This window comes from Hypanus sabinus, unplaced genomic scaffold (genome assembly GCF_030144855.1).
Source record: "Hypanus sabinus isolate sHypSab1 unplaced genomic scaffold, sHypSab1.hap1 scaffold_542, whole genome shotgun sequence".
In the NCBI taxonomy this organism is placed as follows: domain Eukaryota; kingdom Metazoa; phylum Chordata; class Chondrichthyes; order Myliobatiformes; family Dasyatidae; genus Hypanus; species Hypanus sabinus.
In genome coordinates this window covers 75,221-216,449 of record NW_026781403.1, presented here as the reverse complement: position 1 = coordinate 216,449, position 141,229 = coordinate 75,221, and the positions used below count along the sequence as shown (strand labels likewise).

The following is a 141,229-nucleotide window of genomic DNA, read 5'->3' as shown; positions in this document are numbered from 1 at the left end:
TGTCCGAGTCTCCGATGTGTTTCCAGTCCGTGTCCAAGTCTCCTAGGCGGTTCCAGTCCGTGTCCGAGTCTCCGAGGTGTTTCCAGTCCGTGTCCGAGTCTCCGAGGTGTTTCCAGTCCGTGTCCAAGTCTCCGAGGTGTTTCCAGTCCGTGTCCAAGTCTCCGAGGAGGTTCCAGTCCGTGTCCGAGTCTCTGAGGAGGTTCCAGTCCGTGTCCAAGTCTCCGACGTTTTTCCAGTCCATGTCCAAGTCTCTGAGGAGGTTCAAGTCCGTGTCCGAGTCCCCGAGGTGTTTCCAGTCCGTGTCCAAGTCTCCTAGGAGGTTCCAGTCCGTCTCCGAGTCTCCGAGGAGGTTCCAGTCCGTGTCCAAGTCTCCGAGGAGGTTCCAGTCCGTGTCCAATTCTCCGAGGTGTTTCCAGTCCGTGTCCAAGTCTCCGAGGTGTTTCCAGTCCGTGTCCCAGTCTCCGAGGTGTTTCCAGTCCGTGTCCCAGTCTCTGAGGTGTTTCCAGTCCGTGTCCAAGTCTCCGAGGAGGTTCCAGTCCGTGTCCAATTCACCGAGGAGGTTCCAGTCCGTGTCCAAGTCTCTGAGGAGGTTCCAGTCCTTGTCCAAGTCTCTGAGGAGGTTCCAGTCCGTGTCCAAGTCTCCGAGGAGTTTCCAGTCCGTGTCCAAGTCTCCGAGGTGTTTCCCGTCCGTGTCCAAGTCTCTGAGGAGGTTCCAGTCCGTGTCCAAGTCTCCGAGGTGTTTCCAGTCCATGTCCAAGTCTCTGAGGAGGTTCCAGTCCGTGTCCGTGTCTCCGAGGTGTTTCCAGTCCGTGTCCAAGTCTCCTAGGAGGTTCCAGTCCGTGTCCGAGTCTCCGAGGTGTTTCCAGTCCGAGTCCGAGTCTCCGAGGTGTTTCCAGTCCGTGTCCGAGTCTCCGAGGAGTTTCCAGTCCGTGTCCGAGTCTCCGGGAGGTTCCAGTCCGTGTCCAAGTCTCCGAGGAGCTTTCCAGTCCGCGTCCGAGTCTCCGGGAGGTTCCAGTCCGTGTCCGAGTCTCCAAAGTCTTTTCAGTCAGTGTCCACGTCTCCGAGGTGTTTCCAGTCCGTGTCCCAGTCTCCGAGGTGTTTCCAGTCCGTGTCCCAGTCTCCGGGTGGTTCCAGTCCGTGTCCAAGTCTCCGAGGAGGTTCCAGTCAGTGTTCAAGTCTCTGAGGAGGTTCCAGTCCTTGTCCAATTCTCCGAGGAGGTTCCAGTCCGTGTCCAAGTCTCTGAGGAGGTTCCAGTCCTTGTCCAAGTCTCCGAGGTGTTTCCAGTCCGTGTCCCAGTCTCCGGGTGGTTCCAGTCCGTGTCCGAGTCTCCGAGGTGTTTCCAGTCCGTGTCCAAGTCTCCTAGGCGGTTCCAGTCCGTGTCCGAGTCTCCGAGGTGTTTCCAGTCCGTGTCCGAGTCTCCGAGGTGTTTCCAGTCCGTGTCCAAGTCTCCGAGGTGTTTCCAGTCCGTGTCCAAGTCTCCGAGGAGGTTCCAGTCCGTGTCCGAGTCTCTGAGGAGGTTCCAGTCCGTGTCCAAGTCTCCGACGTTTTTCCAGTCCATGTCCAAGTCTCTGAGGAGGTTCAAGTCCGTGTCCGAGTCCCCGAGGTGTTTCCAGTCCGTGTCCAAGTCTCCTAGGAGGTTCCAGTCCGTCTCCGAGTCTCCGAGGAGGTTCCAGTCCGTGTCCAAGTCTCCGAGGAGGTTCCAGTCCGTGTCCAATTCTCCGAGGTGTTTCCAGTCCGTGTCCAAGTCTCCGAGGTGTTTCCAGTCCGTGTCCCAGTCTCCGAGGTGTTTCCAGTCCGTGTCCCAGTCTCTGAGGTGTTTCCAGTCCGTGTCCAAGTCTCCGAGGAGGTTCCAGTCCGTGTCCAATTCACCGAGGAGGTTCCAGTCCGTGTCCAAGTCTCTGAGGAGGTTCCAGTCCTTGTCCAAGTCTCTGAGGAGGTTCCAGTCCGTGTCCAAGTCTCCGAGGAGTTTCCAGTCCGTGTCCAAGTCTCCGAGGTGTTTCCCGTCGGTGTCCAAGTCTCTGAAGAGGTTCCAGTCCGTGTCCAAGTCTCCGAGGTGTTTCCAGTCCATGTCCAAGTCTCTGAGGAGGTTCCAGTCCGTGTCCGTGTCTCCGTGGTGTTTCCAGTCCGTGTCCAAGTCTCCTAGGAGGTTCCAGTCCGTGTCCGAGTCTCCGAGGTGTTTCCAGTCCGTGTCCGAGTCTCCGAGGTGTTTCCAGTCCGTGTCCGAGTCTCCGAGGAGTTTCCAGTCCGTGTCCGAGTCTCCGGGAGGTTCCAGTCCGTGTCCAAGTCTCCGAGGAGCTTTCCAGTCCGCGTCCGAGTCTCCGGGAGGTTCCAGTCCGTGTCCGAGTCTCCAAAGTCTTTTCAGTCCGTGTCCACGTCTCCGAGGTGTTTCCAGTCCGTGTCCCAGTCTCCGAGGTGTTTCCAGTCCGTGTCCCAGTCTCCGGGTGGTTCCAGTCCGTGTCCAAGTCTCCGAGGAGGTTCCAGTCAGTGTTCAAGTCTCTGAGGAGTTTCCAGTCCTTGTCCAATTCTCCGAGGAGTTTCCAGTCCGTGTCCAAGTCTCTGAGGAGGTTCCAGTCCTTGTCCAAGTCTCCGAGGTGTTTCCAGTCCGTGTCCCAGTCTCCGGGTGGTTCCAGTCCGTGTCCAAGTCTCCGAGGAGGTTCCAGTCCGTGTCCAAGTCTCGGTGGAGGTTCCAGTCCTTGTCCAATTCTCCGAGGAGGTTCCAGTCCGTGTCCAAGTCTCCGAGGAGGTTCCAGTCCGTGTCCACGTCTCCGAGGAGGTTCCAGTCCGTCTCCAATTCTCCGAGGAGGTTCCAGTCCGTGTCCAAGTCTCCGAGGAGGTTCCAGTCCGTGTCCAAGTCTCCGAGGTGTTTCCAGTCCGTGTCCAAGTCTCCGAGGTGTTTCCAGACCGTGTCCCAGTCTCCGAGGTGATTCCAGTCCGTGTCCCAGTCTCTGAGGTGTTTCCAGTCCGTGTCCAAGTCTCCGGGTGGTTCCAGTCCGTGTCCAAGTCTCCGAGGTGTTTCCAGTCCATGTCCAAGTCTCTGAGGAGGTTCCAGTCCGTGTCCGTGTCTCCGTGGTGTTTCCAGTCCGTGTCCAAGTCTCCTAGGAGGTTCCAGTCCGTGTCCGAGTCTCCGAGGTGTTTCCAGTCCGTGTCCGAGTCTCCGAGGTGTTTCCAGTCCGTGTCCGAGTCTCCGAGGAGTTTCCAGTCCGTGTCCGAGTCTCCGGGAGGTTCCAGTCCGTGTCCAAGTCTCCGAGGAGCTTTCCAGTCCGCGTCCGAGTCTCCGGGAGGTTCCAGTCCGTGTCCGAGTCTCCAAAGTCTTTTCAGTCCGTGTCCACGTCTCCGAGGTGTTTCCAGTCCGTGTCCCAGTCTCCGAGGTGTTTCCAGTCCGTGTCCCAGTCTCCGGGTGGTTCCAGTCCGTGTCCAAGTCTCCGAGGAGGTTCCAGTCAGTGTTCAAGTCTCTGAGGAGTTTCCAGTCCTTGTCCAATTCTCCGAGGAGTTTCCAGTCCGTGTCCAAGTCTCTGAGGAGGTTCCAGTCCTTGTCCAAGTCTCCGAGGTGTTTCCAGTCCGTGTCCCAGTCTCCGGGTGGTTCCAGTCCGTGTCCAAGTCTCCGAGGAGGTTCCAGTCCGTGTCCAAGTCTCGGTGGAGGTTCCAGTCCTTGTCCAATTCTCCGAGGAGGTTCCAGTCCGTGTCCAAGTCTCCGAGGAGGTTCCAGTCCGTGTCCACGTCTCCGAGGAGGTTCCAGTCCGTCTCCAATTCTCCGAGGAGGTTCCAGTCCGTGTCCAAGTCTCCGAGGAGGTTCCAGTCCGTGTCCAAGTCTCCGAGGTGTTTCCAGTCCGTGTCCAAGTCTCCGAGGTGTTTCCAGACCGTGTCCCAGTCTCCGAGGTGATTCCAGTCCGTGTCCCAGTCTCTGAGGTGTTTCCAGTCCGTGTCCAAGTCTCCGGGTGGTTCCAGTCCGTGTCCAAGTCTCCGAGGAGGTTCCAGTCCGTGTCCAAGTCTCGGTGGAGGTTCCAGTCCTTGTCCAATTCTCCGAGGAGGTTCCAGTCCGTGTCCAAGTCTCCGAGGAGGTTCCAGTCCGTGTCCACGTCTCCGAGGAGGTTCCAGTCCGTCTCCAATTCTCCGAGGAGGTTCCAGTCCGTGTCCAAGTCTCCGAGGAGGTTCCAGTCCGTGTCCAAGTCTCCGAGGTGTTTCCAGTCCGTGTCCAAGTCTCCGAGGTGTTTCCAGACCGTGTCCCAGTCTCCGAGGTGATTCCAGTCCGTGTCCCAGTCTCTGAGGTGTTTCCAGTCCGTGTCCAAGTCTCCGAGGAGGTTCCAGTCCGTGTCCAATTCTCCGAGGAGGTTCCAGTCCGTGTCCAAGTCTCTGAGGAGGTTCAAGTCCTTGTCCAAGTCTCTGAGGAGGTTCCAGTCCGTATCCAAGTCTCTGAGGAGTTTCCACTCCGTGTCCAAGTCTCCGAGGTGTTTCCCGTCCGTGACCAAGTCTCTGAGGAGGTTCCAGTCCGTGTCCAAGTCTCTGAGGAGGTTCCAGTCCATGTCCAAGTCTCCGAGGTGTTTCCAGTCCGTGTCCAAGTGTCCGAGGAGGTTCCAGTCCGTGTCCAAGTCTCTGAGGAGGTTCCAGTCTGTGTCCAAGTCTCCGAGGAGGATCCAGTCCGTGTCCAAGTCTCCGAGGTGTTTCCTGTCCGTGTCCAAGTGTCCGAGGAGTTTCCAGTCCGTGTCCAAGTGTCCGAGGTGTTTCCAGTCCGTGTCCAAGTCTCCGAGGAGGTTCCAGTCCGTGTCCAAGTCTCTGAGGAGGTTCCAGTCCTTGTCCAAGTCTCTGAGGAGGTTCCAGTCCGTGTCCAAGTCTCCGAGGAGGTTCCAGTCCGTGTCCAAGTCTCTGAGGAGGTTCCAGTCCGTGTCCGAGTCTCTGAGGAGGTTCCAGTCCGTGTCCAAGTCTCCGAGGTGTTTCCAGTCCATGTCCAAGTCTCTGAGGAGGTTCCAGTCCGTGTCCGTGTCTCCGTGGTGTTTCCAGTCCGTGTCCAAGTCTCCTAGGAGGTTCCAGTCCGTGTCCGAGTCTCCGAGGTGTTTCCAGTCCGTGTCCGAGTCTCCGAGGTGTTTCCAGTCCGTGTCCGAGTCTCCGAGGAGTTTCCAGTCCGTGTCCGAGTCTCCGGGAGGTTCCAGTCCGTGTCCAAGTCTCCGAGGAGCTTTCCAGTCCGTGTCCACGTCTCCGAGGTGTTTCCAGTCCGTGTCCCAGTCTCCGAGGTCTTTCCAGTCCGTGTCCCAGTCTCCGGGTGGTTCCAGTCCGTGTCCAAGTCTCCGAGGAGGTTCCAGTCAGTGTTCAAGTCTCTGAGGAGTTTCCAGTCCTTGTCCAATTCTCCGAGGAGGTTCCAGTCCGTGTCCAAGTCTCTGAGGAGGTTCCAGTCCTTGTCCAAGTCTCCGAGGTGTTTCCAGTCCGTGTCCCAGTCTCCGGGTGGTTCCAGTCCGTGTCCAAGTCTCCGAGGAGGTTCCAGTCCGTGTCCAAGTCTCGGTGGAGGTTCCAGTCCTTGTCCAATTCTCCGAGGAGGTTCCAGTCCGTGTCCAAGTCTCCGAGGAGGTTCCAGTCCGTGTCCACGTCTCCGAGGAGGTTCCAGTCCGTCTCCAATTCTCCGAGGAGGTTCCAGTCCGTGTCCAAGTCTCCGAGGAGGTTCCAGTCCGTGTCCAAGTCTCCGAGGTGTTTCCAGTCCGCGTCCAAGTCTCCGAGGTGTTTCCAGACCGTGTCCCAGTCTCCGAGGTGATTCCAGTCCGTGTCCCAGTCTCTGAGGTGTTTCCAGTCCGTGTCCAAGTCTCCGAGGAGGTTCCAGTCCGTGTCCAATTCTCCGAGGAGGTTCCAGTCCGTGTCCAAGTCTCTGAGGAGGTTCAAGTCCTTGTCCAAGTCTCTGAGGAGGTTCCAGTCCGTATCCAAGTCTCTGAGGAGTTTCCACTCCGTGTCCAAGTCTCCGAGGTGTTTCCCGTCCGTGACCAAGTCTCTGAGGAGGTTCCAGTCCGTGTCCAAGTCTCTGAGGAGGTTCCAGTCCATGTCCAAGTCTCCGAGGTGTTTCCAGTCCGTGTCCAAGTGTCCGAGGAGGTTCCAGTCCGTGTCCAAGTCTCTGAGGAGGTTCCAGTCTGTGTCCAAGTCTCCGAGGAGGTTCCAGTCCGTGTCCAAGTCTCCGAGGTGTTTCCTGTCCGTGTCCAAGTGTCCGAGGAGTTTCCAGTCCGTGTCCAAGTGTCCGAGGTGTTTCCAGTCCGTGTCCAAGTCTCCTAGGAGGTTCCAGTCCGTCTCCGAGTCTCCGAGGAGGTTCCAGTCCGTGTCCAAGTCTCCGAGGAGGTTCCAGTCCGTGTCCAATTCTCCGAGGTGTTTCCAGTCCGTGTCCAAGTCTCCGAGGTGTTTCCAGTCCGTGTCCCAGTCTCCGAGGTGTTTCCAGTCCGCGTCCCAGTCTCTGAGGTGTTTCCAGTCCGTGTCCAAGTCTCCGAGGAGGTTCCAGTCCGTGTCCAATTCACCGAGGAGGTTCCAGTCCGTTTCCAAGTCTCTGAGGAGGTTCCAGTCCTTGTCCAAGTCTCTGAGGAGGTTCCAGTCCGTGTCCAAGTCTCCGAGGAGTTTCCAGTCCGTGTCCAAGTCTCCGAGGTGTTTCCCGTCCGTGTCCAAGTCTCTGAGGAGGTTCCAGTCCGTGTCCAAGTCTCCGAGGTGTTTCCAGTCCATGTCCAAGTCTCTGAGGAGGTTCCAGTCCGTGTCCGTGTCTCCGAGGTGTTTCCAGTCCGTGTCCAAGTCTCCTAGGAGGTTCCAGTCCGTGTCCGAGTCTCCGAGGTGTTTCCAGTCCGAGTCCGAGTCTCCGAGGTGTTTCCAGTCCGTGTCCGAGTCTCCGAGGAGTTTCCAGTCCGTGTCCGAGTCTCCGGGAGGTTCCAGTCCGTGTCCAATCTCCGAGGAGCTTTCCAGTCCGCGTCCGAGTCTCCGGGAGGTTCCAGTCCGTGTCCGAGTCTCCAAAGTCTTTTCAGTCAGTGTCCACGTCTCCGAGGTGTTTCCAGTCCGTGTCCCAGTCTCCGAGGTGTTTCCAGTCCGTGTCCCAGTCTCCGGGTGGTTCCAGTCCGTGTCCAAGTCTCCGAGGAGGTTCCAGTCAGTGTTCAAGTCTCTGAGGAGGTTCCAGTCCTTGTCCAATTCTCCGAGGAGGTTCCAGTCCGTGTCCAAGTCTCTGAGGAGGTTCCAGTCCTTGTCCAAGTCTCCGAGGTGTTTCCAGTTCGTGTCCCAGTCTCCGGGTGGTTCCAGTCCGTGTCCGAGTCTCCGAGGTGTTTCCAGTCCGTGTCCAAGTCTCCTAGGCGGTTCCAGTCCGTGTCCGAGTCTCCGAGGTGTTTCCAGTCCGTGTCCGAGTCTCCGAGGTGTTTCCAGTCCGTGTCCAAGTCTCCGTGGTGTTTCCAGTCCGTGTCCAAGTCTCCGAGGAGGTTCCAGTCCGTGTCCGAGTCTCTGAGGAGGTTCCAGTCCGTGTCCAAGTCTCCGACGTTTTTCCAGTCCATGTCCAAGTCTCTGAGGAGGTTCAAGTCCGTGTCCGAGTCCCCGAGGTGTTTCCAGTCCGTGTCCAAGTCTCCTAGGAGGTTCCAGTCCGTCTCCGAGTCTCCGAGGAGGTTCCAGTCCGTGTCCAAGTCTCCGAGGAGGTTCCAGTCCGTGTCCAATTCTCCGAGGTGTTTCCAGTCCGTGTCCAAGTCTCCGAGGTGTTTCCAGTCCGTGTCCCAGTCTCCGAGGTGTTTCCAGTCCGTGTCCCAGTCTCTGAGGTGTTTCCAGTCCGTGTCCAAGTCTCCGAGGAGGTTCCAGTCCGTGTCCAATTCACCGAGGAGGTTCCAGTCCGTGTCCAAGTCTCTGAGGAGGTTCCCGTCCTTGTCCAAGTCTCTGAGGAGGTTCCAGTCCGTGTCCAAGTCTCCGAGGAGTTTCCAGTCCGTGTCCAAGTCTCCGAGGTGTTTCCCGTCGGTGTCCAAGTCTCTGAAGAGGTTCCAGTCCGTGTCCAAGTCTCCGAGGTGTTTCCAGTCCATGTCCAAGTCTCTGAGGAGGTTCCAGTCCGTGTCCGTGTCTCCGTGGTGTTTCCAGTCCGTGTCCAAGTCTCCTAGGAGGTTCCAGTCCGTGTCCGAGTCTCCGAGGTGTTTCCAGTCCGTGTCCGAGTCTCCGAGGTGTTTCCAGTCCGTGTCCGAGTCTCCGAGGAGTTTCCAGTCCGTGTCCGAGTCTCCGGGAGGTTCCAGTCCGTGTCCAAGTCTCCGAGGAGCTTTCCAGTCCGCGTCCGAGTCTCCGGGAGGTTCCAGTCCGTGTCCGAGTCTCCAAAGTCTTTTCAGTCCGTGTCCACGTCTCCGAGGTGTTTCCAGTCCGTGTCCCAGTCTCCGAGGTGTTTCCAGTCCGTGTCCCAGTCTCCGGGTGGTTCCAGTCCGTGTCCAAGTCTCCGAGGAGGTTCCAGTCAGTGTTCAAGTCTCTGAGGAGTTTCCAGTCCTTGTCCAATTCTCCGAGGAGTTTCCAGTCCGTGTCCAAGTCTCTGAGGAGGTTCCAGTCCTTGTCCAAGTCTCCGAGGTGTTTCCAGTCCGTGTCCCAGTCTCCGGGTGGTTCCAGTCCGTGTCCAAGTCTCCGAGGAGGTTCCAATCCGTGTCCAAGTCTCGGTGGAGGTTCCAGTCCTTGTCCAATTCTCCGAGGAGGTTCCAGTCCGTGTCCAAGTCTCCGAGGAGGTTCCAGTCCGTGTCCACGTCTCCGAGGAGGTTCCAGTCCGTCTCCAATTCTCCGAGGAGGTTCCAGTCCGTGTCCAAGTCTCCGAGGAGGTTCCAGTCCGTGTCCAAGTCTCCGAGGTGTTTCCAGTCCGTGTCCAAGTCTCCGAGGTGTTTCCAGACCGTGTCCCAGTCTCCGAGGTGATTCCAGTCCGTGTCCCAGTCTCTGAGGTGTTTCCAGTCCGTGTCCAAGTCTCCGGGTGGTTCCAGTCCGTGTCCAAGTCTCCGAGGAGGTTCCAGTCCGTGTCCAAGTCTCGGTGGAGGTTCCAGTCCTTGTCCAATTCTCCGAGGAGGTTCCAGTCCGTGTCCAAGTCTCCGAGGAGGTTCCAGTCCGTGTCCACGTCTCCGAGGAGGTTCCAGTCCGTCTCCAATTCTCCGAGGAGGTTCCAGTCCGTGTCCAAGTCTCCGAGGAGGTTCCAGTCCGTGTCCAAGTCTCCGAGGTGTTTCCAGTCCGTGTCCAAGTCTCCGAGGTGTTTCCAGACCGTGTCCCAGTCTCCGAGGTGATTCCAGTCCGTGTCCCAGTCTCTGAGGTGTTTCCAGTCCGTGTCCAAGTCTCCGAGGAGGTTCCAGTCCGTGTCCAATTCTCCGAGGAGGTTCCAGTCCGTGTCCAAGTCTCTGAGGAGGTTCAAGTCCTTGTCCAAGTCTCTGAGGAGGTTCCAGTCCGTATCCAAGTCTCTGAGGAGTTTCCACTCCGTGTCCAAGTCTCCGAGGTGTTTCCCGTCCGTGACCAAGTCTCTGAGGAGGTTCCAGTCCGTGTCCAAGTCTCTGAGGAGGTTCCAGTCCATGTCCAAGTCTCCGAGGTGTTTCCAGTCCGTGTCCAAGTGTCCGAGGAGGTTCCAGTCCGTGTCCAAGTCTCTGAGGAGGTTCCAGTCTGTGTCCAAGTCTCCGAGGAGGTTCCAGTCCGTGTCCAAGTCTCCGAGGTGTTTCCTGTCCGTGTCCAAGTGTCCGAGGAGTTTCCAGTCCGTGTCCAAGTGTCCGAGGTGTTTCCAGTCCGTGTCCAAGTCTCCGAGGAGGTTCCAGTCCGTGTCCAAGTCTCTGAGGAGGTTCCAGTCCTTGTCCAAGTCTCTGAGGAGGTTCCAGTCCGTGTCCAAGTCTCCGAGGAGGTTCCAGTCCGTGTCCAAGTCTCTGAGGAGGTTCCAGTCCGTGTCCGAGTCTCTGAGGAGGTTCCAGTCCGTGTCCAAGTCTCCGAGGTGTTTCCAGTCCATGTCCAAGTCTCTGAGGAGGTTCCAGTCCGTGTCCGTGTCTCCGTGGTGTTTCCAGTCCGTGTCCAAGTCTCCTAGGAGGTTCCAGTCCGTGTCCGAGTCTCCGAGGTGTTTCCAGTCCGTGTCCGAGTCTCCGAGGTGTTTCCAGTCCGTGTCCGAGTCTCCGAGGAGTTTCCAGTCCGTGTCCGAGTCTCCGGGAGGTTCCAGTCCGTGTCCAAGTCTCCGAGGAGCTTTCCAGTCCGTGTCCACGTCTCCGAGGTGTTTCCAGTCCGTGTCCCAGTCTCCGAGGTCTTTCCAGTCCGTGTCCCAGTCTCCGGGTGGTTCCAGTCCGTGTCCAAGTCTCCGAGGAGGTTCCAGTCAGTGTTCAAGTCTCTGAGGAGTTTCCAGTCCTTGTCCAATTCTCCGAGGAGGTTCCAGTCCGTGTCCAAGTCTCTGAGGAGGTTCCAGTCCTTGTCCAAGTCTCCGAGGTGTTTCCAGTCCGTGTCCCAGTCTCCGGGTGGTTCCAGTCCGTGTCCAAGTCTCCGAGGAGGTTCCAGTCCGTGTCCAAGTCTCGGTGGAGGTTCCAGTCCTTGTCCAATTCTCCGAGGAGGTTCCAGTCCGTGTCCAAGTCTCCGAGGAGGTTCCAGTCCGTGTCCACGTCTCCGAGGAGGTTCCAGTCCGTCTCCAATTCTCCGAGGAGGTTCCAGTCCGTGTCCAAGTCTCCGAGGAGGTTCCAGTCCGTGTCCAAGTCTCCGAGGTGTTTCCAGTCCGCGTCCAAGTCTCCGAGGTGTTTCCAGACCGTGTCCCAGTCTCCGAGGTGATTCCAGTCCGTGTCCCAGTCTCTGAGGTGTTTCCAGTCCGTGTCCAAGTCTCCGAGGAGGTTCCAGTCCGTGTCCAATTCTCCGAGGAGGTTCCAGTCCGTGTCCAAGTCTCTGAGGAGGTTCAAGTCCTTGTCCAAGTCTCTGAGGAGGTTCCAGTCCGTATCCAAGTCTCTGAGGAGTTTCCACTCCGTGTCCAAGTCTCCGAGGTGTTTCCCGTCCGTGACCAAGTCTCTGAGGAGGTTCCAGTCCGTGTCCAAGTCTCTGAGGAGGTTCCAGTCCATGTCCAAGTCTCCGAGGTGTTTCCAGTCCGTGTCCAAGTGTCCGAGGAGGTTCCAGTCCGTGTCCAAGTCTCTGAGGAGGTTCCAGTCTGTGTCCAAGTCTCCGAGGAGGTTCCAGTCCGTGTCCAAGTCTCCGAGGTGTTTCCTGTCCGTGTCCAAGTGTCCGAGGAGTTTCCAGTCCGTGTCCAAGTGTCCGAGGTGTTTCCAGTCCGTGTCCAAGTCTCCGAGGAGGTTCCAGTCCGTGTCCGAGTCTCTGAGGAGGTTCCAGTCCGTGTCCAAGTCTCCGAGGTGTTTCCAGTCCATGTCCAAGTCTCTGAGGAGGTTCCAGTCCGTGTCCGAGTCTCCGAGGTGTTTCCAGTCCGTGTCCAAGTCTCCTAGGAGGTTCCAGTCCGTGTCCGAGTCTCCGAGGTGTTTCCAGTCCGTGTCCGAGTCTCCGAGGTGTTTCCAGTCCGTGTCCAAGTCTCCGAGGTGTTTCCAGTCCGTGTCCAAGTCTCCGAGGAGGTTCCAGTCCGTGTCCGAGTCTCTGAGGAGGTTCCAGTCCGTGTCCAAGTCTCCGACGTTTTTCCAGTCAATGTCCAAGTCTCTGAGGAGGCTCCAGTCCGTGTTCGAGTCTCCGAGGTGTTTCCAGTCCGTGTCCAAGTCTCCTAGGAGGTTCCAGTCCGTGTCCGAGTCTCCGAGGAGGTTCCAGTCCGTGTCCAAGTCTCCGAGGAGGTTCCAGTCCGTGTCCAATTCTCCGAGGTGTTTCCAGTCCGTTTCCAAGTCTCCGAGGTGTTTCCAGTCCGTGTCCCAGTCTCCGAGGTGTTTCCAGTCCGTGTCCCAGTCTCTGAGGTGTTTCCAGTCCGTGTCCAAGTCTCCGAGGAGGTTCCAGTTCGTGTCCAATTCTCCGAGGAGGTTCCAGTCCGTGTCCAAGTCTCTGATGAGGTTCCAGTCCTTGTCCAAGTCTCTGAGGAGGTTCCAGTCCGTGTCCAAGTCTCCGAGGAGTTTCCAGTCCGTGTCCAAGTCTCCGAGGTGTTTCCCGTCCGTGTCCAAGTCTCTGAGGAGGTTCCAGTCCGTGTCCATGTCTCCGAGGTGTTTCCAGTCCATGTCCAAGTCTCTGAGGAGGTTCCAGTCCGTGTCCGAGTCTCCGAGGTGTTTCCAGTCCGTGTCCGAGTCTCCGAGGTGTTTCCAGTCCGTGTCCGAGTCTCCGAGGAGTTTCCAGTCCGTGTCCCAGTCTCCGAGGTGTTTCCAGTCCGTGTCCCAGTCTCCGGGTGGTTCCAGTCCGTGTCCAAGTCTCCGAGGAGGTTCCAGTCCGTGTTCAAGTCTCTGAGGAGGTTCCAGTCCTTGACCAATTCTCCGAGGAGGTTCCAGTCCGTATCCAAGTCTCTGAGGAGGTTCCAGTCTTGTCCAAGTCTCCGTGGTGTTTCCAGTCCGTGTCCCAGTCTCCGGGTGGTTCCAGTCCGTGTCCAAGTCTCCGAGGAGGTTCCAGTCCGTGTCCAAGTCTCCGAGGAGGTTCCAGTCCGTGTCCGAGTCTCTGAGGAGGTTCCAGTCCGTGTCCAAGTCTCCGACGTTTTTCCAGTCAATGTCCAAGTCTCTGAGGAGGCTCCAGTCCGTGTTCGAGTCTCCGAGGTGTTTCCAGTCCGTGTCCAAGTCTCCTAGGAGGTTCCAGTCCGTGTCCGAGTCTCCGAGGAGGTTCCAGTCCGTGTCCAAGTCTCCGAGGAGGTTCCAGTCCGTGTCCAATTCTCCGAGGTGTTTCCAGTCCGTTTCCAAGTCTCCGAGGTGTTTCCAGTCCGTGTCCCAGTCTCCGAGGTGTTTCCAGTCCGTGTCCCAGTCTCTGAGGTGTTTCCAGTCCGTGTCCAAGTCTCCGAGGAGGTTCCAGTTCGTGTCCAATTCTCCGAGGAGGTTCCAGTCCGTGTCCAAGTCTCTGATGAGGTTCCAGTCCTTGTCCAAGTCTCTGAGGAGGTTCCAGTCCGTGTCCAAGTCTCCGAGGAGTTTCCAGTCCGTGTCCAAGTCTCCGAGGTGTTTCCCGTCCGTGTCCAAGTCTCTGAGGAGGTTCCAGTCCGTGTCCATGTCTCCGAGGTGTTTCCAGTCCATGTCCAAGTCTCTGAGGAGGTTCCAGTCCGTGTCCGAGTCTCCGAGGTGTTTCCAGTCCGTGTCCGAGTCTCCGAGGTGTTTCCAGTCCGTGTCCGAGTCTCCGAGGAGTTTCCAGTCCGTGTCCCAGTCTCCGAGGTGTTTCCAGTCCGTGTCCCAGTCTCCGGGTGGTTCCAGTCCGTGTCCAAGTCTCCGAGGAGGTTCCAGTCCGTGTTCAAGTCTCTGAGGAGGTTCCAGTCCTTGACCAATTCTCCGAGGAGGTTCCAGTCCGTATCCAAGTCTCTGAGGAGGTTCCAGTCTTGTCCAAGTCTCCGTGGTGTTTCCAGTCCGTGTCCCAGTCTCCGGGTGGTTCCAGTCCGTGTCCAAGTCTCCGAGGAGGTTCCAGTCCGTGTCCAAGTCTCTGAGGAGGTTCCAGTCCTTGTCCAATTCTCCGAGGAGGTTCCAGTCCGTGTCCAAGTCTCTGAGGAGGTTCCAGTCCGTGTCCAATTCTCCGAGGAGGTTCCAGTCCGTGTCCAAGTCTCCGAGGAGGTTCCAGTCCGTGTCCAATTCTCCGAGGAGGTTCCAGTCCGTGTCCAAGTCTCCGAGGAGGTTCCAGTCCGTGTCCAAGTCTCCGAGGAGGTTCCAGTCCGTGTCCAATTCTCCGAGGTGTTTCCAGTCCGTGTCCAAGTCTCCGAGGTGTTTCCAGTCCGTGTCCCAGTCTCCGAGGTGTTTCCAGTCCGTGTCCCAGTCTCTGAGGTGTTTCCAGTCCGTGTCCAAGTCTCCGAGGAGGTTCCAGTCCGTGTCCAATTCTCCGAGGAGGTTCCAGTCCGTGTCCAAGTCTCTGAGGAGGTTCCAGTCCTTGTCCAAGTCTCTGAGGAGGTTCCAGTCCGTGTCCAAGTCTCCTAGGAGGTTCCAGTCCGTGTCCGAGTCTCCGAGGTGTTTCCAGTCCGTGTCCAAGTGTCCGAGGAGGTTCCAGTCCGTGTCCAAGTCTCTGAGGAGGTTCCAGTCCGTGTCCAAATCTCTGAGGAGGTTCCAGTCCGTGTCCAAGTCTCCGAGGTGTTTCCTGTCCGTGTCCAAGTGTCCGAGGTGTTTCCAGTCCGTGCCCAAGTGTCCGAGGTGTTTCCAGTCCGTGTCCAAGTCTCCGAGGTGTTTCCAGTCCGTGTCCAAGTCTCCGAGGAGGTTCCAGTCCGTGTCCAAGTCTCCGAGGAGGTTCCAGTCCGTGTCCAATTCTCCGAGGTGTTTCCAGTCCGTGTCCAAGTCTCCGAGGTGTTTCCAGTCCGTGTCCCAGTCTCCGAGGTGTTTCCAGTCCGTGTTCCAGTCTCTGAGGTGTTTCCAGTCCGTGTCCAAGTCTCCGAGGAGGTTCCAGTCCGTGTCCAATTCTCCGAGGAGGTTCCAGTCCGTGTCCAAGTCTCTGAGGATGTTCCAGTCCTTGTCCAAGTCTCTGAGGAGGTTCCAGTCCGTGTCCAAGTCTCCTAGGAGGTTCCAGTCCGTGTCCGAGTCTCCGAGGTGTTTCCAGTCCGTGTCCAAGTGTCCGAGGAGGTTCCAGTCCGTGTCCAAGTCTCTGAGGAGGTTCCAGTCCGTGTCCAAATCTCTGAGGAGGTTCCAGTCCTTGTCCAAGTCTCCGAGGTGTTTCCAGTCCGTGTCCCAGTCTCCGGGTGGTTCCAGTCCGTGTCCGAGTCTGCGAGGTGTTTCCAGTCCGTGTCCAAGTCTCCTAGGCGGTTCCAGTCCGTGTCCGAGTCTCCGAGGTGTTTCCAGTCCGTGTCCGAGTCTCCGAGGTGTTTCCAGTCCGTGTCCAAGTCTCCGAGGTGTTTCCAGTCCGTGTCCAAGTCTCCGAGGAGGTTCCAGTCCGTGTCCGAGTCTCTGAGGAGGTTCCAGTCCGTGTCCAAGTCTCCGACGTTTTTCCAGTCCATGTCCAAGTCTCTGAGGAGGTTCAAGTCCGTGTCCGAGTCCCCGAGGTGTTTCCAGTCCGTGTCCAAGTCTCCTAGGAGGTTCCAGTCCGTCTCCGAGTCTCCGAGGAGGTTCCAGTCCGTGTCCAAGTCTCCGAGGAGGTTCCAGTCCGTGTCCAATTCTCCGAGGTGTTTCCAGTCCGTGTCCAAGTCTCCGAGGTGTTTCCAGTCCGTGTCCCAGTCTCCGAGGTGTTTCCAGTCCGTGTCCCAGTCTCTGAGGTGTTTCCAGTCCGTGTCCAAGTCTCCGAGGAGGTTCCAGTCCGTGTCCAATTCACCGAGGAGGTTCCAGTCCGTGTCCAAGTCTCTGAGGAGGTTCCAGTCCTTGTCCAAGTCTCTGAGGAGGTTCCAGTCCGTGTCCAAGTCTCCGAGGAGTTTCCAGTCCGTGTCCAAGTCTCCGAGGTGTTTCCCGTCCGTGTCCAAGTCTCTGAAGAGGTTCCAGTCCGTGTCCAAGTCTCCGAGGTGTTTCCAGTCCATGTCCAAGTCTCTGAGGAGGTTCCAGTCCGTGTCCGTGTCTCCGTGGTGTTTCCAGTCCGTGTCCAAGTCTCCTAGGAGGTTCCAGTCCGTGTCCGAGTCTCCGAGGTGTTTCCAGTCCGTGTCCGAGTCTCCGAGGTGTTTCCAGTCCGTGTCCGAGTCTCCGAGGAGTTTCCAGTCCGTGTCCGAGTCTCCGGGAGGTTCCAGTCCGTGTCCAAGTCTCCGAGGAGCTTTCCAGTCCGCGTCCGAGTCTCCGGGAGGTTCCAGTCCGTGTCCGAGTCTCCAAAGTCTTTTCAGTCCGTGTCCACGTCTCCGAGGTGTTTCCAGTCCGTGTCCCAGTCTCCGAGGTGTTTCCAGTCCGTGTCCCAGTCTCCGGGTGGTTCCAGTCCGTGTCCAAGTCTCCGAGGAGGTTCCAGTCAGTGTTCAAGTCTCTGAGGAGGATCCAGTCCTTGTCCAATTCTCCGAGGAGGTTCCAGTCCGTGTCCAAGTCTCTGAGGAGGTTCCAGTCCTTGTCCAAGTCTCCGAGGTGTTTCCAGTCCGTGTCCCAGTCTCCGGGTGGTTCCAGTCCGTGTCCAAGTCTCCGAGGAGGTTCCAGTCCGTGTCCACATCTCCGAGGAGGTTCCAGTCCGTCTCCAATTCTCCGAGGAGGTTCCAGTCCGTGTCCAAGTCTCCGAGGAGGTTCCAGTCCGTGTCCAAGTCTCCGATGTGTTTCCAGTCCGTGTCCAAGTCTCCGAGGTGTTTCCAGACCGTGTCCCAGTCTCCGAGGTGATTCCAGTCCGTGTCCCAGTCTCTGAGGTGTTTCCAGTCCGTGTCCAAGTCTCCGAGGAGGTTCCAGTCCGTGTCCAATTCTCCGAGGAGGTTCCAGTCCGTGTCCAAGTCTCTGAGGAGGTTCAAGTCCTTGTCCAAGTCTCTGAGGAGGTTCCAGTCCGTATCCAAGTCTCTGAGGAGTTTCCACTCCGTGTCCAAGTCTCCGAGGTGTTTCCCGTCCGTGACCAAGTCTCTGAGGAGGTTCCAGTCCGTGTCCAAGTCTCTGAGGAGGTTCCAGTCCATGTCCAAGTCTCCGAGGTGTTTCCAGTCCGTGTCCAAGTGTCCGAGGAGGTTCCAGTCCGTGTCCAAGTCTCTGAGGAGGTTCCAGTCTGTGTCCAAGTCTCCGAGGAGGTTCCAGTCCGTGTCCAAGTCTCCGAGGTGTTTCCTGTCCGTGTCCAAGTGTCCGAGGAGTTTCCAGTCCGTGTCCAAGTGTCCGAGGTGTTTCCAGTCCGTGTCCAAGTCTCCGAGGAGGTTCCAGTCCGTGTCCGAGTCTCTGAGGAGGTTCCAGTCCGTGTCCAAGTCTCCGAGGTGTTTCCAGTCCATGTCCAAGTCTCTGAGGAGGTTCCAGTCCGTGTCCGAGTCTCCGAGGTGTTTCCAGTCCGTGTCCAAGTCTCCTAGGAGGTTCCAGTCCGTGTCCGAGTCTCCGAGGTGTTTCCAGTCCGTGTCCGAGTCTCCGAGGTGTTTCCAGTCCGTGTCCAAGTCTCCGAGGTGTTTCCAGTCCGTGTCCAAGTCTCCGAGGAGGTTCCAGTCCGTGTCCGAGTCTCTGAGGAGGTTCCAGTCCGTGTCCAAGTCTCCGACGTTTTTCCAGTCAATGTCCAAGTCTCTGAGGAGGCTCCAGTCCGTGTTCGAGTCTCCGAGGTGTTTCCAGTCCGTGTCCAAGTCTCCTAGGAGGTTCCAGTCCGTGTCCGAGTCTCCGAGGAGGTTCCAGTCCGTGTCCAAGTCTCCGAGGAGGTTCCAGTCCGTGTCCAATTCTCCGAGGTGTTTCCAGTCCGTTTCCAAGTCTCCGAGGTGTTTCCAGTCCGTGTCCCAGTCTCCGAGGTGTTTCCAGTCCGTGTCCCAGTCTCTGAGGTGTTTCCAGTCCGTGTCCAAGTCTCCGAGGAGGTTCCAGTTCGTGTCCAATTCTCCGAGGAGGTTCCAGTCCGTGTCCAAGTCTCTGATGAGGTTCCAGTCCTTGTCCAAGTCTCTGAGGAGGTTCCAGTCCGTGTCCAAGTCTCCGAGGAGTTTCCAGTCCGTGTCCAAGTCTCCGAGGTGTTTCCCGTCCGTGTCCAAGTCTCTGAGGAGGTTCCAGTCCGTGTCCATGTCTCCGAGGTGTTTCCAGTCCATGTCCAAGTCTCTGAGGAGGTTCCAGTCCGTGTCCGAGTCTCCGAGGTGTTTCCAGTCCGTGTCCGAGTCTCCGAGGTGTTTCCAGTCCGTGTCCGAGTCTCCGAGGAGTTTCCAGTCCGTGTCCCAGTCTCCGAGGTGTTTCCAGTCCGTGTCCCAGTCTCCGGGTGGTTCCAGTCCGTGTCCAAGTCTCCGAGGAGGTTCCAGTCCGTGTTCAAGTCTCTGAGGAGGTTCCAGTCCTTGACCAATTCTCCGAGGAGGTTCCAGTCCGTATCCAAGTCTCTGAGGAGGTTCCAGTCTTGTCCAAGTCTCCGTGGTGTTTCCAGTCCGTGTCCCAGTCTCCGGGTGGTTCCAGTCCGTGTCCAAGTCTCCGAGGAGGTTCCAGTCCGTGTCCAAGTCTCTGAGGAGGTTCCAGTCCTTGTCCAATTCTCCGAGGAGGTTCCAGTCCGTGTCCAAGTCTCTGAGGAGGTTCCAGTCCGTGTCCAATTCTCCGAGGAGGTTCCAGTCCGTGTCCAAGTCTCCGAGGAGGTTCCAGTCCGTGTCCAATTCTCCGAGGAGGTTCCAGTCCGTGTCCAAGTCTCCGAGGAGGTTCCAGTCCGTGTCCAAGTCTCCGAGGAGGTTCCAGTCCGTGTCCAATTCTCCGAGGTGTTTCCAGTCCGTGTCCAAGTCTCCGAGGTGTTTCCAGTCCGTGTCCCAGTCTCCGAGGTGTTTCCAGTCCGTGTCCCAGTCTCTGAGGTGTTTCCAGTCCGTGTCCAAGTCTCCGAGGAGGTTCCAGTCCGTGTCCAATTCTCCGAGGAGGTTCCAGTCCGTGTCCAAGTCTCTGAGGAGGTTCCAGTCCTTGTCCAAGTCTCTGAGGAGGTTCCAGTCCGTGTCCAAGTCTCCTAGGAGGTTCCAGTCCGTGTCCGAGTCTCCGAGGTGTTTCCAGTCCGTGTCCAAGTGTCCGAGGAGGTTCCAGTCCGTGTCCAAGTCTCTGAGGAGGTTCCAGTCCGTGTCCAAATCTCTGAGGAGGTTCCAGTCCGTGTCCAAGTCTCCGAGGTGTTTCCTGTCCGTGTCCAAGTGTCCGAGGTGTTTCCAGTCCGTGCCCAAGTGTCCGAGGTGTTTCCAGTCCGTGTCCAAGTCTCCGAGGTGTTTCCAGTCCGTGTCCAAGTCTCCGAGGAGGTTCCAGTCCGTGTCCAAGTCTCCGAGGAGGTTCGTGTCCAATTCTCCGAGGTGTTTCCAGTCCGTGTCCAAGTCTCCGAGGTGTTTCCAGTCCGTGTCCCAGTCTCCGAGGTGTTTCCAGTCCGTGTCCCAGTCTCTGAGGTGTTTCCAGTCCGTGTCCAAGTCTCCGAGGAGGTTCCAGTCCGTGTCCAATTCTCCGAGGAGGTTCCAGTCCGTGTCCAAGTCTCTGAGGATGTTCCAGTCCTTGTCCAAGTCTCTGAGGAGGTTCCAGTCCGTGTCCAAGTCTCCTAGGAGGTTCCAGTCCGTGTCCGAGTCTCCGAGGTGTTTCCAGTCCGTGTCCAAGTGTCCGAGGAGGTTCCAGTCCGTGTCCAAGTCTCTGAGGAGGTTCCAGTCCGTGTCCAAGTCTCCGAGGTGTTTCCTGTCCGTGTCCAAGTGTCCGAGGTGTTTCCAGTCCGTGTCCAAGTGTCCGAGGTGTTTCCAGTCCGTGTCCAAGTCTCCGAGGTGTTTCCAGTCCGTGTCCAAGTCTCCGAGTTGTTTCCAGTCCGTGTCCAAGTCTCCGAGGAGGTTCCCGTCCGTGTCCAAATCTAAGTTGTAGCCCAGGCCCTGAGTCCTGGTCTCATCCAGGGCCTGTGTCCGTGACCATCTACGCCTCTCCCCACTTCAGCTTGCTCTCCCTCGACCAAGACCAAGTCTGAGCTTCATGTCCTTGTCCAGCCCCGGAGTCCTGCGTCCTGCCCCCACGTCCAATCCTCACCTGGACCCGGAGTACCAGGCCTGAGTCAAGACCTAGGTTTCAGGTCCCTGTCCAGTCTCTAGCTCGGAGTCCTTGTCCAGGTTCCTAGTTCCTAGTTCCCTGGTCCCAGTTCCTCGTCCAGGTCCCACTTTCCTGAGTACTTCTGTGTCTGTGTTTTGCATTTGGGTCCGTTCCGAATGCCCAGCTTTTTACAAGGACATCCTCGGACTGGGTTGGTTGTTGACACAAGGAATACATTTCACCGAATGTTTTAAGTTCTAGGAATGTATACTTTACACGAGATTCATCTCCTCACAGGCCGCCTCAACATGAGGAAGCCCAATAGAACCCATTAAAACAAAAAAGGACCGTCAAACACACAATGTGAGTAAAGAATCACAAATCCTGCAAACAATACAGCTAAGCAAATGGCATTCAAAACTGAAGTTCATTATTCAGAAGCCTGTTAATTGCAGGACGCAGCCTCAGTTCAGTGCAGAGACGAGTAAACCTCACGGAGCAGTCAGCTGAACGTCCAACGCCTCTGGCCCCGACACGCTGACCTTTTCAATCTGGCCAGCACTTAAATCATCCAGACCTTGATTTGTTCCTCATTCTTGGGCCCGGCCTCCAGCTCAACTCGCCCTGTTTCGGTTCACCACGCTTCCGTTCTGCCTCATTGAGTCACCTCATCATCAGCAGCGGAAGGCAGGCGGAGCACCACCACAGTTCTTCTGCCTTGCGTGGGGGTCTTTCTTTAAAGCAATAGCCAGTGCGTAGACGTGGGAAGCGGCAGCAGAAGGCAGGCGGAGCACCACCCAACGCGGTGAGTTCTTTCTTATTGCGTGGGGTTGTTCTTATTTTTAAACCATCAAAGAGAGATAGGGTCTAGTGGAGTGGCCATCATTGGAACGGCCATCGTCGGATTGGGCACTTGAGTCAGAGTGGGAACAGGGTCTTTGACTCAAGAGGTTTCGATAAGAAGAGGCTGAGGCCGAACAAATGGGTCAGAAGGGTAGGCTTTTCCTTTCGTTATTACTGATTTGGTTTTGGTTGCCCATTGTACAGTGCAGGCAGGATGGCAGATATGGCAGTGGGATGCTCCTCCCGTAGGGTTGTGGGAGTTCATGGAACCTGATGGTCTCCCTGGTGACAACACCTGTGGGACGTGCAGCCAACTCCAGCTCCTGAAAGACAGCATTAAGGAGCTGGAGCTGGAGTTGGATGAACTCAGGACCATCCGGGAGGCTGAGCAATTGATAGACAAGACTTTTGAGCTGGTGGTTACACCCAGAGTGCAGAATTCGGTGAGTGGATGGGTGAACACCGAGAGAGGTAAAGGGAGAAGGAAGTCAGTGCAGGGCCCCCCGTGGCCACTCCCCTCAGCAACAGTTATACCCCTTTGGATACTGCTGAGGGGGGTGACCTATCTGGGCAAGGCAGCAGCAGCCAGACCAATAACACTGTGGTTGGCTCTGAGTCTCGGAAGGGAAGGGTGCAGTCAGGCGGAGCAACTGTCATTGGGGACTCAATAGTTAGGGGGACAGACAGGAGATTCTGCAGCAGCAAAAGAGACACCAAGGTAGTGTGTTGCCCCCTGGGTGTGAGGGTCCAGGAAGTCTCTGGGCAGATGCAGAATATTATTGAAGGAGAGGGTGAGCAGCCAGAGGTTGCGGTACATGTTGGTACTAATGACATAGGTAAGAGTGGTCCTACGCGGTAAGTTTAGTGAGTTAGGAAGGAGGCCGAAGAGTAGGACCTCCATGCCGGTAATCTCTGGATTACTCCCAGTGCCACGAGCTAGGGAACCGGAAGACAGTGCAGATGAATGAGTGGCTGAGGAGATGGTGCAGAGGGCAGAGTTTCAAGTTCTTGGATCATTGAAAGCTTTACTGGAGAAGGGGTGACCTGTTTAAGTGGAATGGGTTGTGCCTGCACTGGAGTGGAACCAATATTCTGGGAGGGAGGTTTGCTCATGCTATTGGGAAGAGTTTAGACTAGACATGCAGGGGGATGGGAACCAACGTGAAGATTCAGAAGATGGGGCAGTTGGCGCACAATTAGAGACAGCTTGTAGGGAGTTTGTGATGAAGGATAGGCAGATGATAGAGGAAAGATACACACAGCCTGATGGTTTGAGATGTGTCAGTTTTAATGCAAGGAGTATCATAGACAAGGTGGATGAACTTAGAGTGTGGATCAATATATAGAACTATGACATTGTGGCCATTACAGAGACCTGGATGTCTCAGGAGCAGGAATGGCTGCTGAATGTGCCAGGCTTCAGATGTTTCAAAAAGAACAGTGAGAGAGGCAAAAGAGGTGGGGGCGTGGCATTGCTAATCAGGGATAGAATAACAGCTGCAGAAAAGGAGGAAGTCATGGAGGGATTGTCTATTGAATCAGTGTGGGTGGAAATCAGAAACAGGAAGGAGGCAATAACTCTACTTGCTCTCTACTATAGAGCCCCCGATAGTAACAGGGACATCGAGGAACAGATGGGGAAGCAGATTTTGGAACGGTGCAACTGGTTGTTGTGATGGGTGATTTTAACTTTCCTAATATTGACTGGCATCTCCTTGGAGCAAGGGGTTTAGATGGGTGGAGTTTGTTAGATGTGTTCGGGAAGGTTTCCTGACACAATATGTAAATAAGCCAACCAGAGGAGAGGCTGTACTTGACCTGGTATTGGGAAATGAACCTGGTCAGGCATCAGATCTCTCGGTGGGAGAGCATTTTGGCAGCAGTGACCACAATTCTATCTCCTTTACCGTAGAACTGTAGAGGGATAGGATCAGACAACTTGGGAAAACAATTAATTGGGGCAGGGGGAAATTTGATTCTATTAGGCAGACACTTGTGAGCATAAATTGGGAGCAGATGTTCTCGGAAATGCACGGCAGAAATGTGGCAAATGTTCAGCGAGTATTTGCATGGAGTTCTGTATCAGTGTGTTGTATTGAGGCAGGGAAAGGAAGGTAGGGTAAATGAACCATGGTGTACAAAGGATGTAGAAAATCCAGTTAAGAAGAAAAGAAAAGCTTACGTTTTCAAAAAACTGGTTACTGTTAGAGCTCTAGAAAATTACAAGGTTGCCAGGAAGGAGCTTAAGAATGGAATTAGGAGAGCCAGAAGGGGCCATGAGAAGGCCTTGGTGGACAGGATTAAGGAAAACCCCAAGGCATTCTACAAGTATGTGAAGAGCAAGAGGATGAGCCGTGTGAGAATAGGACCAATCAAGTGTGATAGTGGAAAAGTGTGCATGGAGTCGGAGGAGGTAGCGGAGGTACTTAATGAATACTTTGCTTCAGTATTCACCAGGGAAAAGTACCTTGGCAATTGTGGGGATGACTTACAGTGGACTGAAATGCTTGAGCATACAAACATTAAGAAAGAGGATTTGCTGGAGCTTTTAAAAACATTAAGTTAGATAAGTCACTGGGTCCAGACGGGCTATACCCCAGGTTACTGTGGGAAGCATGGGAGAAGATCGTTGAGCCTTCTGCAATGACCTTTGCATCATCAATAGGGATGGGAGAAGTACTAGAGGATTGGAGGATTGTAAATGTTATTCCTTTGTTCAAGAAAGAGAGTAGAGATGACCAAAAAATTATAGACCAGTGAGTCTCACTTCAGTAAGAGGGCAAGTTGATGGAGAAGATCCTGAGAGACAGGATTTATGAGCATTGGGAGAGACATAATCTGATTAGGGTTAGTCATCATGCTGGTAGTGATTGAGCCTGATCAAATTCTTTGAGGATGTAACAAAACACATCGATGACGGTAGAGCAATGGATAAAGTACATATAAGGCATTTGATAAGGTTCCCCATGCAAGGTTCATTCAGAAAGTTAGGAGTCATGGGATCCAAGGGGACATTGCTTTGTGGATCCAGAACTGGCTTGCCCACAGAAGGCAAAGAGTAGTTGTAGACGCATCATATTCTGCATGGAGGTCGGTGACCAGTGGTATGCCTCAGGGATCTGTTCTGGGACTCCTTCTCTTTGTGATTTTTGTGACCTGGATGAAGAATTAGAAGGGTGATTTAGGAAGTTTTCAGATTGACATAAAAGTTGGGTGTGTTGTGGATAGTGTGGAGGGTTGTCAGAGGCTACAGCAGGACATTGATCAGATGTAAAACTGGGCTGAAAAATGGCAGATGGAGTTCAACCCAGATAAGTGTGAAGTGGTTCATTTTGGTAGGTCAAATTTGAATACAGAATATAACATTAATGCCAAGAATCTTGGCAGTGTGAAGGATCAGAAGGATCTTGGGGTCCATGTCCACAGAACACTCAAAGCTGCTGTGCAGGTTAACAGTTTTGTTAAGAAAGCGTACGATGTGTTGACATTCATCAATGGTGGGATTGAGTTTAGGAGCCAAGAGGTAATGTTGCAGCTATATAGGACCCTGGTCAGACCCCACTCGGAGTACTATGTTCAGTTCTGGTTGCCTCACTACAGGAAGGATGTAGAAACCATAGAAAGGGTGCAGAGGAGATTTACAAGGATGTTGCCTGGATTGGGGAGCATGCCTTATGAAAATAGGTTGGATGAACTTGGCCTTTTCTCCTTGGAACGAAGGAGGATGAGAGGTGACCTGATAGAGGTGTACAAGATGATGAGAGGCATTGATCGTGTGGATAGTCAGAGGCTTTTTCCCAGGCCTGAAATGGCTAACACAAGGGGGCACAGTTTTAAGGTGCTTGGAAGTAGGTACAGAGGAGATATCAGGGGTAAGTTTTTTTACACAGAGAGTGGTGAGTGTGTGGAATGGGCTGCCAGTGACAGCACTGGAGACGGATACGATAGGGTCTTTTAAGAGACTCTTAGATAGGTACATGGAGCTTAGAGGGATATGTGGTAGGGTAATTCTAGAGTAGATTACATGGTCAGCACAACATTGTGGGCTGAGGGACCTGTGATGTGCTGTAGATTTCTATGTACCTCCCCAGCAATGGCCACACGTTGGTGCGCACCCTGTTCTCCGGCCCGGAGCACGCCTTGCCGCTAATGTCCTGCACCCTCAAGATTTCAGTTCACACTGCAAAATTGCCAGGTCATGCAAGTGTTTCGAAAGCTCATCTCTAACGAGGAGGTGACAGGCTATAGTTTGAAGTAATCATTTACCAGAAAAAGTGAGATTCACAATGTATTTAGTTGTTTTCTCTGCGTCAGCAACTGATCAGTGAGCTTGTTAAACTGAAACACATAATGTGACAAGTGAAAAAAATACAGCTAATTTTAAAAAGTCTTAATCTACAGTAAAACTCCATTAATCTGAGTGCACAGGATTTTAGTGACGTGATATTGGCGGATTTTCCAGATTACTCGATTACCGCACCAACACACTTTCAATGGGCCCGACACTTCATGACATCACGTAGCAGGCATGCCAGTGGCTCTACTTGATGAGGAGTTTGAGATCTGTTGTGCCGTCAAAGACCTTCTTACAGGTAATTATTGGTGTAGATGGAGAGGATTCAGACTGGCTACATTGCTGGTTATTACAGAGGCTCCAGTGCACAGGGTCAGGAAAAGCTGCAGAGGGCTGTCAACTCAGCCAGCTTCACCACAGGCACAACCCTCCCACTGAGGGCATCTCCAGAGGACAATGCCACAAGAAGGCATCACTGAGGACCCTCACCATCGTTAGAGAGGAGGTACAGGAGGCTGAAGACCCACATTCAATGACTCAGGAACAGCTTCGTCCCCTCCACCATAAGATTTCTGAACAGTTGCAAGGACACTATAAGATTATTAAGGGATTATAAGATTATTAAGGGATTGGACACACTAGAGGCAGGAAACATGTTCCCGATTTTGGGGGAGTCCAGAACCAGAGGCCATAGTTTAAGAATAAGCGGTAGGTCATTTAGAAAGGAGTTGAGGAAAAACTTTCTCACCCAGAGAGTTGTGGATCTGTGGAATGCTCTGCCTCAGAAGGCAGCGGAGGCCAATTCCCTGGATGCTTTCAAGAAAGAGTTAGATAAAGCTCTTAGAGTGGAGTCAAGGGATATGGGGAGAAGGCAGGAAGGGTTTACTGATTGTGGATGATCAGTCATGATCACATTGAATGGTGGTACTGGCTCGAAGGGCCAAATAGCCTACTCCTGCACCTACTGTCTGTTGACCCTTCCCTCACTTTTGTTCCTTTTTACACAACATAGAGCAGTACAGCAGAGGATCAGAGTTCCCTCTAAGGGAATACATCTTCAGCTACTGACGTACAAATGAATTTAAACTGCGCACAAAAGGCTGTCATCAGCATGTTAAGTATATTTCACAATCGTACACAATCACATTTCATTTTCTAGTTTCTGTTGTGTAGTGGACGAGAAATTAGACTCATCGATGTGTATTATTTTATTTATTTTGAACAACAAACTGGTCTTGGCAGTCTGTTATCCTTCGAACAGCGTCAGGTTTATTTCCACTTTAAAATTCAGTGTGTTCACATTGCTGTCACTGGGCAAAAATTGCACAGCGCAAGATTTTTGCACTCACTGGTCATTACAAGTTAGAGAGATCCATGCACAGTAACAGGCCCTTCAGCCCACAATGTTATGCTGAGCTGAATAAATTAGTAGTCAAATGGCCAATCCCTTATGAACACAATGTCCACATCCTTCCATTTCCCTCACATTCATCTGCCTATCTATACATCTCTTAAATGTCCCTGACATATCTGCCTCCAACACCACCTCAGGCAGCGCACTCCAGGCACCCATCACTCTGTAGGGGTTAGGGGGAACTTGCCTCTCACAACTCCTTTAAAATTACCCCTGTTCACCTTAAGTGCAAGCCCTCTGGTGTTAGACATTTTTACACAGGGAAAAAGATACTGTCTGTCCACTCGATCGACTTCTCTCAAAATCTCGTAAACCTTTATCAGATCTCCCTTTAGCCTCAGTTGCTCCAGAGAAAACAACCCACACTTCCCCAGCCTCTACTCAATGCGGCATCCTGGTAAACCTCTTCTGCACCCTCTCCAAAGCCAGAACGTCCTTCCTATTGAGGGGTGGTACTCCGCATGTGGCCAAACTAGGGTTTTAGAAAGTTGCAACATAACCTCTTGACTTTTGAACTCAATGCCTTGACAAATAAACCAGGCATGCCATATACCTTCTCAACCACCCTATCAATTTTCAGGAAGCTATAAACTTGGACCCCAAGATCCCTCTGCTCTTCAACACAGTTAAGGCTGTTGCCCATAACTGTCTCCTTGCATTCGCCCCACTGAGGTGCAAAATTTCACATTTATCTGGGTTATCTGGGTCCATCTGCCATTTCTCTGCCCATAGCTCTAACTGATCTATATCCCATTGTGTTCTTTGCCTGTGAACTATCCTATCCACAACTCCACCAGTCTTGGTATCATCCGCAAATTTATCTACATTTTCATCTAGGTCATTTATATACATCACAAACAGCAGGGGTCCCTGTGGAACACCACATATCCAGCTTGAATAAGACCTTTCAACTGCTACCTTCTGTCTGCTTTGGGCAAGCCAGTTCTGAATCCAAAAGGCCAATTCACCATGGATCCCATGCATCTTAATCTTCTGGATGAGCCTCCCACGAGGGACCTTGTCAAACACCTTACTAAAGTCCATGTGGACCACATCCACTATCCTACACTCGTCGATCACCCTTATCACCTCATCAAAAAACTCAATCAAGCTGCTAAGACACGACTTGCCCCACAAAAAGCCATGCTGGTTCTCCCTAATTAGGCCATGGTTTTCCAAATGCTCATAAATCCCATCCCTAAGAATTCTCTCCAGTAACTTCCTTGCCACTGACGTGAGACTCACCGGTCTATAGTTTTCAGGGTTATCCCTCGTTTCCTGCTTGAGTAATGGAACAACCATGGCTACTCACTGGTTTTAGCAATCTCTTCACTTGCCTCTCTCAGTAACCTGTGGTATATCATATCAGGCCCTGGAGACTTATCCATGTTAATTCTCTTCCTTTACCTCAAACCTCCAAACCCAATGACAAGGTTTTTGTGCTCTTGCAGTGTTTTTTAGCAAACGTCCCCCACCCCTTTATCCTTGAGTAGTCCCATCCTCTCCTATTTATCCTCTTGCTCCTGATGTATGTATAGAATGCCTTGAGATTCACTTTAATCTTATTGCTAAGGTCTTCTAGGCCCCTCCTGGGTTTCCTAATTCCCTTCTTGAGTTCTTTTCTGATTTCTTTAAATTCTCTTGCCCCTCTCAACCGAGTCTCTGTAATGGCTGCAACATCGTAGTTCCATGTACTGATCTATGCTCTAAGTTCATCACCTTTACCCTAAGTAATCCTAGCATTAAAATACACACATACTCTTCAAGCTGTCCATCCCATTGTATCTGTTACTTTGCTCCTGTCTATTGTTTACTGACTCTGACATCTACCTTCCCCTCCATGCCTCCACTTCCTGAGCAGTTTTTGTTTAATTTTTGTTACCTAAACCAATTATTGTTTACTCAGCAAACAGTATGTTGGTCTTCAGTGCAAGAGGGTTTAACTAATGATGATAATGATGGCTGGTTCTTCGCTTGTGAAGATCAAGAGGGAAGATGGTTTTGCCTCTTCTCCTCGCTGTAGGGCTTTTCTTCCAGCCTGCACCATGTAGGTTTTTAGTGGAGATTGACGCGCGTGGACTGATTCCATTCTTTAGGCTGGGAAACATCCCACAACGGCACGGTGAGCTGTGACGACTGTGGTGGCCACAGGGCTGTAGGTTGAGTCTCTCCTGGACAGACTGCCTGGCAAGGCTAATGAGTGCCATCTACCCAGGCTTGGAACCCTTCTCCTAGGCTAGCTCCCAGCCACAGCTGATGAGCCCAACCTGCCCAGCCAGTTATACCGCCGGACACTTGGTCGTGCCATGGCATAGCAAACTCAGTAAGAACAGGGACGCCACGTGAAGGCGTTGCTATGGTCACAGTAGTGTGGGAGAGGCCATATGCGAGTGGCCTTCTGCATGGCCAGCCAAACAGTGGTCCTGCGGTGATCACTGCACCCGGAAAGGATGTATGAGTCTTGGGCTGGACATCCTGTTCTCTCATGGAGGGTGAATCATCTTCCAAAGCCTCCGCTAACTAATGATACTATATTGCTTTTGTCACATCGTAACGTTATCTACAAACTGGACTCTGTAGTTTACATTATGATGTGTTTCTCTTTTCTAGTTTCTCCTTTTTTGTTGCTAGTTTGTGCGCTTTTGATCGGGCCGGCCTGCAGATTGCAAATGGCACAATGCTAGACTGGACTGAACTGAATATGCCTGGACTGGTTCGATGATTTGTGGGTTCGTGTTTTACCTTCTGTGTCTTCCGCTCATTTTTTTTTTGCATCTGCGCGATTTGTTTTTCTTACGCGGGGAGGCTGGGTTTTAATATTTTTCTTTGAACAGGTTCCATGGTGATTCTTTGTCTCAGCACTGCCTGTGGGAAGATGAACCTCAGGGTTGTATACTGCGTGTATACCTGATAGCAAATGTACTTTGAATCTTGAACTTTGTCTAGCGCCCTGATGAAATGGCACCCAGAATATATTGCTCAAGTCTAGCCTCCCTACTGTTGGAAACCACTTTTTATAAAATAATTTTTTTATATCAGATTTGCAGTTTTTAACAAACTCATGTATTTTTCACACTTACTGGCAGAAAGCAGTACAACAGCTAAAATAACAGTTTATCGCCTCATTTTTCTTTGGCTAAGTATTAGTACATGATGTAATTGTTTTAATTATGTTGCCTATTAACTAATTTATCACTGCCTAAGGAATTTTCCTCATCTTATCTATAAAAGTGATGGATTTTTTTAGAAGTGCCATCTTGGTTTCTTTTCCTCTGTCTTTGCATCCATACACCTCTTAGCATCATTTCTCAGCCCGTTATTTCATTTGCTTAGTATTTGTATGTTTGTTTGTACTCTAACGCAAACTGAAATGTTGGAATTAAGACGGCTGATCATTCCTGACTCCCAGAAGAACCCTGAGGATCAGAAATTAACCAGAGATCCCACACTGCCTAAGGACGGATATCTGTGCACTGGAAGCGATACAGCAAGGATTGATTCCCGAGACCTGCAAGAGATTAAGCCAAGTGGGATGGAACTCTCCAGTTTATCAGAAAGCTGCTAGTTGGTGGCTCAATGGCATCAGCGCTGGACTCCGGAGCGAAGGTTCCCGAGTTCGAATCCGAGTCGGGCCACCCCCCGAGCGCGCTTTCCATCCGTGCCAGGTTGAGCGTCGAGCAAACCACTCGGCCTCGTAAAAAAAAAAAAAGGGATTGAGTAAGGAAAGTTCATATCATGACCGGTTAATCCGTGAGGAGACCAATCCCAACACCAAGAAACAGTGGCCTCAGGGTTTGACTGGCTGGATGTTGGGAAGATGCCTCCTCTTGGCTGGGGTGGGGGTGGGGGTGGTCTGGAAGTGGGTTGCAGTCTCAAATGTCGGGGTCAGCTGTTCAGGAGAGACCTGCTTACCTACTGCCTATTACACCACTGGTGTTTAGGGCAGCAGTGAAGCTCCTCCGTCTCTGGTGGTGTTCAAGTCTTCCTTCAGCAAGTCAGTAGTTTCCTCTCGGTTTTCACTACTGTCAGTCATGAAAGACCTGGTTGAAGATGCAGGAATCCCATCACAATTTTGTTTGACCAGTCAGGGTTGAGAACCCCCGAACCTGGAGGACCAGTGGACCACTCTCAGTCTGGCCTCTACCCTTTGACCTGCTTGACATGGGTGACAAAGTATGAGCCAAAGTATGAAGACCTGACTCCAGCCAACATAGCTCTCCGGGGTAAGGTTGTGGTCCTCTTGGAGGGCTCAGGAGAGAGATGGGGAGAAGATCTGCCACCTGGAGGGGCTGAATCTTTGGCATTCTCTCCCCTGAGGGCCCAGTTACTGAATTTTCATGACTCAAGTTCACAGTAAATTTTTTATCTAAGTAAGCAAGCATGTATGTGACACCCTGAGATTCATTTTCTTGCGGACATTCACAGTAAAACAAAGAAGTCGAATAGAAACAACGAGAAACTACACACAAAGATGGACAAATGTGCAAAAGAAGACAAACTGTGCAAACACAGGCCCAAGTGAACACAGTTGTTACCTTTCAATGATAACATTATATTCCATCAATATTCAATATTCCATCAGAACAAGCATACAAAGACACTATCATGGAACTGGCTCTGTCTGTGCAAAGCACTGTCTCTTAAATCAGGTTAATGTGTCCACATGTGAACTCGGGCCAAACGCTTGCTCAAAGCCAAGAAACCACAACTGACCTGCGATGAGGCACTGTCTCTGGGCACCTCACAAGGCCACAACTAAGCGATGTACCATCATTGCTACTTTTACTTGATGTACAGACAAAGCTAATGGATACAAGAACACAGGGTTAGTGATCACTAGCGTCACTATGTGCCGTGTCGTATGACGAGGGTGGTCATGGTCTCTCTATGACCATGACTGTTCTAGGCAAATTTTTCTGCAGAAGTGGTTTGCCATTGCCTTCTTCTGGGCAGTGTCTTTACAAGATGGGTGACCCCAGCCATTATCAATACTCTTCAGAGATTGTCTGCCTGGTGTCAGTGGTCGCATAACCAGGACTTGTGATCTGCACCGACTGCTCGTACGACCATTCACCACCTGCTCCCACGACTTCACGTGACCCAGAACGGGGGACTAAGCAGGTGCTGCACCTTGCCCAAGGGTGACCTGCGGGCGAGCAGAGGGAAGGAGCGCCTCACACCTCCTTTGGTAGAGATGTATCTCCACCCTCTACCCTGGTATCTTTGGAAATGAATAAACAGTTGACATTTCAGGCCAAGACCCTTCACCAGGACTGGAAAGGAAGGAGGAAGAAGGCAGAATAAGCGGTGGGAGGGAGGAGTACATAGAACCATAGAACATTACAGCACAGAAACAGGCCTTTTGGCCCTTCCTGGCTGTGCCGAACCATTTTTCTGCCTAGTCCCATTGACCTGCACCTGGGCCATATCCCTCCAAACCCCTCTCATCCATGTACCTGTCCAAGTTTTTCATAAATGTTAAAAGTGAGCCAGCATTTACCACTTCATCTGGCAGCTCATTCCACACTCCCACCACTCTCTGTTGAAGAAGCTCCCCCTAATGTTCCCTTTAAATTTTTCCCCCTTCACCCTTAACACATGTCCTCTGGTTTTTTTCTCCCCTAGCCCCAGTGGAAAAAGCCTGCTTGCATTCACTGTCTAAACCCACCATAATTTTATATACCTCTATCAAATCTCCCCAATTCTTCTACACTCCAGGGAATAAAGTCCTAACCTGTTCAACCTTTCTCTGTAACTCAGTTTCTCAAGTCCTCTAGCCTCAGTGGAAAAAGCCTGCTTGCATTCACTCTGTCTATAGGTAAGAGGGTGATAGGTGAAGACAGGTAAAGAAGAAGCAATCAAACAGGAGAGGAGAGTGGACCATGGTGAAAAAGAGAAGAAGGAGGGGCACCAAGGGGAGGTGATAGGGAGGTAGGGAGATGGGAAGAGGTGAGTGGGGAATGACAGAAGAGGGAAGGTTGAGGGGGAGGGTGGGATTAATTCAGAGTTGAGGAAGGTGAAGTTATTCACACTGGTTCAGGAGCGCGGTCATTGTAGGGTAATAACTATTCCTGAACCTGGTGGTGTGGGACCTAAAGCTCCTGCACCTCCTTCGGCAGGCAGCGGTGAGAAGAGAGCACGGTCTGGATGCTGGGGGTCCTCAATGATGGGTGCAGCTTTCTTGTGGTAGCGACCCTGGCAGAGTCTTGTTTGTTCAGGGATATGAGAGATGTCCGGGGACAAGGAGAGGAGACCTGGAGGGTTGTCTGTGTGGGATGGGAAAGGGGGCTCGTTTGGTTGTTATTGTTTAGAAGCATAGAGGCATAGAACATAGAAAACACACAGCACAATACAGGCCCTTCGGCCCACAGAGCTGTGCCAAACATGTCCTTACCTGAGAAATTACCTAGGGTTACCCATAGCCCTCTATTTTTCTAAGCTCCATGTACCTATCCAGGAGTCTCTTAAAAGAACCTATGGTATCCAGCTCCACCACCATCACCAGCAGACCATTCCACGCACTCAATACTCTCTGCATAAAAAACTTACCCCTGACATCTCCTCTGTACCTACTTCCAAGCACCTTAAAACTGTGCCCTCTCATGCTAGCCATTTCAGCCCTGGGAAAAAGCCTCTACTATCCACATGATCAATGCCCCTCATCATCTTATACACCTCAATCAGGTCACCTCTCATTCTCCATCGCTCTGGGGAAAAAAGGCCAAGTTCACTCAACCTATTCTCACAAGGCATGCTCCCCAATCCAGGCAACATCCTTGTAAATCTCCTCTGCGCCCTTTCTATGGTTTCCACATCCTTCCTGTAGTGAGGCAACCAGAATTGAGCACAGTACTCCAAGTGGGGTCTGACCAGGGTACTATGTAGCTGCAACATTACCTCTCGGCTCCTAAATTCAATTCCACGATTGATGAGGACCAATGCACCGTATGCTTTCTGAACCACAGAGTCAACTAGCACAGCAGCTTTGAATGTACAATGGACTTGGACCCCAAGATCCCTCTGATCCTTCACACTGCCAAGAGTCATTAATACTATATTCTGCCATCATATTTGATATACTAAAATGAACCACCTCACACTTATCTGGGTTGAACTCCATCTGCTACTTCTTAGCCCAGTTTTGCATCCTATCAATGTCAGAACTCCACGCAAATATCCCCTGAACATTTGCCACATTTCTTCTGTACATTTCCGAGTACATCTGTTCCCAATTTATGCTTCCAAGTTCCTGCCTGATAGCCTCATATTTCCCCTTACTCCAACTAAACACTTTCCTAACTTGTCTGTTTCTATCCATCTCCAGTGCTATGGTAAAGGAAATAGAATTATGATCACTATCTCAAAAATGCTCTCCCACTGTGAGATCTGAGTCCTGACCAGGTTCATTCCCCAATACCAGATCAAGTACAGCCTCTCCTCTTGTAGGCTTATCTACATATTGGGTCAAGAAACCTTCCTGAACACACCTAACAAACTCCACCCCATCTAAACCCCTCGCTCCAGAGCGATGCCAATCAATATTTGGGAAATTAAAATCTCCAATCACGACAACCCTGTTATTATTACACCTTTGCAGAATCTGTCTCCCTATCTGCTCCTCGATACCCCTGTTACTATTGGGCAACCTATAAAAAACACCTAGTAGAGTTATTGACCCCTTCCTCTTTCTAACATCCACCCACAGAGACTCCATAGACAATCCCTCCATGGCGTACTCATTTTCTTCAGCCGTGACACTATCTCTGATCATCAGTTCCTCGCCCCCACCTCTTTTGCCTCCCTCCCTGACCTTTCTGAAATGTGGTGGGACAGCCAGTGCTTGCTGCCCTCCTTCCTTCACGTGCCCACAGCTTACGGACCCAAACACGTCACCTTTGGAATGTTTGTGGAAACCCACGCATTCACGGGGAGAGCGTACAAATCCGTGCAGACAGCAGCGGGGGTTGAACCCAGGTCTCTGGCACTGTATAACGACACACCAACTGCTACCCTACTGTACTGCTCATCTTGGTACATGTGACAATAATATACCAATTTACTGATTTACACTCAGAGGTCACTTTGTTAGGTACACCAATACACCCGTTCGTTAATGAAAATATCTAATCAGCCAATCACGTGGTAGCAATTCCATGCATAGAAGCATGCAGATGTGGTCAAGAGGTTCAGATGTTGTTCAGACCAAACACCAGAATGGGGAAGAAATGTGATCTAAGTGAGTTTGACTATGGAATGTTTGTTGGTGCCAGATGGGGTGGTTTGAGTATTTCAGAAACTGCTGATCTCCTGGGATTTTCACTCACAATAGTCTCTAGAGTAGGGGTTCCCTGTATTTTTATGTCATGGACTAATATCATTTAGCAAGGGGTCTGTGGACCACTGCTCTAGAGTTTACAGAGAAAGGTATGAAGAACAAAAAACATCCAGTAAGCAGCAGTTCTGTGGGCAAAAGTGCCTTGTTAATGAGAGAGGTCAGAGGAGAATGGCCAGACTGGTTCAAGCTGACAGTAACTCAAATAACCACACGTTACAACAGTGGTGTGCAGAAGAGCATCTCTGAACACACGTCATGTTGAACTACAGCTACAGCAGCAGAAGACCACAAATATTCACGGAAGGGTCTCCGCTCTAAACATCGACTGTTTACTCTTTTCCATAGATGCTTTAAATTTCTCCAGCAGTTTGTGTTTTGGTTTGGATTTCCAACATCTGCATACTTGCTCAGGTATGTGGTCCCTGCTATGTCCAAGTGGCATATTTTTTACATACGGTAAACCTTCAGAATTAGATTCATTATCACTTAGCTGTATATAATGAAATTTGTTTTACAGGGCAAAAATCATAAAGTTACTGTAAATTACAAACTGGTTAAAAAATGCCAAAACCAACAGGATCTCAACATGTCAGGCAGTCTCAATGGAAATGAATAGATAGTAAGACGTTTTGGGCTGAGGAAGGGGGAAGATGGCAGAATAAGAAGTTGGGGAGAGGGGAAAGAGGATAACTAGAAGGTGACAGGTGAAGCCAGGTGGGTGGGAGAGGTCAAGGGCTGGAGAGGAAGGAATCTGACAGGAGAGGAGAGTGGGCATTAGGAGAAAGGGAAGGAGGAGGGGACCCAGGGGAGTTGATAGGCAGATGGAAAGAGGTAAAAGGTCAGGGTGAGGAATAGAGGAAGGCTTGGGAGCAAGGAAGAACTTGCACCTTTAACAAAGTCATTTCCTGAGTGAACTAACAGCAAGTTACCAAAATGAAGGATTGTGCTGGGAAAGTTCCCTGGTGAATAAACATATCAGAAAATCTAGAAGGTAGCTGGGTAGGAATGTTTAGAACAGGGGTTTCCAACTTGGGGTCTATGGCATAAAAAAAGGTTGAAACCCCGGGTCTGAAGGGATAAGGCCAAATGAAGGCATCTGGGATTAGATTAGGCCAGGGCTTCCCAACCTGGGGTCCACCAACCTCTTGGTTAATGGTAGGGGTCCACGGCATGAAAAAAAGGTCGGGAACCCCTGGTTTAGACAAACATCTTGGTCAGCATGGATCAATTGGGCCGAAGGGCTTGTTTCAACGCTGCGTAGCTCTACGTGGATTCTTGAGTGATTGAACGGGGGACGGGCCGAGCGGCCTCCCGGGATGTTTCGAACCACCCCTGCTGTCTTCTATCAAACCGTTTTAATTTCGTCCCGTTTTTCGTGTTAAGAGGCTCTGTTACAAATCTGTAGCCCTCGCTCTCCACACACACAGATGTGACTGCTTTCCAGCAGTTTCTGGTTTATATTGGTGTAACAGGGAGAAAAAAAAAGGGGAAATTGACTATTCCCTGATCAGCGAGGTGGGAGGAGTCCAGACGTGGAGATTTGGAGAGGAGAACAGGCAAATCTGATTTCCTCGATTTCCAGAGGAAGGGCTCCCGACTGGAGTTTGGGGCGAGTTTGGCTGGGTGTGGCCGGTCTGTACTTAGAATTGAACGGCCGCTGACAGACAGGCTGGGACCCTCAAATGTCTGTGGTAAGACTTCAGTCCGAAACTTTCCAGTGAAACTACGCACCCGGAAGTTAGACGGAGGCGGAGGAAATTAACTTTAAAACGCTGGCATAAGTAATTTTTTTTAAAGGGAAAAAAGTTCTTGGGTGTAGAGCTCCCACCGTGCGGGGCGAGTTTTGAAATTTGGCTTGTGACATTTATTGCAAGCCATTGGAAGCACGAAATAGATTTAAAGATTCTTCTAAAGTTGGGTGGTCGGCACTTTCTAATTCTCTCAGACTGGTTACATAGAGTGGGTCCTCACCTTCCCTCCCTCTCTGGGTCTCTGTCCGCCCGCCCCAGTCACCACGCTGTGAGTTGGAGAGATTCCCGTGACTCAGATCCGGACTGACACTCCCCGGGAAAATTCCAAGAGCGGGGCGAAGGAGTGGCGGGACTTTGGAGAGGGAGCGCCACGTTGTGAGGGAAGTGGGTCCAGAGAGAGAGGGAGCACTGCGGGGAAGGGCGGGTGCACTGAGATTGAGGCTGGAACCCACCTTCTCCAGACCAGGAAAATTGAGGATTGTTAGGGGCTTGGGGTGGTTGGGGAATTAGGAGTTGGTGGTTAAGCCTAGGGGTGAGGGGTTAAAGTCAGGGTTAGGCATTAAGGGTCAGGGGTTAGTGGTTATGGTCAGGGATTAGTAGTTAAGGTTAGGGCTGGAGTTAGGGTTGGGGTTTCATGGTTAAGGTCAAGGGTTAGTAATTAAGGTTAGGTGTTAGGTTAAGGTCCGGTTTGGTGATTAAGGTTAGGTATTGGGTCAGGGATTAAGGTAAAGGTCAGGGGTCAGGGATAAAATTATCGAGGTGGGTATCATTGCAACATTTAAGGGGCACCTTGACAGGTATATGGAAAGGAAAGTCTGGGAGGTTATGGGCCCAATGTGAGAAATTGGATCCATTGTGAGCTTGTTGGGCTGAATGGCCTCTTCCTGCTGTATCTGACGGTGACTGTAACGTTAGGCATGGTTTCACTCTCTGACCTGACGGCCTCCTCTCCCCGCTCCCCACAGCTCTAGGAGGATGGGATGGAAGCAGGGGCTGCTCGCCTCGTGAATCCCCCACCTCACCCCGAGACCAACCCAGAGGCCAGACACAGACTGGCACCCCTCAGCCCTGGGTGCAGACACCCCCTGAATGGGCAGCATCTCTCCGGCTGTGGAGCGACAACCGCCCCGGACCGGGAAGCGCCCAGTGGGATTCCGGACGAACAGCCGGCACCGGACACCGAGAGCTCTGGCCAGGCAGCGGACGGGACCACAGCTCTGGGGCTGGAGGAGCCCGGTGGCCAGCTGCCCATCATGAACTGGGAAGCCCTGGAGAGCCACATAGCGGGCCTGCAGCTGCAGGAATCGGAGAGGAGAGCCCGCGAAGGACCCCGGCTCCAGCCGATGGAGACACCACCCTCGGTGAGAGCCTGACTGGGGGATGCATCTATAAACAAGGCAAAGTGTCTACCAGGCCGTGATGGGGGAGCCAGGGAGGGAGGATGTGGTGGAGGGTAGGGATAACCCTCCGGTCGGCCGGCATCTGTGGAGTGAGGGATGGACGGAAGGGTGGAGCAGGTCTGGGACCAGGAGGGGCAGAGGTAGGGGTAGATATAGGAGTCTGGGGAAAAGCATGGGGGAGGTGCTGGAGGGCAGCAAAGAGGGGACAGATAGGGCAAAGGAAAGGGAGGGAGGAGTACCTGGGTGGTGGATTGGGGAGGGGGAGGTGTCCAGACCAGAGGAAGGGCCAGTGCACCGGGGGAGAAGAGGGATGGGTATCTAGGTTGGGTGATGAGGTGGGGGAGGGGGTACAGAGAGGGGTGAGATGTATCTGGGGAGAGGGTGTGAAGGAGGAGGAAAGTTATCTCGGGAGGGTGGGGAGAAGGAAAGGTGTCTGGGGTGGGAAATGCGGTGACGAGAAGGTGGGAAAGAGGGGAATAGTGGACGGAAAGAGATGCTGCCCATCTCCGAGACACTGGCTCTTTCCATTCCAGCCCACGGGCCGGAGGCGGTCGGATGGGACACAGCGGCTTGTCTCCTGGCACCGGGCAGACAGCACGGCCTGGAAGGCGTTGGGAGCCACCATCGGCTGCGAATCCAGGTGAGGAGGGAGCACCAATCCTCAGCGTCGCCTGGGACCCAGCATTCGTGGCACCTTTAGTGGGGCAGGGGGGTCACAGGGCAGTGTGTTGCCTCCTTAAGGAGAGGGCCCCATCCTGTGTCAGGAGTGGAGACCAGGGAGGGGCAGTAGGGAGAGAGTATTCCCCCCAACACCTGAGGCCAGTCACAGGAATGGACCTGTCTGACCAGTAATCACGTGGCCTCGGGGGAATTCCAGCAGAAACTGGGGAAACGATTGTGACATTGAACATAACACTGCAGCCCTTCAGCCCCCAATGTTGTGCCAGCCCTTTAACCTACTCCAAGATCAATCTAACCCTTCCTTCCTCCCCCACCACGTCTATCCCCTCTTCGCCACCATCTATGTGTCTGTCTACGTTTTTTAAATGTCCCTAATGTAGCTACCTCTACTACCATCCTTACCACACACTTACCACTCTATGTAAAAGATCAAACTTACCTCTGACACTTCCCTCCAATCACCTTAAAATTCTGCCCCTCATATTAACCATTTCCACCCTAGGAGAAAGTCTCTGGTTGGCCACTCCATCTTGTACACCTCTATCAAGTTACCTCTCATCCTCCTTCACTCCAAAGAGGAAAGCCCTAGCCCACACAACCTCTCCTCACAAGACACGCTGTCTAATCCAGGCAGCATCCTGGTGAATCTCCTCTGCACCCTCTCTAAAGCTTCCACATCCTTCCTATAATGAGGCGACCAGAACTGAACACAATATTCCAAGTGTTTAAATCCTTTTCGTTTAATAGAGCTATGGTTAGGAGGGCAAAGGCAAGATTAAGTCCCATAGCACTTTATAAGTGTAATCAACCGATGAGATGGGACCAATTAGCAGCACATCTTCCTGTCAGTAGATGGGGAACCATTACAAAGGTGGGAGTGGGGGGGATATTTAAAAGAGATGTACAGGTTAAATATTTTATTTCCACAGAGGGTGATGGGTGCCTGGAATGTGCTGCCGGGGTGGTGTTGGAGACGGATGCCATAGTGGTGTTTACAAGTCTGTTGGATCAACCGACACGTGAGCAGCCAGAAGTCACGGTGCACAGCGACACAAGTAGAAAGAGGGAGGCAGTCCTGAGGAAAGAATACAGGGACTTGGGAAGGAAGCTGAGAAGCAGGACTTAAAGGGTAGTAATCTCCGGATTGCCATGCACAGAATAAGGTAGTAGATAAACGCGTGGCTGAAGAATTGTAGCAGGAAGCAGGGATTTAGATTTCTGGATAATTGGGATGACTTCTGGGCAGGTGTGACCTGTACAAAAGTGACAGGTTGCACTTAAATCCAAGGGGAGCCAATGTTCTTGTAGGCAAGTTTACTAGAGCTGTTGGGAGGGGTCTAAACTAATATGGCAGGAGGGTGGGAACCAGGATGACAGAGCTGAGGATGAGCCAGCAGGTTTACAAGTAGATGATGGGTGTAACATGAATGTAAGGACGGACAAGCCAATGATTGGATACACATGCAGATAGAGCAAAGAGTTAAATTGTACCACAGAGCCAAAATTCAAAAGGGCAAAGAATGCAGGACTGAAGGTGCTGTATTTAAATGTATGTAGCATTCAGAATAAGGTGGACGAATGTGTGGTACAATTAAGAGATTGGTTGGTATGATGTTGTGGACATCACTGTGTCATGGCTGAAAGAAGGCCAAAGTTGGGAGCTTAACATCGAAGGATATGCTTTGTATCAAAAGGACAGGCAGAAAGGCATAGGTAGTGGTGTGGCTCTGTTGGTAAGAGATGGAATTACATCTTTAAAAAGAGGGGGCATATGGTCAGAGAATGTTGAATCTTTGTGGGTTGAATTAAGAAATTATAAGGGTAAAAAAAAACAATTTGGGAAACATACATAGGCCTCCAAATATTAACCAAGATGTGGGGTTGAGATTGCAAAGGAAGCTGGAAAAGGCGTGTAATAAGGGTAATGATGCAACCATAATGGGGGACTTCAGTATGTAAGGGGAAAATCAGGTTGGTGTTGGATCGCAAGGGAGAGAATTTGTTGAATACCTTTGAGGTGGCTTTTTAGAGCAGCTTGTACTTGAGCCTACTGGGAGAGGCCATCTTAGATTGGGTGTTGTGTAATAACCCAGGTGTTATTATGGAGCTTAGCATAAAGAAACCCTTTGGAAGCAGTGATCATAATATGATTGAATTCATACTGCAATTTAAGAGGTGTGAGAGAGGAGCTTGCCCAGGTGAATTGGAGGAGAATACTGATGGGGATGATGACAGAGCAAAGATGGCTGAAGTTTCTGGGAATAGTTCACAAGGTGCAGGATAGATATGTCCCACAGAAGAAGTTCTCAAATGGCAGGGGTAGGCAACCGTGGCTGACAAAGTTGAGGATTGGATAAAGCCAAGGAAAGGTAGCAAAAGTGAGTAGGAAATAGAATGATTGGGGAGCTTTTAAAATCCAACTAAAGGCAACTAAAAAAGCTATGAGAAGGGAAAAGATGAGATATGAGGGCAGAATAGCCAACAATATAAAGCAGGATACCAAAAGTTTTTTCAGTTATATAAAGAATAGAAGGGAGATGAGAGTTGATATTGGACCACTGGAAAATGATGCTAGTGAGGTAGTAATGGGGGACAAGGAAATGACAGATGAACTTAATGGGTACTTTGCATCTGTCTTCACTGTGGAAGGCACTAGCAGTGTGCCAGAGGTCTGTGAGTGTCAGGAAGCAGGAGTGAGTGCCACTGTTATTACAAAGGAAACAGTGTTAGGCAAAGTGAAAGGTCTTTAGGTGGATAAGTCACCTGGGCCAGATGGACTACATCCCAGAGTCCAGAGAGAGGTTGCTGAAGAGATAATAGATGCATTGGTCATGATCTTTCAAGAATCACTTGATTCTGGCATGGTTCCAGAAGACTAGAAAATTGCAAATATCATTCCACTCTTTAGGAAGGGAGGAAGGCAAAAGAAGGGAAATTATAGGCCAGTTAGCCTAACCTCAGTGGTTGGGAAAGTGTTGGAGTTGACTATTAAGGATGAGGTTTCGGGGTACTTGGAGACTAATGATAAAATAAATCAAAGTCAGCATGGTTTCTGTAAAGGAAAATCTTACCTGACAAATTTGTTAGAGTTCTACGAGGAAGTAACAAGCAGGGTAGACAAAGGAGAGGCAGTGGATGTCATTTACTTGGAATTTCAGAAGGTGTTTGATAAGGTGCCACACATGAGGCTGCTTAGCGAGATAAATTCCTATAGTGTTATAGGAAAGGTACTGGCATGGATGGAGGAATGGCTGACAGGCAGGAGACAGCAAGTGGGAATAAAATGGGGCTTTTTCTGGTTGGCTGCCAGTGACCAGTGGTGCTCCTCAGGGGTCAGTCTTGGGACCACTACTTTTCACATTGTTTGTCAATGATCTGGATAATGGAATTGATGGCTTTGTCGCGAAGTTTGTTGATGATATGAAGATGGGTGGAGGGGTAGGTAGTGCTGAGGAAGCAATGCGATTGCAGCAGGACTTAGACAAATTGGAAGAATGGGCAAGAAAGTGGCAGATGAACTCCAGAGTTGGGAAATGTATGATAATACGTTTTGATAAAAGGAACAATAGTGCAGACTGTTATCTAAATGGGGAGAAGGTTCAAACATCAGAGGTGCAGAGGGACTCATGCATGACACCCGGAGGGTTAATTCACAGGTTGAGTCTGTGGTAAAGAAGGCAAATGTAATGTTGGCATTTATTTCAAGGGGAATAGAATATAAAAACAAGGAGATAATGCTGAAGCTTTATAAGACACCAGTCAGGCTGCACTTGAAGTATTGTCAACAGTTTTGGGCCCCATATCTCAGAAAGGATGTGTGGTCATTGGATGATTCCAGGAATGAAAGGATTAACATATGAGGAGCATTTGGCAGCTTTGGGCCTGTACTCACTGGAATTTAGAAGAATACGTGGGAATCTTGTTGAAACCTACTGAATGTTGAAAGGACTAGATAGGGAGAGGATGGTTCCTACAGTGGGGGTATCCAGAACGAGAGGGCACAGCCTCAACATTGAGGAACGACCCTGTAGAACCGAGGTAAGGAGGAATTGTTTTAGCCAGAGGGTAGTGAATCTGTGGAATGCTCTGCCACAGACAAGTCTGTGGGTACACTTAAGGCAGAAGTTGATCTTTTCCTGATCGGTCAGGGCATCAAAGGATATGGCAAGAAGGCAAATGTACGGGGTTGAGTGGGATCCGGGATCAGCCATGATGGAATGGTGCAGCAGACTCAATGGGCTGAATGGCCTAATTCTGCTCCTATGCCTTATGAATATGTGTGAAATGGAGGGATTTGGGGCAAATGCAAACGGCAGGCAGTTAGTTTAGCAAAAACATAGTGGGCCAATTTCACACCCTGAAGTTCACGTTGGCCATGATTACTTTCTGTCTCACTTACAAATCCGCCCCCCCCCCCACACCAACACGACAGTTAACCATCTGCTTCTAGCTTTCTGCTACTTGTGATAGTGAAAACATCCTTCCCTCATCAATACAAGGCTGAAGAGGGCTTGGTTTGACCACCCCCCCCACCTGCACTCACTTGCCACTGGAGAAGGTGACAGTCCCTCTAACACGCACGACGGGGTGGGGGGGGTGCGGTCGTTGGCTGGGATTCTCGCTCCCCTGTCACTGGGAGCGGGACACTCTGTGGAAGGGCAGCCGCTGCCAGCTGAACTCTGGCCCAGGATCAATGTTCTGGGATAACCCCCGGCTTCCCCTACAGGTTCCACAGTCGGATGAACCTCCGGCTCTGTTTTACCAACGACAGCGACAGTGACAATGATACTGGGGATGCCAGTGAACCGTCTCCTGAAGACCCCGCACCTGAGGTACGAGCTTACTTTTATTTCTGGATTTATTTCGAGATACAGCATGTTATTAGGCCAATGAGACTGGATTGCCCAGTTACACCCATGTGATCAATTAATCATTGAAAGCCCCGCTTGTTTAAAAGTACAGAAGGGAGTTGACCAGTGGTGAGAGTGGCAGTGTCAGGCTTTGGCTCGAAAGAGACATTGGCTCTTTTGTTAAATTTCCCATTTTACATACTGTGTCAGGGGCACTTAGTGTAGTTTAGATGGCCGTTGTGGTTCTTCATGCTGGATGTTGGAGTTCTGGGAGACCCGGAGTCTCCAGGGAACTGCATCTGCGTGAAGAGCATCCGGCTGCAGCTACTTGAGGACCGTGTTAAGGATCTGGAGCAGCAGCTGGATGACCTCCGACTTGTACGGGAGAGAGAGGCGATCATCGATCGGAGTTGCGGGACAGTAGTCACCCTGAAGTTGCAGGAGGTGGGTAGCTGGGTGACTGACGGGAAAAGAAATGCGAGTTCGAATAGGCAGTTAGCACAGGGCACTCCAGTGACCGTGCCCCTCAATAATAAGAACACCGTTCTGGATATTGTTGTGGGGGATGACCTGCCAGGGGAACGCCACAGAGACTGGGTTGCTGGCACTGAGCGAGGGTCTGTGGTGCAGAGGGGAAGAGGGGAGCAGTAGTGATGGGAACTCAATGGTGAGGCGGACAGGACGTTCTCTGGACGTGAACAGGAAACCCGGATGGTACGTTGCCTCCCAGGTGCCAGGGTCAGGGACGTCTCGGATCACATCCACAGCATTTTGGAGAGGGAGGGAGAGCAGCCAGATGTCTTGGTACATATCGGTACAAACGACATAGGAAGGAAGAGCAAAGATCTCCTGAAGAGACAATTTAGAGAGCTAGGTAGAAAGCTGAGAAGCAGGACCTCCCAGGTAGTAATTTCTGGATTGCTACCTGTGCCGTGCACCAGTCAGGGTAGAAACAGGAAGATTTGGCAGATAAGTGCGTGGCTGAGAAGCTGGTGCAGGGGGCAGGGCTTCAAGTTCCTGGATCATTGGGATCCCTTCTGGGGGCAGTATGACCTGTTCAAAGGTGACGGGTTGCACCTGAACCCGAGGGGGGACCAATATTCTCGCAGGCAGGTTTGTCAGAGTTGTTGGGGAGGGTTTAAATTAATTTGGCAGGGGGTGTGGGAACCGGAGTGAAGGACAGATGGTAAAAAAGCAAAGGCAACTTGCAGTCAGAATGTCAGGAAGGGCAGGCAGATGATAGGAGAAGATTGCAGCCAGCAGGGTGAGTACCAGTGCGTTAGGGATATAGAATCAAAAAGGGTAGCAAATACAGTACTCAAAGTGTTGTATCTCAATGCACAGAGTATACAAAATAAGATGGGAGCAGTATTTCAGTGGAGTAAGGGAAATTACAGCGGTGTGAGGGATGAGTTGGCCAAAGTAAACTGGAAGGAGCTGCTGGCAGGGATGTCAGCAGAGCAGCAATGGCATGTGTTTCTGGGAAAATGGGGAAGGTGCAGGATAGGTGTATTCCAAAAACAAAGAAATACTCAAATGGTAAAATAGTACAACCATGGCTGACAAGGAAGTCAAAGCTATTGTAAAAGCAAAAGAAATGGCATACAAGGCAAAAATTCGTGGGAAGACAGAGGATTGGGAAGCTTTTAAAAACCTACAGAGAGCAACTAAAAGAATCATTAGGAGGGAAAAGATGAAATATGAAAGCAAGCTAGCAAACAATATCAAAGTCGAGAGTAAAAGCTTTTAAAATATGTTTTAAAAAAAAGAGGGATGAGAGTGGATATAGGACTGCTAGAAAATGAGGCCAGAGAAATAACAGGCAACAAGGAGATGGCAGATGAACTAAATGAGTATTTTGCATCAGTCTTCACTGTGGAAGACACTGGCAGTATGCCAGGTGTTGAAGGGTGTGAGGGAAGAGAGGTGAGTGCAGTTACTATTATAAGGGAGAAGGTGCTCAAAAAGCTGAAAGACCTGAAGGTACGTAAGTCACCCAGATCAGAGGAACTGCACCCTAGGGTTCTGAAAGAGGTAGCAGTAGAGATTGTGGTGGCATTAGAAATGATCTTTCAAAAATCATTGTATTCTAGCATGGTGCCAGAGGACTGATAAATTGCAGATGTTACTCCACTCTTTAAGACAGGAGGAAGACAGCAGAAAGGGAATTATAGACCAGTTATCCAGACCTCAGTGGCTGGGAAGATGTTGAAGTCAATTGTTAAGGATGAGGTGATGGAGTACTTGGACAAGATAAGACAAAGTCAGCATAGAAACATAGAAAATAGGTGCAGGAGTAGGCCCTTTGGCCCTTCGAGCCTGCACCACCATTGAGTATGATCATGGCTGATCATCCAACTCAAAACCCTGTACCTGCTTTCTCTCCATACCCCCTGATCCCTTTAGCCACAAGGGCCATATCTAACTTCCTCTTAAATATAGCCAATGAACCGGCCTCAACTGTTTCCTGTGGCAGAGAATTCCACAGATTCACCACTCTCTGTGTGAAGAAGTTTTTCCTCATCTCGGTCCTAAAAGGCTTCCCCTTTAACCTTAAACTGTGACCCCTCATTCTGGACTTCCCCAACATCGGAAACAATCTTCCTGCATCTAGCCTGTCCAATCCCTTTAGAATTTTATTTGTTTCAGTAAGATCCCCCCTCAATCTTCTAAATTCCAGTGAGTATAAGCCTAGTCGATCCAGTCTTTCTTCAAATGAAAGTCCTGCCATCCCAGGAATCAATCTGGTGAACCTTCTCTGTACTCCCTCTATGGCAAGAATGTCTTTCCTCAGATTAGGGGACCAAAACTGCACACAATACTCTAGGTGTGGTCTCACCAAGGCCTTGTACAACTGCAGTAGAACCTCCCTGCTCCTGTACTCAAATCCTTTTGCTATGAATGCCAACATACCATTTGCCTTTTTCACCACCTGCTGTACCTGCATGCCCACCTTCAATGACTGGTGTACAATGACACCCAGGTCTCGTTGCACCTCCCCTTTTCCTAATCGGCCACCATTCAGATAATAGTCTGTTTTCCTGTTCTTGCAACCAAAGTGGATAACCTCTCATTTATCCACATTAAATTGCATCTGCCATGAATTTGCCCACTCACCTAACCTATCCAAGTCACCCTGCATCCTCTTAGCATCCTCCTCACAGCTAACACTGCCGCCCAGCTTCGTGTCATCCACAAACTTGGAGATGCTGCATTTAATTCCCTCGTCTAAATCATTAATATACATTGTAAACAACTGGGGTCCCAGCACTGAGCATTGCGGTAACCCACTAGTCGCTGCCTGCCATTCTGAAAAGGTCCTGTTTACTCCCACTCTTTGCTTCCTGTCTGCCAACCAATTCTCTATCCACATCAATACCATACCCCCAATACCATGTGCTTTAAGTTTGCACACTAATCTCCTGTGTGGGACTTTGTCAAAAGCCTTTTGAAAATCTAAATATACCACATCCACTCGCTCTCCCCTATCCACTCTACTAGTTACATCTTCAAAAAATTCTATAAGATTTGTCAGACATGATTTTCCTTTCACAAATCCATGCTGACTTTGTCCGATGATTTCACCTCTTTCCAAATGTGCTGTTATCACATCTTTGATAACTGACTCTAGCATTTTCCCCACCACTGATGTCAGACTCACTGGTCTATAATTCCCCGGTTTCTCTCTCCCTCCTTTTTTAAAAAGTGGGGTTTCATTAGCCACCCCCCAATCCTCAGGAACTAATCCAGAATCTAAGGAGTTTTGAAAAATTATCACTAATCCATCCACTATTTTTTGGGCTACTTCCTTAAGCACTCTAGGATGCAGACTATCTGTCCCTGGGGATTTATCTGCCTTTAATCCCTTCAATTTACCTAACACCACTTCCCTACTAACATGTATTTCCTTCTGTTCCTCCATCTCACTAGACCCTCGGTCCCTTACTATTCCCGGAAGATTATTTATGTCCTCCTTAGTGAAGACAGAACCAAAGTAGTTATTCAATTGGTCTGCCATGTCTTTGTTCCCTATGATCAATTCTCCTGTTTCTGACTGTAAGGGACCGACATTTGTCTTTTTCTTTTTCTTTTCACATATCTATAAATCTTTTTCTTTTCACGTATCTATAAAAGCTTTTACAGTCAGTTTTTATGTTCCCTGCCAGCTTTCTCTCATAATCTTTTTTCCCTTCCCTAACTAACCCCTTTGTCCTCCTCTGCTGGTCTCTGAATTCCTCCCAGTCCTCAGGTGTGCCGCTTTTTCTGGCTAACTCATATGTTTCTTCTTTGGACTTGATACTAATTTCCCTTGTCAGCCACGGGTGCACTACCTTCCCTGGTTTATTCTTTTGTCAAACTGGGATGAACAATTGTTGTAGTTCATCCATGCGATCTTTAAATGCTTGCCATTGCATATCCACCGTCAACCCTTGAAGTATCATTTGCCAGTCTATCTTAGCTAATTCACATCTCATACCTTCAAAGTTACCCTTCTTTAAGTTCAGAACCTTTGTTTCTGAATTAACTATGTCACTCTCAATCTTAATGAAGAATTCCACCATATTATGGTCACTCTTACCCAAGGGGCCTTGCACAACAAGATTGCTAACTAACCCTTCCTCATTGCTCAATACCCAATCTAGAACGGCCTGCTCTCTCGTTGGTTCCTCGACATGTTGGTTCAGAAAACCATCCCGCATACATTCCAAGAAATCCTCTTCCTCAGCACCCTAACCAATTTGGTTCACCCAATCTATATGTAGATTGAAGTCACCCATTGTAGCTACTGTTCCTTTATTGCACACATTTCTAATTTCCTGTTTAATGCAATCCCTAACCTCACTACTACTGTTAGGTGGCCTGTACACAACTCCCACCAGCAGTTTCTGCCCCTTAGTGTTATGCAGCTCTACCCATATCAATTCCACATCCTCCAGGCTAATGTCCTTCCTTTCTATTGTGTTAATCTCCTCTCTAACCAACAATGCTACGCCACCTCCTTTTCTTTCCTGTCTATCCCTCCTGAATATTGAATATCCCTGAATCCTTGGTCACCCTGGAGCCATGTCTCTGCGATCTCTGTGATAAAAGAGGAAATTACAACACATTTGGATAGCAGTAGAAGGATCAGTCCAAGTCAGCATGGATTTATGAAGGGAAAATAATGCTTGACTAATCTTCTGGTTTTTTGAGGATGTAACTACGAAAATGGACAAGGGAGAGCCAGTGGATGTAGTGTACCTGGACTTCCAGAAAGCTTTTGATAAAGTCCCACATAGGAGATTAGTGGGCAAAATTAGGGCACATGGTATTGGGGACTGACATGGATTGAAAATTGGCTGTCTGACAGGAAACAAAGAGTAGTGATTAACGGGTCCCTTTCGGAATGGCAGTCTGTGACCAGTGGGGTACCGCAAGGTTCGGTGCTGAGACCACAGCTGTTTACAATATACATGAATGATTTAGATGAAGGGATTAAAAGTAATATTAGCAAATTTGCTGATTACGCAAAGCTGGGTGGCAGTGTGAAATGTCAGGAGGATGTTATAAGAATGCAGGGTGACTTGGACAGGTTGGGTGAGTGGGCAAATGTATGGCAGATGCAGTTTAATGTGGATAAATGTGAGGTTATCCACTTTGGTGGCAAGAACAGGAAGACAGATTACTATCTAAATGGAGTCAAGTTAGGAAAAGGGGAAGTTCAACGAGAACTAGGTGTTCTTGTACATCAGTCAATGAAAGCAAGCATGCAGGTACAGCAGGCAGTGAAGAAAGCTAATGGCATGCTGGCTTTTATAACAAGAGGAATTGAGTATAGGAGTAAAGAGGTCCTTCTGCAGCTGTACAGGGCCCTGGTGAGACCCCACCTGGAGTATTGTGTGCAGTTTTGGTCTCCAAATTTGAGGAAGGACATTCTTGCTATTGAGGGAGTGCAGCGTAGGTTCACAAGGTTAATTCCCAGAATGGCGGGACTGTCATATGTTGAAAGATTGGAGCGACTGGGCTTGTAGACACTGGAATTTAGAAGGATGAGAGGGGATCTGATTGAAATATATAAGATTGTTAAGGGATTGGACACACTGGAGGCAGGAAGTACGTTCCCGCTGATGGGTGAGTCCAGAACCAGAGGCCACAGTTTAAGAATAAGGGGTAGGCCATTTAGAACAGAGATGCAGAAAAACTTTTTCATCCAGAGAATGGTGGATATGTGGAATGTTCTGCCCCAGAAGGCAGTGGAGGCCAAGTCTCTGGATGCATTCAAGAGAGAGTTAGATAGAGCTCTTATAGATAGCGGGGTCAAGGGATATGGGGAGAGGGCAGGAACAGGGTACTGATTGTGTATGATCAGTCACAATCACAGTGAATGGCGGTGCTGGCTAGAAGGGCCGAATGGCCTACTCCTGCACCTATTGTCTATTGTCTATTATCCCAACTATATCATATTCATTCATAACTGTCTGCACATTCAATTCATCCACCTTGTTACAAATGCTCCTCGCATTGACACACAAAGCCTTCAGGCTTGTTTTTACAACACTCTTAGCCCTTATACAATTATGTTGAAAAGTGGCCCTTTTTGCTTTTTGCCCTGGATTTGCCTGCCTGCCACTTTTACTTTTCACCTTACTACTTTTTGCTTCTACACTCATTTTACACCCCTCTGTCTCTCTGTACTTGTTCCCATCCCCCGCCACATTAGTTTAAATCATCCTGAACAGCGGTAGCAAATGCTCCCCCTAGGACATTGGTTCCAGTCCAGCCCAGGTGCAGACCGACCTGTTTATACCAGTCCCACCTCCCCCAGAACTGGTTCCAATGCCCCAGAAATTTGAATCCCTCCCCCTTGTACCATTTTTCAAGCCACGTATTCAACTGAAATATTCTCCTATTTCTACTCTGACTAGCACGTGGCACTGGTAGTAATCCAGAGATTATTACCTTTGTGGTCTTACTTATTGGTTTATCTCCTAACTCCTAAATTCACCTTCTAGGGCATCATCCCATTTTTTTGCCTATATCGTTGGTACCTACGTGCACCACGACCACTGGCTGTTCACCCTCCCACTCCAGAATGTCCTGCAGCCACTCAGAGACATCCTTGACCCTTGCACCAGGGAGGCAACATACCATCCTGGAGTCTCGTTTGCGGCCGCAGAAATGCCTATCTATTCCCCTTACAATCGAATCCCCTATCACTATAGCTCTCCCACTCCTTTTCCTTCCCTCCTGTGCCGCAGAGCCACCCATGGTGCAATGAACTCGGCTGCTGCTGCCTTCCCCTGATGAGACATCTCCCCCAACAGTATCCAAAACAGTATATCTGTTTAGGAGGGAAATGACCCCAGGGGTCTCCTGCACTACCTGCCTACTGCTACACTGTCTAGTGGCCACCCCTTCCCTTTCTGCCTGTGTAGCCTTTACCTGTGGTGTGGCCAACTCACTGAACGTGCTATTCACGACTTTCTCAGCATCGTGGATGCTCCAGTATGAATCCAATTGCAGCTCCAGACGCTCAATGCGGTCTGCCAGAAGCTGCAGCTGGACACACTTTCTGCACACATAGTCGTCAGGGACACTGGAAGTATCCCTGATTTCCCACATGCTGCAGGATAAACAAACCACGATCTCAGCTGCCATGACCTACCCCATACTTGCCTCAACTTTTGAAACTTTCTCCTTTGAAAGGAACTTACCCGGCCTTACCTCACTTGGAGTGAAGCTCGTCCTCAGCCTCTGCTCGCCGAAGCCTCTGGAGACAAAGCCTTCCTACTCTGTCTCCCTCTACTCCGTCGCCCGCTACAATGTTACCCGCTCCGTCTAACTGTTCTCTTTAAATACTCCCACTGCCTCACGGTCCGACTTACACGCACTTGTGCAGCCATGCCCCCGTTAAACTGCCGAAGAAAATGCCGAAGCATGGTTTCCTTCAAGGAAAATCCTGCCTGACGAACCTGTTGGAATTCCTTGGGGAGATTATATTAGGATAGATGAAGGGGATGCAATGGATGATATATTTTTGGACTTCTAAATGCCTTTGATAAGGTGCCACACATGAGGCTGCTTGCCAAGTTAAGAGCCCGTGGTATTACAGGAAAATTCCTGACACGGTTAGAGCATCAGCTGATTGGTAGGGGGCAGTGAGCAGGAATGAAATGATCCTTTTCTGGTTGGCTGCCAGTGGTATTCTGCGGTTATTTTTATGCTGTTGCCAAGTTTGCAGATGATACGTAGATTGGTTGAGGGGCAGGTAGCGTTGAGGAAACAGGAAGGCTGCAAAAGGACTTAGGCAAATTAGGAGTATGGGCAAGAAAGTGGCAAATGAAATACAATGTTGGAAAATGCATGGTCATGGTAGAAGAAATAAATATGTAGACTATTTTCTAAATGGGGAGAAAATCCAAAACTCTGAGATGCAAAGGGAATTGGGGAGTCTTTGTGCAGAACACCTTAAAGGTTAACTTGCAGATAGAGTCGGTAGTGAGGAAGGCAAATGCAGTGTTAGCATTCATTTCGAGAGATCTAGAATACAAGAGCAGGGATGTGATGCTGAGGCTTTATAAGGCACTGGTGAGGCCTCACCTTGAGTATTGTGAACAGTTTTGTGCTCCTCAACTAAGAAAAGATGTGCTGGCATTGGAGAGGGTTCAGAGGAGGTTCACGAGCATGATTCTGGGAATGAAAGGGTTATGATATGAGGAACATTTGAAGGCTCTAGGTCTGTACTCGCTGGAACTTAGAAGGATGAGGGGGAACCTCATTGAAATCTTTTGAATGTTAAAAGGCGTAGACAGAGTAGATGTGGATGGGATATTTTCCATGGCACGGGAGTCTAGGACAAGAGGGGCAACTTCAGGATAGAGGGGCATCCATTTAGAACAGAGACACAGAGAAATGTCTTTAGCCAGAGGGTGGTGAATTTGTTACCACAGGCAGCTGTGGAAGCCAGGTCTTTGGGTGTATTTAAGGCAGAGCAAGCTGATATGTTCTTGATTGGACACGGCATTAGAGGCTACAGGGAGAAGGCCGGGGAGTGGGGCTGAGAGGGATAATAGATCAGCCATGATGGAATGGCAGAACAGACTCGATGGGTTGAGTGGCCTAATTCTGCTCCTGTGTCTGACGGTCTAATACGGTGAGAAATGTTACCCATTCGGATTACCAGAACACTGAGACGGTGCGGAGTGAAAAGCAATAACATAATGTAGTATTTAAGTCACAGAGAAGGTGAGGTGCATATTGATAGTAAGGTGTGAGGGCCACGACAAGGTAGATTGTCAGATCAAGTCCATTTTATCGTACTAGTGGACTGTTCAAGAATCTTATGACAGCGGGATAGAAGATGTCCCTCAGCCTTGTGGTTGGTGCTTTCAGACTGAAGTATCTCCTGCCCGATGGGTGAGGGGAGAAGAGAGGACGACTGGGGATGATAATGCCTTTGATTCCGCTGGCTGCTTCACCGGGGCGGTGAGAAATGTAGGCAGTTGTCCATGGAGGGGAAGCTGGCTTCCGTAATGTGCTGTAACTCCGTTCAGTGCTTTGCTGTCACGGACAGAGCGGTTCCCGCCCCCAGCCACGATGCGCCTGGATGGGATACTCCGGATGAGGGAAGGTTGGGGTCGCGGGTGGATGATGATATCTCGGAGGCGTTGGGCTGTGCAGCCTTGCTGACCGGGTGTGCCTGGTTTGTCTCCTTTGCAGCTGGCGGCTGGAGAAACCTCGGAGGCTGAGAGAGCTCTGCTCGCCCACAAGAGGGAGCTGGAACGGGAGGCCAAGCGGAGCCTTGCCCTGGTCAAGAGGCAGCTCGACCTGGAGAGGCAGCGGCAACAAGAGCACGCGGTGAGTGGCAGCTGCAGGCAACCCCCAGGGCACTCCGCTCCCCGATGCCCCACCCAGTCCGGCAACCTCTATAGAGAGTTGTGGTCACAGTGCAGCACGCCACAGGAACCATCCTCCCCTCCAGGGACTCTGTCCACACTGCACGCTGCCTGCAGAATCAAAGACACTCACCCACCCCAGACATTCTCTCTTCTCCCTCTCCAGTCGGGCAGAAGATACAAAAGCCCGAAAGTAGTCGGCCCTCCTTATCCGCGGATTCCGTGTGTGCGGACTCAACCAACCGCGGATCGGGAAAACCCAGAAGTTCTCTCTCTCCAGCACTCGTTGCTTGAGCATGTACAGACTATTTTTTCTTGTCATTTTTCCCCTAAACAATACAGTATAACAACTATTCACATAGCATTTACATTGTATTAGGTATTATAAGAAATCTAGAAATGACTTAAAGGTACAGGCAGTCCCCGGGTTATGAATGAGTTCCATTCCATCTTTAAGTCAGATTTGAAGCCGGAACAGGTACATCCGGTATTATTTAGCGTCAGTTAGTCAGATGTTTTTCTTAGTATATAGTACATATTTTACCTTTCTATGCATATAAAACACTTAAGAAACATACATATTTCAATAATTAATCCACTGTGTTGCTTAGTAATAATCGTAGCTTTCATCAGGGCAGGGCTTTTCACATTCTCCACTAAAATTGTTCCGATTGTTGACGCTTTTCCAATGTCCAACGACGTCTCACCTCTTTCCGATCGCTTTATTACTTCCACCTTATTTTCAATTGCGATCGTGATTATTTTTGTGAACGGAAACACTGCGGATTCAGAGCTACGCCGCCAGGTCCTAATGTCCACCACACAGAGACACGTTAAATAAAGTCCGGGGTTCCGCTGGGTCCTAAAGACCACTGCACTGATACATGTTAAATAAGGGACTTGAACATCTGCGAATTTTGGTAGCCGCAGGGGGTCCTGGAACCAATCCCCCACAGATAAAGAGGGCCAACTGTATATACCACCAGGCTCAAGGACAGCGTCTATCCCACTGTTACAAGTCTATTGAACGGTTCCCCAGTACAATACGATGCACTCTTGGCCTCCCAATCACCCCGTTGTGATCTTGCACCTTATTATCTGTATGCACTGCACTCTCTCTGTAGCTGTTACACTCTATTCTGCATTCTGTTATTGTTTTACCTCAATGCACCGTGTAATGATCTGATCTGTATGAACAGTACTCAAGACAAGATTGTCACTGTATCTCGGTATATGTGAGAATAATAAAACAATTCCATTTCCAATTTCTGCTCCCAGCCAGGAGCTTATGAGTTCAAATCACAACTTGGAGACTCAAGCCAGTCCTCGAGGGTGAGGGAGGTCTGTGCTGCGGAGGGGCGGTGAGGGGGGAGGTCTGTGCTGCGGAGGGGCGGTGAGGGGGGAGGTCTGTGCTGTGGAGGGGCGGTGAGGGGGGAGGTCTGTGCTGCAGAGGGGCGGTGAGGGGGATGTCTGTGCTGCGGAGGGGCGGTGAGGGGGGGAGGTCTGTGCTGCGGAGGGGCGGCGAGGGGGGAGGTCTGTGCTGCGGAGGGGCGACGAGGGGGGAGGTCTGTGCTGCGGAGGGGCGGCGAGGGGGATGTCTGTGCTGCGGAGGGGCAACGAGGGGGGAGGTCTGTGCTGCGGAGGGGCGGCGAGGGGGATGTCTGTGCTGCGGAGGGGCAGCGAGGGGGGAGTTCTGTGCTGCGGAGGGGCGGCGAGGGGGGAGTTCTGTGCTGCGGAGGGGCGGCAAAGGGGAGGTCTGTGCTGCGGAGGGGTGGCGAGGGGGAGGTCTGTGCTGAGGAGGGGCGGTGAGGGGGAGTTCTGTGCTGCAGAGGGTGTGTATGGTTTTAGACAGAAATTTGTGCTCCCTAAGGCAAGTCCCTAAGAGCCGAACGTCACTGTTTTTATGTGTACAGTGAACAGCTCGTCTTGCACACAGTTCGTACAGATCAGATCATTACACGGTGCATCGAGGTAGAACAATAACAGAATGCAGAATAAAGTGTAACAACTCCAGAGAAAGTGCAGTGCAGGTCAGCGATGAAGATCATAATGAGGTAGACTGCGAGGTGAAGAGTCAACTTTTCACACGAGGAAACCATTCAGTAACCGATACCAGCAGCGTAGAAGCTGTCTCTGAGCCTGGTAGTCTGTGCCTTCAGGCTTTTGTACTTCTCCCCGATGGGAGGGGGGAGAGTCTGGGGAGTGCGGGTCTTTGGTTGTGCTGGCTGCTTCTCTGGGGCAGCGAGACAGTGGAGGGGGGGCTGGTTTCTCTGAGCTGTGTCCACACCTCTGGGCAGTTTTCGGCAGTCACGAGCAGAGGAGCTACCACCTCAGCTGTGATGCACCTGGAGAGGGCACTTTCTGTGGTGCATCGATGAGAATTGGTGAGAGTCGATGGGGATGTGCCCAGTGTCTTTAGCCTCCTGGGGAAGTAAAGGCGCTGGCATATTGAAGAGAAGGGAAATTCTCCCCAACAGCCTGAGCTCAGTACGTATCCTTTGTACCAAACGTCATCAGGTCACTCTCCGAATCTGTGAGTTGGTAACTTTCTACCTACTTTTCCCAGAGGAAAAGTCTGGGACTTGAACTGGCCCTCTGGTGGTACAGTGGCATAATGGCCCCAAACAGTCCTTCCAGGTGAAGCAACACTTCACCTGCAAATCTGCCGGGGTCCTCTATTGTGTCTGGTGCTCCTGAAGCAGCCTCCTCTACATCGGCGACACCCGTAGCAAGCTGGGGGACCTCCAATCCATCTGCCAAAAGCAGAATTTCCTAGTGGCCAAATATTTTAATTCCCATTCCTGTCCCGACATGGTCTCCTCTTGTGCCACAATGAGGCCACCCTTATGGTGGAGGAACAACGACTTCTAGTCCATCTGGGAGGCCTCCAACCTGATGGCATGAACATCGATTTCAACTTCCGGTAAACAAAAACTACCCAACCCCTCCGCTCTTCTTCTATTCCCTAGCCACTCCACTCTTACCTCTTCTCAACTGCCTATCACCTCCCCCTGGGTTCCCACCTCCTTCCTTTTCTCCTCTGGTCCACTCCCCTCTCCTGTCAGAATCCTTCATCTCCAGCCCATTATCCTTCGAACTTACCTGGCTTCACCGATCACCTTCCAGCTATCCTCCTCCCTCCACTGCCCCCCAGCTTTTGATTCTGGAGTCTCCCCCTTCCTTACCAGTCCCGATGGAGGGTCTCGGCCTGAAATGACGACTGTTTATTCATTTCTGTAGGTGCTGCCTGGCCTGCTGAGTTCCTCCAGCATTTTGTGCGTGTGTTGATTTCACAGTTAGTGCGATTTCTTTCCCGTGTGAGCGCTCACTGATCAGGGGCCCATTCCCACTGCAGCCTGTGAGGAGTTTGAATGTAGGTTTCCTCCCGCACCCCAGAACGACATACAGACCAGGGTTAGTAAATTGTGGCCGCGCTGTGGAAGTGTGGCAACCCTTGCAGGCTGCCCGTAGCACACCACAAACATCACATTTCGCTGACGTTGGGATGTAAATGTGCCAAGCAAAGCTAATTTTTAAAAATCTTAGCAAGCGAGCTGCTTTGCGAGCGAAGGTTGCCCTTTCCCTTCACCGACGTTGTTCCGCTTCTGTGTCCTCAGTCCCTGGGGAGAGGGCCCCTGACTCCCAGCGACCTGTGGGAGATGTCTCTGCTCCAGCTTCAGGATCTACGGGCCAGTGTCTTCACTAAGATTCACTGTAAGTCCAGGGCTGTGGGGGGGCAGGAGGGCTGACAGCGTACGGCGGTGGGAGTGGGGACAGGGGACAAAGAGAGGAAAGTGACAGTGCGAGGGGCTGAGGAGGGGAGAGTGATGGTGCGAAGGGCTGAGGAGGGGGAGTGACAATGTGAGGGGCCAAGGAGGGGGAGTGACAGTGTGAGGGGCCAAGGAGGGGAGGGTGACGGTGTGAGGGGCTGAGGAGGGGGAGTGACAGTGTGATAGGTTCCTAATGTATCAGAGTGGACTTATGTCAGTTTTTCAATTTTGGGTTCCACAGGGCAACTTTGAGAAAATGTGGAGTGAGCTTTACTCTCTGCCTATCTCTGGGAGTGTGTGGAGGGAGCTTCATTCTGTGTCTGACCCCCGGAGTGTGTGATGGGACGGTGTGGAGGGAGCTTCACTCTGTGTCTGACCCCGGGAGTGTGTGATGGGACGGTGTGGAGGGAGTTTCACTCTGTCTGACCCCGGGAGTGTGTGATGGGACCATGTGGAGGGAGATTCACCCCGTGTCTGACCCTGGGAGTATGTGATGGGACGGTGTGGAGGGAGATTCACTCTGTGTCTGACCCCGGGAGTGTGTGATGGGACGGTGTAGAGGGAGTTTCACTCTGTGTCTGATCCCGGGAGTGTGTGATGGGACGGTGTAGAGGGAGTTTCACTCTGTGTCCGACCCCGGGAGTGTGTGATGGGACAGTGTAGAGGGAGTTTCACTCTGTGTCTGACCCCGGGAGTGTGTGATGGGACGGTGTAGAGGGAGTTTCACTCTGTGGCTGACCCCAGGAGTGTGTGATGGGACGGTGTGGAGGGAGTTTCACTCTGTGTCTGACCCCGGGAGTGTGTGATGGGACAGTCGCTGCTTGTGAGAATGTATTTGTTCAATGTGAGAATTTATTGATGTGTGAGAATATATTTGTCTGATGTGAGAATTTATTGATGTGGATGAGGAGTGGGTAGAATATAGAAAAGTTAGGATGAATGATTACGGGAACGTTGGAGGGAGTCAGGATGGGATGAGAACGGGAGCCGGGGTGACTCCGTTTGGGGAGTGTGCAGCTGCTGATGGGTTGACCACTAGAGGGCAGTCACACTTCGTGCCTGCACTCTATGGTTTGGGATCTCTGTGGGGCCCCTCTGCTCCAGGTATTTTTGGGATGTTCTATGTCAGGGTGGGTTTACAGATTGAGGGGAGGAGTCTAAAACTGAGTGGTTCTGGCATTGCTGGCGTCTCCCAGTCTCTTGCTGTGATATGGAAGCCCTGCCCAGGGGAAAGGACTGAGGGAGTGCTGCCCTGATGGAGTCTTGCCTTGGTCAACGTCCAGACCCGGCCACGGAAAGAGGAGCCCTGGGACTGTTCAGACATAGAGCTGCAGTAAATTAGAATCAGATGTGAAAATTACTGTTTTGTGTCAGCAGCATAGTGCAAAGATGGAAAATTACTATAAATTACAAAATAGATAAAGAGTGGAAACACAAAGGAATAATCAGGTGAGGGTCAAGGGTTCATGGACCATTCAGAAATCTGATGGCAACAGGAAGAAGCTGTTGTTGAACTTTGAGGTGTGGGTCTACAGGCTGCTGGCCCTCCTGCATCGAGAAGTGGGCACAGCCCAGATGGTCGGGTGTCTGATGATGGACATCACCGTCCCAATATGGGAAACTTCCTCTCCACGTCCACTCTATCTAGACCTCTCCATATTCCATGAGTTTCAGTAGGTCTTCTAAACTCTAGTAAGAACAGGCCATTAAATATTCTTCATATATTAACACTTTTATTCTCATAAGCCTCCTCTGAAACTGTAATTTAATCATCTCTGTTCTAAAAATACTCTGTAAATTCTATAGGAGGTTTAGTTATCTGGTCCTATATTCTCCTACCATAGAAACATTCTCTCCATGTCCACTCTATCTTGGCCTTCGATATTCGACAGGTTTCGGTTGGTCCTCCCTTGTTCTTCCAGACTCCAGGGAGTACAGGCCATCAAACACTTTCCATACATTAACCCTTTCATTCTCTCTGGACTCTCCAATGTCAGCACTTCTCTTCTTAGATACGGGGCCCAAAGCCGTTCGCAATACTCCCAGGTGTGGTCTGACCAATGCCTTTTAAAGCATCAGTGTTACAGCTTTGATTTTGTATTCTAGTCTTCGCAAAATAAATGCTAATGTTGCTTTTGCCTTCCTCTCCACAGACTCAACCTGCAAATTAATCTTGCACAAGGTCGCCCAAGTCCCCATTGCACTTCACATTTTTGAATTTTCTCTCCACTTGGAAAATATTCCGCACTTTTATTTCTCCTACGAAAGTGCATGTCCATACACTTCCCAACACTTTATTCCATCTGCCATTTCTTTGCCCATTCTCCAAATCTGTCCATGCCCTTCTGCAGGCTCCCTGCTTTCTCAACACTACCTGCCCCTCCACCTATCTTCGTATCATCCACAAACTTGGCCACAATGCCATCACTTCCGTCCGTCGTCCAGATCATGAACATATAACTTGAAAGATGCCTTTCATGGGGGGGGGGGGGGCAGGGGTTGCTCTTCTGACAGAAGTCGATCTGTGGTGCTGGGGTCTCGTAGTGGGTGGTCAGCACTGACCTTTGACCCGGTCTGGCTCCAACCCCTAGGCCTGAACACCCAGCTGATGGAACTGTTGGAGGTGCGTGATGACCTGAAGACAGAGCAGGATGCCATGCTGGTGGAAATTGGGGACTTAACGCATTGAGTTCAACTCTGGGTGAGTGAACAGATCTCTGAAAGGAGTCAGACACTAGCAGTCTCACCTTAAAATGGATACAGGTCACACCATAACTCTATACATTCATATTTCAACCCCTCTACACACTTCCATGTCTTCTTAATCTCTTCTGGTTCATATAGCCTTCCCAGTCCCCATGACCCCCTCTGGCCCATAATCGCTCCCTGTCTTTATAACCCCTTCTGTTCCCTATCCCCTACCTGTCTCCGTATCCCCCTCCGGCCCCTACACCCCTCCCTGTCTCTGTAACCCCCTCCGGCCCCTACACCCCTCCATGTCTCTGTAACCCCCTCAATCCCCTACACCCTTCCCTGCCTCTGTAACCCCCTCCATCCCCTACACCCCTCCCTGTCTCTGTAACCCCCTCCAGCCCCTACTCCTCTCCCTGTCTTTGTAACCCCCTCCATCCCCTACACCTCTCCCTGTCTCTGTAACCCCCTCCATCCCCTACTCCCCTCCCTGTCTCTGTAACCCCCTCCATCCCCTACACTTCTCCGTCTCTGTAACCCCCTCCACCCCCTACACCTCTCCCTGTCTCTGTAACCCCCTCTATCCCCTACACCCCTCCCTGTCTCTGTAACCCCCTCCATCCCCTACACCCCTCCCTGTCTCTGTAACCCCCTCCATCCCCTACACCTCTCCCTATCTCTGTAACCCCCTCAATCCCCTACACCCCTCCTTGTCTCTGTAACCCCATCCATCCCCTACACCCCTCCCTGTCTCTGTAAACCCCTCCATCCCCTACACCCATCCCTGTCTCTGTAACCCCCTCCATCCCCTACACCCCTCCCTGTCTCTGTAACCCCCTCCAGCCCCTACTCCTCTCCCTGTCTTTGTAACCCCCTCCATCCCCTACACCTCTCCCTGTCTCTGTAACCCCCTCCATCCCCTACACCCCTCCTTGTCTCTGTAACCCCATCCATCCCCTACACCCCTCCCTGTCTCTGTAACCCCCTCCATCCACTACACCCCTCCCTGTCTCTGTAACCCCCTCCATCCACTACACCCCTCCCTGTCTCTGTAACCCCCTCAATCCCCTACATCCCTCCCTGTCTCTGTAACCCCCTCCGGCCCCTACACCCCTCCCTGTCTCTGTAAACCCCTCCATCCCCTACACCCATCCCTGTCTCTGTAACCCCCTCCATCCCCTACACCCCTCCCTGTCTCTGTAACCCCCTCAATCCCCTACACCCCTCCCTGTCTCTGTAACCCACTCCATCCCCTACACCCCTCCCTGTCTCTGTAACCTCCTCCATCCCCTACACCCCTCCCTGTCTCTGTAACCCCCTCCGGCCCCTACTCCTCTCCCTGTCTTTGTAACCCCCTCCATCCCCTACACCTCTCCCTGTCTCTGTAACCCCCTCCATCCCCTACACCCCTCCCTGTCTCTGTAACCCCCTCCATCCCCTACACCTCTCCCTGTCTCTGTAACCCCCTCCATCCCCTACTCCCCTCCCTGTCTCTGTAACCCCCTCCATCCCCTACACTTCTCCGTCTCTGTAACCCCCTCCACCCCCTACACCTCTCCCTGTCTCTGTAACCCCCTCTATCCCCTACACCCCTCCCTGTCTCTGTAACCCCCTCCATCCCCTACACCCCTCCCTGTCTCTGTAACCCCCTCCATCCCCTACACCTCTCCCTATCTCTGTAACCCCCTCAATCCCCTACACCCCTCCTTGTCTCTGTAACCCCATCCATCCCCTACACCCCTCCCTGTCTCTGTAAACCCCTCCATCCCCTACACCCATCCCTGTCTCTGTAACCCCCTCCATCCCCTACACCCCTCCCTGTCTCTGTAACCCCCTCCAGCCCCTACTCCTCTCCCTGTCTTTGTAACCCCCTCCATCCCCTACACCTCTCCCTGTCTCTGTAACCCCCTCCATCCCCTACACCCCTCCTTGTCTCTGTAACCCCATCCATCCCCTACACCCCTCCCTGTCTCTGTAACCCCCTCCATCCACTACACCCCTCCCTGTCTCTGTAACCCCCTCAATCCCCTACATCCCTCCCTGTCTCTGTAACCCCCTCCGGCCCCTACACCCCTCCCTGTCTCTGTAAACCCCTCCATCCCCTACACCCATCCCTGTCTCTGTAACCCCCTCCATCCCCTACACCCCTCCCTGTCTCTGTAACCCCCTCAATCCCCTACACCCCTCCCTGTCTCTGTAACCCACTCCATCCCCTACACCCCTCCCTGTCTCTGTAACCTCCTCCATCCCCTACACCCCTCCCTGTCTCTGTAACCCCCTCCGGCCCCTACTCCTCTCCCTGTCTTTGTAACCCCCTCCATCCCCTACACCTCTCCCTGTCTCTGTAACCCCCTCCATCCCCTACACCCCTCCCTGTCTCTGTAACCCCCTCCATCCCCTACACCCCTCCCTGTCTCTGTAACCTCCTCCATCCCCTATACCCCTCCCTGTCTCTGTAACCCCCTCCATCCACTACACCCTGTCTCTGTAACCCCCTCCACCCCCTACACCTCTCCCTGTCTCTGTAACCCCCTCCATCCCCTACACCCCTCCCTGTCTCTGTAACCCCCTCCATCCCCTACACCTCTCCCTGTCTCTGTAACCCCCTCCATCCCCTACACCCCTCCCTGTCTCTGTAAACCCCTCCATCCCCTACACCCCTCCCTGTCTCTGTAACCCTCTCCATCCAGTACACTCCTCCCTGTCTCTGTCACCCCCTCCATCCCCTACACCCCTCCCTGTCTCTGTAACCCCCTCCACCCCCTACACCTCTCCCTGTCTCTGTAACCCCCTCCATCCCCTACACCCCTCCCTGTCTCTGTAACCCCCTCCATCCCCTACACCTCTCCCTGTCTCTGTAACCCCCTCCACCCCCTACACCCCCCCTCTCTGTAACCCCCTCCATCCCCTACACCCCTCCCTGTCTCTGTAACCCCCTCCATCCCCTACACCTCTCCCTGTCTCTGTAACCCCCTCCATCCCCTACACCCCTCCCTGTCTCTGTAACCCCCTCCATCCCCTACACCCCTCCCTGTCTCTGTAACCCCCTCCATCCCCTACACCCCTCCCTGTCTCTGTAACCCCCTCCACCCCCTACACCTCTCCCTGTCTCTGTAACCCCCTCCATCCCCTACACCCCTCCCTGTCTCTGTAACCCCCTCCATCCCCTACACCTCTCCCTGTCTCTGTAACCCCCTCCATCCCCTACACCCCTCCCTGTCTCTGTAACCCCCTCCATCCCCTACACCTCTCCCTGTCTCTGTAACCCCCTCCATCCCCTACACCCCTCCCTGTCTCTGTAACCCCCTCCATCCCCTACACCTCTCCCTGTCTCTGTAACCCCCTCCACCCCCTACACCTCTCCCTGTCTCTGTAACCCCCTCCATCCCCTACACCCCTCCCTGTCTCTGTAACCCCCTCCATCCCCTACACCTCTCCCTGTCTCTGTAACCCCCTCCATCCCCTACACCCCTCCCTGTCTCTGTAACCCCCTCCATCCCCTACACCTCTCCCTGTCTCTGTAACCCCCTCCATCCCCTACACCCCTCCCTGTCTCTGTAACCCCCTCCATCCCCTACACCTCTCCCTGTCTCTGTAACCCCCTCCATCCCCTACACCTCTCCCTGTCTCTGTAACCCCCTCCACCCCCTACACCTCTCCCTGTCTCTGTAACCCCCTCCATCCCCTACACCTCTCCCTGTCTCTGTAACCCCCTCCATCCCCTACACCCCTCCCTGTCTCTGTAACCCCCTCCATCCCCTACACCCCTCCCTGTCTCTGTAACCCCCTCCATCCACTACACCCCTCCCTGTCTCTGTAACCCCCTCAATCCCCTACATCCCTCCCTGTCTCTGTAACCCCCTCCGGCCCCTACACCCCTCCCTGTCTCTGTAAACCCCTCCATCCCCTACACCCATCCCTGTCTCTGTAACCCCCTCCATCCCCTACACCTCTCCCTGTCTCTGTAACCCCCTCCATCCCCTACACCCCTCCCTGTCTCTGTAACCCCCTCCATCCCCTACACCTCTCCGTCTCTGTAACCCCCTCCACCCCCTACACCCCTCCCTGTCTCTGTAACCCCCTCAATCCCCTACACCTCTCCCTGTCTCTGTAACCCCCTCCATCCCCTACACCCCTCCCTATCTCTGTAACCCCCTCCATCCCCTACACCCCTCCCTATCTCTGTAACCCCCTCCATCCCCTACACCCCTCCCTGTCTCTGTAACCCCCTCCATCCCCTACACCCCTCCCTATCTCTGTAACCCCCTCCATCCCCTACACCCCTCCCTGTCTCTGTAACCCCCTCCATCCCCTACACCCCTCCCTGTCTCTGTAACCGCCTCCATCCCCTACACCTCTCCCTATCTCTGTAACCTCCTCCATCCCCTACACCCCTCCCTATCTCTGTAACCCCCTCCATCCCCTACACCCCTCCCTGTCTCTGTAACCCCCTCAATCCCCTACACCTCTCCCTGTCTCTGTAACCCCCTCCATCCCCTACACCTCTCCCTGTCTCTGTAACCCCCTCCATCCCCTACACCCCTCCCTGTCTCTGTCACCCACTCCATCCCCTACACCCCTCCCTGTCTCTGTAACCCCCTCCATCCCCTACACCCCTCCCTGTCTCTGTAACCCCCTCCATCCCCTACACCCCTCCCTGTCTCTGTAACCCCCTCCATCCCCTACACCTCTCCCTGTCTCTGTAACCCCCTCCATCCCCTACACCCCTCCCTGTCTCTGTAACCCCCTCCATCCCCTACACCTCTCCCTGTCTCTGTAACCCCCTCCATCCCCTACACCCCTCCCTGTCTCTGTAACCCCCTCCATCCCCTACACCCCTCCCTGTCTCTGTAACCCTCTCCATCCCCTACACCTCTCCCTGTCTCTGTAACCCCCTCCATCCCCTACACCTCTCCCTGTCTCTGTAACCCCCTCCATCCCCTACACCCCTCCCTGTCTCTGTAACCCCCTCCATCCCCTACACCTCTCCCTGTCTCTGTAACCCCCTCCATCCCCTACACCCCTCCCTATCTCTGTAACCCCCTCCATCCCCTACACCCCTCCCTATCTCTGTAACCCCCTCCATCCCCTACACCTCTCCCTGTCTCTGTAACCCCCTCCATCCCCTACACCCCTCCCTATCTCTGTAACCCCTCTGGTAGTGATTTTGTGCACTGGAGGATCATCCATCTTAATGGAGCGCGGTGCTGTGCCATGGGAGGGCTTCACGGTGGGAGTGCTGGTGAGGCAGAGCAGAGCTAATAAATATAATTCTTTCTGCTCAGGTTCTTTGTAAGAGCACCGAGGGAATTTGTCGGGTTTATGAGGGGGGCCGTTAACTGTGGCAAATTTGCTGCCAGACTGGGAACCGGATCAGATTCCTGACAGCGGATGAGACGGTGCTAGTTCCAGGACATGCGTCGTAGGTTTCCCGGAATATGCACCTTCAGAGCTGCACGGTTGGATCTCTGCCCCCACTCCAAAGTTCGGAGCCTGCATACAGACCAAAGTCGGCCACTTGGCCCCTTGACTTTGCACTGCCCATCTCCCTGCTGGTTACAAACTTCAGACTCACCCAACTTCCTTCTCACCTTCTTGCCTTCCCTAATGGTGATCTGGGAACGTGCCGAGTTTGGGGCCTGTCCAGTGAAGTGGGAACTGGAGCCAAACAATGATGTTCTGTGGGTCAGCCCAGACAGAGGGTATCAGCCGGAAAACTCAACTGTCTATTTCCCTCCTTAGAGCTTCCAACCCACTGACTTCCCCCCTCCCCTATCCTCCTCTACCCCTAGCCCCTCTACCCCTACCCCTCCCTTTCCCCTTTCTCTCCCACCCTCACCCCCCTCTTCACCTCCTACCCCCCTTCCAATCTTGGCCCCTCTACCTCTGATATGAAGCCTGAGTATTGTCCCGGAAATGGAGGATTTACTCCAGAAAGCTATTGTGGACTAGAAAACCCGGGAGGATGTATTCCACGGATATGGGAAGCTGGGGCTGGATCGGAGGGAAGGAACAGAATTTGCCAGAATCCCAAGCGACGCCAACTCCCTACAGCCCTCTCAAACATCCCAGGGGATCCCAGATCGGGAAAACCAAGTGGACAAAGGGATGGGAGCATGTGTTCCATGCTGTTTGTCTGTGATTTCTTTCTTAAAATGTGTATTTTTTTTAAGTTACTGGTTCCTTCATGTTAACCCAGCTGGGCATGAAAGGCAGAAATAAACTGTTTACACCACAGAGAATACTTTTGTCTTTTATGATTAACTCTGGGAGTCCTGGTGCAGGATTCCCTAAAGATTAATTTGTAGTTTGCATCAGTGGTGGGGAAGGCAAATGCAACGTTCATTTGCGTTCATTTCGAGAGGGCTAGAATAGAAAAGCAAGGATGTGATGCTGAGGCTTTATAAGGCACTGGTGAGGCCTCTCCTGAAATATTGTGAGCAGTTTTGGACCCCTTATCTAAAAAAGGATGTGCTGGAATTGGAAAGGGTCCAGAAGAGAATGATCCCAGGAATGAAAGGGTTAAAATATGAGGGGTTTTTAATGCCTCTGGGCCTGCACTCCGAGGAATGAGAGGAGGATCTCACTGAAACGTAAAAGCCTCGGTAGAGTGGACGCGCAGAGGACGTTTCCAACGGTGGGGGAGTGTCAGATCAGAGAGCAAGGCCTCAGGGTAAATGGAAGTGGAATATATAACAGATGGGGAGGAATTTCTTTAGCCCGAGGGTGGTGAATCTGCAGAATTCATTGCCACAGATAGCTGTGGAGGCCAAGTCTTTGGGTAAATTCAAGACAGAGGTTGACAAGTTTGTGATCAGTAAGGGTGTCATAGGTTATGGGGAGAAGTGAAGAAATGGCGCTGAGAGGGATAATAAATCAGCTGTGATGGAATGGCCGGGCAGACTCGATGGGCTGAATGGCTTCATTCTGCTCCTGTGGTCAGCAAATGCAGTGCAAATTGACTCGTGCAGAGCTGGAGTCGGAGGGGCAAACTGGGGGAGAGTTTCAGTCTCAGAGACGCCACTGCAGTTTGCAGCAACACAATCTCCCTGTGCCTTTTATCATTATTCTGTCTCTAATATCCAAGCCAGATAGCTTAATTGACAACTGTTGTTCCTGCATCACTCGACAAACAGGGCTAATGGGTTCGATTAGCCACCGCGCACTCACGCTCTGTGTAATCTGTGCTTGCCTGATTAAGTCGTGTTTGACCAGGACCATCCTCTGGGCATGTTTTTCTCTGCAGAACAAACAGCTTGGTGTCAGAGATGAGTTGATGAAGCGACAGTGGGCCAGCTGTCCCTCACTGAATTGCCCCCACCCCTCTGTGTTGGCGGGAAGGAGGTGAGGTTTATTCCGTGCATAACCAGCACGCCCAGCTGCCCTTGGACTGAGACCCTTCCCCCCCCCCCCCCACCAGCCCCACAGCAGAGCAACAAGATGCCATAAATGGCATCTCCCCAGACTCTGTGACCCAGCCCCAGCTCTGTCGCGTTCCCAGTACCCCCAGCCGTTGTCCGAAGCTTAGCCAGGCCTGTCCGGGTCGGGTCGGGGTGGGCCTCCGACCTTCCATGATTCAGCAGGTGCTGGAAATCCAAAGCAACAAATACAGAATTGCTGAAGGAGCTCAGCAGGACAGGAAGCATTTACAGAGGGAAATAAATGGTCGGTGTTTCGGGCCAAGACCTTCCATCAGAACTGGAAAGGAAGGGGGCAGAATCCAGAATGTGAAGGGAGGACCATGTAGGGCAGTATTTCCCGGCAGGTATCCACTTTAATCCCTATCCCCGTTCCAGAATATCAGTCCATGACCTCCTCTACTGCCATGATGAGGCCAGAAACAACACCTTGTATGCTACAGCATTTCAAGCTAAGGGAGGAGGTAGTGCTGGGTCTCTTAAAGAGTATTAAGGTGGATAAGTCCCCAGGCTTGATGAGATAAACCCCAGGTATTGCGAGAACCAAGTGAAGAGATTGTGGGGCCTTTGTGTCCTTCCTTGGCACAGGCGAGGTCCTGGAGGACTGGCAAGCTGCCACAGTTGTTCCTTTGTTAAAGAAGTGAACCAGGAATAATCCTGGAATCTACAGATCAGTGAGTCTCACATCAGTGGTAGAGAAAGTTAGTGAAGAGAATTCTTGCTGATAGGAATTGTCTAATTAGGGAGAGTCAGCATAGCTTTGCGTATGACCAATTTGGCTGAGTTTTTTTGACAAGATGACGAGGTTAGGGCAGTGGATGTGGTCTAGATGGATTTTAGTAAGGTGTTTGCATGGGAGGCTCATCCAGAAGATTAAGGTGCATTGGATCCATGGTGAATCGGCCTTTTGGACTCAGAACTGGTTTGTGCAGAGAAGACAGAGGGTCCTTCTTCTAGCTGGAAGTCTGTAATTAGTGTTTTTCTGCAGGGACCTGTGCTGGGACCTCTACTGTTTGTGATCTATATAGATTACCAAGATAAAAATGTAGATTAGTAGGTTTGCAGATGATACAAAGATTGTTGGTGTTGTGGGCCGTGTAGAAGACTGTTGACAAAGAATACAACATGATGTAGATCAGTTGCAGATACGGGCAGAGGAAATAGCAGATGCAGTTTAACCTGGGCAACTGTGAAATGTTGCACCCTGGTAGGTCAAATGTAAAGAGACAATACAATGGCAAGACCCTTAATCTGGTGATGAGCAGAGGCATCTTGGGGTTCAAGTTCACAGTGGCTACACAGGTTAACAGGGTGGTTAAGGAGATTTATGGCATAATTGCCTTTATTAATCAAGGTATTGAGTTCAAAAGTCAGGAGGTTATGTTGTAGCTTTATAAAACTCTAGATAGGCCATATCTGGAATATTGCATACAGTTCTAGTCACCCCAGAACTATTGCATTCATTAGGAAGGATGTTGAGGGTGCAGAAGAGGTTCACAGCGGTGCTGCCTGGTTTAGAGGGCATATGCTGTCATGACAGGCTGTTTTCTCTGTAGCGACAGAGGCTGAGGGGGAGATCTGATAGAGGTTTATATGAGAGGCATGGATAGAGTAGGCAGATTCAGGGAGTTCCCAGGGTTGAAATGTCTAATACCAGAGGGCGTACTTTTAAGGCAAGAGGGTGCAATTTCAAAAGAGAGGTGAGGGGTAGGATTTTTACACAGAGAGAGAGATGGGTGCCTGGATTCCACTGCCTGGGGTGGTGCCAGAGGCAGATACATTAAGGACTTTTCGATCAACACATGAATGTGAGAAAAGGGAAGGATATGAACATAGTGTAGGCAGAGGGGATGGTCATCTGATAACTAATTTATTTGGTTCAGCACGGCAGTGTGGGCCAAAGGGTCTGTTCCTGATCTATCTTCTATTCTGATCACAAACAAGAGAAAATCTGCAGATGCTGGAAATCCAAGCAAACACAAAACAAAATGCTGGAGGAACTCAGCAGGCCAGGCAGTGTCTATGGAAAAGAGAACAGTCGACATTTCAGGCCGAGACCCTTCTATTCCACCTGGGTAACCTCCAACCTGATGGCACTGATGTTGTTTCCCAGCCCTGTCCTTGTAAATCCCCTCTGCCCCCTCGTTTCCAGAACAGGGAGACCAAGCCTAGAAGGGCTATGTAGGATCAGTCATTGTGTACCAGGACTGGCGAGATGTTTGAGCACAATTCAGATCGTTCTCGATTGGGATGGAATGACATGGACACATCGTAAGCACAAAAGGTTCTGCAAATGTGGGGACACACTGGAGGAACTCAGCAGGCCAGGCAGCAACTATGGAGAGGATAAACAGTCGACGTTTCAGGCTGAGACCCTTCATCAGGACGTGGCAAGCTTGGCTTTATTAGTCGAGGCATTGAGCTTAAGAGTTGGGAAGTTACGTCGCAGCTTTCTGAACCTCTGGTTGAGTTTCTTCTGGGGCATTGCGTTCAGATCTGGTTGCCCCATCATGGAGGCTTTGTGAGGGGGGGGGGGGTTTGCAGAAGAGGTTCACCAGGACACTGCCTGAATTAGAGAGCATGAAACGTAAGCAGAGTTTGGACAGACTTGGGTTGTTTTTCCCTCTCCGGAGCATCAGAGGCTGAGAGGAGACCAGAGAGAAGTTTGTAAAATCACGAGAGGCCTAGATCATGTCAGATACGTGGACAGCATCGACAGTCAGAATCTTTTCCCCAGGGTAAGAGTGTCCAATACTAGAGGACGTACATTTAAGATGAGAGAGGGAAAGTTTTACACAGAAAGTTGTGTGTGACTGGAGCAATAAGCCCCAATGGGGGACCTCGGCCCAAAAAACGTCAACTCCTTATTCCCCTCCATGGATGCTGCTTGACTTTCTGAGTTTGTCCTGCAGAGAGACGTGGCGATGCTGGGAGGCTGGAGATAGATGGGGGGATTGGTGACGGGAGACGATGCTTGGCAGGTTGGGAGCTGAAGCCTCTGGGTTACTGGTTGCCTGGAGACGCCGTTGGATGAGTTATTAACCACGGGTAACGAGGTGCATCAGCTGACACAGCTATCTTCGCCACAACAGCAAGTACACGGACCTGCGACCAGGAGCTGAAAATACAGCCGCTGGAAAAACAGGAGCACGTTCTGGGAACGCCGTTTGGAGGAGCGGGGAAGGGGGGAGGAGGGAGAAACGAGGTGGCGGAAATCGCTGGAAGGCCCCGCAGGGGCAGCCCTCGCTTCTGACCGGTGAGTATGTCTCCGACTGCGTGGCGCTCGGTGTCTGGGAGACATCCGGCCCTGCTTCCCAGGGCTCGGCATCTCCGAGGATCGGTGGTTGAAGGGGGTGACTCCCCCCCCCAACTTCCTTTCCAGTCCTGATGGAGGATCTCGGCCCGAAACATCGACTCTTGATTCCCGCCCATGGATGCTGCCTCACCTGCTGAGTTCCTCCAACATTTTGTGTGCGTTTCTGTATTTCCAGCACCTGCAGAATCTCCTGTGTCAGTAGTTTAAGGCCCTGGCCTCCCTTACCTCCCCAATGTCCGCTGTCCAACCCCTCCCCTCTCCTCTCTACTACCTGCCCAACTCTCCGGGGAATGTTGAGTCAGGGTGCGTGGCACAACCTACTCTACCCCGACCCCTATCAGAGGGGGTGATTGGGAGGGAATGGGAAGTGGGGCAATAATGCAGGAGGAGGGGTGAAATGGAGGAGCTGAGATAGCAATAGAGGAGGGGTAGGAGAGAAGGACTTGGCTCTGCTTCCTATGCAAACCCCCCCCCCCCCCCCAAGTTCTGAGATCATTGCACAGTGCAATCCCATCCATCTGTGGATCACACAAATTTAATGTCCCAGGGTTTAGGAGCCCAAGCTGGAGGGCAATTATTTGTGTGGTGACTCCCATTTGTGCTCAGCCATTCCCATCCCTACACACTCCCACCCCTGATACCACTGTAACCCCCTCCGGCCCCGACACCCCTCCCTGCCTCTGTAACCCCCTCCAGTCCCTATCCCCTCCCCGTCTCTGTAACCCCCTCCGGCCCCAACACCCCTCCCTGTCTCTGTAACCCTCTCCTCAGACCCCTACACCCCTCCCTGTCTCTGTAACCCCCTCCATCCCCTACACCACTCCCTGTCTCTGTAACACCCTTCATCCCCTACACCCCTCCCTGTCTCTGTAACCCCCTCCGGTCCCTACACCCCTCCCTGTCTCTGTAACCCCCTGCAGCCACCCCATGTCCTTGTAACCCCCTCCGAGCTATACATCCCCCATTCTATATGTAATTCTGGATTTCCAGTACTGTACTTGCAGAATCTCTTGGGGGTGGGGGGTGGGGGAGAGTTGGAGCAGGAACTCCCCATCCACCAGGAACATTGACCACATGAATCTGAATCTTTACCCCCCCCCCCCAGCCCGCTCCCCCGCCGAGTAACTGAGCTGGAACTTTGACTGCCTGTGGGATTTTCCTGTGCACAGCAAGATCCCAGGAGCCTTCCGTACTGTCGGTAGGTGGGGTGGGGATCAAGCCACCTTCTTCCCAAGCAGAACACCATTGGGAACTCTTGCACACAATGTGCTGGAGGAAATCAGCAGGCCAGGCAGCATCCGGTCAATGTTTCGGGCCAAGGCCCTTCATCAGGCCTGGAAAGGAAGGGGAGAAGTCAGATTCAGGAGGAGGGAGGGTTGCAGGTGGTAGGTGAAACCGGGAGAGGTGAGATAAAGAGCTGGGAAGTTGATTGGTGAAAGAGATACAGGCTGGAGAAGTGGGGATCTGATAGGAGAGGACGGAAGGCCACGGAAGAAAGGGAAGCGGGAGGAGCACCAGAGGGAGGTGGTGGGCAGGTGAGGAGATAAAGTGAGAGGGGGAAACGGGAATGGGGAAGAAGGGGGGGGCAATTACCTGAAGTTCAAGAAATCAATGTTTGTTCATCAATTTGCCCCTACACCACTTCCCTCACTGCCATTCAAAGCACCAAATAGTCCTAGGTGAGGCGACACTTCACCCATGAGTCAGTTGGGGTCATTTTCTGTGTCCAGTGCTCCCAGTGTAGCCTCCTGAATATCGGTGAGACCACTTCACTGAGCACCTACAAAAAGCAGGACGTCCCAGTGGACATCCATTTCAATTCCACTTCCTGCTCCTATTCTGACATGTCGGGCCAAGGCCGCCTCTAGCCACAGTACGAGGCCACACTCAGGGTGGAGGAGCAACAACTTGTATTCTGTTTGGAAAGCCTCCAAACTGATGGCATGAACATTGATTTCTAGAACTTCCAGAAATTTACACTGTACCCCCACTATTCCCTATCCTGTTTCCCTCTCTCACCTTCCCTCCTTACCTGCCTATCACCTCCCTCTGGTGGTCCTCCTCCTTCCATTTCTTCCATGGCCTTCTGTCCTCTCCTATCAGACTCTCCCTTCTCCAGCCCTGTATCTCTTTCACCAATCAACTTCCCAAGCTCTTTACTTCACCCTTCTCCCTCTCCCAACTTCACCTGTCACCTGCCACCTTGTACTTTTCCCTCCACCTTCATTTTCTCATCTCTTCCCCCGTCCTTTCCAATCCTGATGATGGGTGTCAGCCCACCGCTCATTCCCATCCATTGCTGCTCCCTGACCTGCTGAGCTCCTCCAGCATGTAGTGTGTATCTTTCAGCATCTGCAGTCCGTCCTGTGTCTATCAACTTCTCCACATCCAGTCTTCCACTCTCTTGCCCCTTGGGAATCTCTAATCTCCAGTTCAACTTCTCACTTTTTCCAAAAGCCAACCCATCCAATGAGTTGTGGGCATGGGAGTATAGACCAAGAGATCGCGGTTGGATTCGTGTGTGCGTGCATGCAGAGTTTGCACATTCTCCCTGTGACCCCAGCTGCTCGAGTTCCCTCCCACATCCCAACAATGTGAAGGGTCGGTGGGTTAATCGGCCACTATGAATTGCCCCCTCGTGTGTTGGTGAGGGGTTAGAATCTGGGGGGGAGCTGATGGAAACATGGGGAGAATAAAATGTGACGGGTGTGTATGGGTGATGGGCTGAAGGGTCTTTATTCCAGCTGAAGCCCCCCCCCCGACACTCCATCTCCTCACCACCTGACCTCTGTAAACAAGCGCACCCCCACCTCCCACTCTGTTCAGCACCAAGATCTCTTCCCCCAGTGTTTGCTGGGTTAGCCACCTTCACCAGCTTCAATTGGAAATGAAAAATTTTCATCCTTTTTTCAAAATCTCTCTATCCCTCTATCCATCTGTCTGTTTCTCTCTCTCTCTCTCTCTCTCTCTCTCTCTCTCTCTCTCTCTCTCTCTCTCTCTCTCTCTCTCTCTCTCTCTCTATCTCTGTCTCCCTATCTCTGTCCAGCTCTATCTGTCCCTATCTATCTATCTATCTATCTGTCTCTCCATTTCTCTCATCTCTCTCCATCTCTCTCTCATCTATCTCTCTATCTCTATCTCTCTCTATCTAACTATATATATATATATATATATATCTGCCCCAGAATAGGACCACCAACAACCTGCTTTTGAGCCCCCTGATGTAATCAATTAGTGGCTTTGGAATTCCCTCCCCCTTCTTTTATCATGCTCCCTGAAACCTCCTTTTTGACTGAGTTCTCCTAACAACTTTTTTAGTTATTTATGGTGTGGAACAGGCCCCTACGGCCCTTCGACCTGCGCCACCCAGCAGTCCCCCGTTTTAACCCCAGCCTAATCACGGGACAATTTACAACGACCAATTAACCCCCCAAGCGTCTGTGGAGGAAGCTGGAGCACGGTCACGGTTAGAATGTACAATCTCCTTCCAGGCTGCGGCGGGATTTGAACCTGTGCTGCTGTGTGTTGAGCTCAGCACTATGTGACCATGCCACCCAGTCTGGCTTGGGGATGTTACCTAACCACAGCTTGTGCTGCTGTGACACCGTTGGGGGGGGGGGGAGTTAAAGGGAGATTCCAAGGGCTCTTATCTGCACAATTTTTGCCCCAAATTAATGTTTGCGCTAACAACAAAGGAAATCGCAGATGATGAGAAGGTTGGTGGAGTTGTGGATAGTGTAGAAGGGTGTCATAGGTGACAATGGGACATTGAGCTGAGCTGAGAAGTGGCAGATGGGGTTCAATCTGGAGAAGTGAATCACTTTGGAGGGTCAAACGAAGGCAAAATACAAGGTTAATGACACAATTCTTAGCAGTGTGGGGGAACAGAGTGATCACGGGGCCCACGTCTACAGATCCCTCAAAGTTGCCACACATGTTGTCAGGGTTTTTTTTTAATTAGTTTTTTTTATACATTTTACAGATTAAAAAACCCCAAATCACAATAAGGAACATTAATACAGTGCAAAATTAAGCATACAATGACAATGTGATACAGAGAAAGAGAATTTTAAAAAAAGCACCTAAATTGAAGACAAGTAAACTTAGTGTCCTCCCCAAGCCCCAAACACAAAAAAAAACTCCAGACCAACCACAACACAATATAGAGAATATAAATCAGGACAATCAAACTCCCAGGCTGTGAATACACTTAGCAACAGAGGATAGTAATGCCTACTACCAGAAAAAAAAGGAGCTGAAAGCAAGGGACCGAAAAGAAAAAAAAACCCTAGTCAAGAGGAAGGTTATGAAAGTACTCGATAAAAGGTCCCCAGACCTTATGGAACTTTAGGTCCAAATTAAGAACTGAATAATGAATTTTTTCGAGGTCCAAGCAGGCCATAATGTCGTTAACATGTTGTTAGGGTTGTTAAACTGGCCTGTGGTGCATTGGTGTTCATTAGTCAGGGTTCGAGTTTAATAGCCGCGAGGTAATGTTGCAGCTCTATAAAACTCTGGTGAGACCACACTTGGAGTTAGTGCTCAGTTCTGGTCGCCTCATTATAGGAAGGATGTGGAAGCTTTAGAGAGGGTGCAGAGGAGATTCACCAGGATTCTGCCGGGATTGGAGAGTGTGTCTGATGAGGAGACGTTGAGAGCCAGGGCTTTTCTCTTTGGAATGAAGGAGGATGACTGAATACAGACGTACCAGATGATAAGACACATAGATAGAGTGGACAGCCAGTGCTAATACGAGGGGACATGATTTTAAGGTGATTGGAGGAAAACACAGGGGGATGTCAGAGGTAGGTTTTTTAGTGTTGTGGGTGTGTGGAACACCCTGTCAGGGGTGGTAGTAGAGACTGATACATTAGTGATATTTAAGAAACTCTTAGATAGGCACATGGATGATAGAAAAATAGAGGGGTATGTGGGAGGGAAGGGTTAAGTTGATCTTGGAGTAGGTTAAAAGGTCGGCACAACATTAGGGCACAGGTATCCACGTTTAGACGTCTGGATCTCCCACCCCTTCATCCTGCCACCAGCTTAGCTGGAAGTTAAGTTGAATGTTCAAAATCGATAATGGTAGATTATTCCAAAATTCCAGAAAAACACCAGAATTACGAGAGGACAGGAATTGCTGGGAGCACACGGCCAGAGGGGGACGTTTCTGGCCTTGGCCTAAGATGTTGAGCCTGTTTCTCTCCCCTGAAAAGCTGCCTGACACGGGGAGTCTTTCCAGCGCTTTCTGATTTTACCCTGCCTGCTGTCAGCTCTGACATCTTCCCTTTGCTTTTACTGGTCCACACAGCGTGGGGGGGGTCTCCGGTAAATCTCCCAGCGTGTTCTTGAAGCCCCAGTGAGGTCTATCCCACAAGCCTGAGTCCTTCGCTGTGGGAAGGATCAGATATTGAGCAGTCTGCTTGGGAATGACTGATTTCCTTCCTTAAGGGTCTTGTAGTGTAACAGTTTAAAGTGCCAGCAATCACCAACTGAGGTTCAATTCCCGTTGCTGTCTGTAAGGAATTTGCATGTTTTCCCTGTGAGTGTGTGGGTTTCATCCCACATTCCAAACATATACAGTTAGGGATAGAGTTAGTGAGTTCTGGGCAGGAGAAGCAATGAGACATTTGCGGGCTGCCTCCCGCACTGCGCTGGCTGTTGATCCAAGCAGTTGGTGGTGCGTTTCAGTGTTTGGATGGGAACATGACAATGCGTTTGTGCTTATCTTTACTGGTATTGCTTTATCATGCTCACACGTGCTGAGACACGGTGAACAGTATGTCTTGTATACTGCTCATATAGATCAGTGCCCTCCCTGAGCTAAAACAATAATTCAGAATAAAGTGTAACAGCTACTGAGAACGTACAGTGCAGGTAGACAATAAGGTGCCATATTATAGCAAGGTGGATTGTGAGGGCAAGAGTCCATCTTATCATACAAGAGGAGTCTGATAACAGTGGGGTAGCAGCTGTCCTTGATTCTGGTGGTCAGACAATGGGGGAGGGGAGAAGAGAGGATGTCCTGGGTGGGTGGGGTCTTTGCTCTACCCAGGCAGGGAGGAGTATAGACAAAGACCATGGCGGGGAGGCTGTCATTGTGGGGACAACAGGAAGAGAATCAGTGGGACAAATGGCCCTTTTATACATCGCAAGTGGGTGGCAGGGAGCAGGTACGTTTCCACCAAGGAGATGTAAGGAGTTCTTTCCATCTGCGAGCTTGCAGGTCACCCTTGGGCAAGGTGTAGCACCTGCTTAGCCCCCCCTAACCTCTCCCTGATCAGGGTCACGTGAAGCCACGGGAGCAGGTGGTGAATAGTCATACACCAAGTCCTGGTTATGTGACCACTGACAGACAATCTCTGAAGAGTATTGGTAATGTCTGGGGTCACCTGTCTTGCAAAGACACTGTCCAGAAGAAGGCAATGGCAAACCACTTCAGCAGAAAAATCTGCCAAGAACAATGATGGTCATGGAAAGACTACGATTGCCCACGTCATACAATGCGGCACATAGTGATGATAATAATGATGTACAAGTACATCACAAGGAAATGCGGAAATGGTGGGTTTACATCTCCTAAGCAATAAACCGGATCTGTGACAGCCTCTTCAGCCCAGTGCCCCTGTGGTTATGGCTGTGAGAGAGCTGGGGGTCTGAACCTCAGGGCTCGCTCTGTGGGATTAGTGTCACCCCAACATCATCTTCACCTTCCATCAGCGGCAGAGCACCCGCACGCAGCCACCGGTTCGAGTCCCGCTCCGGATACGTGAGCGCAGAGTTGCTGCAAATTCTGTCTGAGATGCTGTCTTTTCAGGTGAAAAATCCCAGCTGAGGCCCCTGTTAGTGACAGGAGAACCGGGAACAGGAGTTCACATAGATCATGAGTGATCTGGCCCTGGGCCCAGCTTCACCTACCTGCCTCTTCCCTATCACCCCTAATTCCCAGACTATGCAAAAATCTATCTCACCATCTCTTAAATATATTTTAGCTCTACTGCTTCCCTGGGCATAGAATTCTACATATTCACTACTCTGGAAAAAGCAGATATATATGTGTGTTTGTGTTTTATATATATTAGGTCGCTGAAGACTTTTGCATAGTACTGTGTTTGTCAATGTGGAGCGGAGAGCAAGTTTGTAAATCTGGCGGGAGCAAATGGTGTTGGGAATGGTGAGGATGGAGCGCTATGGGAGGGGTGCCGGGAGATGGTGCAGACACACCCAGCCCTGAGACACCAGGCAAGGTCATTTGATCCCAAACAATTGGTTTATTGATCATTACAGAATGTCTCTCTGGTGCTTCCCTCTCCCTCCCCTCTTCACAACCACGATTCACCTCTCCCTGCGCCCTTCCCACTCTCAGTCCACAATAGACCCATATCAGAAAGAGGTTTATTATCACTCACATATGTTAGGAAATTTGTTTTTTGTTGTGGTAGCAGTACAGTATAATACATAAAATTACTACAGTACTGTGCAAAAGTCTTGGACACCCTAGCTATACAGTATATATGTGCCTAAGACTTTTGCACAGTACTGTGCTAATGGAAACAACTTTCCTGCCTCTTTCTTATCTAAATCCTTTTAAAATTTTATATCCTTATATAAGATCCCTTCTTGCTCTGGGCCGTTGAACCTCTGCTGCCAGTATATCTCTCCTCAAGCAAGATCAGTCTGCACACAGAATGTATTCCAACAGCACTCTACAGTCCTGAGAGTTCTGTAATGTGGGGAGCACAGGTCAAAGTTCAAAGTAAAACTTTGTATTGAAGTACATATGTGTTATCACATACCACAAGGGGAATGAACTTACCAGTCACCCCTTGTAATGAGATTCACTTTCTTTCAAGCATTTACAGAAAAATAAAGAAATACAATAAAATTTATGAAAAACTATACACAAAAACTGACAAACAGCCAATGTGTAAAAGAAGGCAAACTATGAAAATTAAAAATAATAATAACGAGATCATGAGTTGTACAGTCCTTGAAAGGGAGTTTGAGGTGAGTGAAGTTATCCACGCTGGTTCAGGGGCCTGATGGTTGTGGGGTAATAACTGTTCCTTAACCTGGTGGTGTGGGACGTAAGGCTCCTGCACCTCCTTCCTGATGGCAGCAGCAAGAAAAGATGATGCTGCTCTCTCGTGACGGTGCTCCCGGTAAGTGTGCTGAATGGTGGGACTTGTGACGGCCTGGGCAGTATCCACTGCTTCAGGTAGGCTTCCACGCTTCCGTACCAGGCCGTGGGCATCTTGCTATACATATGGTGGCCTCCTCGTTCCCCTACAGCCTGACACTCGATTGACCATGAAGCCCCCCCAAGGAAAGGTTGGGTGCTATGGAAATGGGAGTGACCTCTTCCCTGTTAAGAGCAGCGCACACAAAATGCTGGGGGAACTCAGCAGGACAGGCAGCATCAATGGAGGGAAATAAGCAGTCGATGTTTCAGGCCGCGTTCCTCCTGTGCTTTGTGTGTTGCTCAAGATTTCCAGCATCTGCAGAATCTCTTGTGTCTATTTCTGTCCGAGCTGGGACCTCTGGTTGGCACAGACCAAGGCCATACTCTCCTCGGGACATTGGTCAGTCCTGAGGCTGAAGCTTGGTTTCAAAAGAAATAACAGAAGGGTCTCTTGTTTTACAATGGACTCTGAACGGAGCAGTGGCTCAGGGTCTTCTGGGAAAAGGTGCAGTGGTTAGAACCACTGCCTCCCAGCCCGACTGTGCGTGCATGCTTTTCCTGTGACTGCGTGGGTTCCCTCCCACATCCCGACAGTCTGTAGGGTCAGTAAATTGCCACAGCAGGGAGGTGAAGAGGGAATGTCCGGGGGGGGGGGAGGGATTCCCTGATTCCCTGATTCTTTTGGCTGCTTTCCCGAGACATCAGGAAGTGGGAATCTATATGATTCATTGCCACAAATGGCTGTAGAGGCCAAGTTATTGTGTATATTTAAAGCAGAGGTCGATCGAATATTGATTAGTAAGGGCTTCAATGGTTATGGGGATATGGGGTTGAGAAGGAAAATAAATCAGCCACAATGGGGTGGCACAGCAGACTCGATGGGCCGAATGGACTATTCTGCTCCATTGTCTTATGGACAGGGAATTATACATCTCTTAAGGATATAGTAGGCTATTAGCCCCCCTCTTGCCTGGTCCGGCATCCAACAGATCACAATCTGGGCTTTAACCTCAGTGCCACTTTCCTGCACTGACCTCATTTCCCTCAGTCCCAAAATTCTGATATATTTCCTTTGAATGACCTTCTCGGAAGGGAAACCTCAGTTTGTAAATCTTTGGAATTCCTTCCCCTGCTCAGAGAGCCGTGGGCGGCCAGCGCACTGGGTGTACTGAAGCAGAGTCCAATAGATTGTAGTGTGCCAGAGTGACATGGATGATTGGGTGAGAAAGACTCGAGGCTTTATAACCTTAATGAATGCAGAAATGGTCTCTAGGGGCCAAATAGCCTTCAACTGCTGTCTTCTTGCTTCTACCATTGGGATGGAGGTACAGGAGCCACTCCACCAGGTTCAGGAACAGTTATTACCCTGTAACCATCAGGCCCCTGAACCAGCGTGGACAACTTCACTCACCCCAACGGTGAACTGACTCCACAACCAACAGATTCACTTTCAAGGACTCATGTTCTCGGTATTAGTTATTTTTTAATGTTTTAATTTGAACAATTTGTCTTTTTATGCACATTGGTTGCTTTTCAGTCTTTATGTATAATTTTTTTGTAAATTCTATTGCATTTCTTTATTCTCTGTAAATGCCTGCAAGAAAATGAATCTCAAGGTAGCATACAGTAACATATACGAACTTTGATAGTAATTTTACTTTGACTTTTGCATTGACCGGTTCCACTCTACCTAGAAGAGGTGTAGAAAGGAGCACAGGGACCTTATCGGGATGTTTCCAAGGAAGAGGGGGCATTACTTACTTATCAGCTTTGAAAAAGTTCAATGTGATTCCTGGTGCCCCGAAGGATGACTTTTCACCTATATCTGTGACACTTCACATGCTCTCCACCTCCTCAACAGCTTTCAATGCCCTAGCCCTGACCGCCTCCTTTTCACCATGGATGTCCAGTCCCTATACACTTCTATGCCCCAGCAAGAAAGCCTTAAAGCTCTCTGCTTCTTTTTCAACAAATTAATCAACCATTTCCCCACCATCACCACCCCCCTCCGCCTGGCAGAACCGGTCCTCACCCTCAACACCTTCTCCTTTGGTTCCTCCCACATTCTCCACACTCAAGGGGCGGCCATGGGCACCCGCATGGGCCTGAGGTATGCCTGGCTTTCTTCAACTTCCACCCTGTCCTTAAATTTACCTGGTATATTTCTGACATCTCCATTTCTGGAGACAAATCCTCTACCGACAACTTCTATAAGCCTACCGATTCCAACGACTATCTTGACGATACCTCTTCCCACCCAGTCTCCTGTAAAAGTGCCATTCCCTTTTCTCAGTTCCTTCATCATCACCACATCTGCTCCCAGGGTGAGGCTTTCATTTTCAGGACATCAAAGAAAAGAGTTTCCCTTTCTCAACGATTGATGGTGCCCTCACCTGTATCACCTTCAATTCCTGTGCATCCATGCTCACCCGATCTTCCTGCCACCTTAGCAGGGAAAGAGTTCCTCTTGTCCTTACCTACCACCCCATGAGCCTCCACATCCAACACGTCATCCTCCGCAACTTCCACAACCTCCAGTGGATCCTACCACCCATCAACTCTTCACCTCCCCACCCCCACTCTCTGCTTTCCTCAAAGATCCCTCCCTCATGACTCCCTTGTCCATTTGTCCCTCTGCACTAGTCTCCCTCCTGGCTCTTCTCCCTGCAAGTGGTCTAGGTGCTACACCTGCCCATCCGCCTCCAGTCAGGCCCACAAACTGTCCTTCCAGTTTAGGCAACTTCTCACCTGCAAATATGTTGGCGTCGTCCCTCCGTTATATTGGTCAGACCTAACAAAAGTTGGGGGTCCGTTTTACCAGGCACCTCCACTCCATCCACCAATTTAAATTCATACATTTAATTTCATATCCCCATTTCAGTGCTGCCGTGTTAGTCCATGACCTCCTCTTTTTGCCACAGTGAGACTACTCTTGGGGTGGAGGAGCATCACCTCATATTCCATCTGGGCAGTCTCCAACCTGATGAATATTGATTTCCCCTCCAGTATTTTTCCCTCCCCCTCCTATTACCCACTCTGGCCTCTTACCTCTTCTCCTCCCCTGCCTATCACCACCCCCGGATCCCCTCCTCCTTCCCTTTCTCCAATGGTCCACTCCCCTCTCCGATCAGATCCCTCCTCCTCGTCTTTTAGCTTTCCAACCCACCTGGCTTCACACATCACCTTCTAGCTATCCTCCTTCCCCTCCCCTCACTTTTTTATCTGGCATCTTCCCCCTTCCTTTCCGGTCCTGAAGGAATGTTAACTGTTCATTTCTATAGAAGCTGCCTGACCTGCTGAGTTTCTCCAACATTTTGTGAGGGTTGCTCTGGATTTCCAGCATCTGCAGAATCTGTGTTTCATGAGAGATTGTTACAGCAAAAGATCAGAAACAGAATCAGGTTTATTATCACTGATTTACAGTACCATGCATAAGCCTTGGGCACATATACACAGCTACGGCGCATAAGACTTTTGCACAGTATTGTAAATGTCATGAAAGTTGTTTTGCAACAGCAGTACAATACAAAGGTGTAAAATTATTATAAATGACAAAAGTAAGTGCAAGGAGAGGAAAGAATAGTGAGATAGTGATCACAGGTTCATAGACTGTTCAGGAATCCGACGACGAGGGAAGAAACTATCCTGAAAGCATCTTCAGTCTCCTGTACCTCCTCCCTGACGGTAGTAACGAGAAGAGGGCATGTCCCAGAGGGTCCTTCGTGATGGACGTTGCCTCCTTGAGGCCTTGCCACCTGGAGGTATCCTGGCTGGTGAGGGAGGTTTGTGCTGGCAGCCTCTTTCGATCCCGGTGATGCAGCCAGTCAGAATGCTCTCTGCCAAGAAGAGATTTGTTGCAGCCGACAGAGAGGCCAGTCAGCCCATTCCCTCACTCCGCAATGTGATACATTTCCCAAACCCCAGGGAACGTTCTCCCTCCTGAAGGTGCACATTAGCACCACTTCACAACCTCCCTCCGCCTTATGCACAATGCATTGTGGAGTTCCCTCCTCTTCCCACAGATACTCACCCCATCACATCTGCCTCCATTTTCACACTAAACCTACCCTCACCTCTTGCACTCTCCCCACATTCCCATCAGCTCCCCCCCCCCCCCCATCGACAACAGACAGCACACGTCGTTGGGATGTGGGAGGGAACATGAACACCCCGGGAAAACCACACATTCACAGGGAGAACGTGCAAACTACACACACAAACAAGTACAGACATACACACAAAGCACACGCATGTGCGTGCACAACATATACACATGCACAAGCACACGCATGTGCATGCACACACAAATGAAGCACAATATATACACAAGCACACTCAGACGTTCTCCCATCGTAAGGCGGTACAGTAGCGTAGCGGTCGGTACAATGCTTTATAGTTCCAGCCTGTAAGGAGTCTGCACGTTCTCCCTGTGACTAGTTGAGTTTCCTCCAGGTTCTCTGGTTTCCTCCCACAGTCCAAACACATGCCGGTTAGGGTTAGCAAGTTCTGGACATGCTATGTTGGCACCAGGAGTGTGGTGGTATTTGCAGATTCCTCCCAGCATATCCTCGCTGATTTGATTTGATGCAAACTATGTGTTACACTGTATGTTTTGATGTTTCAATATAAATGTGACAACTATAGCTAAACCTTTATTGTTACATACACTGGCACACAAACTCATTATGCGTCTGGGCACAAGCACACACACAAACACACAGATGTACACACATACACAAACACAAAACATACTCGAGCGCACACATGCAGGCTCGCACATACACACAGCGCTGGAGGTCAGGATTGACACAAGGAACCGTGGAGAGTGTCTGGGAAAGGAATCAGTTGAATTGGATTTTGTTGGGGGTAAATAGGAAGGAGTTTTGTCTGTTGGGATTTTGTTGGGGGTAAATAGGAAGGAGTTTTGTCTGTTCGGATTTTGTTGGGGGTAAATAGGAAGGAGTTTTGTCTGTTCGAATTTTGTTGGGGGTAAATAGGAAGGAGTTTTGTCTGTTCGGATTTTGTTGGGGGTAAATAGGAAGGCGATTTGTCTGTTGGGATTTTGTTGGGGGTAAATAGGACAGAGTTTTATTTGTTGGGATTTTGTTGGGGGTAAATAGGAAGGCGTTTTGTCTGTTGGGATTTCGTTGGGGGTAAATAGGAAGGCGTTTTGTCTGTTGGGATTTTGTTGGGGGTAAATAGGAAGGCGTTTTGTCTGTTGGGATTTTGTTGGGGGTAAATAGGAAGGAGTTTTGTCTGTTGGGATTTTGTTGGGGGTAAATAGGAAGGAGTTTTGTCTGTTCGGATTTTGTTGGGGGTAAATAGGAAGGAGTTTTGTCTGTTGGGATTTTGTTGGGGGTAAATAGGAAGGAGTTTTGTCTGTTCGGATTTTGTTGGGGGTAAATAGGAAGGAGTTTTGTCTGTTCGGATTTTGTTGGGGTAAATAGGAAGGAGTTTTGTCTGTTGGGATTTTGTTGGGGGTAAATAGGACAGAGTTTTATTTGTTGGGATTTTGTTGAGGTGTAAATAGGAAGGAGTTTTGTCTGTTCGGATTTTGTTGGGGGTAAATAGGAAGGCGTTTTGTCTGTTGGGATTTTGTTGGGGGTAAATAGGAAGGCGTTTTGTCTGTTGGGATTTTGTTGGGGGTAAATAGGAAGGCGTTTTGTCTGTTGGGATTTTGTTGGGGTAAATAGGAAGGCGTTTTGTCTGTTGGGATTTTGTTGGGGGTAAATAGGAAGGCGTTTTGTCTGTTGGGGGTAAATAGGAAGGCGTTTTGTCTGTTGGGATTTTGTTGGGGGTAAATAGGAAGGCGTTTTGTCTGTTGGGATTTTGTTGGGGGTAAATAGGAAGGCGTTTTGTCTGTTGGGATTTTGTTGGGGGTAAATAGGAAGGCGTTTTGTCTGTTGGGATTTTGTTGGGGGTAAATAGGAAGGCGTTTTGTCTGTTGGGATTTTGTTGGGGGTAAATAGGAAGGCGTTTTGTCTGTTGGGATTTTGTTGGGGGTAAATAGGAAGGCGTTTTGTCTGTTGGGATTTTGTTGGGGGTAAATAGGAAGGCGTTTTGTCTGTTGGGATTTTGTTGGGGGTAAATAGGAAGGCGTTTTGTCTGTTGGGATTTTGTTGGGGGTAAATAGGAAGGCGTTTTGTCTGTTGGGATTTTGTTGGGGGTAAATAGGAAGGCGTTTTGTCTGTTGGGATTTTGTTGGGGGTAAATAGGAAGGCGTTTTGTCTGTTGGGATTTTGTTGGGGGTAAATAGGAAGGCGTTTTGTCTGTTGGGATTTTGTTGGGGGTAAATAGGAAGGCGTTTTGTCTGTTGGGATTTTGTTGGGAGTAAATAGGACGGAGTTTTGTCTGTTGGGATTTTGTCTGTTACGGGACTACATGGACAATGAGTGATAGCTGAGCCTGTTCCATGGGCCTGGACTAATAAATAGTGAGTCTGATTTAAGATGGAGATGGAATTCTGGAGTAACTCACAAAGGAGCTGGGGGAACTCGGTCGGGCAGCATCTGTGGAGGGAAATGTCCTGATGAAGGGTCCAACCCAAACCACCGAATGTTAATTCCCTTCCAGAGATATTCCCTGACCCGCAGAATTCCTCCAGCATCTTGTGTGAGTTGCTATTGCCTTAAGATGAGTTATTGAAAGAGAGCTCAGAAACACAGTGACCCCATGTTCCAAGGATTTGTGCAAAGCCTCCCTCTCTGTGTGAAAGCCAAGGCTGATCCCAGCACAGACCACCCTGTGCCTAGGAAATTCCCAAACCAACCACTTCATTGGGTCTTTAAGTTCCTCACGTCGCACATGGCCGGCATCTGACGAGGCGGAGGGGAGCTCACAGTCTTGTGCTCAGTGAAGCTCCCTTTGACCTCGAGCAAACAGATTTCACCTGCTTTGTTTTCACTGATGATCTGGGCCTCAGTAGGAATGCCAGCATTTATTGCCCCTCCCTAACCAGCCTGTGAGCCACCTCTTCAACCCATTGCTATCTTTCTGGTGAAGGTGCTGTCAGACAGGTGAACGGTGAAAGACGAAAGATTCTAAATGTCCCCTGATGAGGTAACCTATTTACCACAGGCATATCCTATGGTGGAGGCAAGAGGACACAGCCTCAGGATAGATAGACATCCTTTTAGAACGGAGATGAGGACGAATTTCTTTAGCCAGAGAGTGGTGAATCTGTGGAATTCATTGCCACAGGTGGCTGTGGGGGAGGCCAAGTCATTGGGTGTATTCAAGGCAGAGGTTGATAGATTCTTGATTGGTCAGGGCATGAATGGATACGAGGAGAAATCAGGAGATGGGGGCTGAGAGAGAAATGGATCAGCCAGGATGAAATGATGGAGCAGACTTGATGGGCCAAATGGCCTAATTCTGCTGCCATATCTTATGGGAGTGCTGGTAGAGGCAAACACATTAGGGACATTTAAGAGACTCCTAAAAAGGCAGATGAATGATAGAAAACTGGGGCTATGTAGGGAGGAAGGGTTAAAAGGCCAGCACAGCAAAGGGCCCGTACTGTGCCGTAATTCCCTGTGCCATTGCATCACTGACCAACACAGCCCGAGGATGTGCTGGTGGGCAGCCTGCAAGTGTCACCATACTTCCAGCTTCAACATAGCACACCCATAACTTTCTGACCCTAACCTGTACGCGCTGGGAACGTGGGAGTAAACGGAGCACCCAGAGGAAACCCACGCGGTCATGGGGAGAATGTCCAAGTCCCTCACGGACAGTGCTGGGAATTGAACCCCAGTCACCAGCACTATGACGCTAGGCTACTGTGTGCCCCTAGAACCAAGATTCATGATAAAGGAGGAAGGGGGAATGAATCCTTGGAATTTTCGCCTTTCAAACCAGAGAGAACCATGTGTTCAAATCCACACCCACTACTCAGGCCATGTCCTCTTCTTGCTTCTACCATCGGGCAGAAGGTACAGAGGCCTCAGGTCCCACACCACTAGTTATTACCCTTCAACAATCAGGCTCTTGATCCAGTGTGGATAATTCCACTCACCTCAGCTCTGGACTTATTTCACTATGGAGTCGCCAACTCACGCTCCCATTCTTTTGTTATATATTAGCACAGTTTGTCTTCTTCTGCACGTTGGTTGTTTGTCAGTCTTTGCTTGTTTATGTGTACACTCTGTGGCCGCTTTATTACATACCTCCTGCACACAGTAAGTGTGTGCTTGTGTCTTCTGCTGCTGTAGCCCATCCGCTTCAAGGTTCGACGTGTTGTTTGTTCAGAGATGCTCTTCTGCACTCCACTGTTGTAATGCAAGGTTATTTGAGTTACTGTTGCCCTCCTGTCAGTTTGAACTAGTCTGGCCATTCTCCTCTGATCTCTTTCATTAACAAGGCATTTTCACCCACAGAACTGGATGTTTTTTTGTTTTTTGCACCTTTCTCTGTAAACTCTAAGACTGTTGTGCATGAGCATCCTAGGAGATCGCTAATGTCACTCCACTTTTCAAGAAGGGAGAGAGGCAGAAGAAAGGAAACTATAGGCCAGTTAGTCTGACTTCTGTGTTGGAGTCGATTATTAAGGATGAGGTCTAAGGGTACTTGGATGCACCTGATAAAATAGGATGTAGTCAACGTGGTTTCCCCAAGGGAAATCTTACCTGACAAATCTGTTGGGATCCTTTGAAGAAATAACAGGCAGGATAAACAAGGGAGAATCAGTGGATGTTGCGTACTTGGATTTTCAAAAGGCCTTTGACAAGATGCCACACATGAGGCTGCTTAACAAGTTAAGAACCCATGGTATTACAGGAAAGATTCTAGCATGGATAAAGCAGTGGCTGATTGGCAGGAGGCAAAGGATGGGAATAAAGGGCTGCCAGTGACTAGTGCTGTTCCACAGGGGTCAGTGTTGGGCCCAATTATCTTTTATGTTATATTCTATGTCAATGACCTAGATGATGGAATTGATGAGTTTTTTGCTAAATTTGCAGACAATACAAAGATAGGTGGAGGGGCAGGTAGTTTTGAGGAAGTAAAGAGGCTACAGAAGGGCTTAGACAGATTAGGAGAATGGCAAAGAAATGGCAGATGGAATACAGTGTTGGGAGGTGTATGCACTTTGGTAAAAAATGAAAGAGTTGACTATTCTCAAAATGCAGAGAAAATACAAAAAACTGAGGTGCAAAGGGGCTTGGGAGTCCTTGTGCAGGATTCCCCAAAGGTTAATTTGCAAGTTAAGTCCGTGGTGAGGAAGACAAATGCAATGTTAACATTCATTTCAAGAGAAGTAGGGTATAAAAGCAAGGACGTAATGTTGAGACTTTAAATAGCACTGGAGAGGCCTCACTGGGAGTATTGTGACCAGGTTTGGGCCCCTTATCTTAGAAAGGATGTGCTGAAACTGGAGAGGGTTCAAAGGATGTTCACAAAAATGGCTCTGGGATAGAATTGCTTGTCATTTGAAGAGTATTTGGTGGCTCTGGGCCTGTATTCACTGGATTTCAGAAGACCTTCTTGAAGCCTGTCAAATGGTAAGAGACCTTGACAGAGTGGATGTGGAAAGGATTAAGATTCAGCTTATTGTCATAAACCACAAATGCAATGCAGTTAAAAAATGAGACAAAGTTCCTCCAGAATGATATCACAAAAGCACATGACAAAACAGACTACACTAGAAAATCCACATAACGTTTGGCAATCCCCAATCCAGAGACTGGAGAGGCTGCTGCGTATTAATACCATCTTAGCGTGTTCCCCAGAAAGGATCTCCAAATCCACCAGACAAACAAGACCAAAAACTAAAGCTACAAGACCTGCACAAAACCACATAGTTACAACAGTGCAAACAATAGCATAATTGATAAAAAAAACAGTCTATGGGCACAGTAAAAATAGTCGAAAGATGTTAAAGGACTATAAGTTCAAAAGAAATCACCACACAGTTTCCACAAGTCCCCAGGGTCCCGACAGACTCGCCATCCCATGTCAGCGGCTGAAGGGAATATCCCCGCTATGGACTTCCACGGCGCCACCCGACTCAGCCTCGCAGTCACAGCACACAATGAAAGCTCTGTCGAACCCAGCCTCGCAGATACAGCACACACTGAAAGCGACCTGACCGCAGTGGACTCCGAGTCCGTCGAACCTCTGAGTCGACAACGATCCCCTCCGGCACAGCTTCTCCGATCACCATCCTCTGCCGAGCGTATTAAGACGGCCCCGTACTAAGATGCTTCTTATGCTGGGAGAGTCCAAGACTAGAGGACATTGCTTCAGAATAGAGGGCTGTCCTTTTAGAACAAGGATGAGAAGGAATTGCTAGAGCCAGAGAGTGACGAATCTGTGGAATTCTTTGCCACAGCAGCTGTGGAGCCCAAGACTTCACGTGTATTTAAGTCAGGCTTTGATAGATTCGTGATTGGTCAGGGGATAACAGGATATGGGGAGAAGACAGAAGGTTGAGGCTGGGAACAAAACTGGATCAGACATGATGAAATGGTGGAACAGACTTGATGGGCCAAATGGCCTAATTCTGCTCCTATATCTTATGGCTTTATGGAGATCACATGATAATCACAGTTTCTGAGATACTCAAACCATCCCATCTGGCACCCCAACAATCATTCCACGGTCAATCTTTTAGATCACATTTCTTCCCCATTTTGATGCAACACACGTGATGCTGGAGGAACTCAGAAGGTCAGGAAAAGAGTATTTATGGAAAAGAGTACAGTCGACATTTCAGACCGAGACCCTTCATCAGGACTGGAGAAAAAAAGATGAGGAGTCAGAGCTCATCAAGTGGGGGGGAGGCGAGGAAGAAACACAAGGTGATAGGTGAAACCAGGAGGCGGAGGGGGGAATAAAAATGGGTGGCCAGTGGGAGATCTGATTTTTCTGGTGGACAGAACGTAAGTGCTCGGCGAAACGGTCTCCCAGTCTACGTCAGGTCTCCCCATGCTGGCAGCGCTGGATACAGTGCATGACCCCAACAGACTCACAAGTGGAGTGTTGCCTCACCTGGCTGGACTATTTGGGGCCCTGAATGGTAGTCCTTCCAGGTGAGGCGACACTCACCTGTGAGTCTGTTGGGGTCATCTAGTATCGAGCGCTGCCATCGTGGCCTCCTGTATATCGGTGAGACCTGACATAGATCGCTGAGCACCTACGCTCCATCCGCCAGAGAAAATGGGATCTCCCACCAGCCACCCATCTTAATTCCACTTCCCATTCCCATTCCGACATGTCAGTCCATGGTCTCCTCTACTGTCCTGATGAGGCCACACTCAGGTCGAAGGAGCAACACCCTATATTCCGTCTGGGTAGCCTCCAAACTGATGGCACGAACATCGATTTCACGAACTTCCGGTAATGGTCTCTCCCCCCACCCCCCCACCATCCCATCCCCGTTTCCCTCTCTCACCTTTCCATCTCCTGGCCTGCCCATTACCTCCCTCTGAAGCTCCTCCCCTTCCCTTTCTTCCATGACTTTCTGTCCTCTCCTATCAGATTCCCCCTGAGGTGTGAAGTGACTCGGGAGACCGAGTGCTGCGTCCCTAGAAGTTAACTTGCAGGTTCAGTTGGTAGTAAGGAAGGCCAATGCCACGTTACCATTCATCTTGTGAGGAGTAGAATATAAAAGCAAGGATTTAATGCTGAGGCTTTGTAAGGCTTTGGTCAGACTGCACAGAGTATTATGAGCAGTTTTAAACCCCATGTCTAAGAAAAGATATGCTGTCATTGTAGAGGGTCCAGAGGAGGTTTACAACAATGATCCTGGGAATGAAAGGGTTAATGTATGAGAAGTGTTTGATGGCTCTGGGCCTGTACTTGCTGGAATTTCAGAAGAATGAGGGAGGATTTCATTGAAACCAATCGAATATTGACAGGCCTACATGGAGAGGATGTGTCCTGTTGTGGGGGAGTCTAGGAGCAGAGGGCACAGCCTCAGAATAGAGGGGTGTCCATTGAGAACAGAGATGAAGAGGAATGTCTTTAGCCAGAGGGTGGTGAATCTATGAAATTCATTGCATAGACAGCTGAGGAGGCCAATTTAAAGTTCGAAGTAAATTTATTATCAAAGTATTTAAATGTCACTATTCATTTTTTTGCGGGCATTCATAGTAGAACAAAAAAAATACAAAAGAATCAATGAGAAAACTGCACACAAAGACTGACAAGCAGCCAATGTACAAACTGTGCAAATACCGTAGCAGTAATAACAATAATTAATATATAAATAAATAATACTGAGAACATGAGTAGTAGAGTCCTTGAAAGGGAGAAAGCCGGAGAAAGGAATTGAAAGGGAAAATAAATCAGCCATGATTGAAGGTGGAACAGACTCGATGGGCTGAATGGACTAATTATATTCCTGTCTTATGGTCTGATATCTCTTAATGTCGTTGTAGCTAGGACATTGGGGGGGGGGGAGAATATGAAAGATGTAAGAAGAGGAAGGCTAATTGCTGGCTTCTTGCTGAAGGAACAGTGAGTGTTTTGTCCAAACATGTGTTTTACACGTACTGAGGCGCTGGGCAGCCAGGCAGTTAAAGCAGTGGTTGAGACGTGGACCCTTGTTCCTTAGGGATGTTTTCCAAGTTACTGCCTAACCAGCAGAGGCCACGGATTCCCGTTAGCCATTTACCCAGGAGCATTTTGACAACGTGGGGATCTGGCAGTCTTGCCAGAAGATTCACAACTCTCCCGTCACTTTAATCATGAGGCGGGGACAGCAGTCCTAACTGTGCTTGAGCAATGTAAACATAAACTTAGCTTTGTAAAGTCAAGGTCATTTTTTTCCCCTGCTGTGGCTTTTGTAAACTGGAATGAACAGTTTTAGATTCCCAAGATGATTCTGTGGGATTGCTAATGCACAAGGAAAGGCCAAGATAAATAAGAAATGTATTTTTCGAAGGAACTCAGCTCAGCACATCAGGCGGCTTCTATAGAATGATCTGAACAGTCGCCATTTCAGGCCTGGATTCAGGCCATAAGATCATAAGATATAGGAGCAGAATTAGGCCATTTGGCCCATCGAGTCTGCTCCGCCATTTCATCATAGCTGATCCATTTTCCCTCTCAGCCCTAATCTCCTGCCTTCTCATATCCCTTCTCATAGCCCTGACCAATCAAGAATCTACATACCAAATGACTTGGCCTCCAAAGCTGCCTGTGGCAATTAATTCCACAGATTCACCACTCTCTGGCTAAAGAAATCTCTCCTCATCTCCGTTCTAAAAAGGATGTCCCTCTATTTTGAGGCTGTGTCCTCTGCTCTTAGACTCCCCCACCATAGGAAACATCCTCTCCACGTCCACTTTATCTAGGCCTTTCAACATTTGATAGGTTTCAGAGAGGTCACCCCTCATTCTTCTGAAATTCCAGTGAGTACAGGCCCAGAGCCATTAAAGAAAACTCTTCATATGATAAGCCTCTCAATCCCAGGATAATTTTTGTGAACCTCCTTTAAATCTCTCCAATGTCAGCACATCCTTTCTCAGATAAGGGACCCAAAACTGCTCACAATACTCCAAGTGAGGCCTCACCAGAGCTTTACATCTTTGCTTTTATATTCTAGTCCACTTGAAGTGTATACAGACATTGCCTTTGTCTTCCTCATCACTGACTCAAATTAAACTTTAGGGCATCCTGCACAAGGACTCCAAGCCTCTTTGCACCTCAGATTTTTGAATGTTCTCTCCGTTTTGAAAATAGTCCAGGACTAATGAAGGGTCCTGGCCCAAGTGTCGACTGTTCATCTCCTTCCGTAGATGCTGTCTGACCTGCTGAGTTCCTCCACCATGTTCTGCGTGCTGCTCTGGGTTTCCAGCGTCTGCAGAATCTCTCGTATCTCAAATGTTTTTGGACGCTTGGGTGAGGCTGTATCAGAGAGTGGGCAGCAAATTGTAAATTGTCCCCAGTGTGAGGGTGAGTTGGAAAATGCAGGGGTGAGGGTGACGGAGAGAATGTGGAGGGACTTGTGTAGGATAAACGGGTGTCTGACGTCCAGCATGGTTTCAGCGGGCTGAAAGGCCCGATTCTGTGACACTCTGTTCAGTCTTTACCACTGGGAGGGTGAGAATGGACTCACTGAGACAAGGGATGCTCATTCAAAATCAAAAGATATGAAGATTAGTTTTATTTGTCACATGTACATCGAAACATTGGGGGGGGCGGGGTGGAGATGCGTCTCTACCAAAGGGGGTGTAAGACGTTCTTTCCCTCCACTAACCTGCAAATCACCTTGGGTGAGGTGTGGCATCTGCTTAGACCCCTCCCCCTCCCCAGATCAGGGTCACGTGAAGCCACGGGAGCAGGTGGCGGATGGTCGCACGAACAGCCGGTGCAGATCACAAGTCCTGGGTATGCGACCACTGACCCCAGGCAGGCAATCTCTGAAGAGTGTTGATAATGGCCGGGGTCACCTGTCTGGTAAAGACACTGTCCAGAAGAAGCCCATGGCAAATCACTTCTGTAGGGAAAAAATTGCCAAGAACAGTCATGGTCGAGGAAAACCATGATCGCGTAATGAATGAGGAAACATACGGTGAAATGCGTTAACAACCAACACAGTCTGACAATGGGCCGGGGGCAGCCCGCCGCGTGTTGCCAACATGTCACGCCCACAACCCACTAACCCTAACCCGCACATCTGTGGAGTGTGGGAGGGAACCAGATGGTCACTGGGAGAATGTTCCTGCAGCGGCAGGAATGGAACCGACGGCTTGCTTTGTAGAGCATTGCACCGACTGCGGTGGTACCGTGCTGCCCAGCAACAGGCTGAGGCAGAGCCCCAGTTCCAGCCCTAGACTCTCCAGGAGGAAGTGACAGGTTTGAGGAGGGGCCTGGGGTCTTGCCAGAACCAAGAGCTATTTGAGAGGGTATAAAGGTGATCAGAGGGGAGGATGGGGGGTGTCAGGGGTAGTTTTTTTCACACAGAGTGGTGGCTACATGGAACGTAATGCAGGGCTGGTGGTAGAGACAGAAACATTGGGACATTTAAAAGACTCTTAGATAGGCAAATCCTCTAAAAAGAGCACAATCTTTTTGTTGTTCGGAGGCTTGCATGCCTCAGTGATCCAGAGATCTACTCTATGCTGGCTGGAGTCAGGACTTTATGCTTTGGCTCTTGGTAGGGTCACCCGTGTCAAACAGGTCAAAGGGTAGAGGCCAGACTTTGAGTAGTTCACCAGTCCTCCAGGTTCGGGGGCTCCCCAGTCCCCCCAACAGCGTGACGCTTCCTCTTCGCCGTCCCTCTTGAAGCACGATGCTCCCTCCTCACTGCCCTTCCCACAGCGTGACACTCCCTCCTCACCGTCCCTCATTCCTCCGAATCCCAGCGGGTAGAGTATTGCATTCAGTTGGTCAATGGAGTGTAGGAAGATGTGATTAAACTGGGAATACACTATAGATCCACATGGATATTGCAGGGCTCGAGGGATCGACATACAGAATGTTTAGATAGGTTGTGTAGTTACTCCTTGGAGCTTAGGAAAAGCTAAGCTGAGGTGACCCCCCCCCCCCACCATGGAGGTGACCCTAAATCCATGAGGGGCATAGACAGAATGAGCGGTGCTTTATCCATGGTTGATAACTCAAAAATTGAGGACACAGTTGTAAGGTTAGAGGTGAAAAGTTTCATTCAAAACCTGAGCGACAACATTTTTACACAGCAGCTGGTAGGTATTGAAAGGCCTGGATAGAATGGATGTGGAGAGGATGATTCCACTAGTGGGAGATTCTGGACCAGAGGGCACAGCCTCAGAATAGAAGGAAGTCCCTTTAGAACAGACATGAGGAGGAATTTCTCTAGCCAGAGGGCAGTGAAGCTGTGGAATTTATTGCCACAGATGTCCATGGAGGCCAAGTCATCGGGTACTGTATATTTAAAGTGGTGGTTGACAGGTTCTTGATTAGTAAGGGTGTCAAAGGTTATGGGGAGAAGGCAGGAGAATGGGGTCGAGCAGGAGAATGAATCAGCCATGAAGGAATAGGAGGAGGTTTGATGGGCCAAATGGCCTTATCAGTGCAACCAGCTGCCAGATGAACTGGTTGTGGCAGATACATTAGATAGATATGGACAGGTTTAAGGAGGACCAGAGTTTTGAAAGATATGGGCCAAATTCTGGGAAATGGGATTAGCTTGAATATACATTCTGATTGGTGTGGACGTGTATGGGCTGATAGCCCATTGTTGCGCTGAGAAATTGAACATTGCATCTAAAAACTGGGAAGATGCTGCACGCAATAGATATTCCTGCAGGAAATCTGCCCCGGTGGGAGCTGCGCTACGTGAGAGCAACCTCCGCTGTGCCGCAGAGAGCAAGCAGCAGCTGTGAAAGGAGGCAAGAGCAACCAAAAGACCCAACACTAACCACAGCCTCCACTTCCTCGTGCCCACGCTGCACCAGAATGTGTGGATCCAGGATCGGCCTCTACACTCATCCAAGGACCCACCAGCAGACAACCCCCTCGGAGGAAATCATACCAGTGATTGGACATCAATCAACTCTGCATTCAGCGAGGAGGCGATGAATATCAAGCTTCATCCACAGAGTTTCACTGTTACTGATCCCACAAACCTTGAACCAACTTTCCCTGCGTACCGTGTATTGGTACAAAACAAAACTCTTTCTGAAGCAAGGTTGAGCAGTCATCTTGATCACTCCCCACCGAGTTTGAAAGTTACTGGATTACATTTTAACAGTTTGTAGTCACGGTGAAACTGAGTGAATTACATCTGTTATACATCAGTGAATATTGTGTAATAGCAGAGCCAGGACAGGGTCTGTCCCTTCCTGCAGCCCAAGCAAGGAAATGAGCGAGGCAGAGGCTGGGAGAGAGGGAATGGGAAAGGAGTAAAGGGGAGACCAGGAGGAGGGAGGAAGAGAGAAGAGAGTGGGAATAGAGGAAGGATGACCGATAGAGGTCAGAGTGAAAGAGAAAGAGGAAGTAGAAAGGTTGAAAGAGCCAGGGTGAGAGAGCAGAGTTAGAGGAAGATCATGTGTGAGAGAGAAAGAGGAAAAAGAGGTAGGCGAATAGAGAGAAGAGGAGGGGAGAGGGAGAATGAGAGGGGGAGCAGTGGAGGGGCGAGAAGGGGAAGGAGGAGGGGAGAGGGTGAGGGGGGAAAGGAGAGGGAAGAGGGGGAGAAGGGGAGAGGGAGGGGTGAGAGAGAGGGGGTGAAAGTGGGGAGGGGGAGGGGGTCGGTGGAGTAAAGGAGAGTTTTCCCCATCCGGGAACAAGCACATTGCTTGGTCTGTTACAGTAACTTGGGAAGTTCCATTTTAACTTGCAAGATTGAAGCAATGCTTTCCACCATTTGCGGAAGTGGAGACCAGTCAGCCCCTCGTCTTGGACCAAGGCTGCCAGTTAGTTACCCGTATTTACTCTTACCGTAGGGTCTATCCAATTGCCCTCTACGTGCTCCTGTTTAATTTGAGTTCACCCCGCTCTCAGCTCTTGGGCAATGGATTTGAATTCCAGGTCATTTCTCACTGCAGGATTCAGAACCTTGGCTTTGCTTCACCCTGGTTGATAAAATTTCGATCAGCCTCTGCAGGAAGACAATTCGCCTTTGCAACCAGTGGGGACTGACTACTTAACCATCTCATCTCTCCAGGCATCTGGATTTGGACCACACTAGAGACATCCAAACCCAAAAATCCAGCGTGAGGCGTCATGCTGAGGGAGTGCTGCACTGTGGGAGGGGTGGTAAGGGGGGAGTACTGTGTTACGGGGGGCAGAGAGGAGAGAGTGCTGCACTGTGGGAGGGGTGGCGAGGGGGGAGTACTGTGTTATGGGGGGCAGAGAGGAGAGAGTGCTGCACTGTGGGAGGGGTGGTGAGGGGGGAGTACTGTGTTACAGGGGGCAGAGAGGAGAGAGTGCTGCACTGTGGGAGGGGTGGTGAGGGGGGAGTACTGTGTTACAGGGGGGGCAGAGAGGAGAGAGTGCTGCACTGTGGGAGGGGTGGTGAGGGGGGAGTACTGTGTTACGGGGGGCAGAGAGGAGAGAGTGCTGCACTGTGGGAGGGGTGGCGAGGGGGGAGTACTGTGTTACGGGGGGCAGAGAGGAGAGAGTGCTGCACTGTGGGAGGGGTGGCGAGGGGGGAGTACTGTGTTACAGGGGGGCAGAGAGGAGAGAGTGCTGCACTGTGGGAGGGGTGGTGAGGGGGGAGTACTGTGTTACAGGGGGGGCAGAGAGGAGAGAGTGCTGCACTGTGGGAGGGGTGGCGAGGGGGGAGTACTGTGTTACGGGGGGCAGAGAGGAGAGAGTGCTGCACTGTGGGAGGGGTGGTGAGGGGGGAGTACTGTGTTACAGGGGGGGCAGAGAGGAGAGAGTGCTGCACTGTGGGAGGGGTGGTGAGGGGGGAGTACTGTGTTACGGGGGGCAGAGAGGAGAGAGTGCTGCACTGTGGGAGGGGTGGCGAGGGGGGAGTACTGTGTTACGGGGAGCAGAGAGGAGAGAGTGCTGCACTGTGGGAGGGCTGGTGAGGGGGGAGTACTGTGTTACAGGGGGGGCAGAGAGGAGAGAGTGCTGCACTGTGGGAGGGGTGGTGAGGGGGGAGTACTGTGTTACGGGGGGCAGAGAGGAGAGAGTGCTGCACTGTGGGAGGGGTGGTGAGGGGGGAGTACTGTGTTACGGGGGGCAGAGAGGAGAGAGTGCTGCACTGTGGGAGGGGTGGCGAGGGGGGAGTACTGTGTTACGGGGGGGCAGAGAGGAGAGTGCTGCACTGTGGGAGGGGTGGTGAGGGGGGAGTACTGTGTTACGGGGGGCAGAGAGGAGAGAGTGCTGCACTGTGGGAGGGGTGGCGAGGGGGGAGTACTGTGTTACGGGGGGGCAGAGAGGAGAGAGTGCTGCACTGTGGGAGGGGTGGTGAGGGGGGAGTACTGTGTTACAGGGGGGGCAGAGAGGAGAGAGTGCTGCACTGTGGGAGGGGTGGTGAGGGGGGAGTACTGTGTTACGGGGGGCAGAGAGGAGAGAGTGCTGCACTGTGGGAGGGGTGGTGAGGGGGGAGTACTGTGTTACAGGGGGGGCAGAGAGGAGAGAGTGCTGCACTGTGGGAGGGGTGGTGAGGGGGGAGTACTGTGTTACAGGGGGGCAGAGAGGAGACAGTGCTGCACTGTGGGAGGGGTGGCGAGGGGGGAGTACTGTGTTACAGGGGGGGCAGAGAGGAGAGAGTGCTGCACTGTGGGAGGGGTGGCGAGGGGGGAGTACTGTGTTACGGGGGGCAGAGAGGAGAGAGTGCTGCACTGTGGGAGGGGTGGTGAGGGGGGAGTACTGTGTTACGGGGGGCAGAGAGAAGAGAGTGCTGCACTGTGGGAGGGGTGGCGAGGGGGGAGTACTGTGTTACGGGGGGCAGAGAGGAGAGACTGCTGCACTGTGGGAGGGGTGGTAAGGGGGGAGTACTGTGTTACGGGGGGCAGAGAGGAGAGAGTGCTGCACTGTGGGAGGGGTGGTGAGGGGGGAGTACTGTGTTACGGGGGGCAGAGAGGAGAGAGTGCTGCACTGTGGGAGGGGTGGCGAGGGGGGAGTACTGTGTTACGGGGGGCAGAGAGGAGAGAGTGCTGCACTGTGGGAGGGGTGGTAAGGGGGGAGTACTGTGTTACGGGGAGCAGAGAGGAGAGAGTGCTGCACTGTGGGAGGGGTGGTGAGGGGGGAGTACTGTGTTACGGGGGGCAGAGAGGAGAGAGTGCTGCACTGTGGGAGGGGTGGTGAGGGGGGAGTACTGTGTTACGGGGGGCAGAGAGGAGAGAGTGCTGCACTGTGGGAGGGGTGGTGAGGGGGAGTACTGTGTTACAGGGGGGGCTGAGAGGAGAGAGTGCTGCACTGTGGGAGGGGTGGTGAGGGGGGAGTACTGTGTTACGGGGGGGCAGAGAGGAGAGAGTGCTGCACTGTGGGAGGGGTGGTGAGGGGGGAGTACTGTGTTACAGGGGGGGCAGAGAGGAGAGAGTGCTGCACTGTGGGAGGGGTGGTGAGGGGGGAGTACTGTGTTACAGGGGGGGCAGAGAGGAGAGAGTGCTGCACTGTGGGAGGGGTGGCGAGGGGGGAGTACTGTGTTACAGGGGGGGCAGAGAGGAGAGAGTGCTGCAATGTGGGAGGGGTGGTAAGGGGGGAGTACTGTGTTACGGGGGGGCAGAGAGGAGAGAGTGCTGCACTGTGGGAGGGGTGGTGAGGGGGGAGTACTGTGTTACGGGGGGGGCAGAGAGGAGAGAGTGCTGCACTGTGGGAGGGGTGGTGAGGGGGGAGTACTGTGTTACGGGGGGGGCAGAGAGGAGAGAGTGCCGCACTGTGGGAGGGGTGGCAAGGGGGGAGTACTGTGTTACAGGGGGGCAGAGAGGAGACAGTGCTGCACTGTGGGAGGGGTGGTGAGGGGGGAGTACTGTGTTACAGGGGGGGCAGAGAGGAGAGAGTGCTGCACTGTGGGAAGGGTGGTGAGGGGGGAGTACTGTGTTACAGGGGGGCAGAGAGGAGACAGTGCCGCACTGTGGGAGGGGTGGTGAGGGGGGAGTACTGTGTTACGGGGGGCAGAGAGGAGAGAGTGCCGCACTGTGGGAGGGGTGGTGAGGGGGGAGTACTGTGTTACAGGGGGGCAGAGAGAAGAGAGTGCTGCACTGTGGGAGGGGCTCTTTTCTGCACTGCTCTCGGTTTAGAGCAGTTGCATCTTTCTGCTGATGACCTCGGGATTGACAGTTACCCCTCCCTCAATGTCCTCCTTGTCAGCTCAAAGTTGAATTAGATTAGACTTGATCATTATATACACACACCAGAGATTCTGTGGCCTCTGGAAATCTGGAGTAACACACACAAAATGCTGGAGGAACGATACTGGACCATAGTGGTTAGCCTAATATATTACAGCGCCAGTGATCAGCAGCCTGGGTTTAAATCCCGGCACTCTCTGTAAGGAGTTTCTCTGTCTCTCCATGACTGCGTGGGTTTCCTCCAGGTGCTCCAGTTTCCGCCCACATTTCAAAGACGCGTGTGTAGCTGTGGGCATGCTATCTTGGTGCCGGAAGTGTGACAACACTTGCAGGCTGCATCCTCGGACTCTGTTAGTTGTTGACGTAAATGACATATTTCACTGCGTGTTTTAATGTACATGCGACAAATATAGCTAATCTTAATAACAATATCAGAATGGTTGAAGAAAGGTACCTGCTAAACTTGGTTGTTTGAAAGCAAAGTAAATTTATTATCAAAGTACATCTATGTCACCATATGCAACCCTGAGATTCATTTTCTTACAGGCATACTCAATAAATCCATAGAATAATAACTATAATAGAATCAATGAAAGACAGCAACAACATGGGCATTCAACCAGTGTGCAAAAGATAACAAACTGTGCAAATACAAAAAGAAGAGATAATAAATAGATAAACAAACAAAAAAGAAAGCAAGCAATAAATATCAAGAACGTGAGGTGAAGGGTCCTTGAAAGTGAGTCCGTGGGCCGTGGGAACATTTCAGTGATGGGGCAAGTGAAGTTGAGTGAAGTTACCCGCTTTGGTTCAAGAGCCTGATGGTTGAGGGGTAGTAACTGTTCCTGAACCTGGTAATGTGGCCTTCTTCCTGCTGGCAGCAGTGAGAAGAGAGCACGTCCTGGGTGGTGGGGGTCCCTGAGAATGCATGCCGCTGTCCTGTGACAGTGTTTCATAGATGTGCTCAATGGCAGGGAGAGCTTTATCCATGATGAACTGGGCCATAACCACAAATTTCTGTAATATTTTCTGTTCAAGGGCATTGGTGTTTCCATACCAGGCTGTGATGCAGCCAGTCAATATACTCTCTGCCACACATCAATAGAAGTTGGTCAAAGTTTTAGATGTCATGCCAAATCTCCACAAGCTCTTAAGGAAGTAGAGCCCTTGCCGAGCTTTCTTCATGGTTGCACTTACGTGCTAGGCCCAGGACAGGTCCTCTGAATTAATAACACACAAGAATTTAAAATGGCTAACCTTCATCTCTGATTCCCCAATGAAGATTGGCTCATGGACCTCAGGTTTCCTTCTCCTGAAGCCCATAATCAGTTCCTTGGACTTGCTGACATTGAGTGAGAGGCACCACTCAGCCAGGTTTTCAATCTCCCTCCTACCTGCTGATTCGTCACCGGTGATCTGGTCAGTGGTGCCTTGGTGTTTGCCAGCTTAACCCCATCAGTTGCTGAGTTCCCTCCTTTGCCACAGTGTCCTGCAAATGAGTAAATGATGGAAACATCACCTCTGACCTTTCCCCTCTCTCCTCTCTCCCCACAGGTGCCATCGACACCCGCCATCACCCGCTGGGCGATGCTTACCACCAGCGGCCACACCTAGAAAATGTACGAGAATGTCACAAGCCCGCCGGTTGAAAATGGGTCGGGCCAAGACCCCCACCATGGCACCTCCAACTCCTGTAACAACGACGAGTCCTACAAGTACGTCTTCCTGCCCGTGTGCTACACCTACACGTGCGTCCTCAGCCTGGCCCTCAACTCCATCATCATATGCAGCATCCTGAAGAGGCGGAAGGAATGGAACTGCTCCCTGATCTACATGTTTAACCTGGCCTTGACGGACTTCATGTATGGCCTGTCACTGCCGTTTCTCATCGCCAGCTACATCATGCACGACGTCTGGGTTTTTGGCGCCTTCACCTGCCGCCTGGTCCGCTTCCTCTTTTACTTTAACCTCTATTGCAGTATCTTCTTTCTCACCTGCATCAGCTTTCACCGCTACCTGGGCATCTGCCACCCCATGAAGACCATCACCATGGAGACCAAGAAGACCGCCAGGGTGGTGTGCGTGCTGGTGTGGCTGGTGGTGCTGGCCCTCACCAGCCCCATCTTCCACTTTGCCAAGACGGCCACCTCCAACAACGTCACCAACTGCTGGGACGATGCCCTAGACACCGAGTACCCGCACTACGTCCCCTATGGGATCATCCTGCACTCAGTGGGCTTCTTCCTGCCCTTTTCCATCATTGCCTGGTGCTACTCTCGCGTGATAAAGACCATCTTCAAGACCATCAACAACCAGCAGTTCAAGTCAGCGGTGCCGGCCCTGGACAAGAGGCGCAAGTCCATCAAGACCATTCTCACTATCACCCTGCTCTTCGCCCTCTGCTTCCTGCCCTTCCACGTCACCAAGACCATCTTCCTCATCAACAAGGCAGTGCCCGACGTGGCCTGCTCCACCAAGCGGGTGGTCACCATCTGCTACAAGGTCACCAGGCCGCTGGCCAGTTTCAATGCTTGGCTCAACGCCCTGCTCTACTTCCTCACCAAGGACAAGTGGCCGCAGAACTGTCTGAAGCCCAAGAAGGACGATGACTCCAAATCCTCATGGAACATCTTCAAGCCCTTCAACCACATGACGTCGCCGGCCTGAGCCCGGCCTTTTTGTGAGGGACGGCAGTGGGCGCCTGTTCCCCTCACCACCACCCTCCCCGTCGCCTAACCCCTTCCCCTTCTGTGGACGGACAGCTCCATCCTGGGTGATTCCTGCCAGCTGCTCTTCTCACCACCATCTTCTGTCACCATCACCCTGTTCCTCGCCCCTCACTGCCATCCTGTCCTCGCCCCTCACTACCATCCTTTACCTCGCCCCTCACTGCAATCCTTTACCTCGCCCCTCACTGCCATCCTTTACCTCGCCCCTCACTGCCATCCTTTACCTCGCCCCTCACTGCCATCCTTTACCTCGCCCCTCACTGCCATCCTTTACCTCGCCCCTCACTGCAATCCTTTACCTCGCCCCTCACTGCCATCCTTTACCTCACCCCTCACTGCCATCCTTTACCTCGCCCCTCACTGCCATCGTATTCCCCACCACTCAGCACCATTCCTCCATCTCTCGCTACTATCCCCATCCCCCACACCAATACCATCTCCCACTCACCCCTGCCCACCCCACTCACGGCCCAGTACCTCCCTCGTCATAGCCCACATGAAAATTTGACTCTTGTGGAACTGACCAACTCTGCCACTGTTTAACTGGTGCCCCGTGTGGACTGCCAGTGTTGAGGAGGAAGCAGCCTCTCCAGTGGGGTTGGAGGTGTGACACCCGATCTCTCCCCCACCCCACCCCACCCACACACTGCCCCACCCCCCCCCCCACTAACCCTACCCGATTCCACAACTGATGGCCTTCCAAAGCGTCGAGGAGCTTCTCACTGCCGGAGTGTGTCTCAGTGAAACGAAGCCATTATTTAAAGATTAGGAATCATTTCGTTTGCTGCCATTTCCTGGACAACCACACGAGCTGGTGGTGCTGGGGGATGGAGACGGGCTCCACAAATGGCAAGCAGCCGATCTGCCTTCTGCGGACCCCCACCCTCCGTTCCTGCCCTGACTTGTTATCCCGAGAAGACAGCCTGTTCCCTCACTCCAAACGCTGTGTCTTCAAGCAGCGTCAACACCTCCTCGTGGACAAGGCTCTGAAGTGGGGGCTTGACCTCATCACTCGGATAAAGAGAGAGAAGGAGCATCAACATAGCCTCGGACTCTTGGCTCACGGACTGTCTTGGATTCAGCCAAGGGAAATGTGAAGCTTCAGTGCTTATGTTTTATCGGCCTGAGGTTGTTTATCGCCGAGTTGGTTGACTCACCCTTGAACCCACCTGCCCACAGACTGGGTCACCTTCAATAGAGGGTGGGGAGGGGGTGTGTGACCAGTACCAGACTTGGGACATATGGTGTTCACCTAACCCTGAAGCAGACAGACCCCTGCTCAACAGGACTCTGTCAATTTTGATTTCTGAAATGCTTACCCTTTGGGAGATCTAATCATTAACCTTCTGAAGGGAAAATGTATTATAAAAGATAACCTTACACAATCTATGTATTATATAAATAGAAGTATGAAATGTGGATTATTTGATGTATGCTATTCTGTCTCCTCAACCCCCGCTGGGTTTTCACCTTCCGCTTCCACAAGCACCCAAGTCTGGGTGGAGTTCAGAAACATCCCAGGTACTGAAAGTGGACCTGGAGAAGATGTTTTGTTCAGTAGGAGAGCCCAGGATTCAAGGATGTAGAAAAATGTGATGGTCCTTTAGAATTGAGATGAGGAGGAATTTCTTCAGCCAGAGTGTGGTGAATCTGTGGGATACGTTGCCACGGACTGCTGTAGAGGCCAAATCGTTGGATATAGTTAAGGCAGAGAGGGATAGGTTCTTGACTGGTAAGGTGGGTGAAGGGTTACAGGGATGGGGTAAGAACAAATCAGCTGTGATTGAATGGTGGAACAGACTCAATGGGCTGAATGGCTTAATTCTGCTCCCATAGTAAGACTCTGATGTGGAAGCATTGCAGCCAAGGCTCGTCCCACACGACCCAGCTCAGGGGTAACAACCTGGAACAGAGGAGAGGCTGGCACCGTTTTCCCCAGGCAGGCAGGAGGCTGAAGCATGAACTTACTGAGGTTTATAAAATCACGAGGGGCCTTAATAACGTGGATTTTCCTGAGGGGGAGTTGGGAACCCCTGTCTAAAGAGGGATATGGGCTAAACACAAACAAGTGGAACCAGGTCAGGCAGACAACTTGGCTAGCATGGATGAGTTGGGCCGAAGGGTCTGTTTCCACACAGTTTGACTCAATGACTTCATGGCCTTCTCTGTTAGGGTTAGACCTCAAAGCGTTCTCATACTGAGAAAACCATGCCATATGGATGAGTGGGACATGAAGAGAACATTTCCATCAGTAGGAGAGACCAGGATCCATGGACACGTAATAAAGATCTGACTTACTGCCCATTACGCTACTGATGTTTAGGGGCAGCAATGAAGGTCCTCTATCTCTGGTGGTGTTCAGGGCTTCCTTCATCATGTCAGAAGCTCGGTTTTCACTACTGTCAGTCACACATTCCGGGTGGAGACTCAGGAATACCGTCACACTCAGCTGTAGAAGGATTGTACAACAACGTCACACTCAGTTGTAGTTGCTGTTTCCGTAACAATTTTGTTTACCAGTCAGGGTTGTTAGCCCCGAGCTGAACCCCCAAACCTGGAGGACTGGTGGACCACTCTTAGTCTGACCTCTACCCTTTGACCTGTTTGGCATGGGTGACCCTACCAAGAGCCAAAGCACAAGACCCTGACTCCAGCCAACATGGCTCTCCGGGTCATTGAGGCTCTCAAGCCTCCAAACCTTACAAGGTTGTGTTCCTCTTGGAGGCTTTACAGCTGAGATGAGGAGGACTTTCTTCAGCCAGAGGGTGGTGAATCTGAGGGATTTGTTGCAACAGACAATTGCAGAGGCCAAGTCATTGGGCGTATTTAAGGCAGAGAGAGATAGGTTCTTGATTGGTAAGGAGGTTAAGGATTATGTGATACTGCCTTAAAATTATCTACCCGATTGATAAGTATTGTAAATATTGCCAATGTGTATATAAAAAAATGGAGTGTGGACCAACAGCTGAGTGAGGGATTGGTCTAAAGTCTAAGGACAGTCATAATGTGCACAATAGGCCTAAATTCATGAGAGGGCGTGGATAAGGTGAGCAGTCGCAGTCTTTTCCCCAGCGCAGGGGAGTTTAAAACTGGAGGGCATGGTTTCAGGTGAGGGGGAATACCAGGACCTGAGGGTGGTGAGATACCACAAGAAGTGTTTGAGGCACACACTGTACAGTTATACTGCTTCAAACCCATTTGGATGGGTCCGTGGATAAAATGCAGGCAAATGGGACTGGCTCAGGCAGACACCTCGGGCCGCGTGGATGAGTTGGGCTGAAGGGCTTGTTGTATAGATCTGTGACTCGCTGAACACATCGTCAAACCTGTGACAGCCCATTTTCTGCGGTGTTTATAGGGAGTAAGGGAAAGAATTCTCGCCAACCATTTTAAGTACGTTGACTCCAAATATCATTGAATGCAGAACAGCGGGTGTAAATTGGTTTATTATGTCATAGGTACTTTGCTTTGCATGCCATCCATACAGTTAAGGGCAGCAAGGTCTACAGTACAGATGGCCCATAGTACAGGAGACCTGGGTTCATTTCCCGTCGCTGCCTGTAAGGAGTTTGTACATTCTCCCAATGACCACGTGGGTTTCCTCTGGGTGCTCTGGTTTCCTCCCACAGGCCAAAATCTTGGTAGGTTAATTGGTGATTGTAAGTTGCCCTGTGGTTAGGCTAGGATTGCTGGCCAGCATGGCTCGGAAAACCAGAAGGACCTGTTCCACACTGTATCTCAATAAAATAAAGATTAGCTCATCACATCAGTGTGTTGAGGTAGTACAAGGAGAAAAAAAATAAAGGAGTGCAGAATAAAGTGTAACAGCTACAGGGAAAGTGCAGTTATAAGGTGCAAGATCAGAACAAAGTAGATTGAGAGGTCGAGTCCATCCTATCTTACAGGGGGTCTGTTCTGGAAAGGAAGGGGGAAGACGCCAGAATAACAAGGTGGAGGGAGGGGCGCAGGAAGTTAGCTAGAAGGTGATCGGTGAAGCCAGGTTGGTGGGAAAGATTAAGGACTGGAGAGGAATGAATATTGGCTGCTTTACTGAGGCAATGGGGAAGTGCAAACAGAGTCCATGGAGGAGAGGCCGTTCAACAGGAGCAGTAGGTCACTTAGACTGACATTTAACAAGAACTGGACTAATCTGATTGTCACCATGGCAACCCTTCCTTATCAAGAATCTATCAAACACTGCCTTGATCCAGCTTCCACCACTGACGACTCCCCTGGGGATATTGGGTCACCGTGTTTATTCAAGGCACAGGGAGAGAGCTTTTTGGAGAATGGAGGATTTCAGAATATCATGAATGCCAGGGTAGCACAGCAGCTAACCCAATGCTTTACAGTACAGGGGGCCCGGGTTCAATTCCCATCCCTGACTTTTAAGTAGTTTGTATGTTCTCCCCACGGGTTTCCTCCGGGCGCTCCGGTTTCCTCCCACAGTCCAAAGATGTACCGGTTTGGAGGATAATTGGTCATTGTGAATTATCCCATGATTAGACTAGAGTTAAATCGGGGAATTGCTGGGTAGCAGCCAGAAGGGACTGTTCCGCCTGTATCTCAATAAATAGATAAATAACACCCAACAGGCAGCAGGCTAACACCGCCTGCCTTGGCTCAAGAATGGCTACTTCCATGCATGCCCACAACTCACTAACCCTAACCTGTACGTCTTTGGAATGCGGGAGGAAACCGGAGCATTCGGAGAGAGCCAAGGGGAGAACGTACAAACACCTTATAGACAGTGGCGGCGGGAATCGAACCCCGACCTTACAGCCATCAAATCAGTCAGCCGTATTGAATGGTGGTGCAGGCTTGAGGGGCTGAATGGCCTACTCCTGCTCCTGTTCTTACAGGGGCCAGCCTGAGTCAGGTCTGGAAGGAGGTCATGGGGAAGAGATGGTTATGGACCCAAAAACTCACCTAAGGGTCAAACTCGCAAGCGCAGGTTCTGCTTGTCCACAGAAAGTGCTGAATCTACATCGGCTCATAAGCACAATCTCATCCCCACTCCCCCACTAATTTTTCTCATAACTAGGTCTCCCCCCCCCCCCCCGTGTTCCCATCAACGCCAGCAAATTCTACTGCTCACGCACAGCAAGTGCGATAACTGCGGCTAGTTGACTGGCCGAGACTGACTGAGCCTCCAGCTGGTACCTGGGATGGAGTGAAGGATATGGGGGGTTGGGGGGAACAGGTGGGGTGCAGAAGTTGTGGGGGACCAAAGAAGATGCTGTAGATGTTTCCCAGGATTTAGTCAAAGGAATCTTCCTTCCACCTAAGACTGGAGGTTGGACGGGTTGGGGACCATGGATTGAGATAGATCGTTGTGGGAACTGGCTGTGATTCCAAGGAGATGGGACCAGCATGAGTTCTTCAGGAGAGTGAACAACATCCTTAGCTTTTCTGAAGAAGCAGTGTCCTCCATTTCCCCCCAGCCATCAGGATTCCCTGAGAATCTGGTTCCTCTGCCCTCCAATGCACATCGAAGCACAGCTGCCTAGCAGCGCCAGTGGCCCCAGATTCGATCCCAACCTCCGCTCTGCCTGTGAGTGTGTGCGGAGTCTGTGAGTTCTTACTGTGACTGCATGGGTGCTCCTGTTCTCCCACATCCGGAGCCGGTGGGTGAATCGTCACACGCTCTACTGTGTAGCTGAGGGGCAGGATCTGGTGTGGGGGGGGGGGGGGGTCATAAAAATGTAATCAGGTGAAAGATAGGTCAAGATCAGGAACAGAATCAGGTTTATTATCACTGATGTATGTCGTGAAAATGTATTGTTTTGTGGCTGCAGTTCAGTGTAGTATGTAAAAAGTTAATATAAATTACAAAGAGAAAGATAAAAAATGAATTAAGTAGTGCATAATGAAAGTGAAATAATGTCATGTTCATGACCTGTTCAGAAATCTGCTGGAGGGGCTGTTCCTACAACGTTGAGTGTGGGTCTCCAATGGCAGCAACACGAAGAGGGCATGAGCCCAATGATGAGGTCCTTCCTGATCGATGCCACCTTCTTCAGGCCCTACCTCTTGAAGAGTTCTGTATTTATTTATTGAGATTCAGCACGGAATAGGCTCTTCTGATCCTTCACGCTGCACTGCCCAAAAACCCCCAGTTTAATCTGAGCCTAACAATTTACAATGACCAATTAAGCTGCCAACCAGTACGTCTTTGGACTGTGGGAGGTCCCGGAGGAAACCCATGCGATCACGGGGAGAACGTACAAACTCCTCACAGACAGTGGGAGGAATTGAACTCCAGCCGCCTGTACTGTAAGGCGCTGTGCTAACCACCAGGTTACCAGACGTCCTCAGTGGTGGGAACGTAGACAAGTGTTTGACTGCCTTTAGTGTCTAAGTGGACCTTGGGCACTCTGCTGGGAAGGGCAGTGGAAGGAGAACTGATAGGAGTTTTCTGGATAGGTTTGAACAAAGAAAGGTTTACAAGGAATTTGGGGAGAGTTAATTAAGGGAGGTTGAGCTGATTGGGGAGTGCCAGGAATCAGCATGTGGGGATGAGGGGCCTGTTTAATAGCTACATAGGTTAATAATATCCCCACACCAGCCTTTGCTGAGGATGTATATAAACATTACCCAAGATAAACAATAAAAATTGGTCATTGAAGTCCCATTAACCTTAAGATATTGCATTACAAAGTGAACATCAGCCAGCGAACAAGAACTTACTGGGTTGGATGGGATCCAAAGATCAAAGGAAGGCACGTTGCCATGGAAACCTCCTGCAAAAGAGAAAATAAGACCAATGGTAGAAAAGTAACTTTTTTTGGACCGGTCTTTCTGTGACCAAGCAAAAAATGTAGATATGTCAACTGAACACTATGTAGCTAAGATTATTTAACACACTTAATGAAACGGGTCAAGGTCAGCTGGTCAACACTGATGTCATTTCCTGTTGCCACTCAGTACTCTATAAGTCTGACAAACTACACTAATTTGGCAATAGATCAGCTGTACCTTCATCGTGAATGGATTTTGGAACTTTCGGCCCAATATGTCTATGTATGAGTGTTTTTGACAAAAAAACTTGATGTTGACTTTGACACCATGAGCATTTACAGGTTTGTATAAGAATCAAATGATAAATCTCTATAAGGTCATTACTCAGCCTTCTACGCCCAGGGTAAAAAGTCCCTGTCTGTGCAGCCTCTCCTTATAAGTCAAATCCTCCAGTTCCAGTAATCTCCTTGTAAATCTATCCTGTGTTCACTAACAAAAGAAGAATGTTCTGGATGTCTGTACTCAAAGGCTTTTTGGACCAGACACCCACACAAAGTGCTAGAAGAACCTAAGCAGTCTGATGGACTTCCTCCTAACAGCAGGGCTACCAGAACTGTGCAAGGTACTCCACACTTGGCCTTACCAACGTCTTGAACAACTGTAAGGCCACGTGCCAGCTGAACGTCCTGTACTTGCATGTTATGAGGCAGAAGGAGGCCACTCAGTCCATTGTCAAATTGTAAGAGCACGGTCTTATTCTGAGGTTAAGGGAGTCCAAAGCTAGAGGTCATAATGCGAGAGGGCAAAGAATTTCTGAAGGCTGGGGGGCATGTGGAAGTAACTGCTAGAGGAATTGGTAGGGATGACTACAGTAACAACATTTAAAAGACACTTAACCAGGTGAATGAAGAAGGAAAGATTTAGAGGGATAGGGGCCAAACGTAAGCAAATAGGAACTAGCTTAGTTAGGGAACTTGTGTTTATGCAGACTGGCAGGTGCATGGAACATACTGCCAGGAGTGACAGTAGAGGTAGATTCATTAGGGACATTTAAGGGACTCTTAGATAGGCACATGGATGAGAGAAAAATGGAGGGCTATGAAGGACGGAAGGGTTAGCATGATATTAGAGCAGATTAAAAGGTTGGCACAAAATCGTGGGCTTAAGGGCCTGTTCTGTTCTACACACTGTGGCCACTTTATTAGGTGTACCTGCTCAATAATCCAAATATCTAATCAGCCAATCATGTGGCAGAAACACAAAGCACACGGACATGGTCAAGATGTTCAGTCGTTCAGAGCAAACACCAGAATGGAGAAGAAAGGTGATCTAAGTGACTTTGTCTGTGGAATGATTGTTAGTGCCAGATTGGAGTGGTTTGAGTATCTCAAATAATGTTGATTTCCAGGGATTTTCATGCACGACAGTCTCTGGAATTTACAGAGAATGATGCAAAAAACTAAAATACATCCAGTGAGCAAAAATGCCTTATTAATGAGAGAGATCAGAGAATGGCCAGAATGGTTCAAGCTGACAGGAAGGTGACAGTAACTCAAACCCACATTGCAATAGTGGTGTGCAGAACACACATCACATCAAACCTTGAAGTGGACGGGCTACAGCAGCAGAAGACCACAAACATTCACTCAGTGGCCACTTCATTAGATACTGGAGGTATCTAGTAAATTGGCCACTGAGTATATATTCTATATAAGGTGTTCTTGACAAGAGCTGGACTGAAGTACATCGTTTCTATGTTGTAGGACTCTGTGAATCTATGACACTGTGCCCCCAGAGATTTCCTTCAATTTCCCTACTGTCTCTTGTTGCTAGTTTGAAGGTGGATATCACTGCACAGCCTGCACTTGGGACATTGAATGTATTTCTGGTGCCCGTATTTTAAAAATTGCAGAGAAAATCCATGGGAGCAAAGCCAGTGTATCGGTATTATTCAGGTCATTTCTAATATACATAACCAGTCAGGTTAAATATCAAAGATTTTTACAGCTCAAGGCCAAAGTAAGGCTTACTGTCATCTGCACAATTCCATGTACACACAGGTGCAATGAGAAACTTACTAGCAGCAGCGTTGCAGCCACATAGGAGCTGCATTCACAAGAATGTCTGGGTAGCTTCCAACCTGATGGCATGAACATCAACTTCTAGAACTTCTGGTAATTGCTCTCCCCCACCCTCTTCTCCTTCACCACTCCCTGTTCCTGTTTCCCTCTCTCACCTTATCTCCTTACCTGCCCATCACCTCCCTCTGGTGCTTCTCCCCCTTTTCTTTCTTCCCTATGGCCGTCTGTCCTCTCCTATCAGATTACCCCTTCTCCAGACCTTTACCTCTTTCACCAGACATTTTCCCAGCTCTCCCGGTTTCACCTACGTGTGTGTGTTGCTTCACAATAAAAACATGCATCAAACAATAAATAAGACAATTAAAACAAAAAGAAAACAAAATCGATTGTAGTGCAAAGTGATCAGAGTGGTCATGATTTTGTTGTAGAGAGGTAGTAATTAGGATTGCGTAGGATGGTCCAAGAATTGAATGGTTGAAGGGAAGTCGCAGTTTCTGAACCTGGTGGTGTGACACTTCAGGCTTCTGTTCTTCCTGCCCGATGGTAGCTGCGAGAAGACGGCGTGGCCCGGATGGTGTGGACTTCTGATGATGGATATTGCGTTCTTGAGGCAGCACCTCCTGTGGATACGACCGATGGTGGGGAGGGATGTGTTGGTGACGTACCGGGCACCACCCTCTGTAGCTTCTCACGTTCTTGCACATTTGAACTGCCTGCACCAGACTGTACTGCAACCAGTCAGGACCCTTTGAAAAGTACCTAGAGATGTGGAGAAATATAGGAAGGATACAGGCTCTTTGGCCCAATGAGTCAAGGCTGACCACGATGCCTTGAGTCCAGCTAGTCCAGTTTCCAACATTCAATCCATATCTCTCTGAGCCCTATCCCTCCATGTACCTATGCAAGCACTTCTTCAGTAATACTATTGTACTGCCTCAATCACTTCTCGTTCCATGTACTCACCACCCTCTGCAGGGAAAGGTTGCCCTTTAAATTCCTTCTAAATTTTCCCCCACCCAACCTAAATCTATGCCCCCTAGTTTCATTCTCCCCTACTCTGGGGAAGATTGTTAGCATCTAGTTATCTATGCCTCTCATAATTTTAAGCATTTCCATAAGGTCATCACTCATACCCCTATGTTCCAAGGAATGTGGGCCTAGCCTGGCCAACCTCCCCCTATTACTCAAACCCTCTGGTCCTGGTACAATCTCTCCAGTTTAACCATATTTCTCATAACAGGGTGACAGAAACTATATCATACTCCAAATGTATACAACTGTGACATAATGTCCCAACTCCTATACGCAGTCCCTGACTGGAAGCTAAACTCCTTTTCGCACCACCATCATCGTTATGAGCCGTGTCATACGACATGGGCGATCAAGGTCTGTCCATGACCGTGATTGTTCTCGGCAAATTCTACAGAAGTAGTTTTCCATTGTCTTCTGGGCATGACCAGTGACCCTAGCCATTATCAATACTCTTCAGAGATTGCCTGGTATCAGTGGTCACATAACCTGGACTCGTGATATGCACGACCATCCACCACCGGCTCCCATAGCTTCACGCAGGATAGTAGAGGGAAGGAGGGCCTTACACCTCCTTTGGTTGTAATGTATCTCCGCCTCACCACCACAGCTAGTTGTGATGCCGGTTTCAGAAAACGGTGCTCTTGTACCTCTCTGTCCCTCTGTTGCATTTTGCTCCCTGGTGCCCTAACATTCATAGAAAAAGCCCTACATTGGTAACGTCTTTCTAAGATTAGTTCACACATATCTGTAGGGAAATCTATTTGCCACTTCACGTCATCACAGAAATAGAAGTTTAACATGTTAGAGTGCCAAATCATCTAAGAAAAGCAAGTTGCCGGCGCAATGATTGTATCAATGTGCTGTGCCCAGGACAGGTCCGCTCAGATGAGTGTAGAATTAGTGGAACATGGAGATAACATGTCAGATAACATGTCAGTCAGAAAATTGGAGAAAGGCAGGCTTTCTCGACAGCCACCCATTCCCATTCCAACATATCATGGACAGGAAGGGAATGGAGGGTTATGAGCTGAGTGCGGGCCAGTGGGACTAGGCGAGTGTAAGCATCGGCACGGACTAGAAGGGCCAAGATGGCCTGTTTCCATGCTGTAATTGTTAAATGGTTATATTCTGTCTGGGTAGCCTCTGAGTTAATGGCATTGAACATCCGTTTCTCCAACTTCTGGTAATTTCACCCCTCCCTCTATCTCTCTTTTCCCATTCCCTGTTCTGGCTCTCCTCTCTTCTCTTCACTTCTCCTCACCTGCCCATCATCACCCTCTAATGCCCCTCCCTTTTCTCCCTTCAGAACCTCCTATGAGATTCCTCCTTCTTCAGCCCTTTACCTCTTCCTCCTATCACCTTTCATCTTATTACTTCATTCCCCTCACCTATCACCTGCCAACTTTAACACCTTCCCCATTCCCCACCTTCTTACTTTGGCTTCTGCCCCCTCCCTTTCAAGTCCTGATGAAGGGTCTTGGTCTGTAACATTGACTGTTTACTCCCCTCCATAGATGCTGCCTGATTTGCTGAGTTCCTCCAGTGTTTTGTGTGTGTTGCTCAGGAAATTAGGAGAAACCTCTTTTCCCAGAGGCCAGGTGGCACTCTGGAACACATTCCCCCAGAAAGGGGCCACCCTGATGGAGCACAAGAGAGACCGTGGTGAAGGAGATGAGGTACAGGGAGATGGAGGGTGGAACATGGACCTGAAGCAACAACAAGGGTTAGTCAAGACCAATGGCCTGTTCCTAATCTTCATGCCATGGCAGGCTTAACTTCATTACTTAAGGCAAAGGTTCATCACCCAATGAGGAGACATCAACAGTGTGCTGTTTGCTTGGATAGGCTGGGTTTGTTTTCTTTGAACCAGAGGAGGCTGACGCAGCTCCTAATAGGGTACAGCATAATTATACAACAAACAGATAGACACATGAATGAATGAAAAATGGAGGGCTATCTGAGAGGGATAGGCTAGATAGGTTTGGAGTAGGTAAAAAAAAAGTCAGCACAACATCATGGGCCTAAGGGCCTGTACTGTGCAGTACTAGTCTATGCTCTACGTTCCCAGCCCCTGGTCCATGGACCTCTTTCTTAATAGGTAGCATGGTAGCGCAGTGGTTAGCAAAACACTTTACATACAGGAGACCTGGGTTCAATTCCCACTGCTGCCTGTAAGGAGTTTGTATGTTCTCCCATGACTGCATGGGTTTCCTCCAAATGCTCTGGTTTCCTCCCACAGTCCGAAGATGTCCTGATTGGTAGGTTAAGTGGTCATTGTTAATTGTCCTGTGGTTAGGCTGGTGTTAAGTATAAACATGAGAAAGTCTACTTATGCCGGAAGTCCAAAGCAACACACACAAAATGCTGGAGGAACTCTATGGAAATGAATAATCAGTCGACGTTTCCAGCTGAGACTGAAAAACGGAGAAGATGCCAGAATAAAAAGGTGGGCGAGCGGGAAGGAGGATCGGTAGGGAGTGAGAGGTGAAGCCAGGTGAGTGGGAAAGGTCAAGGGCTGGACAGGAAGGAATCTGACAGGAGAGAAGAGTGGACATCAGGAGAAAGGGAGGGAGGAGGGGATAGGTAGGTGAGAAGAGGTAAGAGGCCAGAGTCCAGAATTGAAGAAGAGGGGAGGGGTAGGGAAAATTAGGTGGGTTGATAGGTGGTCCAGCTCATTGGGCCAGAGTGGTCGTACCTGCTATATTTGTAAATAAAATAAAAATGTACTACATATAATTTGTTATTATTTTTTAAACTATTTACACAATTCGTCCTGTTTCATACACTGGATGTTTGCAGGTCTTTGTTGTGTGTAGTTTTTCATGAATTTTATTGTGTTGCTTTGATTTCTGGGTGCCCGCAAGAAGATGAATCTCCAGGTTGTATGTGGTATACGCAAAGATCCGTAAACCTGACCATCCAAGTAGGCCCATCGTCTCTGCCTGCTCCTGCTCCACTGAACTCATGTCCACATACCTTGACTCCATTCTATCCCATCGGTTCAGTCCTTTCCCATCTACATCCACGACACTTTTCATGCTCTCAATCTCCTCGGTAACTTTCAATTCCCTGTGTCTGACCACCTCATTTTCACTGCAGATTTCCAGTCCCTATACACTTCTATTCCCCCATCAAGAAGCCCTTGTAGCTCTCCACTTCTTTCTCAACAAAAGATCAAACTAGTTACCATCCACTACCACCCTCCTCCATCTAGCAGAAGTGGTCCTCACCTTCACAATTTCTTCTGACTCAAGGGGTAGCCATAGGCACCCACATGGGTCCCAGCTATAACTGTTTTTCCATTGGCTATATAGAAGAGCCCATGTTCCAAATCTTCAATGGCAATGGTCTCCAACTCTTCCTGCATTACATTTACAAACTGCATTGGTGCTGATTCGTGCACCCATGTGGAGTTCAATTTTATCAACTTTGTCTCTAACTTCCACTCTGTCCTCAAATTCACTTGGTCCGTTTCTGACAACTCCCTCTTCTTTCTCAATCTCTGGTGACAAACTGTCTACCGGCGTCTTTTGTAAACCTACCGATTCTCACGTCCATCTTGACTATACTTCTTCCCACCCTGCCTCCTGTAAGAATGTTACTCCCTTTTCTCATTTTCTTCTTCTCCACCACTTCTGTTCCCAGGATGAGGGTTTCATTTCCAGGACATCAAAGGTGTCCTCCTTCTTCAAAGAACACAGTTTCCTTTCCTCTAACATTGATGCTGCCCTCACCAGCATCTCCTCAATTTCCCTAACATCCAGGCTCATCCCATTTTCCATCCACCTTAACAGGGATAGAGTTTGTCTTGTCCTCATGAGCCTCTGCATCCAACACATCATTCTCCGCCAGTTCCAGTTCCACCATCTTCAATGGAACCCTACCACCAAACACATCCTAACCATCCCACCCGCATGGTCAAGTGGTTAAGGCTTTGGGCTGGCGATCTGTAGATTGTTAGTTCGAGCCTCAGCTGAGGCGGCATGTGTGTCCTTGAGCAAGGCACTTAACCACACACTGCTCCTGCATGTTTATAGCCCAGTGGCAGCAGTTGGTGCAGTATGGACAAGACAAGACCCCAACCCCACCAATCTCCACTTTCCGCAGGGATTGTTCCTTCCATGATTCCCTTATCCCTCCTGCACAAATCCCTGAAAGTGACAGAAATGTTACACCTGCCCCTCAGCTCCATTCAGGGCCCTGAACAGTCCTTCCAGCTGAGGCAACACTTCATCTGTCAATCTGCAAATTGGATTTGTCTACTGCGTCCGGCATTCCTGATGCAGTCCCCTCTACCCTGGTGAGACCTGATGTAAATTGGGGATCCACTTTGTTGAGCACCTTCGCTCCATCCGCCAGAAGCGGACCTTTCTAGTGGCCGACTATTTTAATCCCACCCCAATTCCCATTCTGCCATGTGCTAAGATGAGGCCAAACTCAGGGTCAAGGAGCAACACCTTATTTTTTTTCTAAGTAGTCTGCAACCTAGCACAAACATCGATTTCTCCTTTGGCAATTTTGTTTCCCTTCCCCTTCCCTATTCTTCTATTTCCCGCTCTGCCATCTTACCTCTTCTGCTCAACTGCCTATCACTTCCCGCTGGGTCCCCTCCTTCCTTTCTCCCATGGTACATTCTCCTCTCCTCTCCTATCAGATTCCTTCTACACCAGCCCTTTATCTTTCCCACCCACTAGGCTTCACCTTCCAGCTTGTCCCCAACTTTTTATTCTGGTGTCTTCCCCTTCCCTCTCAGTCCTGAAGAAGGGTCTCGGCCTGAAACGTCGACTGTCTATTCACTTCCATAGATGCTGGAGTTCCTCCAGCACTTCTGTGTGTGTGGTGCTCTAGAGTTCCAGCATGTGCTAATGGTGCGCATACTTTGACAATAAATTTGAAAAGATGCATGGTGTCACAAAATCTGACATAAGCAAACATACTTTATCTGTATTTGCGCTTTTATCAGGGGAGATGGGGAACTAAATCTTGTAATTATATTGCTTGTGTTTATTGCCAACCCTTTGTGGTTTGACTGCTCAATAAAGCTCTCAAGTACTTCATAACTCCAGCAGGGTTTGATAACAAATGTTTGATAAAGATTGGCTTTATTTGTCTCATATACACCGAATCATTGAAACACACAGTGAAATGCATTATTTGCGTCAAATCGGATCTGCGAGAATCGTGCTGGGGCAGCCCTCGGGTGTTGCCACGCTTGAAGAACCAACTTAGCATGTCCACAACTCTCTAACTCTAACCGTACATCTTCGGAATATAGGAGGAAACCTGTGTGATCATGTAGTGTACAGTCGTACACATAACATATGATAACTTAGGAAAGTAGGATTTAAATAGGACCATACGATACAGCAGCAGAAACAGGCTATTCGGCCCATCACATCTGCTCTGCCATTCAATCATGGGCTGATCCAATTCTTCCAGTCATCCCTACTCCCCTGCTTTCACCCCATACCCTTTGATGCCCTAGCTAATCAAGAACCTATCTATCTCTGCCTTAAATGCACCCAATGACTTGGCACCCACAGCCACTCGTGGCAATAAATTCCACAGATTTACCACCGTCTCACTAAAGTAATTTCTCCGCATCTCTGTTCTAAATGGATGTCCTTCAATCCTGAAGTCATGCCCTCTTGTCCTAGACTCCCCAACCATTGGAAATAACTTTGCCATATCTAATCTGTTCAGGCCTTTTAACATTTGGAATGTTTTTACAAGGTCCCCCCTCATTCTCCTGAACACCAGGGAATACAGCCCAAGAGCTGCCAGGCATTCCCCATTCAGTAACCTTTTCATTCCTGGAATCATTCTCGTGAATCTTCTCTGAACCCTCTCCAAAGTCAGTATATCCTTTCTAAATTAAGGAGCCCAAAACTGCACACAATACTCCAAGTGTGGTCTCACAAGTGCCTTATACAGCCTCAGCATCACAGCCCTGCTCTTATATTCTATACCTCTAGAAATGAATACCAACATTGCATTTGCCTTCTTCACAACCGACTCAACCTGGAGGTTAACCTTTACGGTATCCTGCACAAGGACTCCCAAGTCTATTTGCATCTCTGCATTTTGAATTCTCTCTCCATCTAAATAATACTCTGCCCATTTACTTCTTCCACCAAAGTGCATGACCATGTATATTCCAACATTGTATTTCATTTGCCACTTCTTTGCCCATTCCCCTAAACTATCTAAGTCTCTGCAGGCTTTCTGTTTCCTCAACACTACCCACTCCTCCACCTATCTCTGTATCATCAGCAAATTTAGCCACAAATCCATTAATCCCATAGTCCACTTCATTGACACACATCATAAAAACCAGTGGTCCCAACACCAACCCCTGTGGAACTCCAATGGTAACTGGCAGCCAGCCAGAATAGGATTTCTTTATCCCCACTCTCTGCTCTCTGCCGATCAACCAGTGCTGCACCCATGCTAGTAAATTCCTTGTATTCCATGGGCTCTTGCTAAGCAGCTTCATGGGCAGCACCTTGTCAAAGGCCTTCGGAAACTCTACAAACGAATTACACATCGATAAACAAAGTGCATAAATTAAATATTCTAGGGTACTAAACAGATCAACCAGTGACACTTTGAATGCAATGCGACAGGGAGTTTAGAAGCCTAGTGTCCTCAGGGAAGAAGCCTTTTCCCATCCAGTCCATTCTTGTTTTTATGCATCAGAGTCTCCTGTCTGGTGGTAGAAAGTGAAAGAGGATGCTGGATGGATGGGTGGGATTCTTGATAATATTAATGGCCCTGCGTATGCAGCACTCCTGATAAATGTCCCTGGTGGATGAAATCAAACCCTGATCAGTGATTATGGCATCGTAAAGCAACTGTGGAAACTGCTACATCACTGTGTTGTCTGTAAACAATCACTTTTGGATCCCCAGGCAGCTGCTGAGGGAGGGAGAAAACTGATTGAAGCAAAGGAGACTGCAAACAGCACTCTGTACCCCTCCTGGTGTTTAACACAGCGAGACAAAGGTGACCTTTTTCTCCTGAGGAAACTGCAAGCTGCCATTTCATTGAAGGACCTTAGTTGGCGGTTCAAGGTCAGATTGTGAATATTAGTCAAAAGATCAGAATCAGGTTTATTATCACTGACCTATCTTGCTAAATTTGATGTTTTGTGGCAGCAGGACAGTGCAAGACACTACAAGTTACAATAACAAATAAATATTTATTTATCTAGCAGAATAGTGAGGCTCATAAATCTCACTGTTAATCAAAAATTTGATGGTGGAGGGGAAGAAGTTATTTCTGAATCATTGACTGGGAGTCTTCAGACTGCCGTACCTTCTCCCCAATGGGAGTAATTGGAAGAGCCATAGCCTGGATGGTGATGACAGACTCCACCTTTGTGAGGCAGTGCTTTTTGAAGACATCCTCAATGATTGGGAGGGTTTATGCCCATATTGGAGCTGAGTCTACGACCCTCTGCAGCCTCTTTCACACCTGTGCAACCTACTTCCTACCCCTGAGGGTGATCAGTGGGGTTGAAATGGATGGGTGGTGGAGAGAGATTAATTTGCAGTGTAATGCTGAGATTGCAGAGTGAACCTGATGGGGCTGTTGTTCATCAGAAGGGTAGAGGATCAGAAACATCTCTCTCTACAGATGCTGCCTGACCCATTGAATCTTTTGAAGCAACGCAAGGGTTGATGGAAGAACTCAGCAGGTCAGACAGCATCTATGGCGGGAAATCGATAGTGAACGTTTCAAGTCGAGACCCTTCAACTGAAATGGTAAGGATTTTTTAAACTTTTATTTCAAACTTGGTGCATCTACAGATTTTTGAATCACTGTTTTAGGAAATGGGCTGTATAGTCAACTGTACTGCACTTATACCCTGACGAACGGCCTCGGCTCGAAACGTCATTTTCGTTCATGAGCTAAGTTACTTCAACATTTTGTGTATGTTGTATTTCTGGAGTTTTGATGAAAAGAAAACTTCCTAGATTTCATAAGTTTTTTCTGAAGCGTGAACTTATCTAGAGTTGCTTTAATTTTAAATATAGTACCACCAACAATGAATGCACTGGGATACGAACCTGCAACTCTCAGCAAGCGCTCACCCGCTGACTTATGGAGGTGGGGGAGGGAGAAAAGCGTGGCTCCTTTGACGCCATTTTTCTTTTTCCACCCTTTGCCTTCAAGTGGACGAGAGTGATGCCAGACGCTGTCCCTAATAGGATACGTCATGACGCAGAAGGCGCTGGCGTGGGTCAGGTGCCCTCCGCAGGAATGTCCTGGAACAGCAAGATGGAAACTTAGCAACCGGGTGGCCCGAGCTTGGCGCTTGCCGTGGCGGAGACGTAGGTCTGCCCCGCACCCGGCGCCCCCTCACATCGCACAGTGGCGAAGGACGGAGAAAGAGGAGCGGGGCTAAAGAAAAACATGACGGAAAACCTGAGACGCGACACCCTCGTCCTCTGAACGGCTCTTTTCTGTGTCCGTGGGCCCTCTGTCGAGGCTTCCGCCGGCCTAAAATTGGTGCTTGCGAAGGGGCGGGGGGAGTGGCCGACGCAGCGTCGGGGTTACGCGAGCCCGGGGCTTTGCGGCCTGGCGTCCACTCCCCCTCGATGGCGCAGGAGGAGCGGATGGAGGTGGACCAGTGCGGCTGCGCGGCGGCCGGCGGGGCAGTGCCGGCTGGTGGCGGGGGTGCACCGGCATTACGCAGGTCCAATAGCGCCCCAATGATCAGCAACATCAGGTAATGGCTGCACTTTAGCCCTTGTACGTGTTAATAGTGGGGGACGTGCACTCTTATTTCTGATATGTCAACAAACAGTACGCTTGCAAGAATTCTACGCGTTAGGGTATGTTTTGGAAGATGGAACTGGCCTATTGTTTGAGATCAGTGAGTAAATAAAATACCAGCATTTGGGTGAAAACTTTTTTCTTTAAAGTAGTCGTTTTATATAAAAACATGCTTATAACTATTGCCAAATATGACGAGAAATTGTTGTTTTGCAGCAGCATTACTGTAAATTACAAAATAATAAATAGTGTAGAAGAAGGATGATATGCCACAGGCAGCTGTGGAGGCCAGGTCATTGGGTATATTTAAGATAGACTCTTAATTAGTCAGGGCATGAAGGAATATGGGGAGAAGTCAGGAGGTTGAGGCTGAGAGGGAAAATGGATCAGCCGTGAGTAGACTCGATGGGCCAAATGGCCTAATTCTGCTCCTATATGGAGGAACCTCAGTGAGGGTAAGATTTACCAGAATTACATATGTATGGTACGATGTAAATGATTGTGGTGATTGTTCTAGGCAAATTTTTCTACAGGGGTGGTTTGCCATTGTCTTCTTCTGGGCAGTGTCTTTACGAGACGGGTGACCCCAGCCATTATCCACACTCTTCAGAGATTGCCTGGTGTCAGCAGCTGCATAACCAGGACAAGTGATATGCACCAACTGCTCCCATAATTTCATGTGGAGGAGGGGGCTAAGTAGGTGTCACACCTTGCCCAAGGGTGACCTGCAGGCCAGCAGAGGGAAGGAGTGCCTTGCACCTCCTTTGGCAGAGACACATTGGCATTCCACCACCCAACAGTGCATATCGTGTGAGGAGTGGTTGATGTTTCGGGCCAAGATCCTTCATCAGGACTGGAAAGGAAGGGAAAAGAAGTCAGACTAAGGTGGGAGGAAGGAGAAGTTGAACAGGTGATAGGTGAAGCCAGGCGAGGGAGGAACGTAAGAAGCTGGGAAGGAATAGGTGAATGAGATGAAGGGCTGAAGAAGGTATCTGATAATAGAGGACAGTGGACCAAGGAATAAAGGGGAGATGGAGTGGGGACCAGAGGGAGGTGATGGGCAGGTAAGAAGAGAAGGGGTAACCAGAATGAGAAATGGAAAAAGAGAGAAGGGTGGGAGGGGGAGAAGCTGCTGGAAATTGGAGAAATTGATGTTCATGCTATCACATTGGAAGCTACCCAGACAGAATATAAGGTGTGGTTCCTTCAACCTGAGAGTGGTGAGGTGAGATGATCCACTTTGATAAAGGGATGAAGACTTTTTTAAATAATGAGAAATTCAAGGATGTTGGCTTTGGTAGTATTGTGTTACAGGCCTGATCTTCCAAGCTATTGAAGGATGGCCTTGGGATAGAGAGGGTTCCACAATGATTCACTGAGTGGTGGGTTGGTTGTATGAGAGGAGAACAAAGAGACAGTGCCTATATTATAATTTTACAGACTGGGAGGTGGTTTAATTGGAATCTTGACACAGATGAGGATGGCATGGAAGTGGTTAGTGTCATGCTTTACAGTGCCAGTGATTGGTGTCCTATTCCCGCCACTATCTGTGAAGAGTTTGACTACGGGGTTTCCCCGTGACTGGGGTTTCTTCCGTGTGCTCCAGTTTCCTCCCATGTTCCAAAGATGTGCGGGTTCAGGTTAGTAAGTTGTGAGTGTGCTATATTGGTGCCAGAAGCCTGATGACACTTGTCAGCTGTCTCTCCCCCCCCCCCCCCACCCCCACCCCGGACTGCATTGGTTGTTGACGCAAGCGACTCATTTCGCTGTATGTTTCAATGTACATGTGACAAGTAAAGTGATGGGTTAGATGTGGGAATTGATATTTCCCCTTCCTTGACAAAACATAAGGGGTTATCCTTTCAGGGCCGAGATGAGAAGAAATTTCATCTCCTGCAGATATTGGACCAAAGAAACAAGGATGTGAGGGAAATTGTCATTGGTGGTGATAGGGCAGGGTTTTCCAACCATCTTTATGCATGAAGTCTTGCCATTAACCTTGTAGCAGGGGAATCAAAATCAGGTTTATTATCACTGAGCTGTTGTGAAATTTGGGTTTTTTTTTTCGGCAGCAGTACAGTGAGATAGATGTCATGTCTTATGAGGCTATAATTGAGCGAGCTAGTGCTTTCCTCTTTGGGAGCAGGAGGATGAAAGATGACTTGATAAAGCCAGAGGCTTTTTTCCCCAAAGTGGCTCATATGAGGATCATAACTTTAAGGTGACTGAAGGCAAGTTTATTTTTTACGCAGAATATGGTGGGTGGGTGTAAAATGCAACTGGGGTGGTGGTAGAGGCAGAAATATTATGGACATAGAAGAGACTGACAATAGAAAAATGGAATTCTATGTGGGAGGCAAGGGTTAAATTGATCTTAGAGTAGGTTAAATGGTCTGGTTAAAAGGCCTGTTGTGTTCCGAGTGCTAGAAGTTTACTTTAAGTTACAGTAAAATATATATTTAAAAGAAAGCCAAATAGTGCAGTGGTGCTCATGGACAGTTCAGAAGATGGCGGAGGAGTGGAAGCTATTATTTAAATGTTGAGTGTGCTGCTGTACCCTCCTCCCTGAGGGCAGTAAGGAGAAGAGGGCGCGTCCTGGATGGCGATGGTCCTTCGTGATGGATGACACCTTCCTGAGTACTGGAGGGGAGGTGAAGTCAGAGCCAGTGTGGGCTATCAGAGAGAAAGTATGAGATCAATTGAAAGAGAATATTTTGTAGGGCTGTAAGGTAATATAGTGTAGGGAAGTGTATTGTCATGCTCTTTGGTAGAAGGAATAAAAGAGTAGACTATTTGCTAAATGGGGAGAAAATTCAGATGTGCAAAAGGATTTGGGAGTCCTTGAGCAAGATTCCCTAAAACTCAATTTACAGGTTGAGTCAGTGAGGAAGGCAAATGCAGCTTGAGCATTCATTTTGAGAGGACTAGAATATAAAAAGCAAGGATCTATCTCTGAGTCTTTATAAGGCATTGTTCTGACCACACACACTTGGTGTAATGTGAGCAGTTTTAGGCCCTTTATCTGAGAGGATATGCTGACATTGCAGAGGATCCAGAGCAAGTTCATGAAGTGATCCCAGGAAAGAAAGATTTAATGTCTGAGGTTAGGGTAGATCTCATTGAAACCTGTCAAATATTGAAAGGCCTAGATAGGGTAGACATGCAGAATGTTTCCTATAGTGGGGGAGTCTAGGACCAGAGGGCACAGCCTCAGAAGGACATCCCTTTAGGACAGAGATGAGAAGCAATTTCTTAAGCCAGAAGGTGGTGAATCAGTGGAATTCATTGCTACGGACAGCTGTGGTGGCCAAGTCAGTGGGTGTATTTAAAGTGGTGGTTGATGAGTTCTTGATTAAACAGGGTGTCAAAGGTTACAGGGAGAAGGCAGGAGAATGGGGTTGAGAGGGATAATAAATCAGCCGTGATGGAATGGCTGTGCAGACTCGATGAGCCACAAGGCCTAATTCTGCTCCTATGTCTTATGGTCTTCTAAATTGTTCAATGTCTTCCTTTGCTCTAATGGTTGTATAATTTGTAGCAACCGTTGCCAAAAGAAAAAAAATATACAAACCCATTTACAGTTGATGTGTTCATCAGTCATACAATGAACTGTTTTTAACAGTCAAAATAGGCTTTCTCCTCTTATGCTGTGTTAGTTCCTGGGGTGGGTGGGGGGGGGGGGTGGCATTACACAGTGCTGTAGCACTTCACCACAGCAGCAGCTGAGAATTTAAATTCAGTCAATAAATTAAAATTAGCTATGTTCCAAAAGTTCTTCAGTGACCTCTGTCCCAACTTCTTATCTGTGTCGTTACTTGTTGCTAACTGGGAGACAATGCTAGGCAGCCCTCTCAAAAAGCACAAGGGTGAACTGGTGATATGTCCAAACAAGGCACATTGCAGAGACCTGAGGACAGAAATCATATTGAGGAATCTAATGCAACTGGAAGGCAGTTTGGTAGTGTAGTGGTTAGCATAACGCTATCACAGCGCTAGCAACCTGTGCTCAACTCCGCTGCTGTCTGTAATCAGTTTGTACATTCTCATGTGACCACATAGGTTTCCTCCCACATCCCAAAGACGTGGTTAAGTAGGTTAATTGATCAAGTTGGTGTAATTGGGCGGTGCCAGCTTATTGAACCGATATGGCCTGTTACCGTGCAGAATCTCTAAATAATAAAAATTTAAATTAATGTTATTTGAGACCACATGTACTTTTGATCCCACAGCCACAACTGGAACCCTAAGAAAAGATCCAGCTTGTTGCCCTGTTCAGGAGACTTTATGAGCATCAAATGCTGTGCCTTGCATGTGACCCTATGGCTCAGGAATTATGCAGCCAATGTGGGTGATTGAATGCCTTGCACTATGTCAATACATTTCCTGTCTATGTTAATGGAAGTTTTGATGTTTGAGCAACACACACAAAATACTGGAGGAACTCGGCAGGCCACGCAGTGTCAATGGAAAAAAATACAGTTGACGTTTTAGGGTAAGACCCTTCGGCAGGACTGGAGGGAAAAAAAGATGAGTAGATTTAAAAGGTGGGGGGGAGTGAAAGAAACACAAGGTGATAGGTGAAACTGGGAGGGGGATAGATGAAGGAAAGAGCTGGGAAGTTGATTGGTGAAAGAGATAGAGGGCTAAAGAAGGGGGAGTCCTATAGGAGAGGAGAGACCATGGAGAAAAAGAATAGTGGGGTGGAGCACCAGAGGGAGGTGATGGGCTGGCAAGGAGATGTGAGAGAGGGAAAAGGGGATGGGGAATGGAGTGGGGGGAGGAAATTACCAGAAGCCCAAGACATCGATGTTCGTGCCATTAGCTGCCCAACTGGAATACAAGGTGGTGGTCCTCTAACCTGAATGTGGCCTCATCACAACGGTAGAGGAGGCCTTGGATTGACATACCTGATTGGAAATGGGAAGTGGATTTAAAATGGGTGGCCACTGGCATATCAGAATGGGAAATGCCAATCACCTGAGTTTCTCTCTCTCTTCCTCCTCGTCTTTTTTTTCTCCAGTCCTGCCAAAGGATCTCGGCCCAAAATGTCAGCTGTACCTTTTTTCCATAGATGCTGCCTGGTCAGCTGAGCTCCTCCAGCATTTTGTGTGTGTTGCTTGGATTTCTAGCATCTTGGCCAAAAATAACCACCTTGAACCTAGTTCCCGGTCTCTAGTCTTGTTGTTTATCAGGCACCATTTGTGCAAACAGGTTGCTTTTAGTGTGTTGAGGGTTCGTGCTTCAATTAGACAAAACCTTCCAAACCTTAACTTCCATCTGTGTCTAAACATAGTTCTCTGCCCATTAGCTTAAAGTTATAATATAAAGTTGTTTGTCAAAGAAAATGTGTCCTTCGTATTTAATTCAGGCTTTTCATAATTCAATATACTTTTTAAAACTCTCCTCTGAACTCCATTTCAAAGAAAATCTGGCTCAGCTGTCTACTCTCTACTCTATTGATCTACACTGCTGTACTGTCTCTCCATCCATGACTGTGTGACGAGGTGCAGCTCAAATCCCATCTATAAATTTGCTGATGACACAACTATGGTGACAAGGAGGCATGCAGGCGTAACAACATATTTCACGACATATGCCAGTGATGTTAAACCTGAATCCGATTCTTCACTGATATTCTCTGGCTCCCTCTTAAACCTCCTCTGATGTTGTCAATTTTTTTTCTGTAGTGTGAGACCCATACAGTTCTTTAGATGTGGCCTACATTGTCTTACTGTTTGAACAGGACCTCCCTGTCAATACTATATCCTCTTCATCTCCATAATCTACCTGTACCAAGGCCACATACTCCTAGATCATTCTATTTCAATACGTTTCTTAGTTTCCTTCAGTGAGTTCAGTTTTATTCTTTCCTGCCATCTTGACACCTGGAGTCATCAACATTATGTGCTGTATTGTATGACGTGTGCATTTATGGTCTTTCCATGACCATGATTGTTCTTGGCAAATTTTTCTGCAGAAGTGGTTTGCCATTGTTTCTTCGGGGCAGTGTCTTCACAAGATGGGTGACCCCAGCCATTACCAATACTCTTAAGAGATTGTCTGCCTGGCATCAGTGGTCGCATAACCAGGACTTATGATGTGCACCAGCTGCTCACCTGGACTATTGCTTACAATTTTGGTCTCCGTATTTTAACATGCTTGAATTAGTGGTGATGTAAAGTAGGGTTTGTGAGCTTGACCCTGAGAACAAAGAGATAGATCTATGAGGAGAGCTTGGGCCAATACTCAGTTTTAAAGAAATGAATGATCTTACTAAGATATATAGAGTGGATGCTAAGAGTATGTTTCCTTTCATGGGGTTATCTTGAAGTAGGTCCATAGTTTCAGAATAAAAAAATCACCCACTTAAGGCAGAAGGGGAGCAATTTCTTCCAATACAGAGCTGAGGCTGAATCAATGTATATATTCCAGAGGGAGGGAATGACAGATATTTGATTACCATACAATATAGGAGCAGAATTAGGCCATTTAGCCCATCAAGCCTGCTTTGAATATCATCCCCCCTCAGCCCCATTCTCATGCCATCTTCTAGTAACCTTTTAAAATCCTTGCTGATCAAGAACCAATCCACTTTAAATGTATCCAAAGACTTGGCCTCTGTGGCCATCTTTGGCAGTGAGTTCCCCAATTTCACCAACATCTGTGTTAAATTCCTCCTCATGTCTGTTCTAAAGGGACATCCTTCTGAGGCTATGCCCTCTCACTGTTGGAAACATTCACTGCATGTCCAGTCTATTTAGCCCTCTCAATATTCGAGAGGTTTCAATGAGATCATGTCTCATTCTTCTAAACTCCAGTGATTAAAGACCCAGAGCCATCAGACCTTCCTCATGTAAAGGGGATTTCTTCTTTTTCTTTGTTACTGTGTATGTAATTGAAAATGGCTTCTTTGTTTTGTTAAAAGTAGGAATGCTTCTTTGTTGCGAGAGTGCTGGGAGCTTGTTTGGGTTAAAATTTACTGATAACGAGAATTGTATTCCTTTGTAAACCAATTGGGATTAATGTTGTTCTTTCTTCTGAGTCTGTAAGCTATTGTTGGCGGGCTTTTGGGGAGATCAGTGCGAGGGGTTGAGAGAGAGAGGACGCGATGCTGTAAACTGGGCGAGGAACGGACCCCAAGCGGGGGTCCAAGGCCAAGAGGTACCCCAAGGAGAGGAGATAAAGCTAGATGTGCTTGGTTGACCACTTCAGATGGTCCTAAGCTGTGAGACGAGGAGTTCGGAGGGGATCGAATGGTGGCCAGAAGACTTCAGTAATTGAGTTCCGACGGTTGTGCACGAAGTGGTTTGGACTTTGATAAGTTTGGAGCCTTTTCTTTATTTTTCGTTCATATATACTGTGTCGTTATTAATCACTTAGTTATACTAATCTTTATAAATTGTACTCATTTAATCGCTTATGGTGTACTATCTGTTTTTGGGTGAGGCGGGGAAATCACACAGCATCCACACCAGCTGATTACCCAGTTTGGCGGGCCGAAGGCTGCTCCCCCTAGACGAGAACGAGCTGAGCGAGCCTGAGGCGACCCGGGGGTTACACTCATTTCAATGCTTAAGAGAAGTTTAGGTGTGGAGGGTTGTTGTCCTAGTGTAGGTCAAAGGGAGTAGGCAGTTTAAATAGTTTTGACATGGATTAGATGGGCTGAAGGGCTGTTTCTATGCTGTACTTCTGTATGTGACTTTGAGGCCCAAAATTGTTCAAAATACTCCAGATACGGTCTGACCATTGCTTTGTATAGCCTCAGCATTACATACTTGTATTTATATTCTAGTCCTCTGGAAATGAATTGTAGGGAAATTGAGGGCAATGAAGGAGAGCAGGAAAGTAGAGTTCAGGCCACTATTATGTTAATATTGAATGGTGACACAGGTTTGGGGAAGATTAGCTAAGTCCTGTTTCTTGTGTTAGCTGTTGTATGTGATACCTTCTGTCAGTGAAAGGCTTCTTTAAGTGGTGACCGGGGCAGTTTGTAATGAAGTGGAAAGATGGAGTAATACATGGCATTTTAAAACTTGTTTATAAAGTAAAGGCTTGTATAACCCTTCCAGACAAGGCTTTTGAATAGACTGGTCTTAGTTAAATGCCTACTGAAGAGTCATGCCAGGCTTGTAGATGAAATGATTTAGATTTCTTTTTTTAATTTAAGATTAGCTTTATTTGTTACATGGACATTGGAGCATACTGTGAAATGTATTGTTTATGTCAAATCAATTCAGCGAGGCTGTGCCGGGGGTGGCTCGCGAGTGTTGCCATCTTCCCAGCACCAACTTATACCCACAAATCTCTAACCTGAACTTGCATCTTGGCTTTCTGTATGGTGGAGAGATGTAATGTTTAAATTAACATTACATTGACATAAAGTTGGAAGTGCATTTTAGTATCCTGATTAGTCTTTGTCAATACACTAAGCTGACCTTTAGTCAGAGTGGCAACTATTGCCCTCATGAGTTGGTTCAAGTCAGGAATCAATCTCCTCAACTCCGCATTCTGCACATTTGTGACTCAAAAAAGGGTTGCATTTTAAGAGTTTCTAAAAGTAAAGATTGTGAAAGGTATTACAAACAGAAGTCTGTGGTTTTTATACAAGAAAGGAGCATGAGACCCTTATTGGGTCTTTGAAGTTATTTCAAAATACAAAGAGTTCAAAGTAAATTCTGGTATCCCAAGTGTGACCCTCAAGTTTAGCCAGCTCGTGTTCGTCTCGGGGTAAACAGCCTCTGGCCCCGCCAAGCTGAGAAATCTCGTTTGTGTGGATACTGTGTAATGTACCGTCCAGTTATAAACCCTCAATGCAAGATATCAAGACAGTAAACCATATGCATTTAATTGATTGAACTTTATGAATCTTAATCTGAATATAGGGTTAGTATTGAAAATAAAAAAGGAAAAGTTCAAGGAAAAGTCAAAGTGCACGTTGAAGCTCACTCATTCGCCATTCTTCCACTCCTCCGAGCGTCGCTGACCTTCAGATCCCATTCCACTCCATCCGGTGGTCTGCCAGCTCTCTCCATTCGTGTCTTCCGTCTTCATCTCTCCTCAACCAGAGAATGCGAAATATCTCCTTCCAGATTCACAAGACAGCAACAATCTTTGATTGGCTAACATTCATACCACAGTCCTGATATCTCCAGCCATAACCCAAACATTGCTGCTACAGAGAAACCGTTACCTCAGCAGTGAACATTACAGAGAAGCCATTTCATTAGCCTTTGCAGTGAAACATTACAAAGAAGCCATTACGTTAGCAGTGAATCCTTACAGTGTGTTACACAAATATTATGTCATTATATACAACCCTAAGGTTCATTTTCCTGCAGGCATACTCGGCAATTCTGAAGAATATTAACTATAACAGGATCAATGAAAGATCAACCAGAGTACAGAAGATGACAAACTAGACAAATGCAAAAATAACTAAGTAATAGGAATATGAAATAAAGAGTGCTTAAAGTGAGATCATTGGTTGTGGTGTAGCAGTGTGCTACACGCAGTGCTAAAATAATGACACGGAGTCAGTAAACTGCAATTAAAGATGATTTTATTCGAACTTCACAGCTTTGCTTTAAAGCCTCCCTCATCCTGCCCTCCCCAGGCGCGGATGCTCCAAGGGACATGTACTCACAAACCCCCGCAGGCTTTTTCCCTTTGTTGCGGACCTGGCCTTTATGCCTTCTACGATGGCTATTTGTGAGCCGGTTCGACTGCGCTAGGAAGTGGGTTGCCACATAACCCCCCCCCCTCCCACCCAGAACCGGCGATACACCCCCCAATGTCCACAGTCTGGGCCGGACCCTGTTTGGGAAGTCGGCCTCTGCGCCACGGTGCCAGAAACTCGACCGGTTGCGCCAGGACCACATGGGTCGGTTTGAGTCGGTCCACAGTGAAAACCTGCTCTCTTCCCCCAACGTCCAGCACGAACGTGGACCCATTGTTCCGGAGCACTGTAAACGGCCCCTTGTAGGGCCGTTGCAACGGTGGCCGATGCCCGCCCCTTCGTACAAACACAAACTTACAGTTCTGCAGGTCGGGTTCTGCCCATGCTGCGAAGTGGGTATGGGGGCCAAGTCACCAAGCCTCTCGCGTAGTCTGCCCAGGGGTGCGCCGTATACCAACTCGGCCGACGAGGCATGCAGATCGTCTTTGGGCGTTGTGCGGATGCTGAGCAGGACCCAGGGAAGCTCGTCCACCCAGTTAGCTCCTTGCAGGTGGGCCATGAGAGCCGACTTTAGGTGACGGTGGAAACGCTCCACTAGTCCGTTCGACTGTGGGTGGTAGGCAGTGGTGTGGTGCAGCTGAGTCCCCAAAAGGCTGGCCATAGCTGACCACAGGCTGGAGGTGAACTGTGCGCCTCTGTCGGAGGTAATGTGGGCTGGTACACCAAAGCAGGACACCCAGGTGGCGAACAGTGCCCGGGCGCAAAATTCGGAGGTGGTGTCGGTGAGTGGGATCGCCTCTGGCCATCTTGTGAACCGGTCCACAATAGTCAGGAGGTGCCGCGCTCCTCGCGACACTGGCAGGGGGCCCATGGTATCCACATGAATGTGGTCGAAACGCCGGAGGGTGGGGTGGAACTGCTGCGGCAGAGCTTTGGTGTGCGCTGCACCTTGGCCGTCTGGCAGTGCACGCACGTTCTGGCCCATTCACTGACCTGCTTGCGGAGTCCATGCCAAACAAATCTGCTGGAGACCATCCTGACGGTTGTCCGGATGGAGTGGTGCGCCAAGTTATGAATGGAGTCGAAAACACGTCGCCGCCAAGGTGCGGGGACGACGGGACGGGGCTGGTCGGTGGCGACGTCACAGAGTAGGGTCCTCTCACCTGGGCCTACGGGGAGGTCCTGGAGCTGCAAACCGGAGACTGCGGTTCTGTAACTTAGGATCTCCTCATCTGCCTGCTGTGCCTCTGCCAGCGCCTCAAAGTCTACCCCTTGGGAAAGGGCATGAATGTTAGGGCGAGAGAGCGCATCCGCCACGACATTGTCCTTACCCGAGACGTGCCGGCCATCCGTCGTGTATTCAGAGATGTAGGACAGATGGCGCTGCTGGTGGGACGACCAGGGATCGGACACCTTCGTGAACGTAAAGGTAAGCAGTTTGTGGTCCGTGAACGCGGTGAAGGGCCTACCTTCTAAGAAGTACCTGAAATGCCGGATTGCCAGGTATAGTGCTGGCAATACAGAGATGTATTCCCAGTCGAAAGCACTGTATTTGAGCTCGGGTGGCCGCAGGTGTTTGCTGATAAACGCCAGGGGTTGCCAGCGGCCCGCGATGAGCTGCTCCAGTACCCCACCGACTGCCATGTTAGATGCGTCCACTGTGAGGGCGGTAGGGACGTCCATTCTGGGGTGCACTAGCATCGCGGCGTTTGCCAAAGCTTCTTTCGTTTTAATGAAAGCGGCGGCGGACTCCTCATCCCAGGTGATGTCCTTGCCCGGATCTGACAGCAGGGCGAACAGGAGGTGCATGATCCGGGCAGCTGAAGGGAGGAAGCGGTGGTAAAAATTGACCATACCTACGAATTCCTGAAGGCCTTTGATAGTGGTGGGTCGGGGGAAATGGCGGACTGCATTTACCTTAGCGGGCAGAGGGGGGTTGCCCCGTCTTTAGTAATTCTGTGGCCCAGGAAGTCAGTGGTGTCGAGCCCGACCTGGCATTTGGCCGGGTTAGACCGTATGCACTCAGCTGGGCATATAGTTGACGGAGGTGGGACAGATGCTCCTGACGACTGCTGCTGGCTATGAGGATGTCGTCCAAATAGATGAATACGAAATCCAGGTTGCGTCCCACCGCGTCCATTAACCGCTGGAACGTCTGTGCGGCATTCTTCAGGCCGAACGGCATGCGGAGGAACTCGAAAAGGCCGAATGGGGTGATGAGAGCCATTTTGGGGGTGTCGTCCGGATGCATCGGGATTTGATGGCATCCTTGGACGAGGTCTACCTTGGAGAAGATCCGTGCGCCTTGCAGGTTTGCTGCAAAGTCCTGAATGTGCGGCACAGGGTAGCGGTCCGGTGTGGTAGCCTCGTTCAGCCTGCGGTAGTCGCCGCACGGTCTCCAGCCCCCTGTCGCTTTGGGCACCGTGTGCAGTGGGGAGGCCCATGGGCTGTCGGACCGCCGGATGATCCCCAATTCCTCCATTCTCTTGAACTCCTCCTTCACCAGTCGGAGCTTGTCCAGGGGAAGCCACCAAGCACGGGCATGGAGGGGTGGTCCCTGGGTCGGGATGTAGTGCTGTAAGCCGTGTCGGGGCATGGCTGCTGTGAGCTGCGGTGCCAGAACCAATGGGAAATCCGCCAGGACCCTGGTAAAGACGTTGTCGGACAGCGTGATGGAGTCGAGGTGAGGGGCTGGCAACTGGGCTGCACCCAGTGAGAATGTTTGAAAGGTCTCGGCGTGGACCAGTCTCTTCTTGGGCAGGTCGACCAGTAGGCTGTGAGCCCGCAAAAAATCCACACCCAGAAGCGGTTGGGCTATGGCGGCCAGTGTGAAGTCCCATGTGAACTGGCTGGAGCCGAACTGTAGCTGCACCTGACGGGTGCCATAGGTCCTTACTGTGCTGCCGTTCACGGCCCTCAGGGGGACCCGGTGCCCTGTTGCGGGTGTCGTAACTCATTGGAGGTAAGACGCTGATCTGGGCACCAGTGTCGACCAAAAAACGGCGTCCCGACCACTGGTCCCACACATACAGGAGGCTATCTCGAAGGCCAACCGCCGTAGCCATCAGCGGCGGCTGGCCCTGGCATTTCCCGGGAACTGGCAGGGCGGGCGACAACGGCGGACTTCTGCGCCCCACTGCTGGTGGTAGAAACACCATTGTTCATTGGGCTCCCCACCCCTGCCTCTGGGGTTAGCGGGCTCTGCGGCCGGGCCTGGACTGGTTTGCTGCTGGGAGCGTGGCCTGGTGATCTGTGCGATGGACACCCCACTCACCTTCTTGGCGTTCCGCAGCAAGTCCGCCCGGGCCGCCACCTTCCAGGGGTCACTGAAATCCGTGTCAGACAGCAGCAGGCGTATGTCCTCCGGCAGCTGCTCCAGGAATGCCTGCTCAAACATGAGGAAGGGTGTGTGTCCGTCGGCCAGAGACAACATCTCATTCATTAAAGCCGATGGAGGTCTGTCTCCCAAGCCATCCAGGTGCAGTAAACGGGCAGCTCGCTCGCGCCATGAGAGTCCAAAAGTCCTTAGGAGCAGGGCTTTGAGTTCCGTGTACTTGCCGTCCACCGGGGGAGACTGTACGAACTCCACAACTGGGGCCGCTGTGTCCTGGTCGAGGGAGCTCACCACGTAGTAGTAACGTGTGTCCTCCGAGGTTATCTGCCGAACGTGGAATTGGGCTTCTGCTTGCTGGAACCATAGGTGAGGTCGCAGCGCCCAGAAGCTTGGCAGTTTCAACGAAGCCGCATGAACAGATGCGGCGTTGGTCATCTCCGATCCAAAAATCGTTTGGACCGTCGGGGTCACCAATTGTAGTGGTGTGCTACACGCAGCGCTAAAATAACGACACGGAGTCGGTAAACTGCAATTAAAGATGATTTTATTCGAACTTCACAGCCTTGCTTTAAAGCCTTCCTCATCCTGCCCTCCCCGGGCGCGGATGCTCCAAGGGACACGTACTCACAAACCCCTGCAGGCTTTTTCCCTTTGTTGGGGACCTGGCCTTTGTGCCTGCACGCTGGCTATTTGTGAGCCGGTTCGAGTGCGCTAGGAAGTGGGTCGCCACAGTGGGAACATTTCAATGATGGGGCAAGTGAGTGTGGTTATCCCCTTTTGTTCAAGAGCTTGATGGTTGAGGGATAGTAACTGTTCTTGAACCTGGTGGTGCGAGTCCTGAGGCTCCTATACCACCTTCCCAATGGCAACGAAACCTGAGAGGTGGGAATCTCTGATGGGAACTGTTCTCCTACAACAAATGTTTCAAGTAGGTGTGCTCAATGGTTAGGACAGCTTTACCCGTGGTGCACTAGGCCAGATCCACCACCTTATTTATGCCTTCCATTGTGAAGACATCCACGGTTCTTTCATCTCTTTGAAGCTGTAGTTTGGTAGTGTACTGGGGAGTTCTGTTGTGAAAACAGAACAAAAGTATTGTATGTGTTTCACTGTTCCTTTGTCCCCATTTAAAGCAAGCAATTTTCCTTGCTTTAAAGCACCAATGTTTATTTTCACTAATCTCTTTTAGTTTCCTCTTCAATTATTTATAGAAGCTTTAACGCAGTTCTCATGTTAAACTTATTTTCATATTCAATCTCATAATCCATCTGCTGAATTCTAAGCCACTCCCAATCCTCCGGCCTGCTTCATTTTTCACCATTGTTATATTTGTCCTTTTTTTTAAATTAATACCTGATCTCTAATTTCCTTCATAAGCTACAGATTGATTTGTGCTAGATAACAACTGTTGTGAATAATGGAACACCATATTTTGTGGAAAGATGTTTAAGTTTTCTGCTTTTGGGCTATAATATTTATAGAATTCTGGAAGTGTTCTCACTAGACATTGCATGTAACAGTGAATGGGTGAAATTTTTATCACTCATTCCCATAAACAGCTAGACGTGCAAAGCTGGATGCTATGCACTCTAACTTGATTGACTGGAGGGTGTCTTTTAGGACATATGACTCTAAAATCAGTAGAAAACAACAGGTGCAAGGGGACTTTAGTATTGGCACTCAGCTATTAGTAATGTTTGTACAATTTTGTTGGTCGCGGTTATTTAGAATTTATGGGTCCTTTCCCACAATGCAATTAAGATAAAGATCTTAAACACAAGATTCTGCAGATGCTGTAAGTCTTGAGCAACACAGACAAAATGCTTAAGCGACTCAGCAAGTCAGGCAGCATTTATGATTGGAAATAAACAGTCAAAGTTTCAGGCTGAAACCCTTTTTCAGCAAGGACTTAGCCTGAAACGTTGACTGTTTATTCCCCTCCATAGATAGTGCCTGACTTGCTGAATTCCTCCAGTATTTTTGAGTAAGATACAGATCTCCCTTAATCACATCTCTTGAAAAAAATGGGCTCAAAAGGCTATTCGTCAGTTTGCAATTGGAGTAGTGCTGAAAGGACTTGAATTTACATATTGCAGCAGGGTTATTTGCTTTTTAATGTGATGCAAAGCACAGGATGTTTAATGTCTAGCTTTTGTGTAACTCTGTTTCTGGTTTGGGTTTCTCACACCAACTGGAACTAACGAGTTGGCTGGGACCTTTGCTCCAATACTGAGCTGTATCAGTTAATTTTTCCAGTGATTTACAGCTAGGGGAATCTGAACAAGGGTATATTGAACTTTCTACAGGTGCACTATTGAGAGCATCCTAGTGTGCTGCATCACTGTGTGGTACAGAAACTGCACTCTGGCGGACAGGAGGGCTCTTCTGCGGTAGTTAAACTGCCCCGCACATCACAAGTACCAGTCTACCTGCCATCAAGGGAATGTATACGGAAAGATGCCGGGAAAGGCCAGCAATATCCCACCCACTCTGCTTATTTTTCTGTTTCTCCCACTCCCATCAGAGAAGAGGCTACGCAGCATTCACACCAGGACCTCCACCAAGCCATCAGGCTGATCAACACCTCCACCCACTAACCCAACCCCACTACCACTACATACACATCACCTAGCGTCACTTTATATTAGTGGTCGCCAACCCGTCAATCGCCATCGACTAGTCGATCTTTGAGACTTTCCCAGTAAATCCCGAAAAAAAAAAAAAATAAATACGCAAATACTGTTGAGAGATTGTTTCTGGGTTGCAGGGTTTTAGTTCCGTTCTTTCTGCCCAGTGCGCATGTGTGTAGCTCTCCCACCATGCACTACAGTGTACTTTAGTGTCCCCAACTACCGGGCCGCGAGGAAACGATATGAGTCAGCTGCACCTTCCCTCATTCCTTGTCATGCCCACTGTTGAACTTGAATATACGCGAGGTCATTGCCCAAGTGCGTCAGGGATCACTGGTTGGCCTCGGGTAACCAGCCGCTTTGTGCGCCTGGTGAGAAGTGCCGTTGCTACTGGCCTGGAGCATGGAGCGCTGCCTCTAAACCTGTTTAGCACACCAAATGTTCGTGGGGAACCTGGTGCTAAAATATTCACAGACAACCTAATTCGAACTCAGGGTTTCATAAGCAGCAGAGCAGCTACCTCGCTGCGATCTACTGAAACAAACTTTTGTCGGCTGATAGATCCTACAAGGGGGGAGTGGGCGTGCACCCTGTCGCACTCCTTGCTCGGTCGGTCGCTCTCTCCAGTCTGCGACCGCCGCAGCCCCGGCATGGGAACAGCCGCAGTTTGCCAAGGTGGCTGGCGGGCAGGAGGCTGGAGCTCAGACCCGAAGGCTGTCTAATGAGGTAATGAAGCCCTCAAAACTGCTTTGGTACCTTGAGTCCAGGCACCCTGCACTTAAAGACAAACCCACTGAGTTTTTTTTCCCAACGGAAAAAACCTGAGCAAGCGGGACAGCAGCTGAGAGCCACGTAAACTAAATTGCGGAATAGACTGGACATAAGGAACCTGCTTCGAGTATCGCTGTATTCCGGTCACGTTTAACACCTACTCCACCCCCCCAGGTTGGCTGGTCCGTAAGAATATTGTCAATATTAAACCGGTCCGCAGTGCAAAAAAAAGGGCAGTGACCCCTGGTGTTCATACATTATTTCTACTTCCGGGTTGCGAGGTTTTACTTCCAGTCTTTTCTGTCCCGCTGCGCACGCGTGTAACTAATCGATTTGGAGTCGATCTTGCCTTTCACTAAGGCTGAGGTAGGGTATCTTGGGCTTAAAAAGGTTGGTGACCACGACTTTATATAGTTGTACGTTGTGTTTTATAAAAATAGGAGCAGGAGTAGGTGAACTGGCTGGTCAATCCTACTCCACCATTCAATAAGATCATGGCTGATCTGGCCATGGACTCATCTCCACCTACCTGCCTATTCCCCATAACCCTTAATTCCCCTACTATGCAAACATCTATCCAACCTTGTCTTAAATATATTTACTGGGGTAGCTTCCACTGCTTCATTGGGCAGAGAATTCCACAGATTCACCACTCTGGGAAAAGCAGTTCCTCCTCATCTCCATCCTAAATCTACTCATTGAATCTTGAGGCTATGTCCCCTAGTTCTAGTCTCACCTACCAGTGGAAACAACTTTCCTACCTTTATCTATCCCTTTCATAATTTTATGCTTCTATAAGATCTCCTATCATTCTTTTGAATTCCAGTGAGTACAGTCCCAGGCAACTCAATCTCTCCTCATAGTCATGGTATTGGGGGTATGGTATTGATGTGGATAGAGAATTGGTTGGCAGACAGGAAGTAAAGAGTGGGAGTAAATGGGACCTTTTCAGAATGGCAGGCAGTGACTAGTGGGGTACCGCAAGGCTCAGTGCTGGGACCCCAGTTGTTTACAATATATATTAATGATTTAGATGAGGGAATTAAATGCAGCATCTCCAAGTTTGTGGATGACACCAAGCTGGGTGGCGGTGTTAGCTGTGAGGAGGGTGCTAAGAGGATGCAGGGTGACTTGGATAGGTTAGGTGAGTGGGCAAATTCATGGCAGATGCAATTTAATGTGGATAAATGTGAGGTTATCCACTTTGGTTGCAAGAACAGGAAAGCAGATTATTATCTGAACGGTGGCCGATTAGGAAAAGGGGAGGTGCAACGAGACCTGGGTGTCATTGTACACCAGTCATTGAAGGTGGGCATGCAGGTACAGCAGGTGGTGATAAAGGCAAATGGTATGTTGGCATTCATAGCAAAAGGATTTGAATACAGGAGCAGGGAGGTTCTACTGCAGTTGTACAAGGCCTTGGTGAGACTGCACCTAGAATATTGTGTGCAGTTTTGGTCCCCGAATCTGAGGAAAGACATTCTTGCCATAGAGGGAGTACAGAGAAGGTTCACCAGATTGATTCCTGGGATGGCAGGACTTTCATATGAAGAAAGACTGGATCGACTAGGCTTATACTCACTGGAATTTAGAAGATTGAGGGGGGATCTTATTGAAACGTATAAAATTCTAAAGGGATTGGACAGGCTAGATGCAGGAAGATTGTTTCCGATGTTGGGGAAGTCCAGAACAAGGGGTCACAGTTTAAGGATAAAGGGGAAGCCTTTTAGGACCGAGATGAGGAAAAACTTCTTCACACAGAGAGTGGTGAATCTGTGGAATTCTCTGCCACAGGAAACAGTTGAGGCCTGGTCATTGGCTATATTTAAGAGGAAGTTAGATATGGCCCTTGTGGCTAAAGGGATCAGGGGGTATGGAGAGAAGGCAGGTACAGGGTTCTGAGTTGGATGATCAGCCATGATCATACTGAATGGTGGTGCAGGCTTGAAGGGCCGAATGGCCTACTCCTGCACCTATTTTCTGTGTTTCTATGTTTCTAACCCTGTCATCTCTGGAATCAACCTGGTGAACCTCCTCTGCACGATCTCCAAAGCCAGTATATCCTCCAAGTAAGGAGACCAGAACTGTACGCAGTACTCCAGGTCCGACCTAACCAGTACCCTGTACAGTTGCAGCATAACCTCCCTGCTCTTAAATTCAATCCCCCAAGCAATAAAGACCAACATTCCATTTGCCTTCTCGATATGTATATCTATTGTTTTTTATTGGTTTATTGTCTTTTGCGTGGTGTCATGGAGATGCGTTTCTACCAAAGGAGGTGCAAGGTGCTCCTTCCCTCTACTACCCTGCAGGTCACCCTTGGACAAGGTGTAGCATCTGCTTAGCCCCCCGTTCAGGGTCACACGAAGCATTGGGAACAGGTGGTGGATGGTCATATGAGCAGCTGCTACATAGCACAAGCTCTAGTTATGTGATCACTGATGCCAGGGAGACAAACTCTGAAGAGCATTGATAATGGCTGAGGGATGGGGAATGTCACCCATCTTGTAAAGACACTGCCCAGAAGAAATCACTGGCAAACTACTTATGAAGAAAAAATTGCCAAGAACAATCATGGTCTCGGGACCATGATCACCCACGTCGTATGACATGATTGTATTGTGTTTTTTGTACTTCATCAGATCTGGAGTAACAATCATTTCGTTCTCCTTTACACTTGCACTGAAGGTTGACAATAAACAATCTTGAATCTTAAAGTCAAAGGAGGGGTGCATGAGGGCAAAGACGTTTTTAACAGAAGCTCATGGAGTCATAGGATGCAATATTGGATAATGTTGATGTTCATTTTGGAATGTAGGTGATTGAAAGAAAGGGGGGGAAGAGGCAGGGTGGGGAAGTATATCACATCGGTGGGATATATCAGATCCCTTTTTCCTTCTCTTAAGATGTGGATTAGACCTTCCCAGTTCTCCAGCTTGGGCGTGAGTTATTTTTCAACAACTGATTTAACAATCTCCAACTCTACAGTCCACTTACACCTATGCGTTTCTCCAATTCTGTCTTCCTACTTTCACAGTTCATCGGAGGCTTGCCCTAATCTGTTTTGAAACTTTCCCTGACCCCTCTAATCACATCTTAACCACTTGTAATTCTTCCTGCCATGGTTTGATGGCCAATTCATTTCAGTATCCTCCTCTGAACAACTTGGGTGTGCAGTTTTTGGGCTTGGGGTACAAATGTTCATGCAGTTTACAGCTCAGTCAATCTGGCGTCCACTGGAGCTCTGTGAAAATACAGTACAAGACCCCATTGTTCTCTCATCCTCGTGAAGCGCAGTCTATCAGGCAGCCCTGCTGGAGAATCGCCAGTGTCTCTGTGGGTGTGAGAACGAATAAGTGCTCATTCTCTATGGAGTCTCAGGATGTGTCTGGACTTGGTGGCACCACTCTCCCTGTCCCCTCCCCACAGGGGAAGATGACCAGCTGTTGGCAGGTGTGGGATTTTTGGTGAATAGTCTGATTAGAAATCGGGCTGATTGCCACCGCTTCCCAGACTTGGATTTTGATCCAGAGGCACCCATGTTTGGAACATTCAGTTTTGGCTGTACAGACAGCAGCTGTTAATTTCATTCCCTCCACCAAGGAGACACTGAACAGAAGCAATGTTGGACTTCTCCCTTGCAAGGCATTGTCTCTTTCTTGGAAGAAACTCTACTAACCCACAGCTGCCTGCCCGTTCCTCGTGCATGAGCCTCAACTGTGAGCGTTAAAGGATAGTTTAACGGCAAGACAGCGCCACCACCAGTCATGGCCATATCCTGACCTTGTGTCGCCTCCAGTAATTCTGAGATGGAAATCCCAAGTAGTGATCTAGATGGTTTCCTGTTGCCACTTTCAGTGGAGCCTCGTGGCCCTCTACTGAGCCCAGCATATACAACTCAGAGCAACCCTGTCATCTGGCTGGCGTGTGCCTTCTACCAAGTTCAGAATGATGAGTTATTGTAGTCCAGACCAGGAATATTCCTTGACTTGATACAAGTGTACAAGATGAAAGAGTCACAGATCCAGTCGACAGCCAGAGACTTTTTCCCAAGGCAAAAATGGTTCATACTAAGTGTGCATAACATTAAGGCAATTGGAGGAAAGTATAAGGGGACTGGCGAGGTAGGTGTTTTTTTACACATTGTGGTGGGTATGGAATGCGCTGCCAGGATAGTGGTAGAGGCAGATACATTATGGACTTTTAAGATTAGCACATGGATGACAGAAAAATGGAGGGTTATGTGGGAAGGAAGGGTTAGATTGATCATGTGGTAGACTGAAAGGTCAGCTGAAGGGTTTTTCTATGTTGTATGATGTGCTATAAGTTCTCTGAGCAACCTTGCTTTGGAAGTCACATGGGGCAGATGGTGAGGTTCGTTATGGATAATGTGACATTGAGGGATGGTGCCATCTCTGTTGACCCACTTCCTGGCTCTCTGATGCCTGACTAAGGGGGTCAGGGTGTAGTCCCAA

At 49.8% G+C, this 141,229-nt stretch overlaps 3 protein-coding genes across 5 annotated transcripts in view; all 3 read left to right on the top strand.

The window, feature by feature from the left end:
- The first annotated feature begins 35,897 nt into the window (after positions 1–35,897).
- On the top strand, positions 35,898–65,621 carry LOC132389348 (schwannomin-interacting protein 1-like). 2 transcript variants are annotated; one of them, XM_059961858.1, is made up of 8 exons: positions 35,898–36,064; positions 37,090–37,485; positions 38,058–38,164; positions 42,932–43,037; positions 52,755–52,892; positions 56,548–56,644; positions 59,292–59,401; positions 64,677–65,621. In XM_059961858.1, exons 2-7 carry the CDS (start codon positions 37,105–37,107, stop codon positions 59,387–59,389), a joined length of 927 nt encoding a protein of 308 aa, XP_059817841.1. In that variant the 5' UTR covers positions 35,898–36,064; positions 37,090–37,104; the 3' UTR covers positions 59,390–59,401; positions 64,677–65,621. The 2 variants fall into 2 exon arrangements, with proteins under 2 accessions (XP_059817841.1, XP_059817842.1); XM_059961859.1 differs by lacking the exons at positions 56,548–56,644; positions 64,677–65,621.
- Positions 65,622–69,878: 4,257 nt separating this feature from the next.
- LOC132389349 (P2Y purinoceptor 3-like) lies at positions 69,879–103,127 on the top strand. 2 transcript variants are annotated; one of them, XM_059961860.1, is made up of 2 exons: positions 69,879–70,065; positions 100,534–103,127. In XM_059961860.1, the coding sequence occupies exon 2, from the start codon at positions 100,597–100,599 to the stop codon at positions 101,644–101,646; it is 1,050 nt and encodes a 349-aa protein (XP_059817843.1). In that variant the 5' UTR covers positions 69,879–70,065; positions 100,534–100,596; the 3' UTR covers positions 101,647–103,127. The 2 variants fall into 2 exon arrangements, with proteins under 2 accessions (XP_059817843.1, XP_059817844.1); XM_059961861.1 differs by lacking the exon at positions 69,879–70,065 and adding an exon at positions 95,518–95,646.
- A 16,700-nt stretch (positions 103,128–119,827) lies between these two features.
- Positions 119,828–141,229, top strand: part of LOC132389350 (P2R1A-PPP2R2A-interacting phosphatase regulator 1-like) — a 60,493-nt gene continuing 39,091 nt past the window's right edge. Inside the window, exon 1 of the mRNA XM_059961863.1 lies at positions 119,828–120,296. Coding sequence (XP_059817846.1) covers positions 120,166–120,296 — 131 coding nt within the window. The 5' untranslated portion in view covers positions 119,828–120,165. The remainder of the gene's footprint in view (positions 120,297–141,229) is intronic.

Bases quoted from the DNA above. Each gene is read 5' to 3' on its own strand.
- LOC132389349 (XM_059961860.1), top strand. From the start codon at position 100,597: ATGTACGAGAATGTCACAAGCCCGCCGGTTGAAAATGGGTCGGGCCAA.
- LOC132389348 (XM_059961858.1), top strand. From the start codon at position 37,105: ATGGAAGCAGGGGCTGCTCGCCTCGTGAATCCCCCACCTCACCCCGAG. The intron at 38,165-42,931 runs GTGAGGAGGGAG...CTTCCCCTACAG, and splicing joins ACCATCGGCTGCGAATCCAG to GTTCCACAGTCGGATGAACC. The intron at 43,038-52,754 runs GTACGAGCTTAC...TCTCCTTTGCAG, and splicing joins CTGAAGACCCCGCACCTGAG to CTGGCGGCTGGAGAAACCTC.